The sequence below is a fragment of the Helianthus annuus genome, chromosome 5 (assembly GCF_002127325.2).
Source record: "Helianthus annuus cultivar XRQ/B chromosome 5, HanXRQr2.0-SUNRISE, whole genome shotgun sequence".
Lineage (NCBI taxonomy): Eukaryota > Viridiplantae > Streptophyta > Magnoliopsida > Asterales > Asteraceae > Helianthus > Helianthus annuus.
The window spans coordinates 176,314,319-176,452,841 of NC_035437.2; the positions used below are offsets into that span (position 1 = coordinate 176,314,319).

The 138,523-nt window shown below is 36.0% G+C and overlaps 6 protein-coding genes across 8 annotated transcripts; 4 read left to right on the plus strand and 2 right to left on the minus strand.

Moving 5' to 3' along the window:
* Positions 1–1,188: 1,188 nt before the first annotated feature.
* On the plus strand, positions 1,189–2,586 carry LOC110942368 (calmodulin-binding protein 25-like). Its single transcript, XM_035990444.1, has 2 exons — positions 1,189–2,152; positions 2,320–2,586. The coding sequence occupies exons 1-2, from the start codon at positions 1,399–1,401 to the stop codon at positions 2,421–2,423; spliced, it is 858 nt and encodes a 285-aa protein (XP_035846337.1). The 5' UTR covers positions 1,189–1,398; the 3' UTR covers positions 2,424–2,586.
* A 27,441-nt stretch (positions 2,587–30,027) lies between these two features.
* LOC110942367 lies at positions 30,028–34,739 on the plus strand. The gene is made up of 5 exons (XM_022184127.2): positions 30,028–30,342; positions 31,053–31,126; positions 32,660–32,795; positions 32,886–33,161; positions 34,381–34,739. Exons 1-5 carry the CDS (start codon positions 30,217–30,219, stop codon positions 34,618–34,620), a joined length of 852 nt encoding a protein of 283 aa, XP_022039819.1. The 5' UTR covers positions 30,028–30,216; the 3' UTR covers positions 34,621–34,739.
* Positions 34,740–36,168: 1,429 nt separating this feature from the next.
* Positions 36,169–53,552, minus strand: LOC110942366 (transcription initiation factor TFIID subunit 1). Of its 2 annotated transcripts, XM_035990445.1 has the most exons (22): positions 53,404–53,552; positions 50,403–50,478; positions 50,214–50,320; positions 49,811–49,873; positions 49,678–49,723; positions 49,249–49,512; positions 49,054–49,154; positions 48,754–48,931; positions 47,167–48,178; positions 46,024–46,464; positions 42,325–42,661; positions 42,018–42,227; positions 41,839–41,916; positions 40,940–41,143; positions 40,629–40,835; positions 39,434–39,923; positions 39,160–39,344; positions 38,526–38,657; positions 38,365–38,418; positions 37,942–38,250; positions 37,279–37,851; positions 36,169–36,730 (listed from the first exon to the last, which is right to left on the minus strand). In XM_035990445.1, the coding sequence occupies exons 2-22, from the start codon at positions 50,461–50,463 to the stop codon at positions 36,380–36,382; spliced, it is 5,403 nt and encodes a 1,800-aa protein (XP_035846338.1). In that variant the 5' UTR covers positions 50,464–50,478; positions 53,404–53,552; the 3' UTR covers positions 36,169–36,379. The 2 variants fall into 2 exon arrangements, with proteins under 2 accessions (XP_035846338.1, XP_022039817.1); XM_022184125.2 differs by having other exon boundaries at positions 37,279–38,250; positions 53,404–53,551.
* A 2,945-nt stretch (positions 53,553–56,497) lies between these two features.
* On the minus strand, positions 56,498–58,422 carry LOC110942365 (signal peptidase complex-like protein DTM1). The gene is made up of 2 exons (XM_022184123.2): positions 58,065–58,422; positions 56,498–56,783 (listed from the first exon to the last, which is right to left on the minus strand). The coding sequence occupies exons 1-2, from the start codon at positions 58,406–58,408 to the stop codon at positions 56,693–56,695; spliced, it is 435 nt and encodes a 144-aa protein (XP_022039815.1). The 5' UTR covers positions 58,409–58,422; the 3' UTR covers positions 56,498–56,692.
* A 3,913-nt stretch (positions 58,423–62,335) lies between these two features.
* LOC110942364 (probable protein phosphatase 2C 9) lies at positions 62,336–65,833 on the plus strand. 2 transcript variants are annotated; one of them, XM_035990446.1, is made up of 5 exons: positions 62,336–62,698; positions 63,853–64,092; positions 64,673–64,949; positions 65,126–65,280; positions 65,365–65,833. In XM_035990446.1, exons 1-5 carry the CDS (start codon positions 62,675–62,677, stop codon positions 65,500–65,502), a joined length of 834 nt encoding a protein of 277 aa, XP_035846339.1. In that variant the 5' UTR covers positions 62,336–62,674; the 3' UTR covers positions 65,503–65,833. The 2 variants fall into 2 exon arrangements, with proteins under 2 accessions (XP_035846339.1, XP_022039814.1); XM_022184122.2 differs by having other exon boundaries at positions 62,427–62,698; positions 63,858–64,092.
* A 19,019-nt stretch (positions 65,834–84,852) lies between these two features.
* On the plus strand, positions 84,853–86,936 carry LOC110939503. Its single transcript, XM_022181074.1, has 2 exons — positions 84,853–85,274; positions 86,636–86,936. Exons 1-2 carry the CDS (start codon positions 84,939–84,941, stop codon positions 86,690–86,692), a joined length of 393 nt encoding a protein of 130 aa, XP_022036766.1. The 5' UTR covers positions 84,853–84,938; the 3' UTR covers positions 86,693–86,936.
* The last annotated feature ends 51,587 nt before the right edge of the window (positions 86,937–138,523 follow it).

The following is a 138,523-nucleotide window of genomic DNA, read 5'->3' on the forward strand; positions in this document are numbered from 1 at the left end:
ATTTATTCAACTCGTATAAAACGCGGGGTTTAAATATATAACTTTTTTTATTATTTACTATACAAAGTTACATTTATATAACACGTATACACGAAGTTTTTAAAGATATAATTTTTTATCATTTGTTATGTAAAATTAGATTTATTCAACACGTGTAATACACGAGGTTTTTAAGGATACAATTTTTTATTATTTGGTAGATTTTTCAACCCGACTATACACGGATTTTTTTAAAGATACGACGCTTTTAGTATTTAATATACAAAATTACATTTATTTAGTATGTGTAATACACATGGTTTTTAAAGATATAACTCTTTTTAGATCTATTAAACACGTGTAACATACGGGGTTTTTAAGGTTGTAATATTTTTATTATTTGGTAGATTTATTCAACCCGATTATACACGGGTTTTCTTAAAGATACGACGTTTTTAGTATTTAGTATACACAATTACATTTATTTAATCTGTGTAATACATATGGTTTTTAAAGATATAACTATTTTTTTACTATTTGATATATAAAATTACATTTATTTAACCCGTACAATATACGAGGTTCATAAAGATATAACTTTTTATTATTTAATATATAAAATTAAATTTATTCAACCCGTATAATACACGTGGTTCTAGCCTAGTGTTGTATATGTTTTATATTTATCCACCACTTGTGGACTAGTAGATGAGATCTTTACCTAAACTTGACTGGTTGTCTAGAACTGATGCTACACCTTGTCCCTCTTCTTAGCCAAACTAAGCAACGCTCCATAAATAGGTAGAAGAAGACCCCGCACTTGCAATAAGGAGATTTTCTTCTGATTGCGTTATCCAATGAAGACCCAAGTTCAATCTCCATATGTGTCACTTTGGTGGATTAGAGAATGATGAATAGAGCCTAACATCTTTGCAGAGGCGTCAGATTATCTCCCCGTGTATTACGTTACAGAGTGTTCAACTTTTGTGGTAGCACAACGTCTGTCAAGTAGCAGTTAGCAGAATGGTTTCCAAGAGGAACGTTCAAGGCAAACTCTAAAATCAGCGTAGGCTCAGTTAAAACAACAAGACTCTGTAATTTAAGAAGTGCGATAACTTAAATTGCCGTTAAAAGAAATTTCTTTTTACACCTTTTCAATTTAGTTTCCTCTAGACCCCATAAACCGACCAAACATCACAAAACCACACCAAATCCTCCCAAACTCACAACCCTCTTCTCTTCAACAACCTATACAACACGCATCAAAACATGTACCTTAATCTAGTTCAACCAAATTCACACCTGGCAAAACCACCATCTTTTTATTATATTATTCCCATATAGAGACACAATATTGACTCTCACTTTCTTTCCTAATCTCTTTCCATTTTCATCTCACCACTTTTCAGTTTTCCCCCCATGGATTCCGGCAACAGCGGCAGTTTACAGTCCTCTAGCGGCGGCGGCGGAGATATAAACCACTACCCCATACCGATTCTCCAATCCCCCTCTAATTTCTTCAATCCGTCGTCGTTTTCACACCCACTTAACCCTAACCCGTACGATCTGGATTCGGATTCTGTCTGGTCCAGAAACCCGACTCCGAATCCGATTCACAACTCTTATTATCCGATAGATGATAATAATAACAGTAACGCTGAAAAGTTAGGTGTAATTACGAAAAACCCCAAAAAACGTACGCGTGCTTCTCGGCGTGCACCAACAACCGTTTTAACCACCGACACAACTAACTTCCGACAAATGGTTCAGGAATTTACGGGTATCCCAGCCGCGCCGTTTTCTACGTCAGCATCGTCGTCATCGGCTAGTTTTTCACGCCGGCTTGATCTTTATGGCTCGGGAATGGCGCCGATGTTGAAGCCGTCGGCGCAGAAGGGTCATGTACAAGTACAGACAGCGTATTCGAATAATATAAGTGCACCGACGAGTATTTTACAGTTACCCCCTTCGGAAACTTTTGGGGTTACGAAACAGCCCCTGAATTTGTCTAATTTGCAAAATCAGACGTTTCCGTTTCAGTCTTTTTCAGAAACGACTCAAGTTAATGTAAGGGAAGTTACGGAACATTCGGATGCGTTTGTTGGTTCGTCTTCGATGTTGTTGAAAAGATGGAGGGGTGAAAGTGAAAATTTGGTGAATTTTGAGGGGAGGAATGGAAATGGAAATGGAAGCAAAACGTGAAGACCGGTCACGTTAGCCGGCCCGCCACTGTCCCGGTGATGTGGGGGGCGTCCCCCTCGGCTGTTTTTGCAGCGACCTCCCGCGTCAGAGACTAACGTTTAGAGGCGAGAGGGCAAGGGCTAGGTAACGAGAATGGAAATGGAAATGGAAATGGGAATTCTCAGAACGTCGTCGTTCCGATGAGAAATGACGGCGGTCAGTTACCAGGTAACGAGGATTCCTGGATTTGTCCTTCGGATTGATTAAGGTTAATTTTAATATGTTTTTGTTTTGTGTAACAATTTTAGGTAATAATTTTGTTATACCAAATTACAATGTGGGATATAGGGTGATTTTTGTTGATTATTTTATATCAAAATCACCGGTTTATTATTAATAAACGTATATTATTAACATAATACTAATAGTATTTTAGATTTGTATAATTTTTGTGTACTGTAGTCTGTAGGCAGAAATACGGTTGTACATATTTGGTAATTTGTTAAAAAAAATTTGGTAATTTGTTAAATAAGTTTCAAGTGTTATTAATATTAAACATTTGAATTGTGCATGAAAATATGAAATCCATGCACGCTCATCAATTCATCATATGTTTGATTCGTTCCAGAAAATTAAAATATTTTCTCTTTGTATTAAAGTAACTTGACTTTTGAGTATTTTAATTTGTAAGAAAATTATATAACTTTTGAGTTTTATAACGAAAAGGCTGTTTTTGTAAATATTAATGATCTGTACGAGTCTGTTTGTGTATGTGTAAATATTGATGCTCTATAATCTATACGTATTTTAGTATTTGTGTAGCTGCGTGTGTATGTGTAACGAGAGTGTGTAGAATGTGTGTTTTATGTGTGTATTGGATCTAAAAACACTTGTGTTTTTATTAGTTAAAAGCCAACTGAAACTCAATATACAATTTAGAAACCCTAATTATAATTCATATTTATTAACTTTAAGTGGTAAATTAAAAACCGGTAAATGTCAACGTGTGTAGCAATTACTTGGTGATATATGGTCTAACATGATAGTTAGAAAAAATAAAAAAGTATTTTGTTAGCAACTTAATCATAATTACATCACTAGTGATCTTAAGAAAACATAATATAAAGATCAATGCATGATAAGAAAAACTATAATTACGAAAACAAATAAATAATACTAACTAAATATGAATTTTCTTATAGTAAAGTTAACCTTCATTTCATCCAAGTGATAAAGAACTCTTCTGACTTGCGTATTTTTAAATATATGACTATATGAGTAGATTTATACGCATTTGAATGGAAATTAGACCCATTCAATCACTTGTTACATATAAAGTATAAGATTATGATCAATTCTTACTGTTTATATTTATGATTATATTTAGAGTAAAATGCGTTGTTATACTCTTTGATATGATATGTAGCCAAGATCAGAATCAAACATAAGTTGGGTCGGATAAGGGCAAAAACTAAACTAACTTATAATCGATGTTTAAGTTTTTAGATCTTCAACACTCATTGTTTCACTTGTATAAAAATCGGTTATCAAACCAATCATGTATATAAATCGCTTTCTTGCAAAAATGTTTTAGTTATTCGGATTTTCTATCACACGCCTAGACAAATTGTTTTTCATCTTTTTAGAAGAAAGTCTTTGTAACCGTATCTTAGTATAAAGTACGTAGTTTTAGATTACCTTAGTTATATATTAGAGGCAAACGCGATAGAATCTTATTTGTAAATTGTAAAAATATGTTAATTTTATATGTGTTATTGTTATATTTATTGGCTTTTAAACTTAATTTTAAAGATAACCAACTTTTTTTATACATAAGGTTTATTTAAGTTGATTAGAACATAACGCATGTTTTGGAACTTAGTAAAGTTATAACAATAGTTGTAAAATTAGAGGTGATTTGCAGTTTGCCTTAATTATATCAAAATTTTATTCGAGCTTGTACTGAAAACTGGTTCTTAAATCAAGTGTTTTTTACTTTAATTGTTAGGAATTTTTTTATAACTAGTTGCTTTCGATTTGAGAATGTTGTAACAAAACGTGTGTTTATCGATTGTTTGAAAGAATTTTGGGGTTGTCAGCATAACTTTGTGAAATATATGAAGGCCTTAATTGAGATTAAAACAAAAATCAAAGGGGTATTAGTGTAAATAATATTCCTTCTTTACAATATAAAAAATTAGTTTGCATTAAGTTTCTTATGCAATGGCAAAACCATAATGTTAACTGAAATAATAATAAAAAAACAGTTTATATCAACATAAAAACGTAGTTTATTTACATTAGAACTAATGTTATTTTAGGTCACACAAATACACAATCCATACTGATATTGTAAATATGAGTGATGATTAAATAGAAAGTTTATTTTGACTAGGAACTATAGGAATTAATAGTATTATGACATATGGCAAAATTTAAAATAAAAAAGAAGGGTATTTTAGTTAAATTTACTCAATCTTCTCCCTTCTTCTTCTCTCTGTAACTTCAAACCCACCATCTTCAACCTTTTATTCACTTTCTATCTCAATAATCGCTACATTATAGTGTGATTTTCATCACCAATCAATAATTCAAACACCCAATCAACATGTTCTTCAACTTTTTTGAAAAACCCAATTTAATTTCATACAATATCTCATTTTTTCCTTGTGATTTTGAAGCGAATCACTCGATTCATTCGACTCGATCGCTGATAAGTGTTTCTAACATTCAGATTTCGTCAATCGGTGAATAAATCTAAAGAAATCGGCTTCGATCTATGTAAGAAATTTTTGAATTGCATTTTTACGATCTGGGTTTTTGAATTGAGTAATTGCGTTTTACGATCTTGGCGGGGGTTCGGGGGCAGCGCCCCTTGGAGCAGGGTCCAAGGGGCGGCAGCCCCTGACGGGATACAAGTAGAGGTGTACAAAAAAACTGATTACGCAATCGAAACCGGTAAAAAAACCGGAACCGGTTTTTTTTCAAAACCGGTTTTTTTTTATAACCGGTTCGGTTACAACCGGTTTGACCGGTTATGGATCGGTTACAATTTTTCATGACCGGTTCGGGGGTATAACCGGTTTTTAAAAAAACCGGTTTATTAATCGATTAATCAAAAAAACCGGTTAATAACCGGTTAACCGCTAACAGCTAGAAAAAAACCGGTTAAAAAAACCGGTTTTAACCGGTTAAAAATGCCCAGCTTTACTAACGGTCATATGACCGTTTTGGACTAATTCTAGCCGTTTTTTTGGCTTTTTTTGGCCTAAAACTCATCTCCAACTTGTATAAAAGGGTTGTGGGTGTTTAGATTTCATTCACAACACTTGAGAATCTTCAAAAACTCTAAAAAAGTCCCTCATTCTTGTTCGATAACTCTCAAAACGCTATGGCAACGTCTAGTGCCCATGATTCGGTCAATGTTGGCGAGTCTACAAACGAAACGGTGATTCGTGTTGTTCCAACGAAACGCAACCCCGAGGTTTGGTCACATTTTGATTTGTGCGAGATGGCAAACGGTAAAAGAAAAGCGCGTTGTCATCATTGTCAAGGTTTTTACGCCGAAACCGCAAACTCCACGTTGAAGCAACACATCGAAAAACCGTTTTGCAAGGCGTTGAAACAACAACACGTTAGTGGTCAAGCTTCCATGGCAAGTGATGCCGCTAATATTTTCAACTACAATTTCAATATGGTTAGGGATGAAATGGCGAAGTTTGTAATCCAAGAAAGTTTTCCATTCAACCACTTCGACAACCAACGCTATACAAAGATGGTTCAACGAACTCTCCAACCACGATACACCCATGTAAGTCGTGCTACTCTTAGGAGGGATTGTTTAAAATTGTGGAAAAAAGCTAAACTAGAATTAATTTCTTATTTTGAAAAATTAGAAACCGGTGTTAACTTGACTAGCGACGTTTGGTCCGCACCGCACGGTTCACCCGATTCGTATATTTGTGTCACCGCCCATTGGATTGAACCGGCGACGTGGCAAATGATGAAACGCACGATTTTGTTTAAATTATTCGATTACCCTCACACCGGTGAAGCTATATATAAAGTAATCGATAAATATATTACAACATACAAATTGGAAAATAAAGTTTTTTCAATATCTTTTGATAACGCCTCAAACAACACGAGCGCGGTTATGCGTTTAAAATTAAAATACAATCCGATTTGTGAGGGTACTTTTTTCCATAGCCGATGCGTTGCACACATCATAAATTTGGCCGTTCAAGACGGTTTAAAGGTTATTGAAACACAAAAAGAAGCTTTCAAAAGAATGTTACGAAGTATATTTAGTAACACTCAAAGACATGCAAAATATATTAAAACTTGTAAGGAAGCGGGTCGAATATGCTTAGGACCCAATTGGGACGTTGCTCATAGGTGGAACTCGACTTGCATTATGTTTGAAAAAGCTATTTTGCAAAAAGAAAGTTTAATAGAATTTCATAACCTTTTGGCTAGTCGTGGAAAGTGTTCGGCTTACCACCCGTCGGGTTGGGAAACTATTGAAAATGTTACACAAGTGCTTCAAGTTTTCAAAACATCAACAAAGACTTTATCGGGGGTTTATTATCCAACAAGTTCATTGGTTCTTCACAATTTGTTTAAAATGTGTTTGAAAGTAAACGAGTTGTCGGTTAGAGGTAGACCATATTGTGACATGGCGGATACAATGAAGGAAAAATTAAGAAAATATTTTAAAGAACTACCGGCGGTTTTCACTTGTGCCGCCGCTCTAAACCCTTGTTTTAATATTTTTGGAGCCGGGTCTTTGATTGAAAAAATTGCACACCAATTGAATTTAAACACCACTCAAGAACCAAACTTTGGTGAAGTCGCAAAAGCTCGTTTCAACGATCAACTTACAAAATTGTTTGATGTTTATGTAACAAAATATGGTTCAACCGCGTCACACATTCACGCGGCAATGAGAAACGCCGCTTTCGGTGAAGGTTCAAGTCAAATGGAAGATCTAGATTTGTATGCTTATAACCAATTGTATGATGAGTCGAGTCAAATGCATCGTGGTAACACTAGTAGTAGTGAACTCGGTCGGTATGGTGGGTCGAACTTTCTACAAATGATGAGTTCACAAGAGTTCAAAAATTTTGATTTGTTGGCTTGGTGGAAAAGTAACGAAAATCAATTTCCGATCTTAGCCACAATGGCCCGAGATTTACTAACGGTCCAAGCTTCCACGGTAGCTTCGGAAAGTGCTTTTTCTATTAGTGGTAGGGTGATTTCGATAAGGAGGACTCGACTAACACCTAAGGCGGTTGAGATGTCGATTTGCTTAAAAGACTACTTGGATGCGGCGGAGAGAGTTCAAGACAAACGTTCACTCGAGGAAGAATTAGATTACGAAGGAGAAGTTTACGAGGACGAGGTCGAAGCCGAATTGACAACCCCAATGACCGACGAAGAAGCCGAATTAGATGAATTCCTACGCAATAGTTCGAGTTCGGGTTCGGCCGAAGAAGATTAAACGACGCTTCTCAAGATATATTTTAGTATTGTAGTTCCACTAAAAAAATATATATATATATTAGTGGACGTTCTTGCGGATTAATAGTTTAAGTTTACGCATTTCGTTTGTTATGTTTATCGTTCGTATTTCATTGTTATGTAACCGTTTGTTCCAAGACTAATGATATTATTATGTGTTTAACTTTTTATGAGTTTATTGTTAATTTTTTTATAAAAAAAACTGCATTTAGCTGAAAAAAACAGCCCAAATAGCTGAAAAAATGAAAAAAAAACATGCTGTGAACTTACTGCAGCTTTCTGCACAACCGGTTTTTTTTCCGGTTTTTTTATTCGGTTACTGTTAACCGGTTTTTTTAACCGGTTTCACACTCACCGGTTAATAATCGAATCAAAAACCGGTTTTTTTAAAAACCGGTTAGGACCGGTTACAGTTTTTCCCCCTAAAAACCGGTTATTAACCGTAACCGGTTAATAAAAAACCGGTTTTTTTTTTTTGCTGAAAATAACCGGACCGGTTATTAACCGTAACCGGTTTTCCAAAATAACCGATTTGTACACCTCTAGATACAAGGGGCAGAGCCCCTGGCTGGGGTCGAGCCATTGCGTCAGAAAATTTAATTTTCTGGAAATCGCCTCATTTTCGTAGATAGTTTTTGTTCTCCTACTTCCTGGCCATTGCGTTTTAGAAAAACACATTTTTGAAGTGTTTTTAGTCATTGCGTTTTAGGTAAAAACACATTTTTATGTGTTTTCAGTCCATTGCGTTTTAGAGAGAACATTTTATTTTGTGTTTTTAGGCCATTGCGTTTTAGAAAAAAAGACATCTTTAAGTGTTTTCTGGTCACCGCGTTTTAGAAATAAGACATTTCTTTGTGTTTTTTGTGCATTGCATTTTAGGTAAAACACATTTTTATGTGTTTTCAGTCCATTGCGTTTTAGAAAGTACATTTTCTTTTGTGTTTTTAGGCTATTGCGTTTTAGAAAAAAAAAAGACATTTTTAAGTGTTTTCTGGCCATTGCGTTTTAGAAATAAGACATTTCTTTGTGTTTTTTGTGCATTGCTTTTTAGGTAAAACACATTTTTATGTGTTTTCAGTCCATTGCGTTTTAGAAAATACACTTTCTTTTGTGTTTTTTGCCTATTGCGTTTTAGAAATAAGACATTTCTTTGTATTTTCTGACTATTGCGTTTTAGAAATAAGACATTTCTTTGTGTATTTGGTGCGTTGCGTTTTAGGTAAAGCACATTTTTATGTGTTTTCAGTCCATTGCGTTTTAGAAAGTACACTTTCTTTTGTGTTTTTAGGCTATTGCGTTTTAGAAATAAGACATTTCTTTGTGTTTTCTGGCCATTGCGTTTTAGAAATAAGACATTTCTTTATGTTTTTTGTGCATTGCTTTTTAAAAAAAGTCATTTTTTAACGTTTTTTTTTTCATTGTGTTTTACGCAACTGGGTTTTTTTCCATTGCGTTTTACGCAACTGGGTTTTCGAAAAAAAATTCGAAAATATAGCAATAGTATATTCGTTTTAAAGATAAAAAACGCTTGTTTTTTGGTGCAATTTTTATAAAAAAATAATATCGTATGAAAAAGTTATTAACGTTTAAAAAATGTGGGGGGGGGGGAATTAGATGAGAGAGAAACTATTGTCCTGGATTGACTAGAATGCCCTTACACAAACTCACATGCCTCTTTTTTTCTCTTCAATTTCACTCATTTAATCTTAGCCTTTGATTAAATCTATTGATGGTCAAGATTACTTCGTAGGCTTCTTAACTAAAAAAACTTCCTATTATATCATAACCCTTATAAATATATCCATAATGATTATAATTAAATATTTTTTTAATAGCTAACATTTCCCTTGAAATTTATCTAAGAAACCTACTTTCAAAATCAAGTTTTATGTTATGTGACTTAAATTTTTTTCATTAAAATACCAATGTAATTTAGTTGAAGGCATTAAAACAATAGAACATGCACCCTCTAACCACAAGATACTGATTTTGAATGTATGTATATCAAAAGGCATATAATTTAATGTTATTTAAAGTGTTATTAAGATGTATCTTGTTCATATACGGTAGTCAAGGGCGTAGCTTTGCTGGGGCGGGAGGGGGCGGCCGACCCCCAAACTTTTCGTTTAGTAGTGGAGAGTATGCAGTTTTCGTATAAATTTTTTTGGGTATATACGTTTTTGACCCCTTGGTTTTATAGAAATTTTTGGGTATACACGTTTTCGACCCCCGATCGGAAATCTCAAGTTTCGCCACTAACGGTAGTGATTCAAATAAAGACGTTGAACAAAATTGCGAGTATCGTATAAAATTTACTTAAGTAACTAGATAATTATTGAGACAAGGGACACTAATGACATAGTGATAGGTTGTTAGATCCACCTAATCCCCCATAATTACCATCAATAATTTTAAAAGGAGTTGTCTTAAAGAGATATGACACGACTAAAGATTTTATTTCCATTTTAGTGATTAAAGTATCTTTTTTTCGTTTTCATAATTAACTACCAAAATTTGTCCGTGCTATGTAGCGGGATTAGGTCGGTCTCTGTTCTTTTCGTTACGATGTTGGTACGGTAATATAAATGACTCTACCAATAATATAAATATTTCAAAATTAAAGCAAAGAAAAAAAATAATTCAACTGTTTATTTAGTCTTTATAAAAAAACAAATGAACGGAAGTTTTAAGAAAAAAAAACAAAACTACAGGGTTAAAAACATATATTATTTATAGTATAAGGTGTGTAATAGAATCTTATGAAAAAAGTTAAAGTTACCGTTCACGCAAGTTGGTAAGTGTTATAAACTATAGGGTTAAAAACGGATGTTATAAATTGTATAAGGTGTGTAATTGAAAATAATAATTAAAAAAAGTCAATGTTACTATTCACAAAAGGTGATAATTGTTATATATAATATATAATATAATGTTTTTTAACAGAAAGAAGAGAATCAATATACTAAGAAAGACAACATCACTAGTACTACACCTGCCAATGATCCCCAGCCCAAGTGGTTGGGAGGAGGTCAGGAGTTTTCCCCTTTGGGGGTTTCTTCTGGAGGGGTGCAGGTTCGAGTCCACTCTGGTACTAATATTGGGTAATTCCAGTGCGGCTGGACCTTAGGGGGGGCCTGGGATTCGAACCCGCAGTGCGGGCGAATATCTTAAAAGGAGTGAACCGTTAACCGTTCAAAAAAAAAAACTAGTACTACACCTACGAGCGTTTGCCATTCGGAAAAAAAAAACTTACGAGCATTTAAGTCTCCCGCTCCTCTTCTTAAAATCTTGCCACCAACAGACCATCAATGTGCCAAATTTAAGATAATATTTATCTCTTGTTGTTCTAGTATAACTGATAGTAGATGATGGAAAGGTTTGGTTAACGAATAAGGTTACTTTATCTTATCAGCTTAGCTTATACGATCAACTAATCAATATCTGATACAAGTAAACATTAAGCATTGAGTTCCTACATGCGGTGTTCATCATATTAATTTGTCCATGATTAACGCACAAATATAGGTATAATAATCTTTGTTACACTTGTAAACGTTAGAAAAAAGTTGACTTAGCTTCTTAGTTTTTAGCATAGTTGGAAAAATCGTTAGGCGCTCACTAGTCGGATTTGAGAGTACTCAGGAAGTACTCGGCCTAGGCGGAGATTACTCGGAGAGTAATTGGCCTAGGCGAACAATACTCGGGCCTCGACAGCCTGCCTTGTAGCAAGTACTTTGATTTTTAGTGTATTATTTTGTGAACATTTTCATAGTCTCCTCTTTAAATTGTATTAGTATAGTTCTATTCATATGGTGAGAATTAAACTAAACGTAATGTTAAAGTCATGTTAAAAGTGTAACTACAGAGTTTTGGTGTCAATTGAACAACTTATCAACACTTGAGGGACTTAAGTTGCCAAGTAGGCAAACTTACGAATTGTAGTAGTCTCTTTGGCTCAGGATTGCAAGAGGGATGTATACATAAGAAAAATGTGAGTGTGTGTAACTTTGTTACATTAATGAGCTATTTTGAGTTTTAATAAGTTTCTGAATTGTGAGCACGCAATATATTTTCGAAATACAAGTTGTTTAAGGTGTCCAATACCTAAAAACATCACAACTTCTTTGTTAAATTTAAGGGCTGTTTGTTTACCTCTTAATGAGGCTCTTAATGGTTCAGACCTCTTACTGGTTCAGCACTTAATGGTTCAGACTGTTTGTTTCACGAGTAGATGTCTGAATGGTTCAGACATTTGCCTCTGAATCATTACGTTAAGATTTATACAGAGTCTGAATGGTTAAGACCTCTAATCTGAATTGGTCAGACATTTGCCTCTGAATGGTTAAGCATTATACATGCTCTTAATGATTCAGACCTCTTACTGGTTCAGCGCTTAATGGTTCATACATCTTACTGGTTCAGCACTTAACCATTCATATGTGCCAAACAACCCCTTAGTTTTCATAATGCAACATATCCAAGAATTGTGAGTTCTTAATAGATTTTGACATAATATAATTTATAACTGGACTTTGTTTTAAGTTATGCTATGATCACTACTAATTGATGAAAAGTAATTATAATCACCATGGAAATTGTTATAGATGATAAGTGAAAGTTCAATCATAAAAATGATGATTTATGGTAAATGACTCAAGATAATGATTTTCGGTAAATAACTCAATATGTTAATTTTATAAATATTATTTTAATTGATAAAAGAAAGATTCAAATGATCAATTATACTTTTTTAAGTGTGTCTGAAATTTAAGATATGTGAATTTTTCAACAAACCTGTCGATTAAGGTTGAAATTGATAATGGATTGTCAAATCCACTCTTAAAATTTGACACGACCAAACGCATTTTTTAGCTGAGCCTTAACAGCAGGTGCTTGAGAGGTAAGAACAGTCATCCCATACACATAGTTTGACTTTGGTGCAACAATGGGACTGAAAACAATGTTTGGGTTAAGATTCATAAACAGGACTGAAGACCAGATTTGGATGAGCTTGAGACATCAGTGCAGAATAGTTGGGGTTAGTTACTCCGTCAGCCATCAGTGAGGTCTTGTGATTAATTTCCCTTTGCTGATTGTCGATTTCACAAGACTTGATAGTAGCAATCAGTTCCGTCGGTGTCATTTCATTTAGATCCTTGGTACGTTTGATCATAGAAACCTCGGCGTCCCATCCCTTAGGTAGAGAGTTGAGAAGCTGACAATTCATTCCACTGTTTGATATGCTGATTCCTGCACTCACCATTTGTGACACGAGTTTAACAAATCTCCTAATCTGATTTTCTTAAAACATTTAAAGTTAAATTAATCACGAAATTGGTCAAATGGTTAATAGGTGTGGTTTTTTTTTTCATTTTAGGTAACTTAACTTTATTTGGGTAAGGACTTGCATTTTAGAGTTTAAAGGCCTACTTAATGCTTTCTAAATCAAAGTATACATAAAGTTGTTCACTTAAATAATAAGCATGACTAAACTTACCTAAGTGTATATTTATTATGTAATTAATCAATTTGGTATTTTAACTTGTGTATCTAGATATGAGTAACATGCTCATTTTCATTTTCATAGTCTAAGCATCATGTGTCGAAGTTATAAGTTACTTGGAAGTAACTATGCATCCATGAATGCTTGTTAATGAACCTCAATTATGTATGCAAGAAAAAAATAGCTTCACACATGAGATTAACAAACCTCAAACATATCTTTGAAGGTTCTGACCTTTACACTTGTCACTTGATGTCGATGAACCTCACAAGCGTGATTGAAGGCCCTAACCTTCACATACGAGGTCTATGTACCATGCATGCATTGTTGGAGGCTTGTATTTCACAAGTTTAATTAAGGGTTATGAATATTATAAGTTTCTTAACTGAATCATAAGTTTGAATCGCGTATAAATATGAGGAACCTTATACAAAATTATGAAGATAAAATCTTGTGGAAATCATAAGTGTGTCTTAAATGTAAAATTTTGATTTTCACAACTAATTAAGTATGTTAAACTAACAAATTAGCTAAATGAGCCAAAGTGTGTACTTAAAAAGGATGTGCAAGTATTAACAATGAATCTTCCATGCTTATTATATGCATAAATTTCATGTTCCGGAGTTTTAAATTGTATTAGGAGTAAACTTCCGTTTTACTCCCTGTGATTTGGTCACTTTAACGGTTTTGCCCCAAACCTTTCAAAATAGCCATTTTACTCCCTGATCTTTGGAAGCCTTTGTGATTTTGCTCCCCGCCTCTTAACGTCATCCATTTAAACAGTTAAAGCATGTCACATGCAAAACACCTGAGGGGCAATTATGTCTTTTCCCAACCCTATTTAATGAGTAACATTTAAAACCCACCCATTATGTGCTTCCCCGTTTCATCTTATTTCTCATCACATTCAAAACCCTAACTTTCAAAACTAACTAATTAAACTTTAAACATTATTTCATCATACAAACCATCATTATTCATTGTTTTGTCTTCTAGTCCAAAAACTAATAATCCAAAACAATCACATAAACTAATAATCTCACGGCAGTGGCACAGAATCAATTCTTTAATGTCTTCCTTAAAATCTTAAGAATCAAAAGAACAATTTGATGGATTCAGACACGGACCAGAAATTCAGGTTCGATCTACATTCATCATCTTCACATTTGTTTTTTCTTTGTCAGACACACAGGTATGTATGAGAGAGTAGAGTGAGAAACACGGGTTGAATTCCAGATCTGAAACTTAAATCTGTGTTAGATGTCTGAATTTGATGAGGAATGTCTAATATTGTCGATGATGAGATATATCGGAATCGTTGTTGGATCTGTTGGTTGTTGGTGGATTTCAGCAACCGGATGAAGGTGGTGGTGAATTTGGGTCTGTGATTTCAGATCTGAGAGAGAGAAAGAGATCAAGAGATAGGACCTGATGACGTGGTAGAGAGATAAAGTGTGTGAAAATAAATAGGGAAATAAGTTTGAGTGGGAAAAGACTAAAATGCCCCTTATGTGAGGGGCATGTTACTAGGATTTAACAGTTGAATTGGATGACGTTAGGGGCAGGGAGTGAAATAGAGATAAACTTTATAGTTCAGGGAGTAAAATGGCTATTTTTAAACGTTTGGAGCAAAACCGTTAAAGTGACCAAACCACAGGAAGCAAAACGGAAGTTTACTCTTGTATTAGAGTTAGCTAAAGGCATACATATATAAACCCTTTGGTTTTCTCTTTCCTCTTAGCTCAAGAAGATGATAACATCTTAAATCTTGTTCAACCCTTTTTAGTTCTCTTTCATTTGAAGAACTCTAATGTAATAAATTAATAAATTTTAGTTTATGTTCACTCTCTTTTCTTTCCTAATTCTTCCGCATTTTCCCTCTTATTTAAAACTTGAAATTGTAACGTTGATTGTTAAGTATGTAAAAGGTCTACAATCTAAGTGTATAATATATGACCGACTCGTGAATGTATCAAGCAATCATTTTATCAATGATAAATTCAACCAAAATACATGCAAAGAAATAGTTGTGTGAATCTCCCCGCCTTTGGAACCTCAAACTAAGGGAAACTTTGTTTGTCGACTTAGAGTGCACGAGTACCTTTATTTTAAGTCATGCACTCAAGTGAACAATACATATATTCTGTGACTTAATGATCCATTGTAGCTCATCTTAGCCACGAAAGTTTGAGCATGGGTGCAGTGAAAATTACAAGTTGAAATGTATTAAACCTTATTAGTTTTAATCATAATTTAAAAAAAGTTAATAAATTAAAAACATATTAGTCAAAGACTTTAAAGAGTAAAGTAATTATAAATTTACTTGTTCAATGCATAAATAATTTATACTTTCCAAATTAAAAATTAAAAATTTAAAAATAAATAACCTACACTAAATACTAATGGCGGAAAAACCATCATTAGTGCTCTACTAGTGACCACGGGTATTTAAGTTCCACCTATGGTGGGCCTAGTTGAGTTTTCTCCTCCAGGTCTCAAGTTTGAGTCTGGGTGATAGAGGTTTCTCAAGGAGTTTAAATTGGGGATCTATTGTGTGAGGGGGCTCTCAAACGCAGACCCGATTAAGACAACATATCCTAGATCTCTCGACATTCGCAAACAATTCACACCTTTAAAAAAATACTAATGGCGGAGAAGTTAAGGCATGTGAGATTCTCATTGGAAATGAATGGTCTTGAGTGGGCCTTTCTTTTAAACATGGTGAATAATCGTGTTTTTCTCAATCATGATAGTGAAATGATTATGCATTCATTGTTGCTTTTCATTGTCCATTACCATTGCTTCAAAAGGTAGCATCAATTCACGGAATCATATAAGCATTTGATATTATTGTCATTTGATTTGTCAATTATTTCTTGGGTTATTGGTATAAATTTGTTTTGACGTAGCTTGTTTGCAGCCACTTCGGTTTGAGGTTTGGCGTTGTTTAATGAAGTTCTCTTTTAAAAAAAAAAAAAACACAATATGTTTGGTTTTGATTTTTTTTTTCGGAAGTAATGTCTCACATGTTTTTTTGGGGCATATCGTGGAGCGCAAAATATGGATTTGATAGAAGTTATGCATATATGAGTGACGTACGAAGGCTAGCGCATGACGTATGAGTTACGATTAAAGATGTATGGGATGTTAAATAGCAAAGCACACTATATGCAAATACATTGATTCTTGAGTTTATAATTTGTGGTTGCACATGCACTATCATGAGGTAAAGGGAGTTATGTTAAGAATCTATAGATATGTTCTATAAATTATTGCTACATTAAATGCGTTTGTTTTTTGTTTTGCTTTGTTTCTTGGTATTACACAATTCTGCCATCGTGTTGAGACAATTATAGATCTCTAAACCTTGTCAAATGGTATCAAAGCTCTACTAATTAGTATGTGATTTTGTAAGTTTCAATTATTTTGATTCATGTAGATGACATATCACTAATCTACTAATTATTATGTGATTTTGTAGGTTTCAATTATTTTGATTCATGTAGATGACATCTCACTAAGTTTGGATTTGAGAACATTGGTGGAACAAGTAATTTTACATTGTGAGATGTGGTTATGTATGCAAACCTAACCATTTTTTCATTTTTTTTTTTACTTTTACTGATTATTCCAAAATAAAAAAAAAAGGAGAAATATTTGTCTACCTTAAAAGCACCAACATGATCTCAAAGACCCCACTTGTGCCCCGTTATCCCCTCAATCTTTACCCTCTTTTATCACTTTATATTTGATGGGAAAATGAAAATAAAAGAGGATCAAAGTGCAAGAAAATATCACCTCTATCTTGTTTGTTGTTTCCCATTAATGGTAAAGATGGTAAATTACATGAAATTCACTATGATGTTCGGTCAAATCAATATTATTTAGACCATGTGTAAGTGGGGCATTACAGGGCATTATATGGCAAAAAAAACGCCCCCTTCCCTATTACATAGGGTATTATAGGGTATTATTTTTGAAAAAAAAAATTGGTGGGGCATTATATATAAAACGCCTAACATGGTTTGTGAAATGGTTGACTGGGTTGACCCACCAATGAGAAAATAGTTAGCTTTTTTTTTTATTTAATGATTGGAAGGGGCATTATCAAGCATTATTCCCACTATGCCACTTTTGCAATAACGCCCCATGCTAACTGGACTGCCACGTGTCGAATAATGCCACATGGTGGGGGCATTTTGTTTAACCACTACACATAATGGTCAAATCAATATTATTTAGAATGGTGAAAGTTAAGAATAGTTTAAAAGAAAGTTCTTTTTTATATTTTTGCAAATGGGTTTTTATGTAATTACTACATTTTTAATTATCTCCCAAAAATGAGGAAAAGTCTACACATTATTTTAAACGAGTCCTTTTTGTAACCTATGCGTTTGATAGTTATGTTATTATGTTAAACTTTTGATAATCTAACTACCTGCCAAAGATTTCAATAGTCATCAAAATGTATACACCTATGCGTTTGGTTTATTTGTGCCCTTGTTGATTTTGTAGATGTGAACATGTGTGGAGTTATGTAGTTTAAAAAAATGGTTTGCTGTTCGAGAGAAAAAAAAAACCAATAACAGTCATTTATTACTAGTATTACTTTTTTTATAACGGCAAATTAATCTCACATGTAAACTCATCCTGTTTCGTATTATGTCCATTTTTTCTCAAACTTTCTCTTTAACAACAAATCATGTGTAAACCCACCCTGCTGGGGGTTATGTCCAAGGGTCGACTCCTCGAATGTCATGAGACTGTGCCCCCTTGATGCCCAGGAACCGGATAGAATCAGTAAACCCTCGCCCGCATCAGGTTCGAACCGGAATTAAAGTCCCGATTCGTCCTTTCATGCAGATATCTCTTGAAAATGATCTAAACAGTAATCAAACCCACGTCTCCGCTAAAGAAACAAACCTTTTAACCACTGAACAAGCATGTTAAGGGGCTGTTTGGTAGCCTCTGAATGGTCATTAAGAAGCTACCTCTTAATGGAACCATTAAGACTTTTACCAATGAGAAGGTAGAAGAATGTGATATGTCATAATTTATCATTCAGAGGTTACCTCTTAACCATTCAGACTTGAGGTTACCTCTTATTTATTCAGAGGTTTTAAACAATTAAAAGGTAGAATCTGAATGGTTATTAAGAGGCTACCAAACAGCCCTAAATCTCAATTTTTCGCAACTTAGAATTTTGTTTGCTGTTCGAGAGAAAAAAAAAATTCTAACAGTATGACGTAGTAAATGATGTCATCAGAAGATTTGATAGTGAATCCAATAGAAAAGGGACCACACAACAACATCCGTCAGTTAAGGAGGAATTGCCACGTGTAACGTTAGGTGGACCCACCCCACTTGTAAACTTGCCTCCCACCCGTTTAGACGTTAGCATAATGAGGCAGTTTGCAATTTATCATAGGCAGACCCTAAGCTTCTAAACATGTTACAACTAGACCCCTCATCTATCAAAATCTCTATTTTAATCTCAAAATTTTCATAACAAGGATATGTGATCATGATACACATGTGACATAGGACATAGGACTTTACCATGTCCTTTTGTATTAATAAATACAAAAAGATCATAAGATATATAAAGGGATGACACTATTTGTAGATTTATTTAGAAAAGACTTGTACGTGTGTAGGCCCAAGGGTCGTGCAATCTCAAGGTATGTTGAAAAGGCGTTTCTTCTCGAGTGGTTGAGGGATGTAGAATTAGAAGTAAAATTAGAATGATGTGTGTGTTAGTCGTTAAATTAAAAAACATATTTTAAAGAGTAAACTTCCGTTTTGCTCCCTGTGGTTTGGTCATTTTAACTGTTTTGCTCCAATAGTTTAAAAATATTCATTTTCCTCCATGATTTTTCTAACTTATCTTCATTTTGCTCCGAGCCTCTAACTCCATCAGGGAGGAAACTGGCGACAAACTCGAAAGATTAGGGAGCAAACTGACGACAAACTCGAAAGATCAGGGAGGAAAATGGCTATTTTAAACTATTGGAGCAAAATCGTTAACATGACCAAACCACAAGGAGCAAAAAGGAAGTTTACTCTATTATGTTAGACTTTAGTAAATGCGATCTTTAAGTTATGTTGATTATAAATGAAATCTGTAATTTTGAACAATAAATATGACGATTTGTGTAATTTATGCTTAAAATAGTTATTGTCATTTAATATTATTTCTTTAAAAGTTAAAGTCTTGGTCTTGATAATAAAATGTAATACAAATAAAATAGAAAAGGACTTAGAAAAAAGAGAAAAAGAATTTTGGTCTTTGTCTTGTTTATAAAATGTCTTACAAAAAATGGAAAAAGACTTCGAAAAGAAAAAAAAAATTCAAGTCTACTGAGTTAGGCATGGTGAGAGTATCATGTATAGGTTTCTTAACCAGCAAGCCAAGCCGGTTGAGTTTTTTCGTTAAGGCTAAATGAGTTGGCTCAACTTAAATACTCTTTATCAAGATTAAAATTTTACCTTGAACTCGGTTGAGCCAGCGGCTTGACAAGCCAACTCATAAGCAAAAAAAATGTGCGAAGTAAATGCGTGTGTATAGACTATAGAGACATGTTTGTGGACGAAGAAGAACGAAAGGTGGTCGATCAACATAAACACAAAGATCGAAAAAGAAAATCGTCTAGTGGTTGATCTTTTGTAAAGAATCCAAGGGTCAATATCCCATGAAGAAGAATAACAAACGGAGATTTGTAACCAACATCCGTAATTTACTCGCGTACGCTTCGCACGTTAAGGGACTATTATACGTTAACCTTCCCCTATTTTATAATCCCTAATGTTATTTTACAATTAATTTGACATATTTTTTAGTCCTGACCCATAATCCCTAATGTTATTTTACAATTAATTTGACATATTTTTTACTCCTGACCCAAGTTGTTAAAGAACCAGGCCCACCAACCGCCACTTGACCCACCTATTACCGTTCCCAGTATTGATTCGGGCCGGTATTTGTGGGTTTATGTGACCTGACATATAATTATTTTCATCTTGAAAGATCATTTTTCACTAAAAAGTTTAAATTATGACAACATTTTATCATCAGATTTTTAATCTATAGACTATAGACACTTTGAGTGTGACTCAATATTAAGTCATATATCAGTTTTAATACAAATGATATATAAACGGTATATAACATACCACATATATCAGTTTTAATACAAAAATGATATATAAATGGTATACAACATACCTTGTAACGATCTTTTAAAATCTTACTATTAAACAACTTTTTTATTTTACGTTTTTATGAAAAACACACTAAAAGAATTGGCGCATACGCTGCTTTTCCTTAATTATTATTTGATAAATTTCATAAAACAATATAACCTTTTGCATCGTACGAAATAGTCTTTGAACTTAAGATTAAAAAAATTAATTTTAATGAATACATTACATATAAAGTCATATGTGAAAACAATGTACATAGAAATATACCGATGACTTATTATGTAGACTAATGAACGTGAATACTGTGCTTGTTCGTATAACCTTAGATGATAGAAAAATGTGTCTGCATCAACGTTTTTTGCATACTTATAAGTTATAACGTCACTTTATTAAGTTTTAACTTGTTTTAAGGGATGGTTGGTAAGATTTTTCAAATTTCTCACATATATTTTAATTTTGAGTAAATTGCCAAAATCGTCCCTGAGGTTTGGATATGTTTGTCATTTTCATTCAAAACAACTTTTTTGTACTATATAGTTCTTCACTTTTGGGATTTTTTGCAATTTTCATCTAAACGTCCGATTTTTTTTTGCCAAAATCGTCCCTGAGATTTGGGAGTTTTTTTTTTTTTCATTTTCATCCAAATGTTTGATAGAAAAATAAAGCAAATTAGAAGTCTGGATGAAAATGACGAAAGTGAAGGACTCTGTTGTACAAAAAAGTTGTTTTTGATGAAAATGGCAAACATGTCCAAATCTCATGGACGATTTTGGCAATTTACTCTTTAATTTTTTCTAAAGATTTTGACAAACAAAAATTGGAGGGTTTTATTATTTTATGATATTACTCCTTTTATATTATTGAACAGAAATATATATATATATTTTTTAATATTGTGAAAGGAAAGTAAAACCCTTATGTTATAAAGCAGCCCAAATGAGCCCATTGCTATTTGCTAGATTTCTTTATTTTGTACAATCAGCCCATTTTGTTAATACTAGATTTCTTTAATTGGTGCAATCAGCCCATTTTGTTAATACCAATTTATTTGATACGCCTGATCCAGATTTATTATAACTTAAATGGGCCTCAAGAAGTTCTGATCGACTCATAGACCATAGCCTTGTTTATGCTTTTAACATTTTTTTCGCTATTTTATACTTGTGGGTTACCGGATTTTCCATAACATGTTTAAGGGGAGTACGAGCCACCAACAAAGATGTGACTAGTGATGGATAAACCAATTGGTGAGAGTTTTAAGCTCGAAACCATTGAATCTTATAAAAAAAATAATTATGATGCATAACGTAAATATATAAAAGGCGGCTAAAACAATATGAAAACGCAAAATATAGTGTTGAATGTGACAAAACAACGTCACCTATAAAAAAACACTTACATGTAGTGTTTAGCACTACTTTCAAATAATTCAAAATACACATCCTATTAGGGTTTTATCATGCTTGATGTAATTTATCTTAAAGAAAACAACTTGCAAGAAGCTAAACGAACAAAACAAGTAAAATTACATGAATAATAGAGGGTTTGTAGCCACTCTATCCATGAAATCTTACATTTCCTATTCCTAGTTGAATACCAAAGAAAATAAAAGTGCACAATGTCATCAAATAACGTAGCTCTTCCTATTCGAATGTTTGAGAAGACCGCATCATTCTTAACCTTCCAAACGATCCACCATATAACCACGATTATCGCCCCCAGAGCTTCTCTCTTCGTTGCGGAAGTATTCATCTAATTTATCACTTCTATTTTGAGTTTCTATCTTATGTGTAATACCGTCGTTCATCATATTGTTAAATAATTAAGAGGTCCATGATTTTCTTATAACTAGAAAACAATAAATTACAACATTCTCAGGGGCGGACCACGAAGTGTATTTTTATTTTTATTTTTTACGGGTTTTTTTTTTTTTGTATTTCATTACCCCTTAGAATGAATTACATTACCTCTGAACTTGTCGGATCCATGGGCGGAACCAAAGTGTGAAAAAGTTGCTCACCGGAAGTTGTTTTCGATCTTGTCGATGGTTACCTGCAAAAAACGTATATTTTTTTGCTTTAAAATTTATATTAGTAATGTTCTCAAGCAATTGGCTTTAAAATTTATACTAGTAATGTTCTCAAGCAATGTGTATAATAATAATGAATACTTATAGACGTACGTACATACATACACACAAGATTCATAGGCAAACATGTGGCATAAGGGTTTCCACTTCATTCATTCATTTGTATACAATTGTACCCAACTTATCCAAATTGACAATTGTACGAAAAGTAATTGACAATCGTGTCGTTCACACTCTTTTTTTGGCAAGACAACAAGGATTCCATTGTATCTTTTAACCGAATCATTTGTCATAACGCATGTGGGCGGGGGATGTAAAGGGACCAAGACTATGTGAACGACACTCAACTAGGGATAATAACGAGTTGGGTTTTGATAATTTCAATCTCATATTCGATTATAAAACAATGTCTTATAATCATCGGGTACCCATTACTCAATAACCATCGGGTGTATGTGTATACAAATAGGTAACGGGTGGGTATCCGTGTGTATGCTCGCGTCTATCACGTATACCCAAACCCCAATCTAACACTTGTCTAAAAAGCTGACCTCAAATATTATATGATTAATTATACTTATGATAACTCTATACTTTAATTAAATTCAAGTTTCTAACTTCAAACACTAATTATTATATATTTCTATGATTATATAATATATTAATAAATTTAATATGGGTAAATGGTCCTTACAATCAAACGGGTATCACATAATACTATACCGTTCAAAACCTATATAAAAGTTTATGAGTAATCTCATACCCGAATATTTCTCTCAAATGTTATAGGTATGGGCAATGTAATCTTACTTAATGTTGTCTTAACTTAATATGGATTTAATCATGAATGGTGTTTTTCTTATTGGTGTGACAAATAGTAATGCTCCATATTTATAAATTTGCAAAGGAGAATATATATTGTTCACTATAATATTTTTATGAAGAACACAACTCTAAATAAATTTATGATTATATCAACTTATTATATATAAAGCCTTAATAATTATAACTTGATAAATTTGTTCAGTAAAATATTATTGAAAGTCACAACTCACAAGAACATATGAGAACAAAAAGATTAGGTAATTACATTAAAATGAAAAATATAATTGTTTAAGTCATCTCTTGGTTTTATATATCATTTATGATGATATGATGTTTTAAATAAAATTTAAAAGCTATAATATCAAATATATCCGTTATATTTGGGCAAGCGTAACGGCAGGGGATAATACAAACCTTTATCCCTACGTTAGGTACCTTATACGTTAACATTACAAACATGAAGTTACATAATTACCCTCTTCCTCCTTTTCTTGACTTTAAGTTGCCGTCCAAACTTTCCTATTCTATTACTTTGGCACAAAACTTTCTCAAAATAACAATTAAAACAAAAAATATCTTTAAATAATGACACTTCTGCCTTATTTATGTAAAAAAACCATTACGAACTAATTAAACTTGTTTACCCTTTTAAATTCGAGTTTAAGAGGGTCTTTAGGATTACGTTTTGAATTGATTATTTGATTATTGCGTTTGTAAAACATAAATAATCTAAAAAAGGATTTGGATGAAAAAGTGATTATTTGCCTCCAAAACGTAGTTTTGGAGAAGCATGTACCTACATGCTTTTTCAAAACGCAGTTTTGGAAAAGCAAAATCTATTTTGAAAACAAAACACCAAACACCCCCTAAGTAGTACTTGAGTTACATACCGAAATTCTTTATTTATAGGGATGAGCTATCTGTTAGAGGATTGGAGAAGAGGAATGAAGATGTTGAGCCTTGTCTGCACGAGGAAGTGGTGGGGAAGAGGTTTTTTAATGAAACCTCTTTCAAAAAACAAACAGGCTGCAGACCTCTACGTCTGCGCGTGGTCTGCGTGGAGAAGACAAAAGAGGTTGTGAAGTACTTTTTCAAAAAAACAAACACCACCTTAGTTTGTTGGTTAGGTTTATAGAGATGAGTTATCTCTTAGTTTGTTGGTTAGGAAATGTGGGGTTCATGAATCAGACTAGAAGGTATGGGGGTCGGCTCCGGTCCATCCCTCCACAGCCGCCCCGGCTCCCCCACCCCATGCTCCGTCGCCGCCCTAGGGGCGTCTTCTTCGTCCGCCAGTGGCCCCCCAAGCCGGTCCTCACTCCCTCTCACACCTATACATACATACATATATATAAAGGGGCTCATCCCCCACCCCTTAGGTCCATCCCCTTTAGACCCATCCTCACACCCGCTTACGTGGCGGTCCATCCCCTTGGGGATGATCTAAACCATACCTTCCAGCCTCACAAATAGAATGAAGTAGAGGAGCAATGAGCGAAAAATAAAGTGGAACAGCCAAATCTCGAATCCCGGACCTCGCATGTGGCATGGAGAGAATCTTATCAACTCTTACATCCAATGTTTTAAAATCTGGTTTTTAAATCAAACCGGATTAGGCTAAAAATGGTTCAATCGGTTGAACCCGGTAGTACCGAGCAGTTTAACCGGGTTGACTAGCTAACTCTATAATTTCATAAATTACAACATCAACTCAAAAGTTAATCCCAAAATGCATGATTACATATTAAAAAATTATCCAAAAGTAATCCATAATAAAAAATAATCCAACAGATAATCGAAAATCATTCAATTTTCCAACAAGCTCTTTTAATGAAAGTTGTACGATATGTTTAAGCCATTTGATTGTTGAATACATCAAGTTCACGATCGCATAAAAGATGAAATTCAATATTATCGTCATCCTCATCAACTAGAGGATAACTATTTTCGTTTCATACAATATTAAATAAGAACTTTTAGTTACGAATAATCATAATATATAAAAAATACGTAACATAAGTAACATATATAATAAAAATAAGTAGCAACCCAAACTAAAATAACCCTGGGCCAATACGTTTCAAACCGGTATACCGGATTTTACCGTTGGTACAAACCTTACGCCGTTTCATTTATTTACCGGGGTGTTTCATACCAGATTTACATCTGGAAACGGTAATACCGGTATAACTTGCCGGTATTTACCGGTTTTTAAAACATTTCTTGCATCATTAGTTTTGTGTTTAATTCCTAAAAATAACAATTAGATTCAATATATATCTAACACAAGGAAGCAAATTTGGGACTTGTTTGGTCGCTCACCTGGAACTCCTTTAGGGCCGACCATGACTATTTTTTTTTTTTTTTTTTGAACTGTGATTTATAGAGTAAAACCAAACCCCTAAAGATTTAGAAACCTCGATCTTAGATATGTATCAAAGAATCACCTATTTTATATTTCGACTTAAAGGGTTATAGATCAGGTTGGTTAACGTAGATCCTAATTCCTCTTGAAAGAGTCAAACTCCTCATAATAAGTGGGTTAAATCGCCATTATGCATTTGTTTACGAAGCTTAGGTTGGTCCCAACTATTTATGGTATATTAAATAACTAAAACAAATTTCTCATAACACATCCATATTACGAATCTATACCTATATAATAAAGGAAACCAATTTTAGGACACATGTCACTCATTGGAGCCATCTAAATATAAAATTATAGATAATTAATATTAACTAATAGATAATTATAAAATTAAATTTAAACAATTCGTATAGGAGATAATATTATCTTGACATTAACAAAAGACGTACACTAAATATAAATTAATATAATGTAAAGAGTTAAATGTCATTTTAGTCCCTGTGGTTTGGGTCATGTTGCCAGTTTAGTCCAAAGGTTTTATAATACACAGGGTTTATAAAGATATAATAAGATATAACTTTTTATTGATTGGTATATAAATCACATGTGCACAACCCGTACAATACATGAGATTCTTAAAAATGTAACTTTTTCATTATTTAATATATAAAATTAAATTTACTTAACCCGTACAATACACAAGTTTCTTAAAGATATAACATTTTATTAGTTAATATATAAAATTATTTTTATAGATATATTTTTTATTATTTGGTATATAAAATTACATTTATTCAACCTGTGTAATAAACGAGGTTTTAAAAATATATTTTTTATTATTTAATATATAAAATTACATTTATTTAACACGTGTATTGCACGGAGTTATAACCTAGTAACAACTATAATAAACCTTATATTCAAGTTTAATTACATTGAAGGAGAAAAAGGACCAACCAATTTGTAAGAATGTAAATAGAACAAGGGCAGTTTAGGAAAAGAAAAAAGTATGGGGACACAAATCTGGCAGTGGGCACGTGCCATTCCATCAAGATGCACATGCTCCCCAAAAAGCCCCAAAGAGGCGGAACAAATTTTCAAAATTTAGCACTCCACTGCCAACTGTACATTTAGTGATCGAGAATACTTATTTTTTTCTAAATTACATTTTGCCCTCAAACAATACACTTTTATCAAGTGCGGCTACAAGAATTTTCAATCGTACACATTTTATCCAAGTTTTTTAAAAAACAATACGGTCATTAATGTTAAAAGTTTCACCTAAATTACACCAAATAAATCTTAACCTACACTTTATTTAGGAAACGGTGGCAAAAGTGGCTAGACGCTCCCTAATCGATTAATCGGTGAGTTGAGAATACTCGGCCTAGGCATAGAGTACTCGGACGTGTTAAATTATAAAAAAATTAGTTCTCGGAAATTAAATTTAGGTCAAAGAACATTTATTTACTAATATTTATAACAAAATACGTTAAAATGATAGGCGTAGAAATTATGTTTTGTTTCCTTTTAGTCAAACTCGACCTGAGTTGACCTACTAGATCTGATTCTGGCCAAGATTGACCGCGTTTGATCGATTCAGAGTAATTAAGCGGAGTTGAAGAAAGTCGCATCGATAACATACCTTGTAGCGATTACTTGAAAGTACTCGGCCCTAAAAACCTTGTTTTACAACCATGTTTGAGACTAAACCAATAAATATCTTTCACTAAGAGACAAGAGCCTATACCAAATAAGCGATAACCTCACATTGGCCTTAATACAATACAGTTAGCTCGATGAATTGGTTTTTACACCCCCACTATCTTATTATTTCGAGTTAGTAACTAGTAATATGATTATATAATTACAAAAATAAATAATAATGAATATATAAAAAACTTATATCACTTGTTCAAAAAAAAAAAACATTACGTATTTAAAAATATTATTTATTAACTAGTATATAATCATAACATGTTTGATACTATAATAATTGATTATCATGTTAGTATAAATTGAAGCTAACAGTAAACATATATTGCATTTGATTTTGTATTGTTACATTCAAAATTAAACCATTTAACTTCAAAAATAGTTATATACTAAACATAAATAAAAATATACTTAATTAAAGCAACATCAATGATCAACTTATACCACTTATATAGTTTAAACAGGAGAGAGATAGAGTGAAAAAAAAAAGTGTGAACATAAGATGTAAGGATGGAAGAACAGAAACTCTAGATTTGATCATTTTTTTTAACGACCAATTTTTTTAATCCCCTGTCATCTGTGGTACTTGAACCCAAAACTTTCCCTTCCCAACCTAGGTATTTTAAAGGATTTGTCTTTTCCAATAGATCACTACCCATTACTTCTAGATTTGATCATCTATCATATAGATTTAATCCAACAAGAATAAGCCCACTTCATTTAATAAAAAAGCAAACTTATTTATATTTATACACAAGTTTAAGATACATTTATAGGATGCTAAGGAAAATTTGGGTTTAATCCTTGAGTCAAACGAGTTTTACCGGTAATTTCACTGTCAAGTCTACGAGTAGGTGGGTTATCGGGTTTTCCCTGGAATTGGTGGTGAACTCGGATTACCGTCCTAGTACTCCGTTTGGTCAAATGAGTGTCCCAAGAGTGCTTGGGATTAGTTCTATTGATTGTTAAAAAAATATACATTTCTTTCCATTGTAATTTCTGTCTTAAAATTATTCCATATATAAATAAGCAAACTTTTTGTGTATAACCACTTGTAACATGTGCTTTAAGAGTTTTTCAAAAAAAAATTGATTTTTTAATTTTAATCCAAAGGTTTTTACCTTTTACAATTTTAACCCTACATAATTTGTTTTTTTAACTTTAAACCAAACTTTTCATTACTTTTAACCCAAAGGTTTTTACCTTTTACAATTTCAACCCTACATAATTTGTTTTTTTTAACTTTAACCCAAAACTTTTCATTATTTGCAATTTGACTTCACAACTTTTGTCACTTTTACTTTTTCATCTTTGGCAAATTTTCATTTATGTATAGTTCTTAATTTTTCGAGTTAATACGACGCAACGTACAAGTGTGGTTCAACTTTTTTATGTTTTGTTTCAAATTTTGCAAGTTAATACGACGCAACGTACATGTGTGGTTCAACGTTTTTACCTCTATTTTTTCATGTTTGACAGGTTCGTCGCAACACGCAGACCCTAAGTCGAGTCAGTGTTGGTGGTCGATAACCGTTGTGTGACATTAGTACTATTTGACACCGTTTTACGCCCCGCCGCAACGCGGCGTGTGCTTTGGGGGTTTTCCAAAGAAAAAACCGTTATGCATATGGTTGTCGTAACCTTGGCTTTGGGGGTTTCCAAAAAAAAATTGATTTTTTTTTTACTTTTCAACCAAAAGTATTTCATAAATTACTTTTAACCGAAAACTATTTGTTTTTTTACTTTTAACCAATTTTTTTTTATCTTTTGCAATCTATACTCACATCTTTTTTTACTTTCAACTTTGTTCCTTTACAGTTTTCATTTTCCGCAAATTTTTCGCTTTATGCTTGGTTCTAAATTTTGTGACTTAATGCATCGCAGCATGCGTCTTTGATTTAACTTTTTTCTGTTTCATTCTAAATTTTGCGAGTTAACATGACGCAACGTGCGGGTGTGGGTGAACGTTTTTACATCGTCTATTTTTCCCCGTTTGACAGGTTTAACATAACTTGCGGGTCCTAAATCGACTTAGTCATAACTAGAGAATCCCCGCCGCATTGCAGCGGGTCTCAATTCTAGTTATCGTTAAAACCCACATAAATCATCAAAAAGTATGCTAACCTCATTCAAGCAAGATTGCTACAATAAAAGTATAAAACCCCCGATTGCTAACTTCATTCAACAAGATTGCTACAATAAAGGCATAAAACCCCCTTATGTCATAGTTAACTACAAGCAAGTTGCCTTGATCGTTAATTAGAGGTGCTAAACGGGTCGAGTTCGACGTAAACCCAAAATTTATACGAACCCAAACCTGAAAATCATGTTATACATATGAACCCGAACACGACCCGAATATTAGCGGTTTGACCTGAACATGACCTGTTTAACCCAAATTTTCAAAATTTTATTTTTTTCGCAAATTAAGATATTAAAATTAAAATTTTACTGTAAAAACACAATCGTATATAATACAATTGCATTTTAATTATAAAAATTTATGTCAGACTCTCTTTTTTAGTTATAATTATGCATAAAATACACACCCAAATCAATTTATGACATAAAACATATTGTACAAAAATAAAATACAATACAAATGGAACTTAGAAACCAATACTGAAAGCTTACGTATAGTAGAAGGACCAAAAACATAACTATTAGACAATATAAATAACAAGAGAGGTGGAGTTTAGATGGTTTGATTCTACTGTAACGATATTTGAAAAAACTAGCCACTTGAAACAGTAGCACCACAGCAGAAGATAACTAAACAAAACGCCGTCGTTTTAGATCTCCGTTAGAACGAACATTCTGGAAACCGGAAAAATGGAGAAGAAGACGCCGGTGAGAAAACCTCACACTTCCACCGCAGATCTGTTGACCTGGTCGGAAAATCCTCCCGCCGATTCACTTTCCGGCTCTGCTCCTCGATCATCCGCCCGTTCTCACATGGTATCATTTCACTTTTTCATGTTTTTCTTCATCATTTTCTCTTAATCTGCGTTTAAATTTCACTTATCGATGTTTTCGTTCTTCATATTGAGTGAATCTGCGTTTAAGTTTCGCATATAGATGTTTTTCTTCATCATTTTGAGTTAATCTGCGTTTAAGTGTCACTAACCGACGTTTTTTCCATTACTTTTTGTTAATCTGCGTTTAAATTTTACTTATCGATGTTTTTCTTCGTCATTACGAGTTAATTCCTCGTTAATTTTTGTTAATCTGCGTTTTCGTTAATTCTTCATTATTTTTTTCTTAATCTACGTTTAAACTTCACTTATAGATGTTTTTCTACATCATTATTCGTTAATTATTTATCATTTTGAGCTAATATACGTTTAAATTTCACTTATCGATGTTTTTTGTTATCATTTTGCGTTAATCTGTGTTTAAATTTTCACTCATCGATGTTTTTCTTCATGATTTATTTTTAAATTTTCACTTATCGATTTTTTTTCTTCATCATTTTGAGTTGATCTGCCTTTAAGCTTCACTTATCGAAATAATTTCGATCTAACATGTGTTTAAATTTCACTTATCAATGCTTTGCTGCATTATGTTTTTGTTAATCTGCGTTTTAGTTTCACTTATCGATATTTTTCGTCATCATTATTCGTTAACTTGCGATTAATGTTTAGTTTGTTTGATGAATTGATCTGCAGCCGTCGGATGGAATCAGTAAGGTCGTGTTTGGAGGTCAGGTTACTGATGAAGAAGTTGAGAGTTTGAACAAAAGGTCTGAGATCTATCTATCTACTGATTATTATATTTATTTCAAAGATAATGTTCAATTTACGTTTTGTTTATTGATTGTGAGTCAGAATTTAGTGACAGAATTTGAAATTAGACATTAGAGTCAAACCTGTAAACAAATAATCTCGGATCTAAAAGTCAAATTGATGATGTGTGTTACCTAAAAAACAGGGGAAAGCCGTTTATATATATTTTCAAAATGATAAAGGAGGTCATATTCAATGTTTTAAATACCGGTATGAACCGGCTGGTTATACCGGTTAAACCAGATACCGGATATGGATTCGGTACGATAAAGGCCGGTAAAACCCAAGTACGGTACATCTTATGTACCGGCGGTAAATGCGGTTCTGCCGGTTCAAACTGTTGAACCGGTTTGCATTATCTTAAAATTTTGATTTTTTTAATTATAATAAAATACGATATTAAGGTAATACTGACCTTCCATATTTCCGGTAATCGACCTGGTGTCTACCATTCTAATAGTCCATCGTTGTTGAAACTGTTACCCACCTCGTCCAATGTAATATTGTTTGTAAGTAATAAAAATGCTATTAAAATGCATAATATTTACAAGAAAATAGTTGTTTTTAGATAAAACCATGACCAGTTATATAAATCTTAATTGAGACTGGATTATTTTTCTAGATGACTTTGTATTTTATGGAGTTACAGGGTTAATTAGTATGTCCAAAGTTTAGTTTAGTTTAATTTGAGTTTTGAAATTGTTTAAGTTCTAGGGTTGAGTTTGAAAATAGTATAGTTTCTTGTGTAACTGTTGTTATGGTTTAAGCACAAAAATGGATAACTTGATGAACTATTAGAAGCCTAATGAAGAAAAGCGAACCTTGGAACTATAATACTAAAAATGGTTGTACCTGTTATTGTTTTCTATAAGTTCTATGTTGAACTTTCAAAATCAGAACATAAACTACTAACCTGGGATCAGGGGTGGACCTACCTTAGGGGCAGGGGCGGATTTAGAGCCTTTTTACGGGTTCCCAGGAACCCAGTCGATTTGGAAAAAAACGTTTTTTTTAGTGTAAACCTTGTATGATTTGAGAAAAAACGTTTTTTTGTAGTGTAAACCTTGTATGATTTGGAAAAAGGAACCCAGTGAAAAAACTGACTGAATCCGCCACTGCTTAGGGGAAGGGGTAGCCTTCGCTACCGCTTGGCCCTCCGGCTGTAATGTAAATTTTGGGAAAATTTCGACATTTCTTTGACCTTTTTTCAATTTCGTTACCGCTTTTTTTATAAAACGTTACCGCTACCGCTACGAAGATTTTCTAGATCTGCCACTGCCTGGGATGACGTGACGGTTCTGTTTGTCACATCATTTTCTTATTTATGTTGCTTTATGAAAGGATTTTCATTTTTCAATACTTTAAAGGCCAACCTGATGAAATTACTTCTTTATGGTTTTTATGTTGGTAAAACTTCATCGTCATAAGGTATCATGTGCACGTTTGTTATTATATTTATTTTTAATCAAACTTTTTGCGTTTCGTTTCAGGAAACCTGTTTCAGGATACAAGTTAAAGGAGATCACCGGAAGCGGTATATTTGCAGCCGGTGGAGAGAATGGTGAAGAAGACACTGATGCTGCAAACGGCACCCCGTCAAACCCAACAGGCGTTCGGATGTATCAGGTGGAATGTTAATACTATTGCAAATGGAGATGTTTTTACTTTTTCGGTCTATTTTTTTTTTTCTTCTAATTCTAATGATATGTTCATCAGCAAGCGGTTGCGGGGATTAGTCACATATCATTTGGCGAAGAGGAAACCGTCTCTCCTAAAAAGTCAATCTCTGAAGCTAAGCAACGTGAGCTAAGTGGAACGCTGGATAGTGAATCCGAAGCGAGGTTGAAAAAGCAGATTTCCGATGCGAAGAACAAGGAACTTAGTGGACATAATATATTTGCACCACCACCCGAAATTCAACCCCGCCCATTGGCTGCTCGTGCATTGGCTCTGAGGGAATCTATAACCATTGGTGAAACCGCTCCAGATACCGTACGTATTTACATCTTAGTTTTTGTTATATCACTTATATGCATGGTTGTAAAAATCCCGACTAGCCTCTGGTTAGTTGCCGATTAATCGCTAGTCGGAGGTTCACCGATTAATTTTTATCTAATTGGCCAATGAGTAAATTACGTTTTTGGCCCCTGTGGTTATATCACTTTTACTATATTAGCCCAAAATAAGAATTTTTAACATATCTGCCCCCATGGTCTCTATAACTAACCATTTTGCCCCCCACGGTCTTTATAACTAACTATTTTGGCCCCCATGATCTCTAGATTTAGGGGCTAAAATGGTTAGTTATAGAGACCATGGGGGCAGATATGTTAAAATTTTTTATTTTGGGCTAATATAGTAAAAGTGATATAACCACAGGGGCCAAAAACGTAATTTACTCTTGGCCAATTAATCAGTAGATGATCAACAGTTGTCAAATCCAGACTATCCAGTCCTAATTGGCCAAAAATCGGTGGCCAAAATTGACCAAAACCTGTAAATTCTGATGATTAATGCTATCTACTTGAAAATATGAGTCGTATGTGTTAAAATATGTCTACTTAAAAAAATATATATAAAAATGTGTGTATATACATATTCGTAGGTGTTAAAAATATGTCTACTTAAAAAAATACATATAAAAATGTGTGTATATACATATAAAACTGAAAATTACATATAAAATCCCAATCCGATTAATCACTGTTAATCCTGATTAATAGTTAGGGGCTGTTTGTTTACCTCTTAACGAGGCTCTTAATGGTTCAGACCTCTTATTGATTCAGCACTGTTTGTTTTACGAGCAGATGTCTGAATGGTTCAAACATTTGCCTCTGAATGGTTAAGATTTATACAGAGTCTGAATGGTTAAGACCACCAATCTGAATTGGTCAGACATTTGCCTCTGAACGGTTGAACATTATATAGGCACTTAATGGTTCAGATTTCTTACTGGTTGAGCACTTAATGGTTCAGACCTCTTACTGGTTCAGCACTTAACCATTCAGATGTTGCCAAACAGCCCCTTAGTCGGTACCGTACTGTTCGACTAGCGCATAACGATTCTTACAACACTGCTTATATGTATGTATATGTGTGTTTTCCATCTTGAAATTCACTCAAGCCTTTAAAATAGGATTACCTGAGCTTCATACGACATCCAAACACTATCGTCTACGTCTTATATTACAATTGATTTGTGTTTGATCAGGAAGAATCCGTGATCAAGACCGCAAAAAAGATCCCAAACCAAAAACTAACGGAGCTGTCAGGGAATAACATTTTCAAAGGAGACGAGGCGGTGCCATGTGCGGAGAAACCATTGAGTTCCGCCAAGCTTCGGGAAATGAGCGGCAGCAATATTTTTGCTGATGGGAAGGCGGAGTCCCGAGACTACTTAGGCGGCGTTCGCAAGCCCCCGGGTGGTGAGAGCAGTATCGCATTGGTGTAATTGGTTTTTACTTTTTTTTCCCTTCTAATATTTAATTGTGGGATGTTGATGTTTGGAGTTGGTTTTGTTTATAATCAAGTGTTTTGTTCTCTGATTGAATTTGACTTTTTTTTTTTTTTTTTGTTGTTGATTCTGTCATGACAATCTTTTACCTAGAATGAAATAATAGGTTTGATAACGTGTTTTAAAAGAAAATGTGCATCCAAAAGATTATAACATATCACGTTCGAACCAAAATTATGCATCACATTTAGGTTGACGCCCGCACGTTGGTTGTCAAAGTATTTGAATGTATACACGATAGGAATCATGTTCTAGTTTCTAGTCTAATTGTCAATTGTCTATTTTAGGAGGGGGTAAGTGCAAATAATATAGTATAAGTATGAGTCAGTAATTACTTGGGAGAGGGGGATAGGAAAATACGTAAGTTTGTTAGGCTCTGGTTATAGAGAAAGGGCGTAGCCCTGGGAACACTTCGGTGTTAGTTATCGAGTCTGTATCATCTTCTTCGTATCAATTTCAATTCCAGTTTATAGTGCTTCTCTAAATTTCAATTGAGTTGTTAGTAATCAAAATCAGATCATGTCAATATATAATGTGATCGTCAACGTAGCTCAAGTGCCCATGGTCTTGCAGTCTAATGAAAATGAATAGTTTGTTGGTATTTAGGAGTAAAAATTGTTGTTAAAAACATTAGATTTTAAGCTCTTGAATTTGATTTGGTTGTGAACTTGTGGGTCAATTTTTGATTTTATAAATGGTTTTGAATGTTTTATAATAGCCTAATATAATCTGGCTAAGACTTCTAAGCAAGAGCAATCACAATCGATTTTTTTCGTCACTTTAATTACACTAAAAAACACAACCGTATCTGTTTTTTTTTAATTAAGGGCATGTTTGGCTTAGCTTTTGAAAGAGGCTTATGACTTTTTGGAAAAGTCAGGATTCTGTGACTTTTTGGAAAAGTCACTTTTCCCCTCACATACACCTCATTGCCAAACAGACTTTTTAGAGCTTATAACTTTTCAAAAAACCAATAAGTCAATAAATTGTTTCAAAAAGCTTAGTCAAACATGCCCTAAATAGTATTGTTTTATACTTTTGGCATTAACTTTTTCTTTCCTTTATTCACAACCGCTTTTAGAGCATCCCAATAAGGTGTATTTGAGTGTTTTTAAGGAGAGAGAAATGTGAGGTGGATGAGAGAGAGTGTGAGGTGGAGGAGAGAAGGTGTGGTGATATATTTAGTGAAAAACATGTATTTAAGAAAAGAGAAAGGTGTTGTTAGAGAGGAGAAAGTGTTGTTTTTAGGTGATGGAAATAGGGCAAAAGAGAGAATGTTTGTCATAAAAACATCAAAAAAGACCTCTATTGGGGATGCTCATAAAAATTTAGAAAATTATAGAGAATAAATTCCTTTATTCACAATCACTTTTAAAAATTTAGAAAATTATGGAGAATGAACAATGTTTTTTTCAATTTAATGATAAATAATAAAATTCTCTCCTCCACTCACAAACACCCTAAATAATATAGAGAACACACTCATTTTTCAAGACTTTAAACTCTTCCCTCATTTTCCATCATTTAAAAAGTAGAAAAGCAAATGGTTTACAAAACCTGCAACTTATATTCCTACATATGTACACAGTCACTAAATAAAACCATGACCACCATCCCATAATAAAGGGGCTGAAATTACTCTTTTACCCTTCAACTAAACTACACAGTAGAATTTACAATTCCACAAAACATATTCTCATTCCTCTATATCTGCTTCAGCTTCATCAAGGATTTCATCATATTGGTCCAACAAGTTATCACAAATCTCCAAAAGCTGGTCCGCTAGCGGCGGGATTCCCGGATTTCTTCCATTGTTGTATTTATGAGCATTATACGTAATTTGCCACATATCATGTCTAAAAGCGTCTCGGCTTTTATATTCCAACTTTCGAACTTTCTCCCTCATTGTTGACAGGTCCATCGGCCGGTCAATGATTTTCAGGTAATCCGGAGCTTCTTTTCTAGTCACCGGTTTCAAGAAAAGAAACGACACATGGTGCGCCTTTAGAGTATCAATAATTTTCTCCAAGATATTAGCTAAACCAACCTGTATAAAAAAAAATTCTATAACAATCAATTTTTCTTCTTCACTATTTAATTTTATTAATGGGTAAATTGCATTTTACGTCCGAGCAAAATTGCGGGCGCTGTCCTTTAACTAATGATATTACACTGGATGTCCTTTGTGTTACGATCTCTCATCATGTTGTGTCCTTTTGCCTAACCCAGTTAACTTTTTATGTTAACTTTTTAATATGTGCCACTCAACATGAGGGTATAATGGTCATTTTCACTTGAAATATATCTTCCTCTTGAAGTTTCACAGGTAATTCTTTTTTGTTTTTGTTTTAGTTATCAAGTGAAAGTGACCATTATGCCCTCATGTGAGTGGCACGTGTTAAAGAGTTGACAGAAATAAGTAACTGGGCTAAGGGCAAAAGGACTCCGCATGATGAGAAATTGTAACATAAAGAACATCCGGTGTAACTTCGTTAGTTAAAAGACAACGCCTGCAATTTTGCTCAAACTTAAAGGACGTAAAATACAATTTACCCTTTATTCGAAAAACAGAGGTGAAGGTGTTGGATTAATTACCTCACCCCCTCGGCGGCGTTTTACAGTTGAGGTGTAATCAGCACCGAACCTGCCGCCCAACTCCATAACAGGCTTTCTCTTTGCAGCGCGGTCGCGTTCCCGTCTCTCGTCTCTTCTCAAATGGGGCTCATCATAATAGTCGTTTCGAGTCTCGAAAACAAAACTTTTATTTTTCTTCTTTTTTTCGCGCAGGCGCCTTTCTTCTTCCCGTTCCCGTTTTATATTCTCTTCATACAGTCTTATCTCATTCGCCCGTTTTCTTGCTTGTTCTTCTTCATACAATCTCCGGGCCCGCTGCTCCTGCTCCTGCTCCCGCTCTCTCTCGTAACTCATTGTTGGTTGTTCTTCTTCTTCCCAATACTGATGATTGTCTATAGGTCTACTGGACTTCTGAAAACCCGATAATTCGGTAATTCGTTTCGTCTTTCTTGGCTCGATTCCTGGGCTGACTTCTTGACTAACTTGGTCAAGGTCAATGACTTCCTTGGGTCGTCTGATTACTAATCGAGACGGGTTTCGGGGAGTCTCGACAGGCGGCCGGATAACAAGAGATGACGGTTTGCGTGATTCAACCTGGACATCTTCAGTCTTTAACTTGTTGGAGAATATAATTTTGTTAACTTTAAACGAAGATTTATTAACCGTTTCGGTATCCGATGTTACCGGTCGATCAGAAACTTGCGAGGTGCTTGGAGTAGCCTTCTCGGGAACCTTGTCGTTGGCGGGCCCACATTTGACCTTTAGAACCTTGGCTTTTAACGTTCTTTCCTCCTCAGGGGGTGCTTCTATAACAGCGAGTTTCGTGCCACCTTTTTGTATAAGCTTTTTTACGGTATTTTTTTGTTGCGGTTTTACAACGGGATCCAAATTGATCAATTTGTTGGACCCTTTTTCGAAATCTTTACTTTCGATTTGGATGCTGGCGTTTTCTCTATATCTGGGACAGTGCTTATTCGTCTTCATATGACCATACTGAATGCCAAACGAGTAAAAACATTACAAAAAATATTTTTCAAGAAATAAAATGCAATAACTTGTAAAACTTGTATAAAAAAAAAAAAAAAAAAAACCTTGTATGAAACATACCTGACCACAAGCTCCACATGTAAAACTCTCTCTTGCATTTTTCTTTGTATTTACCTGAAATCACGCAGAAAACCAAAAAGAAAAGAAAAATATAATAAAAAAATTGCAGCTTTGTTTTTTTTTCCTGTAAAAATAGAGAGAACAAATTACTATTTACTAACCTTCATAAGATTCATTCCATCATTCAAAATTCGAAGTTTTTTATTCAATAAACCAACTTGTTCAAGATCATCTTTCTTTTTCGGTTTCATCTTTCCAGAAGAAACGCTTTTCTTGTAAGGAAACAAGTCATCCTGCCACCACGAAAAAAAAAAAAAAAAAAAAAAATCATTATATACAAACTTAGAGTAAAATGCCATTTTCGTCTATGAGGTTTGGCCAGTTTTGCGACTTTCGTCCAAAGGTTTGTCATTCCGCATCTGAATCCAAAAGGTTTGAAGTCTTGCCATTTCCATCCAGCCCGTTAACTCCATTAAGTCGGGGGTATTTCCGTCATTTTTTAACTTAAAGAGCAATTCGGTCTTTTTCAGGGGTATTCGATCTTTTAACATAAAGTGAAAAAGACCGAATTGCCCTTTAAGTTAGCAAAAAAAGGAAATACCCCTAACTTAAAGGAGAAAACGGATGAGGTTAACGAGCCGGATGAAAATGGCAAGATTTCAAACCTTCTGGATTCAGATGCGGAAAAACAAACCTTTCGATGAAAGTCGCAAAACTGACCAAACGTTAGGGACGAAAATGGCATTTTACTCTACAAACTTATATGGATAAATGTAAACTATATAAGATACGTACGTCTTTTAATGATCTAGTAGCATTCTCATTTATAGAAAATGATCCCGACATTGACGACTTCACAGGTGTGTTCATTGCTTTCGATTTATCCTTGTTTTTAGAATTATTATTTAACTGCTGCATAGGAACTAATCCCATATCGCCTGATTTGATCTTTTTCTTCTTCCGTTCAGCCTCATCATCTCCTGAATAATCCAATACCAACCACTTTGTCAACAATTGACTTTTAAGGTCAAAGTAAAACCTAAGAGAATAAAATGATTAAAATCCATACCATCCATGAGCATTCTGCACAACTCTGCAGCTTCAGCAGCTTCATCTTCGTTTTCGACTTCCGCCTGACTTTGCGAAGGCAACCGTCTCATTTTAAGTCCTTTAACTCCAGCTAAATTATTTTCATGATTCGACTCGTAATTTCCGTCTTCACCGTCATCGCATTCTTCTGCATCCAAAAGGTTTTCAAGATCCCCTGCGAATGAATCCAGATCGCTATTCGCTTCGTTGTCGCTTTCGATTTCTTCACCATCAATGGCGGAAAGATTTTGAACTTGTCGGTCCCAGATATCTTGACATTTTTCTCGTGCTTGTTGTTGAAGTTGTAAAAACGACATCCGTTGACCGCGTGCGTATTTGCTGATGGTTGTTGGATCAACTTTGACTCCGGAGGCTGCTTGTTCACTAGAAAGCTTCCGGATCATTGCGATCCGATGCCATCTTGTAAGTTTCTCAATTTGTTGCTCGGAAACGTTGAATTTAATGAGAACCTGTAGAATGGATTAGTTGTAACAACGGTTGCAAACGAACCGAACGAACACGAACAAGACCTTGTTCATGTTCATTTGTTAAGAAAATATATGCGTCATGAACTGTACATGAACACTTACAGAACAGGATTCTTTGTTCGTGTTCGTTCGTTAGGGAAATGAGCGTGTTCGTTCGTTAAGGAAATGAACGTGTTCGTGTTCGGTTGTTAATTTTCGGCAACGGACGCAAACGTATGTTCATGAACACAAATTGAAACAAATGAACACAAACAAGCGTTCATGAACAGAATATAAAATACATTAATAGGTATTAAATATTTCATTTAATGGAATTTTGAAGTATCTGAATAAAATATAACTAAAAACACTAATGAACTATCGAACACAAACAAACATAAACGAACACATTACCGAACGTTCACAAACATAAATGAACGAACGCGGCCTCCGTTCATGTTCGTTCATTTAATTAAGCGAACAAAATTTACTATTCGTGTACGTTCATTTATTAAACGAACGAACACAAACAAACTTCCAGCTAAACAGTTCACGAACTGTTCATTGAATGTTCGGTTCGTTTGCAACCCTAACAAGACAAGTTGTCACAACTTCAAACGACAAAAGCAGATCAAAAAATAACAAATACTAAAACTTATTATTCCATATCACATGATGACTAAAAGAAATGAGTAATAAGTGGCTTACCTCGCATGCGGCTTTCATGCTTAATCTCCTAAGATCCGCATCTGTTCCTGTTACGGTTATACCACCTCGATTTATCGGTGCTTTTTTCTTCGTTACTGCATTGGAAACCGGTGCCTTGGGAGCCGTGCGAACATAACTAAATCCCAAACCTCTGCCAGATGGATCACCAACACCGGTAATTTCCAACCGCTCAATATTTCCTTTGTCCTGAAAAAAATTAATACAAATCAAGATTCAGCCAAATAGATATTCATGAATATTCCGATTTGAGTTCACTTACACAAGATTTAAACAGAGAGAGTGAAATTTACCTGATTTGTACACGCGACAAAGTTGCTGCTTAAATTCCAGGGGGTTATTTGTAATTCTCGCTCGATGTGGGATGCAGCAGCTAAAGCGATTGCCTCATCGGGCAGCTGATTCATTGCGGAAGAAAGACCGGCTGGATGAGTCATGCTGATGCCCAAACGTTTGAGCCTGTACATGCCAGCTAGCATGCTTTCATACGCACACACCTAACAAAACAAAAACAACAGATAAAAAAATATAATTTTGAAATTAAAGGCATCTTCAAGAAGCCATGGGACAAAATCAAAGAGAACCATAGGCATATTAACATAAATATTAAATACAGTGAGAAATAACCGAACTGTTAACCGAAACCAATGAAACCGAACCGAAACTAACCGAAAACCGAAGATCGGTTATCGGTTTTTTTAACCCTCTGTTAACCGAAATTAACCGAACCGAACCAAACCATTCGTATTTTCACATCTATACCTTCAATTCATGTATTTTATGTTTTATACCTCCATTTCATATATTTATACATCCAATTAATGTATTTATACCTCAATTTTTATGTATTTATACTATCATATCATAAGTGTATACCTCCATTCTATGTATTTCTAAGTAAAAAACTAGCCCAAGTTTGGTTTGGTTATTAACCGAACCGAAAACCAACTAACTAACTGAATAAACCAAACGAATTAACCGAAAACCGAACGGTTAATAAAATAGATCAACCAATGACTTCAGTTTCGGTTAAGGCTACTAACCGATCCGAACCAAAGCATGCACACCCATACTTTATACTTCGTATCCAGTTTCATTTATAACAAATGAAGCTAAAAACATGCCCAAATAGCATACAATGACAACAAAAGTTAAACAAATAAAAGAAGTGTATCAAAAGATCAAAACATACGTTTTCAGGTGTAACCAGCCTTCTAAGCTCCTCTTCCAATGGAATACGGAAATTTCGCTTCATAACCCATTGACCCCTCTGGTGGTGGTTTAACATAAACATTGAACATATTAGTGGTTGCAAAAACCATAAACCTAGATTAGTCAAATAGATTATTAATTATTATGTATCCAACTCACCTGAAAATCACAAAACAACTTCAACCTTTTTCTTAAAGAAACCTCAGCCACATTTGCAAACTGTGCTGACAGCTCATTAGCACGAATGGCAGGCACCGAGCCACGTTTTTGACAAGCGCGAAACTCACGATACATATACACCAAAAGCCTATTCATATTATACGTCTGCACCCCTTTCGATACAGGAGACATTACCTCCATGTGAGGTTCCTACATCAAGTTTGACCAAACAGATTAAAAAATCATCACAAGTGGTTAAGTATGCAGATACATGAATTAGAAAGGGTTTGATATGAACTATAAAGACCTGTTGACCAACGACATAAATGCGGTCCATGCGTCTTAACGAGAGCTTTCCCTTTGCAGATCGAATTAGTAAGTAGTCAGTTGACGAGACTTTATGTTGATATATTGGAGCTCGATACATATTAGTTTCGAGACAGGATTGGGTCGAACCGGCTTTTATATCTCCTAAAAATGGTGATTTATCGGCTGGATCAAGGGTGAGAATGTTCCCCAAATTGTTGGGCCCACTGCGCAATTGAGTGGCGGTTTGATCACCGGGGCTTGATTTTTGGTAGTACGTGCACAAACGAGCACCCATTCCGGCATTTCCAAGCAGTAAAGGCCTTTCCTCACAATACCTGATATATATATTTGTTAGAAATAAACTTGCAAAATATCATATATACCCATGCAAAAGTATAAATATCGTACAAAGTAGTTGAAATATCATATAAACCCAATTCATTAAAAACAATTTAATAAATGACAATTTTACCCTTATTTTTCTACAACTTTGAATCTCACGTATGAGTTATTATGACCTTTAACTTCAAATATTATATTTACTAATAGAGTAAATTACAAGTTTTGTCCTTTGTCTATATACCAAATTGCAGGCGGTGTCCTTTGGCGCAAAACTTGACGAGTTCTGTACTTAACGTTTCAAAATCATGCACGTTATGTCCTTTGGCCCTAACTCAGTTAATGTTTTTGGTTAAATCTGATCATGTGCAAGGCACATGATAGTATAATCGTCTTTTTACTCCTATTATTTTAAAAAATATCTTAAAATAAAAAATATATATATTCACCTTCTTCCACCACCACCACAACCTCCTTCCACCACCACCACAACCTCCTTCCACCACCATCACCAAATCTGGCCCAAAAAAACCACTACTATAAACTTCTAATTTACACTAAAACTCCATCTCTATAAAAGAACACAGATCATCATCAGCAGCAAAAGACAAAGAATACGATAAATCTGTGCAAATTATTAGGAATCAATTGTTCATCTTATTTTGGTGAGGAAGATAAAACAATTGATGATACCACCACCAAATCCCATTTGCCTCTCATTAGAATAGAACCAGATCGACAAGTTCAAGTAATCTTGAAGATCGAAGAACAGGAATAGAACCAGTCGGTGAATTCGAACCAACGTCAAGCACCATCCACACCCGTGCAACCACCACTCTCTCTACCACCATCAACACCACCATAGACCACCGCCTCAACCACCCACCCTGGTCAGATCCACGCCCGTCGCAGTTCACCACAGGTTTAATGTTGTAGATGTCGCCGGATAACGAAGGAGATGAAAAGGATTTGGCCACCGTGAAGCCATTGTTGTTGATGTTGTAGAAGAAGGGTGAGGTGGGGATGGGATTTGGTCAAACAAGATGAAGATGAAATTAGGGGAATCAGATGCTTGTAGGGTTTAAATTTTTTGTTTTATTTTTTTTAAATAATATTAAATAAATATGTAAAAAGACTAAAATATCCTTGGGTGACTAGATCTAACCAAAAAATTAACTGGGTTAGGGCCAAAGAACATAACGTGTAGGATTTTAAAACATTAAGTACTGAACTAGTCAAGTTTTGCGCCAAAGGACACCACCTGCAATTTGGTACATAGATAAAGGACAAAACTTGTAATTAATTTACTCTTACTCATATCTAGCATAATTTATTTAAGAATATAAAAACCAGACTCCTAAACTAAACACAAAGACACACATTTAAACGTAAACGAAACAGCAGTTACTTCCTATTTTTCAGCCCCACTCACCCACTATTCCTTTCCTAATTTCCCTCCTGAATAGAGTCTGGATTCGTATCAATACATCCCCGCCGGTGAAGCGACTTGTCCTCAAGTCGCCAATCTGATAATTGTTGACTGTTATACCAAGCGATGAACCATTCCATTATAGCTTGAGCGGTTTCCTGGACCCCATTATTGTTTAGAACTTTAGTAGTAGGCTGGGAAGTATCCAATGAAGCAGGGAGTTGTCTACGAGCCGCCTTGAACGCTGTAATATGAATGATAGGGTGGATGCAAGAGCCCTGTGGAAGCGCACACTCTTAGACTACTGGGTCCACCTTACCAAAGACTCTATATGGCCCAAAGAATATGGGTGATAACCTCACAACTCACATCCCTATGTTTGGTCAAATCTTCCCTTGAGAGCATAGTTATCGATAGCGAATAGCGAAAAATAGCGACAAGGTACCTATATGCTACGTAGCGATAGCGATGAAATAGCGCTCGCTATTTCATGTATAGCGATAAGGTAGTAGAAAATTTTAAAAATAAAAAATATAGATATTTATAATTTATATATGTATATAATGTTAATTTTATACTTTTTATGCATAAATTCAGAAGTTTAAGGACCAAATGTAAACTAGTGAAGATAGAGGGGGTTAAATGTTTAAATACACAAACTAATTTTACACTTTTTTATGTAAAAGTTATAAGTTTTAGGGGCTAAATAAATATAAACTGGTGAAAGATAGAGGGGTTAAATGTTAAAATACCTAAAGTTATTTAACTCTAGGAGTGTTAAACACGCCGCTACTCTGCATCTTCTTCCTGGTCGCATCTTCTTCTCACATGTTTCCGGCCAAAAAGCAGCGCCGGCGCCGGAATTCAACGCCGGAGGTTGCTATTTTCACGCTTTTCAGCCACGAGATCCAAATAGCACAGGTCCATCGATTCGCAACGCTATTCGCGATAGCGGATTAGCGGTCGCTATGGCCGCTATCGATAACTATGCTTGAGAGGTTTAGTGGATCTGAATCTTCGATCTCCGGATCTGTTTTCAATTGAGAATGTGGCTGCGTTAAAACAACATGCTCATTCTCATGACAAATCGATTTTTGGGGGAAGTCCTTTTGAAGTTGGCCATAGTTCTGGGAAGTACAATCAGGGACATCGATCCTACCAGCATTATACACGGTTCTAGATTTCTGTACAAGCACTTCAGCCTTCGGTTCTTCTTTAAGATCATTCAATTCTTCATCAGTTGGCGTCCCTTTTATGCTCATCTCCACCGTCTTCTTCAAATCACTGCCTGATTCTTCAATGTTACAGCCATCTTCGATCATCTGGGCTTTGATTTCGTCAACATCGTCCCTCAAAGGTGCCAGAATGGCATCCAATTGTGCTGCAATGGTTGCTAGTTGATCCACCAAATTCCGGGTTGTAAATACCATTCGATTTCCCGGCAATGGAACCAAATGATAAAACCCAAAAAACTAAACTAATCAGCTACAGATTTTAATCCATTTCGAGAAGGATTAAGTCTCCACAGCAGTTACTTCCTATTTTCAGCCCTACTCCTAAACTAAACACAAAGAAACACATTTAAACGTAAACTACACAGCAGTTACTTCCTATTTTCAGCCCTACTCATCCACTATTCCTCTCCTAATTTCCCTCCTGAATTGAGTCTGGATTCATATCAAAGAGCATATATGAAAAATCGAAGTTAAAAAAACAAGGGTAAAATGATCATTTATTAGATTGTTTTTAATAAATTGGGTATATCTGATATTTTAATTACTCTGTAAGGGCATATATGATATTTCAAGTTTTGGTAGGGTATGTATGAAATTTTTAAAGTTTGTAAGGGTATGTATGAAATTAATCCAGATATATCAATGTAAATATAGCGAGGACAATCAAAACAATTAAATAAATGAAGGCACTTACTCCATTAGAAATACATGGCCATCTCTTGCAGAAAGATCTGATTTCTTCTTAAAAGCGCCAGGTGGACGCAAAGATTTGTTCTCGCCAGGAAGCTTTTGGGCACGTGGTAACAAATGTATTCTCGTACGTACAAGATGCAGTAAAGAATTCGGTCTAACGTCTTGCTCAGCGAGAGATTTTTCGTCTTCAAGCTCTTTTCCCGAGTATATTATTTTTACTGGCTCTGATGGTTTAAAATCAAGCTTCTTAGTAGCTTTTCCTTTGACGGATAAAATCGTCTCCTCAGCATCTACATGAAGCTTGCTGCCTTTTCCACCTAAGCTTTTCAATAATATTTTCATCGATCCTTTTGTAAGCGGCTTTCCTTGTTCTTTAAGTGCCACTACATTGTCATGTGGATACCATACCGCTTTCGGTCTATGAAAATATGCAATATCTTTACTGCAAATACAATAAAGATATCGTCAGTAGACAATAATTAATAGACCGATTCCAGTTATGTTTATCTTTAACGGATCAGACATCTAAATTCAAAAAAAAATCTTTAAAGAAGAAGTAAATCACATTGAACGAGACAAAAGTTGTCCAAAGTGCATTTATAATGCATAAATGATAAAACCTCCTAATTTACTTAATTCAAATATTTAAGTTGCTGATGTTAATAAAATGTTGCAATCATATTTGACACCATAATAATTTTTAAAATGAAAAAATTTTGTTCAAAATGTTTTTACGAGAACCTGGCCCATTTCGGTCCAAACTAAAATTACCAGTTTTGACCCCTAGCTTTCCAAAATTACATGGATGGTCCCTATGGTTTGCACTTGGTAACGTATTTAGTCCCCAACTTTTTCCATAAGTATATGGATGGTCCCTGTGGTTTGCAATTTGTAACGCATTTAGTCCATAACTTGGACCTGCTAAAACCTTCAGATTTGTTGGTTGGAGACTAAATGTGTTACAAGTGCAAACCATAGGGACCATCCTTGTACTTTTGGAAAAATAGTGCCCAAATCCAAAATTTTGGTAAACCACAGGGACCATCTGTGTACTTTACTCCAATAAGAGTTTGATTTCTACCGACTCCTTTAGCTTAAGAACACAAGTTAGTTCATGAAAAAAAAATCAAGATTTCACTCTTACTTGCTAAGTTTGGCTTTCATTATCTGTAGCTTCAGTGCAGGTATCGAATGCAAGACTTTAACACCATGCGCTGCACGTTTCTTCGAATGCGATTTCAGCTGCTGCTGAGACGACTTCCTGCTGGAATAGAATTTATCGTTAGCGATATTGAATTTCCCACCAGATTGACCGCCATAACCACCGTGTAGCTCGAACGAATCACCGGCAGCGGCTGAGTCAGCAGACCGAGTTGTAATCATGGCTCCAGCGTGAAGCTGAAGATGCTCGCCATCCTTGTTATCCAAAATTTCAAACAGCATCTGTTCATCTTGTAGATCGAGAAGTATTTTCGGTTTCGAAACTGATTGTTGTGGGTCCCACACTATTCTTTCCATCCATGACCCGTCTAGTAAATCTTTGTTTCGTAAAGTAAGCTTGTCAAACCGTTTAATCGTATCGCTTTCAGCCGTTGGGTTTCTTTCATCGGTTTCCAAACGGGACTCTAACCTCAAAAGTTGCGGATGGTAAACCGTTTCTTCTGATGAACTGTATGACTTTGGAGATTTTCTTGAGCTCAACGGTTCTACCGAAACATGACTAAAAAGACCACCATCTTTATCATCCATTTTTGACACCGTCTGTGTCCTCGTGCGCCCGTTTAACGAGTCGGACTCGGGTCCAGATACCTCACCTCCACTAAACGTTTCAGTGGCATCTGGAGAATTATCAAAAATAATTCGGTTTTCCCAGTCTTGTTGGTCAAGAGGTAAATCTAACATTGAGTTTCCATTAAAAGGTATGACATCATCACAAACGTCTTCCTTCTGATCATCATCATCTTCTGAAATTACCATTCTATCCTCGTTAACAACCCCAGATTTTGGGAGCTCGATTTTATCCTGATTTAACGTCAATAAATCATCTTCAAACACATGCTTATGTTTCATATGAGGAAAACCGTCTAACGATCCTTTCAAAAACGCTTCTTCATCTTCCTCCACGATTTCAGAGACGTCCATTGACTTATATTTTTCTGAAATTTAAAAAGAAACGTTAACAGGAAAACAACGTATAGTTGCATTCTAGGTAGGACTGCAAACGAACTGAACGTTCAGCGAACAGTTTGTGAACTGTTCGGCGGGAAGTTCGTTTGTTTAATAAATGAACTAACATGAACAAAGGCCGCATTCGTTCATTTATGTTCGGTAATGTGTTCGTTTGTGTTCGATAGTTCATTAGTGTTTTTAGTTTATATATTGTACATAAATACTTTAAAATTCCAACATATAAAATATTTAATAAGTATCAATGTATTATATATTTTGTTCCTGAATGTGTTCGTTTGTTTCCATTTGTTTTCATTTGTGTTCACGAACGTTTGTTTGCGTTTGTTGCCTAAAATTAGCAAAGGAACACGAACACATTCATTTCCTTAACGAACGAACACGAACACAAAATCCCGTTCGATAACTGTTCATGAACAGTTCGTGAACACATATATTTCCTTAACAAACGAACACGAACAAGGTCTTGTTCGTGTTCGTTCGGTTCATTTGCAGTTGCAGCCCTAATTCTAGGAATATGATAGTTGACATATGAAACTAATACCTTTTGGAACAGAAAACCATTGATCCCTTTTTACTGCTTTCTTTAAAGGAACATGAATAGCAAAAATCTCCGAAAACCGTAAAATCACATTTCCATCTTCTACACAGAGAACAGGCAACGGTGTTGAATTTTTTGCTTCAAATGGTTCTTCTTCTTCTTCTGACAGAGTCGTGTCGTCCTGATAACAGAAATTAAATTAGCACCATATAAACCTATGAAACCAAAACAGAAATGAAGTCAAGAGTATAAAATACTTCCATTATAGGAAATACGCGTACACACAATAAACGTATCATTAACCTTATCAAGTTCCACAACATCAGGATCCAAGTTTTCTATTTCAACTGCACCGGTGCCATCCTCTGGAGAGCGTTTTTCTTGTGCGTCGTGTTCAACCTCACCTGTGGGACCCACAACTAATTTAGAAAAAACCTAGAGAATTCCTGTTTAATAAATCAAGGTAAAGATAAGATACGGTTCTGCAAAACATTAAACCTGAGACAGAAGTGTTTTGAACTTGATCATTGTTATCCACATGATCAAGTTCTTTCGGTAATTCTTCTTCTTCTTCTTCTTCATCGTAATTTTCATCATCAAACAGTGAAGATGATGTAGTTAATGGTGCAGTTATGGTTGTTGAAACATAATCAGATTTTGGTAAGAGATAGTCTTCCTCAGTCAACGCTTGGACTTCCGGTCCCTCGTATTGTTCATCGATATCTTCGTAATCTACTGCGTCTTCAGCTTTTTGGTCATAATCTGCTAAAATTTTACATAATCAAATCGTTATTATCTTATAAGTTCGAAGTCATGAATTCAATAAACAAGAAAACGGTCATAATCTGCTAAAATTTTACATAATCAAATCATTATCTTATAAGTTCAAAGTCATGAATTTAATAAAAATGAAAACAAAAGTATCACCTTGTTCAGCAGCATCACCAGATGTCTGTGATTTTCTTACCGACAGCTGAACGTTTAAAAAATAAAAAAGGAGTTAAAAGCAAGATGTTGAAATGGTATTTAAGAATATCGCAAGCAGATGGTAGCTGTGTACATCAATATCCGTTAAAGATGAGCCAAGTTTATCAGCTAGTGCAGCAAGATGTTCCTTTGCATCCTGAGAAACAAAACCATGGTTAATGCATGATTCATCAATATATATATATAGAGAGAGAGAGAAAGTATATTGTACATTACAGCTTAACGTACTTCACGTACGACAACGTGCGTGATTTGTTTTATAACATGCGTGATTAATGTTTTCAACATGCATGATTATTGTGTTTCAACATGCGTGATTTTGGATTTTTGAGTTATAACGTGCGTGATTTTAAAATGAACTTGCGTAATTACTTGTCGTACGTGATGTACGTTAAGCCATAATGTACGTTAACCTTCCTCTATATATATATGTGGTGTGTGTGTGTAAGAAACTAAACATCAAGAAAAACAAATACCTCATCAAGGTAATCAATGTCAAGATCACCGGAACCATCAATATTACCAAACATGAACTCTAAAAGACGACTTCCGTCACGACCCTCTTCATATTCGTCGTCATCATCTGCCAATTAAAATTTGTTTAGAAATCACTGTGTTTGTCACTGAAGCTAAAGAGTTAAGTCTCAATTTTTAATTTTATATACCTTCATCACGGTCATCAGTGCCCCTACCATCTTCAGAAGTATTATCAGCATTAGAATCCATTCTTTAAGATGAAATCTGTAAAATCAAAAGTATCTATTTAGCATCAATAACAAACATTTAAAAATATATTCTTTCCTTCAAAGAAAAAGGTCGAAAAAATATACAAGACGTCTAAACTCCCAAAAACACTGGAAAAGACCAATCTTTAGAAAATTCAGCAAGCTCAATAATCTTCTAAAATATATAAATTAGAAATCCGACATCTCTTACTAAGCGTATTTTTGGTTATATATGTATCACAATAAGGGTCTGTTTGGTATGGGGTAATGGAATGGACGAAGGAATGGAATGGACGAGGTAATGGAATGGACGAGGGAATGCAATGGATCATTACCATTTCATGTTTTGTTTGGTTACCATGTGTGAATGGAATAAGTTATTATTGTGTATTGTTCGGTAGGCAAGAAAAACGGAGTAATAAAATCAGCGGTGAGTGGTGGTGGTGGTGGTCGGTGGTAATGATTGTGGGTGGTTATAGGTGGCGGTGGTGAGTGTCGGCGATGGCGATGGGTGGTGGTGTTGGCGGCGAGTGGCGGTGCGGCGGCGACGACGAGTGGTGGTGGTGGCAAGGTGGTCGTTGGTGGTGGGTGGAAGCAGAGGTGGCGGTTGGTGGTGGCGGCGGTTGGTGGTGGCGGTGGTGGCGGCGTTGACGATGGTGGTGGGCGGCGGCAGCGGCGAGTGACGTTAGCGGTTGGTCGCAGCTGTGGGTGATAACGGTGGCGAGTGGGTGGCGGCAGCGGCGGTGGCTATCGGGGTGAGGTGGTGGCGGGTGGCGGCGATGGCGTCGATGGTGGGTGGTGGTGGTGGTGGGTTGTGGCAAAGGTGGTGGGTGGGTTGTGGTGTTGTTGATGAATGGTGCAAGAGGGGATGGAATGGAAAAAAAACATGGGGAGTGGAAGGAATGATTTTGAGGGAATGGAATGCATTTTTGAATGGGTGATTCCATTCTATTGACCAACCAAACACCATTTTCTTCATTCCCTCGTAATCATTCATTCCATTCCACCTCTCATTCCTGCATACCAAACACTACCTAAATTCTATGAATATAGCTGATTAAATTGAGTACGCATGGCAAAACGGGTGTGACAATTTAAACATGGTAACGGGTCAGGGCGGGCTGCTTAAATAAATGACCATTTTTCTTCGAGTTGGAAAGGTTTTGACAAAAAGGAGTACGCGTCAAAACGGAGCGTTGTAAAACTTAAAAGCACTTATACAGAAATCGTCTCATATTGATCTGATCTATAGTTATTAATACAGGTAGGTAGAAACGCATAGATTGCTCCCTTAATCCTTTTGTACCAAAAAAGGAGCTACAGTTCGATTTTATGGTGTCACACTATGCAATCCCTAAATGATAAAAGAATTTATACTTAAGTTTGTTAATATGGATCACTGAATCAGGATAAAATCTAAGCAATAAGAATCAATTGATTGAAGATGCAAAAACAGAAAGCCGAAACCTAACAAAACACAAAACGGAGAGCTATAGAAGCTTATTGATTCATATCTAAGCAACTGCAGACGACTTCTTCAGAAATTGCAAAACTTGATCACGCCTACAGCTTGTCAAACCATATCTTCGACCCTCCTATCAAAATTCTATCCTCTTCCTTCCTAGATTTCGCGAGGGCATAGTTGTCAATAGCGAATAGCGGTCCATAGTGACAAACTACCTATATGCTGCATAGCGATAGCGACGAAATAGTGCCCGCTATTTCATGTTTAGCGATTAAGTAGAAAAACAGAAAAATACATGTTATCAAGTAGTGGAGATGAGAAATATACAGAAAAATACATGTTATAAGCCCAAACCTGAGGCATCGAGCAGTGAAGATGAGACAAAAACAAAAAAAGGTAAAAATGTCACTATTTATCGATATATTATCGATATCTATGTAGTTAATATCCCGATATATCAACCGATATATCAGTGATATATCGGTTATCGGTCCCCTGCCGAGATAGCGGTACAGAATATCGGTACCGATAATATCAGCAATATTCTCCGATATTTGACCGATATTTGATCGATGAATCACCGATTTTCCCGATATCAGTACCATTCTTCTTATTTCTATCGTTCATTTTTCTTCTTATTGCTGCTATTAGTGTTTTAAGTCTTAATTGTTAGTTGTTAATGTTAAATGTTAGTGTTTTAAGTCTTAGTCAGTTCTTACTTGTTACAATTGTTAGTGTTAAATTGCTATATATATGAATTTAGCATGATATTAAAATTACCGATATTCCACCGATATCCCACCGCGATAACCGATATCTCAAATATCGGTCCTTGACCAATATCCGATATTTTATCGCATTAACTAATTAGATCGATATATACTATATAGTAACATGTGACCTATATGCTACGTAGCACGCTATAGTATTGACAACTATGCGCAAGGGACAAACGTTGAAGACAACAACAGAACATACAACCGCTGGCTTCCCTTCCCGAATCCAGTAGTCCAGATAAAAACCGAAGAACAAGCCATAATCTTCTTATTGCAGAAAAAGAGCGTCCAGTAAGCCAAACACGCGACGGAACGGGCACCGTAATAAAATGTTGATTTAGGAAGAGCTGGAAACCTAGGGTTTGGGGGAAATTAGATGAACTAATTCCAACGATCAAAAAAATAGATGCATGAAATTGACTACAGAAAACAATGCGAATTGAATTCAAAGATCAACGTGATCTCTCATTCTTATACGTACAATACTTGATAACAAATTACACTAAAACCCTAACTTAACCAAAAAATGCGAAAAATCAAAGAACGAAGCAAACCAAAACCCTAATTGGCTGATAATCCAACAAACTGTCGAACAGCAATCATAAAAATTGGGCAAAAGGCACACCAACAACAAAATTAACTAATCATATCATGAATCAATACACGATTAACAAACAGTAGTGAATTGAGAATTACAGACCTGATTGTGCGTTGAATAGACGTTCAATAGATCGATAAAGGTGTGCAGATCGATCAGTGATTGTGCGAAATTGAAGATGAATTCAGAACCCTAGTAATCTTTAATATGTAATTCAAAGTTCGCCAGTAGGATGATAATCGAAAACAAGAACATTAAGCAGGGGATATTTATATTGTTGATACGCTGGTGGTAAAAGCGTAATTATTATATTCTGTAAGGGTAGTTTTGTCCAAACAATTGAACACTACCGACTTAAATGCCACGGACGAATTATGAAATGGGTGGGTTATGGGTTCACAAATCTTGATTATTCGGGTAACCGAACCAAATTCAAACGAATACATTGGATATTGAATTCGGTTTAGATAGGCACGTTTCTAATTTTGATTGGTTTTGTATTCAGTTAGGGCAAAGAAAAAAAATGGGGATCGAATAAATTGATATACGAAATGATAAACACTGCATTTCATCCTCTACGTTTACCGGTAGTTTTACTATGAGTGGTATGTTAGTTGGTATGTTGTCGTTTTTATATAAAATTAGTTTAAGAAAGAGCAATGCAATGTGTTAAATTACAATCTTTTAATGTATGTATTTAAAATTGAAGACCGAAAACAGAGGCTTTATTTTGTTAATTAGAAAAGATGAAATACCTAAACTTCATGATTTTTAATGTTAAATTTAAAATAAAATAAAACTAAGCAATGAGTTATAGGTTAATGTAATTTTAACTAGAATTGATATGAGAATTATTATACCTAGTAATTAAACTTGCACGTGGCGCATTTACATTTTAAACATTGAATTGATTAGTTCAAGTGTTACGTGATGCGTTAATCATATGAAAGCGCGCTTTTGACATATCCGGTTTAACTCAGTAGCATTGCAATTGGATCAGAACTAGAATTTTGACTCGTCGCACGTTGCGGCGGCGGCGAAACTTAAAGTGACTCAACTTTGTACCGTCAAATCCCGACTCGTTTCCTAACAAAACTTACGCCAAAACGTAGACAAAATGTTAAGCTTTACAAATGTTATAGATTTAGGATAATCAGTTAACCACTCATAAGCAACTTCCAAACAACTTATTGTTGTATTAAAACATGTTAAGCAGATAAATAGTTCTAATAGGTGATCCCAAACACCCTTGAAGTTAACATAAGAGGAAAAGAAACCCTATCAGCAGCTACTTGTAAAATGACATAATCTCCCCACTTACATGTTCTGTAAAACCCTATCACTCACATGTTCTGTTATACGGTATGGTATTCATTTTTAGTTTTAACTATTGGTATTATACAATACGGTACCGCTTCGATACATATAATTCATTCGATCGCTTCTAATGTGTTAGTAATGGCTACTTGGGCTGTGTCGTCTTACGCTAGTTTGTATCACACATATACATTTTACATTAATAACATCACATTAAATATTTAATTAAGTTGTCGGTTCGACTATGCCTATCCGTTTACCATGCTTAACCTACTGTTGTCTGACTTTGACTTGGTTGAGTATGTTTGACCATGGTTAATCCTGACCCGAACACTATCACGAACCACCACTGGTCACAACCACTAATGTCGGATATGTCACCTTCTTCTGATATTCGTCCCCACCTGATCATCGTCAGAGAAGATCACATCAAACACCGCCATACATCAAATCGACCCAATAAGCTACATTCAACAAAAGAAACAGAGCAATGGATGTCAAGTTTAACCTCATTCGTAAGAATAGGTACCTAGTTTTGATTATTTATATGTAGCATTTTAATTTTAATTACCTAAAGCAATCAAATTTTTTACTACAGAATCATAACGTATCCATAAATGACCCGACTCGTACACATGAAACATACAAAAAAAAACATAAAACATGTTAAAGGGAAACTCACATATGTAATCAAAAGACACAGTTACATCAAGGATTGAAATTTTACTTGTAGCACGTTGCGGCGTGGTTCAAACGTAAAATAACTCTAATTTATATCGTCAAATAACTACGTATTATATTTGACCCCGCTCGATTTGGAACTAAATTTAGGGCGAAACGTATAAACTGGAAAAGTATATAAAATAAACACGAAAACACGTTATATTTTACCCAACTTATTTCCAAAAAAAAATTATTTTAAAACGTATATCAACTCGAATTTATATTTACACTATTTCGGCCCAAATAAAGTGGCTCCAAAAATTAATTCATCACTTTAATTTGCACCTTTTTGTTGCGTCCAAACAAGGCCCACCACATATAATATTTTTGGTTGATTACTTGTGACATCAGATTGCAATCACCAACAAAACAAATATATTCTTTGTATTCCATTTTATTACTATAAACCCATGTAATTTAAAGACGGGTTGAGCTTTCTCATGGAAAAAAAAACCCAACAAGTATAAATTAAAATTCGATTTTGTGAGGAATTGGTGTTTGATATACCCGAATAGTCGCCTAGAGCTCATATACAAAATATAATGGTGAGATTGATGATATTGTAGCACGCCTTATTGTTAACAAAACAAAGGTTTAAAGGGTGAGTTTCATGAAATTTTTCAAATTAGGATATATAAATGAATGTCTTATAAAGTTTTAATTATAATATCATGTGTTTTGAAGTTATTCTCTATCCATTCTTAAGGGGCTGTTTGGCAACATCTGAATGGTTAAGTGCTGAACCAGTAAGAGATCTGAACCATAAGTGCTGAACCTAGTAAGAGGTCTGAACCATTAAGAGCCTATATAATGCTTAACCGTTCAGAGGCAAATGTCTGACCAATTCAGATTAGAGGTATTAACCATTCAGACTCTGTATAATGCTTAACCATTCAGAGGCAAATGTCTGAACCATTCAGACATCTGCTCGTGAAACAAACAGTCTGAACCATTAAGTGCTGAATTAGTAAGAGGTCTGAACCATTAAGAGCCTCATTAAGAGGTAAACAAATAGCCCCTTAGTTCATATCAATAAATTATACTGTATTTAAAACATTTACCATTGTTAGTAATCTTAATCCTTAGTAATCTTAATCTAAAACATTTACCATTGTTAGTAATCTTAATCCTTAGTAATCTTAATCGGTATAGCGCATTATGACTACAAAGTAAGTTGGCAGGTCATGAAGCAACTGTATTTACATACAAAAATGCAAAATAAAATAAAATAAAATAACGGGTTCACTTAAACACATATATTCAATAATTGTTGTCTATATGGTGTAAACAAAATAGGATTAAGATTTCGATCCTTTTGAAGTGTTGTAAATCCAATCCAAATGTAGCTTAATTAGCTTGATGATATGTACGCCCACCATTTATAAAAAGCATACCCGTAAATAATCGTGTAAATTGTTGTTCTGATTGGGTAGAACCTAAACCTGCAAATAGAACACAATAAATTAGTTCAAATATAAGAGTATATGGTCCTAGGTTCAAACATGGGCAAGAGAGATAATTTAAAATAATGGATGTAATAAAGTATGAGTAATATTTGTCGTTAAAAAAAAGACTATTTGATCACATTCTTAAGAATGATTGTATAGTTGTATTAACTTGTTCATCTAAATTCATTTTTGATACGGTTTGATTTTGAAACAAGATATAACGAACCATATATTTTGGTTTTCAAAAAAATAAAAATAAAAAGAACCCGAACCGTCGCTCATTAGTTTGTGTAAGTTATTTCAGTTCGGTTTCAATTAATTAGTTTTTCGTTCACCCGGAGTATTTTCTTAATTAAGTCATAACATAATCACTAGACACAATAAACGTACTCTAGCACCCCAGATGCGATGGAGTTTTCAGACATAAAAGATGCGTGCCCGTAAGTCCGTACACTTGATCCATCGAACCATGGAGTTTTCAGACATAATGTGCTGAATAAAATTGCAATTAACACTTAATTGCCATCAGTTGAACTAGCCGAGATGGTAGAGGTGGACGCCTCTTAGGTGGGGAGTCTTTGGTTTAATCCCAAACAAAGAGTAAATTATGATTAATTTGATACAATTTAGAAGCAAGTAGGGGCAGAGTAACATTTGTGGTTAAAAAAAACTCTTAATTAGAGAGTGTGTCAGTTGCAGCTCTAAATAAAAACCGATAACTCTAATTCAACATACTAGATGACAACTGACAACAAATTAACTCTTAACTCTAATCAAACAAATTACATTACAACCAAAAATTGATTAATGATAGAAAAACTACATAAGGATGACATGTAAACGGATAACAATCGATGGAAGATCTTTAGTTTAATCCCAGACAAAGAGTAGATTATGATTAATTTGATACAACTTAGAAGCAAGTAAGAGCAGAGTAACATTTGGGGTTAAAAAAAACAAACTCTTAATTATTATTACCAAAGGACATTTGACCTAGCGGTAACAATATGTTGGATAAGACTTTGCATTTTTCAAGTGGTGAGGGATCAATCTCCATGATGGACAAATATGTGTAATTTTCTTCTAGTAGAATTAGAGAGTATGTCAGTTGCAGTTGCAGCTCTAAATAAAAACCGATAACTCTAATTCAACATACTAGATGACAATTGACGACAAATTAACTTAACTCTAATCAAACAAATTATATTATAACCAAAAATTTATTAAGGATAACAGATAAATGGGCAACAAGTTGCGTCGCAATAGAAAAATGACCTGGACGGAGAAGGAGGCGAGTGAGGAAGCATATGAGGAACAGATAAGGGAGAGGTCCATTGAGAAACCGGACGATCAAAGAATTCCCAATCGGGAAGAAGGATTCCAGCGACCGCAAACATCCCGAACAGGTACGTAGCCATCATCTTCTTGAATGAGTATGTGTACAATCCAACAATTAGCATAATTGCAGCTAAGCATACTAGTGATGTTCTCAGAGCTGCATCATCCGCCATTAATATTAATGGATGATTAATTATTATTCTTGTTTTGTGTTTATATTTTATAAAACTGATGAAGTGATCAAAGAGGTGGGAGTGAAAGAGGTGGTTGGAAGGTGCCATAAATGCATTCTTGCATATTCATTCATTTAATGGTGGTGACAGCTTCTTTTTTTTATTTAAATAGAGTTTAACACGGAAGTTATGTACGTTTTTTTAGAGATATGTACGTTTTTTTTTTTTTAAATTTATATGGATGCATATGTACGTTTTTTTTTTGAGACAGATGTTATGAATTTGTGTCTGATGTGTTTGTTTATGCTAGTGTATTAACTTTCAAACTTTCTTTTTATAGTAAATCGTTATATGTATGGTAGGGTGTGTATTAGTCGGCTTTGAATTTAAACTAAACTAGTAATAAGACCCGTGCGTGTTGCGGCGCAGGTACTTCGCAAATATCGAACAGATTAGTCCAAACGTTATGTGATGTGTTAATCATATGAAAACGCACGTTTTGACGTATCCGATAGAACTCAATGTATCCTATAGTTGCATTGCGATTGGATCAAAACGTGATGTAAATCAAATTTATATCGTACAATCATAACGTATTATGTGGGACCCGACTAACTCGAATTTATATCGTCAAGCCAAAAACTCTCGAGGGGGTCAAAGTGGCATTTACAAAGTTCATAAAAACTTAAGTGGTTAAAAATTGCATTTCGTAAACTTAAGGGCTAAGAAAGGATAAAGATAAGATTTGATAAAGTTTTGAGGTAAGAAGAAAACTATAAGAAAGTTAGGGCTAAAAAGGAAACTACGACAAAGTTGGGGTGTCAAAGCAAACTATTTGTAAAATGGAGTAGTAGTTTAGGGACTAAATTTGTCACTTTATGAAACTTTGAATGTACCAAATTAAAGGGCTAAAATTGCAAAATTGTAAAAGTATAGAGAAGGGGGAGGCAAAGCCGGTGGGGTTTCCACCCGCTTTGTCTTTTAAGTTATAGTGTAATATTATAGTTTATATTATTATTACAGAACTAAATAAATCCTAATATTTTATGCCTACTTCTATTTAAGAATAAAATATGTGAAGTTCAAAGGGCAATTCTCTTGATAATTAAGCTACAAAATTCTCAAATAATCTGCCATGTAGCAGCTTCACTGTTCATTCCCGTCCCTTATTAATATATAGGGTAAAGGGTATTTAGGGTAATGTTTAATTTTGGTCTTCAAAGGCTATTTGTTTTTCGGTATTTACAATAGCTTTCGTTCAGTTTCAGTTTTTCTGGTTTTGCCACTTAAAATTTTAGATTGAATAAAGAAAAGTAAAAAAATAATGAATTTGGGATTTAAATTTTAGTAAATTGGTCTGTAATAATCCTAACTAGAGGTTATTGTCAATTGACAGTCTCACATTTAAATATTTCCCCCACCAGTCTTACCTTTCACCTATTTTTCCTACACCGGTCCTCCGTTAAAAAAATTAATGGAGTTATGTTTCTTTTCCAAATTACAAACAATTTTTTTTATGATTTTTTATCAGAACGACGATACGAGTCCGTTGATGTAAAACTTACCTCGAAACAGTGGTCCAAACGATGAAAACGACGCTTCAATTCGGGTGTTTAAATTTCCAGTTAACAAAAATCAAGTCATTTGAAGCACTATTTCGAGGTAAGTTTTACATTAATGGACTTGTATCTTCGTTCTGATCAAAAGTCCTAAAAAGTCTGTATGTAATTTGGAAAAAAATTAACTCTGTTAAGTTTTTTTAACAAGGGACCGGTGTAGGAAAAATAGGTGAAAGGTGGACTGGTGAGGAGAATATTCAAAGGTGTGACTGTCAATGACCAATTACCTCTAGTTGAGATTATTAGAGGCCAATTCCCCCTTTTTTTTAATTAATGATCAATTGATTCTTATACATTAGGGCCTAAAATTTTGGTATAAACCATTTATAATATTTTTTATAAGTTATTTTGAAAACTTTTGGTTCTAGGGCGAGTAAAAAAAAGAGCCCTTATTGAGCAATTTTAAATGAGTTTAAACTTTGATTGGTTTAATTTTAAACTATGTGACCAATTTTGTTAAATGAGTTTAAACTTTGATTGGTTTAATTATAAACTATTTGACCAATTTTGAATGAGTTTAAGCTCACTAATGTGTATTGATGAGTAAAAGAGTAATATGCTTGATTTAAATTGGGTTTTAGTGTTCAATGACTTTAAAATAAATAAAATGTTAATGAGTTTAAATGTTTAAAAAAGTATATAGATTTTTCCTTTTTAAAAAAATTATATATAACATAATATAACATAACCTTTTTAAAATTCCAGGCTCCCAAATAATCGGGCCTTGCACCGTCGCCCCCCTCACCTCCCTCCTAGCTGGCCTTGAGTTACTTAACAATGAAAAATAAATCATAATCCCTACACCCAATAACAAAAGTCGGTTTTTATATTTAAAACATACATGTGGGCTGTGGGAAATGAGGTTCTCCGTTACAAATTAACACATGAAGTTATAAATTAAAGTTTTAAAGCTTTAATTAAAACTTAAAGTCGAGAAAGGTTAACAAAGTAACAAAAAAAAAAAAAAAAAAAAAAAAAAAAAAAAAAAAAAAGGAAGAAGAAGAAGAAGCTAATTCAAACACCCTGATATTTGAGAAGGAAGATATGGACATAATATGAGTTTCCTGTATATGTTAAAAGTTTTGGATTCAGTGGAATAAAAAGAAATGTTTTTACAACACTTGGTCATGGAATCATACCACTAAAGTAGTAAAGTCGTACTTTTTGATATAAGTGATTACTTTGATGTATTTATACCAAAATTGTGACTTTATTACAAGTTGTCAACCTCACCAATAACATACCACTAAATAAATCATGAGTTGTCTTTTGCCAAAGTGTTAACTAACGTTGCCAATTACGTCATTTTAGAGTGTATGAGACTATCCAAGTTGCTTGTCTAGTTTAATGCGAGATGATGTTATTATAATTGTTTGTGGGCGGAACTAGAGGGCCCGGAGAGAACCACTAATCGTCCTATTGATTACAATTCTTTCATAAGTAGTGGTAGCAAACTAAGTGATTGAGGATTTAAATCTCGTAAAAAACAGAAGTAATAATTTTTGTTGTTAATAAAAAGTAGCGGTAGCAAACATTTTTATTTCCTAGCATGTTGATCATCAAAAGTATTGTGACATTTTCTCCATCATGTATGTTTACGACTACTTCAAACTATTGTTTATATGTAAATCATTTATTTTAAAGAACTTTAATATGTATATAAGTTATTTTAAAGAACTTTCATATTACTTTAAACTAGTTTTTTTTTTTTTTTTATTTATCCCATTAACTAACTATTTTAGTATATAAAATTTATTGTGCAGTAATATGAGTGGATGATGAATAGTAACTTTAATAATTATTTTTATTATTTTGTTATGATAATTAATTTTGAGCATATATACAATGATTTATATTTTTTAACGTATTTTGTTGCAACGTGCCTAGTTTTATACACGTCTAGATATAAAAATGAAACCAAATTTGAGGAGTAACGTACAAGTAATCAAAACACAAAACCATATGTTATCAAAACACCTCACTTTTTTTTATTTTTTTTTTATATAAAATGGCATCTTCACCCTTTTCATTATTTTAATAACATAATGTATTACTTTACAAAATTCCAAATAATTTTTTGCAATATGCTTACTTTTATTTACGTTTAGACAATTACTTTTTATAAATCGAACGGGCCCAATATAACTGATTTTTTTTGTTACCGTGACGAATCAAATCAATATCGTTTAAACAACTTCGATACTAGGACCGGTATTTATTTTTATGGTTTCTGATAATTTCATTAAAAACGAAGTTATATTCACAATAAAACATTTTTTTGTATCGTAAACTCATAAGTACCGTGATAACCCCAACAGATATCGTCCGAATACAATACGCATCCATACCAATATTCGTTTTTATAAAGAAGAAAAATGGAAATAAATTAATTATAGAAATCATTCTACGCGGCATTGGTCAACAAGCATCAGAAGTCAATGCTTGAATCGGTCTTTTCTCCCTTTCCTTTTCTTCTTATAATGCATATAGAAAATCTGTAACGCAGTTTCATTTATATACCCAAATTAAACCTCAATTACCATGAATTTTGACTACAAAATTGACACTATCATTTCTTTATCATAATTATTTCGTGTAAGCAAACAATTTGTTCAATTCCTTCTATTACTTCAAACCCCCCCTGTTTTTTTCTTACTTTCTTGTTTAGGGTTCTATAAAGATCGATAAAGTTCACTGCTTTTTATCTGGGTTCTGCTTCAAAGTGTTGGATGTTCAAGATTCTGCTGATTATTTGATGGATAACTTATGCTGTTTGCCGGTAATTCTTCTTACGGTTTTTTTTTTTTTTTTTTTTTTTTTAATAATCTTTCAATTTTGCCGTTGATTGATCTTATTGCATAGTTTAGTTGATCAATTGTTGGAAATTTTGTATTTTGTATCCTTTTTTTTTTTTTTTTTTTTTTTTAATTTTGCATTTTTTTTGTTGTGTGTATTCACTATGATTTTAAGATGGGTTTGCTTGATTAATCTGTATATGCCTGTTTAGATTAATAAATAAATAATTTGATAATCAAAACTAGTTGTAATTTTGAAAAAGAATAAAGCAAACTAAAGACAGTAGGGCTGTCCAAAAAGCTCGTAGCTCGGAGCTCGCTCGAAGCTCGCTCAAATTTAGCTCGGAAAAAGCTCGCTCGATATGGCTCGGTTTAAAAGTGAGCCGAGCCAGCTCGGCTCCGTTAGAAAGTGAGCCAGCTCGGCTCGGCTCGTAACGAGCCGAACTGGCTTGGTTTGGCTCGCTTGGTGGCTTATTTCGGATTATTTTCTTTATAATATATTTATTTTTATATACATTATAATATATTACAAAAAACTTGTTATTATTTCTATGTATTTAGGCTTGTAATTTGATATCCATGACATATTTGAATCTTAATTACCTTGTTAATGGATTGATATTGTATTTCATTGAAATTTAAAACTTATTTTTCATTGTTGAACATGATTTTGTCTTTTAACGTATTAGGATAAACTTATTTTGAATATGTTTTTTTTGAAGTATTGAATAATATTTTAGGCTACTGAATTTTGAGAGCTATATATTATATTTTCTTTTTAAAATCGAGCTAAACCAAGCCAAGCCGAGCCAGCTCGGTTTAAAACCAAGCCGAGCCTGAGCTTAGATTTTCAGCTCGGTTTCAAATCCAAGCCGAGCCGAGCCCGAGCTTACCCTGGCTCGGCTCAGCTCGGCTCATGAACAGCCCTAAAAGACAGTAGAACTTTAAAAGCTTATCTTGACTTTTAGGGTGACTTTTGTTGACTTTTTAAATTTTGGTGGCTGCTAGTTAGAACACTGAAACTGATCATCTTCTTGTAAAAAAATGTTAAAAAAAAATTTATATTTTGTACCAAAAATTTATATTTTGCCAAACACTGTCTGATTTTCGCCTTTTCGGTTTGTGTATATGCACATAGTTCAGAGGAGGCCCGTCGTCTTATAGTTCCGGTAAGGGAAAAAACCATGAAGGTGATATCAAGTATGGGTTTGACTTGGTCAAAGGAAAAGCTAATCATCCAATGGAGGATTATCATGTTGCTAGGTTTGTGGAAATAGATGACCATGAACTCGGGCTTTTCGCCATTTACGATGGCCATTCCGGAGATCGTGTGCCTTCTTATCTTCAAAAGCATTTGTTTGATAACATCTTGAATGAGGTATGCAATTGTTTCTAAAGTGGAGTAAAATGCCATTTTCGTCCCTGAGGTTTGGCCAGTTTCGCGACTTTTGTCCAGAGGTTTGTTTTTTCGCATCTGGATCCAAAAGGTTTGAAACCTTGCCATTTTCATCCGACTCGTTACCTCCATCATTTTTCTCCGTTAAGTTAGGGGTATTACCGTCTTTTCAGACATTATTATATTAAACTAAAAACGTTATTAAGAAATAAAGTCAACAGAGGTTTGTTTTTAGTTTAATAAAAAAATGTCTTAAAAGACGATTATACCCCTGACTTAATGGAGAAAAATGGACGGAGTTAACAAGTTACATGAAAATGGCAAGATTTCAAACTTTTTGGATCAAAATGCGGAAAAACAAACCTTTGGATGAAAGTCATAAAAGCGACCAAACCTTAGGGACGAAAAATGACATTCTACTCTTCCAAAGTGTGATATTATAGCATGAGGTGGCTAAGTGGTCGGGTCAAAATGCTTTCGGGTCAAATGCATTGGTTCAAAAGGTCAACCACTCATTCTTTTACCGTTTCATATGTTTGATTTTTTTGACATAATGTTACAGAGTGAGTTTTGGGTCGACCCAAAGCGATCGATAGCGAAAGCATACGAGAAAACCGATGCCGCAATTCTTTCAGACGATTCTGATTTGGGACGAGGCGGGTCAACCTCAGTGACAGCTATTCTTATGAATGGTCAAAGATTATGGGTTGCAAATTTGGGTGATTCTAGAGCGGTTATTTCGCAAGGTGGTGAAGCTATACAATTGAGTACTGATCATGAACCAAGTACGGAAAGAAGCAGTATTGAGCATAAAGGAGGGTTCGTCTCGAATATGCCAGGTTTGACTTCGGTTTATCAATTGGGTTGACTTTTTGTTGTTTGTCTTCGATTTCAGGACATGAAACTCTCGCATCGTTCTTCTGATTTCGGGACCTAAACGCCTTATTTTCGAAAATAAAGTTTCTTGCTTTTATTTTTTGTATTCTTTATTCCTATCGTTTTCTTTCGTTTTCAGGGGATGTTCCTCGAGTGAACGGACAACTGGCAGTATCTCGTGCATTTGGAGACAAAAGCCTGAAATCCCATTTGAGATCCGACCCTGCCATTCAAGATACACTTGTAGATAACAAAACCGATCTTCTTGTATTGGCAAGTGATGGTCTTTGGAAGGTAACAATTTTATTATTAATGCAAACTTTAACGTATCATAGCCGCCATAGGGTTGTTAATTATCGTTTTTATTGATTAATCAAGGTTGTGGATAATCAAGAAGCGGTTGATATCGCAAGAAAAATCAAGGACCCACAGAAGGCTGCTAAGCGATTAGTAGCCGAAGCTTTGAAAAGAGACAGTAAAGATGACATATCTTGTGTGGTGGTTAGATTTAGGTGAGATTTTTTTTTTGTACCTTTTAATCATTTTCTGTCTTTTTTTCGTTTTCATTTTGTGGGTCCGTTTGATCATCGCAAACGTACCGTAAAATGAAAATGAGAAAAGATTTATGTAAAGAAAAACTTAAATAATAACGAGAAAATAAACCCTTTTGGGGAGCTGTGAGTATGCTAGATTGGTGAAGAACATATTATTGAGTAGTTGAGATTATTGTGTTATGTAAATTTGACCCTCGTTGGTGTTTTGTTGACTTGATTATTGTAAGATTATGAAGACTTGGTGAGCTTGTTTGGATCTTGGAATGAAATATTACATTTGTTGGTGGTGTTCAGTGTTCATGATCAAGTTCAAGTTCGGATGAATTTTATGAAATTTCGGTTACAGTTTTGAAAAACGACAGAAGGCGCTGGTTGGGTCGACCAGACTGGCTAAACCGGTCAATACAATTCGGTTTTAGTTGTTTATACCCGTTTTTGTTTTCTTTTTCAAAATCATTAATGAGAATAACATCAGCAACGGAAATAATAATAATAATAATAATAACAACAACAACAACAACAACAAAAATTGTATATCGAATGGTTGATTTGATTTACGTATCAGATTATAGATTATTGATCGATTATAGAGAAGAAAGAAACACAAGAAAAGAAGAAGTTTATCTCAAATCATCGATACCATTTCACATTCTTCAGCTCCTATCAGTACAAGGTCGACAACTCGACATACCAAACTAACTAACCTGTGTTTACAATTGACCCCTACATTATTACAATATTACAACCTTGGTCCTACTATTTGTACCATAACAACATGGTATTAAGAAATGGTAGAACCAGCAATCAACTTTAAAACTATACTGTTGTTGAGATAGATAACTCCTATTGTATGAGTCAATCTCTCAAGATTATTTTGCACAATTCACATGGTTTTAAACCGGGGTATATATTTTTGGTTGAATTGTTTAACTCGAACACGAACTTTGTATTAACTTTTGTCGTGTTAATCTAACAAGTGGACGTGATTGATTCAAAAAATAAAAAGAACCAAAACTATTCTATTAAACATGTTAGATAACACTATCATGTATATAAATCAACTTATATGATGTGTGAAAATACATTTCAACATTTATATATACGCCTATACTTGTTATACGTTTGGCATATTATAGGGCTACTATTGTACGTTTGACATATTACAAAGGTACTATCAATATCATATCGCCGACTTATGACTTCCTACTATACCTTATTGTTAAAGTCGCTAAAGTTTTATTTTAACCTTTTCGGTTTTTATGTTAAGCAGACCATAATATAAACTACCTCAAGCATCTTATACACTTGCTACTTTCTCGTTATTGGTAACAAGTTAATATCCTTTTTGTTGGACTTCTTTTACCGATAGTAAGGTGTACAAAAATGTGTCCCTTCACGTAAGATCGAGAGTTCATGTCCCCTAGTGTACAAATGTATAGATCTAAGAGTATGTATAAAAGGTGATTAAGTAAGCTTGTTAGAAAGCTTCATACATTTCTCTTTCCTCTTTCTTTTAAAACAACCAATGCATTTTTCTAACATGATGACATTGCCCACAATCTTGACCAATTCAACTTGATAATGTTGCATTATTGACTCTTACAATTGACATTTTAAAGGAATAGAAGTAGCTTTAATCTTTAATATTGGGTCTAGACTCAATAGCTCACAGGGGAGCTAGAGATGATTAATTAATAAACTAGTTTAGATAGAGATGATTCATTTAGTTACTAGTTAGTAGTATTTGTAACAAAATTTGCAAATATAAGGTATGATTAAAGTTGTGTCTAAATAAGTTCAACATGCTTAACCCATTTGTAACACGTTTAACTTATCATTTTAAAGAGGTTGGTAGGTTGACATGGTGTATTTGACCAAAATAACATATTATATAGTTTTGTAAGTAATTAAATTTATATAGTAACTAAATATGGACTTTCATTTTTCGCATACTTTTTTTCAATTATGTTAATTGTCTTTATTAGTTTATAAGTGTGTTAATAGTTTTATGTCATTTGGGTGATACTCATGTTATTAAATCGATTATAATCGTGTTAACATGTCGTGTCTTGTGACTCACTTATTAAACATATCCATGTTAGTTTCCACGTTTACTAATCGTTCTAAACATATCATGTCATGCTCGAATTGTTTAGCATAACATGACACATTTTGAGCCAAATAATAAAGAAAACCCAAAAATTTCGGTTTGAGCCAATTGATTATCTGGTTCGGCCACACGCTCGCTGCAAACTGACCATTATTTCAAGCCAACACGAATCGTACACAACCGGATCATTCACCTTGCCAAACCCGGAACCTACCTTGCCAAACCTCGTTGCTTTTCTTGAAACAATGTAAAAGTTGTCATAAACTATATCCTTAAGTAACCGTTGTGTGATTAATTTGGAATAGGGAAATAATAAAGTCGTGTAAATACTTACTGAAGTGTTTAATACTTAGATATTGCATTGATGAGGGACAAACAACAATGGTGGGGACAAAATCTAGGTTCATACATGGACTTATTAACATGACACGAACTAAAAAGTTCTTAACAGGTTTTGTCATCATCATACACAGTAAATCTCACCAATAGCAAAGTTAAGGTAGGATCTAAGGAGGGCAAGATGTAGACAGTCTATCCTTTACCCCGTAGGAATAGAGAGGCTGCTTTCGGTGAGACCCCCGGTTTCATAATAGTTTTGCATCAAGCCTTGGACATAAGATACATAACACTCAGCAATTAAGACAGATGCTGATTAGTGCATGTACTCCCTTGTCTTTCGGCTATCAACGCCACCACATGATGGATAATTAACCATCCCCCTCTTTTAACGTTATTTTCACGAAATTAGTAAAATAACGTTAAAATTGGTGCACTATCACTTTTTCCCCCGATCGTCTAATGTATATATGTGTGGACGCTCGGGGGCAAAAGTGATAGTGCACCAATTTTAACGTTATTTTACTAATTTCATGAAAATAACGTTAAAAGAGGGGGATGGTTAATTATGCATCATGTGGTGGCGTTGATAGCCGAAAGACAAAAGGGTACATGCACTAATCGGCCTTTGTCCCGATTGTTGAGTGTTATGTGCCTTATGTCTAAGGCTTGATGCAAAACTACTCGAGCCGGGGATCTCACTGGAAGCAGCCTCTATTCCTACGGGGTAGAGGTAAGGCTGTCAGCTGTCTACATCTTACGCTCCTCAGACCCTACTTTAGCTTTGCTATGGATGATATTTACTTAGTATGATGATGATGATGATGATGGTAATGTGCTGATATGATTATTGATTTGATAATCAGTTAATCACATATGTGTTTTTAGATATAAGCATGTAGTATGTATTGTGTTGATATGATTATTGTTGTGATTTGTTGGGTCATTAGAGACACACTCCAGGTGTTCGATGAAATGTTGGAATTTGTTAATTGTTGTTATTTTCAATCATCTGAACTCTAGGAAACAAATACTAAAACAGGACTGGGGAGTGAGTTCATTGTAGTTTAACTTGACAATTGAGAATTGAAGATGGAAAAACATAATATAAATGCACCAAGCTTTGGTAAATACATATAGATTGCTTCTTGGTAGGGCTGGCATATCGTGTATACCAGTATACGATCATACACGAACACGATAATACATGATACACGAAATCCCATACACGAACACGATATGATACGAAGAGGTTTCATGTCCAGTTTTCCATACACGAACACGAAATATTTTTTAACAGGTATACACGATAAGTACCTGTTAATAAGATCAGGTTTTCAAATCACCTGGTCCCACTAAATTATATTTTTTATTATACTAAAATTGGTAACATGTATTAACAGGTACTAAACAGGTATTTTACCTGTTTAGACACGAAAATTAACAGGTATTTTCGTGTCTACCTGTTTATTAGCTGTTACCTGTTAAGGCCATACACGATACGTGTTAACTTTGTGTAGATTCGTGTACGTGTCTAAAATTGCTAATTCTAGGGCCCTACATTCATTATATAGAAAAACACCAAACTTGAAAAAATTTAAAACACAATGCAATGTATTATAGGCATGAAATTTGACACATAACTAAAACACACTTCTTAACGCTTAAATCACACTCCTTAATTTTCTTGGGATGGTGTTTTAAGTTTTAAGCCAAGAATACATTGCATTGTATTTTTTTTTGTTGTTACGTTTGGTGTTTTTATATAATACCATGCTATAACAATAAAAAACATGATGCCTAAGTCTAAAACATAATACCTACATGTCAATTCCTATACATATAAATATAGAGCAATTATAATAAGAAGTCCTTGGTGAGTTAAGAAAACCATTGAAACTCAATTTGTGGTCAAGAATCATGCCACATAGTAATTGTTACATAATATCACAAGGGTAGTTTCGTAACTTAATAATGTGCAACCCCTTTGACTGACTTTTAGTAAGTGGAGAGAGAAAATGTTTCAATTTTCCCCGTTACATTTTTTAAGTTCACTTGTTACACTTTTGTGGTCTTTTATTCTAGTTGTTTAAAATTTATGAAGTTTTTAATTGCAGTGCACGTAAAATATATGTTACATTGTTAGTAGGAATATGAATTTTGTAATGATTACAGAATCTGTTACATTCAGATGTGTTACAGTTTCTGAAAATACCATTTTTGTACCTTGTAACTGTTTTTATTCAAAAAGCAAAAGTAGGTTAATCTCCTCCATAGATCATAACTAATCAATGGCTCCTATTTAGTTTTCTAGGTGTTTTGAACTCAATTAGGTTTTCTTATTATCCTTCCCACACATATATACACACACCCCTACCTCTTAGGTCCATCCCTGACCCCTAGAGTAAATCACAATATGTCACACCCCTTTCTGCGGCGGAAGCACGAGGTGTGATCATGAAAGGTTCTCATTGCATACGAAAGGTAAACATACTATATGCTCGAAAATAACTTCAAACATTACATTGCCAAAAACATAAGTCAAGTGTTTACAACACAAGATAGCATATTGTCTTAAAGGTTACAACTTTATTTAACAGTAAACAAAGCGACATCCACGAGCATAAGTAAGACCACGCGCACATCCATCCTAGTTACCTGAAATACATGTGAGTTTTGGAAAAACGTCAACATAATGTTGGTGTGAATTCATGCAGTTTTTGTATTTCACGTTTGTATACTTTATATGAAAACGTAGTTTGTGTCATGTATAAATCAAGTTTTCATAAATAGATCAAGTATTCATGTGTACACAACGTACTCATTTATAATTCACGTTTCTCTTGAGTACCCCACGTACTCAAGTATAATTTCCCATTCTCTTGAGTACCCCACGTACTCAAGTATAAATCAAGTTTTAGTATGGTATGAGTCTTTATGTATACAAAGTATTCTTGTAAGTTATCAGGATTGTTAATGGGTTGCAAGGCCATTAACATGTGACACGACATAGGAAGTCACCAAACCTTAGGCATTTAATTGGTATATTCTGAGACACAAAAGCACTACTCGATTCTCGCCCTCACCGAGAGTGTGGCTGCCCGGCACCCGTTAGATCTAACCTTTTGTTCTGCGGTCTAGGTATATTGTTGATTAATGGTGCTTATATACCCTATTCGTGACACGATTTCTCGTATCAACTCTCATAACGCATCATACTTGGTTCTCGTTCTCACCAAGTGCGCTTCTTGTATTATTATATCACATCACGCTTGGTACTCGTTTCTCACCAAGTGCGTTTCTTGTATTCTTATATCACAACACACTTGGTACTCGTTCTCACCAAGTGTGCTTTCTATTATCATACCATTTGTTAAACATAAAAATATTTGTAACATGTATTTCACCCCCGAAGTTATAAAACTGAAAACAGTTAAGAGAAAAGGGGGAGCATGAACTCACAACTTTGCGTTCCTTGCGTCGTAAACTTCACCGGGTTTGCTTTACCTAGCGTCGTGACCTAAATGTGTTTTCTTAACGTTAGTCACTAGACTTGTATCGCACAAGTACAGTCACTCTCTTTGGTGTATATATTCTTGTGTTAAAAATATTTTATATTTTTAACTAAGTATCTTACTTATATTATTTTCTCTAAAATTAATATAAGTATCTCGTGTTTTGCACTTTGCACCCGAATTATGTATCTTGTATGTTGTATGTGTATTTTTATGTTTATACTCCTCATGAGTACTTGGTGTATTTTTAAGTTTTAATACACTAGCACGTATAACACATACTATATACACCTAGCACAAAAGTTGGTGATAAAATAATATATATTTTGCTCTCAAAAATATACATACTTATATCTATTTTTATTCTTGAAGAAATCCTCATTTCTTATCACCAAAAATTAGGGAAACCTTGGCAATACCCTTAAATACATTTTTAGGGAATAAGTTTCTCAAAAACTTATATTTTTCTAAGTGTCAATATTTATAAAATTTTTGACAGAGTTTCCCCTAAAAATGGAGGTTTCCCATGTTTTCAAAACATGTGTTTATTTTCTTTTAAATTGTCAACAATCATCAACAACAATTATCAACAATATCATCAACAATAATCACTAATTTCTCCATTTCATGAACTTGAATATTTACAAAAATGTGTAGTAACTTACTAGCACATTTTGTAAGTCTTTCCATTTCTAAAAATAAAATCATTATCTCGAAAACTTTATTTTTAAAGAATATGAAGTTTTACAACTTCTAGTCGGTATTTACGAAAATTATTTCTTTGTTAAAACTTTTGTTACACAAGTGTCCACGCACTTGTTTGTTCACAAAAACACCTCTAGTTCATGAAAGATCCGGTTTCAAAACATGGTTTTGTCTTACAGTTGGTTTTTGGAAAATACCACTTGTAGATCTTTAGATCTACTAGTTTAGAACTCCATTTCATAAGAAAAATTGTTTTTACACAAGTTCATGTTTAATAGTAGTAAAGTTCATCATCTAGTCCTTTTCATACTTTAACATACTCTAGCTCATGTTCTATGAACATAACCTAGCCGGGTTAGATGACGATCCGAACTACTACTAGCTTTAAACAACACAAAATAATCATCACAAAACAAGTTTAACAAGTTTTATACCATTACTTTCCTTTTATCCATCAAGTTCATCATTTTACAAGACTTTTAGCTGGTGATCTTTAGTGTTTATGATTTTTAGCCATTAAATCATCTATTAACCATCATAAACAAGAACAAGAAGATGTTTAGAAGCACTTACTACTAGCACAAGGCTAGGGGAGTTCAAGAGGACAAAAGAGGTGGATAAAAGCAAATGAAGAAGGTCCTTCAAGATCCGCTTGCACCGAGCTTCGTTATTGACCTTCTTACACCTCCAAGACACCTTGGATTGTTAAGAAGTGAAGTGAAAATGGTGAGGTGATTGTGGGTGTGGTGAGCCGTGAGGTAGGGGGGAAAGGAAGAGGGTGTTTGTTGAATGTTGAAGGTGATGGTTATGGTGTGAGTGTCTAATGGTTTATATAGAAATTTTCCAACATTCCATTAACCTTTGGTTCCTATGTCTCAATTGTACAAAGCATATCTAATAAATAAATGAAAGAAATCATGGGGTGTCCCCCCATTCTCACACAACCGGTTATGGGGGGGGGGGTCCTAGTTCCATCACAACTACAAGTTACAAGTTTAGTTGAAAAATAATGGTGCTTAGTTAGGTAGCTTATGCATTTGATGTTTATTAGATGTAACATGATGCTCGGTGGCCATAACTGGCCTTGTAACACTAAAACAATGATTCCAACATTATTCTGGTGTTTCGGGTAATGTCCGGTTGTTCGGTTAGATACCGGTTCGTTAAAGTGCTAAATTGCACCTTTTAATGTCTTTTAAGTACCTTTCTTGTACCCTATCAATTCCCAACACCTAGGGAAGTATTCTGGATAATTAAACGACATTTTTGCATAATATTTCAATGCCAAAATGCTGATTATAGCTGAATTATGTAAATTTCTGCACTTAAAGTGCGTTTCGGGTGCTTTTTAGTGCTTATTTTTGCTTTCGTAATGTATATATATTAACCCTTGTATGTACTCTTGGGTTTTAATGTATTTTTGTTATTGGACCTACACCTAGGCTCCAATTTTATTGTCTGACTGCTTTCTGCAGTTCCGTTGACACAATGTGTCTTACCGGTGAGTTTACTAATATTTCTGACGCAACGCTCTCGTTTTTGCATAAAGCAATATTTTGTAGTATACGACGTGCATGAATTCACTTGTTTAGCATCTAATCAGTCAATGTTGACATTTAAGCACATAATAGCAGTCATTAAATAATAATTAAAGTGTATGGAAGTTGTGCTAGTTGTCATACAATACAATATGGGTAATTCGGCTTTAATGAATCGAATATACTAAACCGAAAAACTGAATATTATTCGGTTTGGTTTTTTGTTGCAATCTTGGTTTGGTTACTTTGGCAGATCTAATGTTTAAAAGTTTGGAATTCATAAATTTTCAAATATATAAAAAAAAACTACAAGATACTTGCAAATGGTCTCTGACTCAGCAGACCACACAATGGGTTCCAAGTGGATGAGCTGTAGATGTGGATGTGTAACCACCCAAAAATTTCTCATGGTACATAGTTGGTATGAATTTGGGTTTGAATTAAGAGTAAATTACAAGTTTTGTCCTTTATGTATGTACCAAATTGCAGGCAGTGTCCTTTAACTTCAGAATTGACTGGTTTTGTCCTTAACGTTTCAAAATCCTATACGTTATATCCTTTAGCCCTAACACAGTTAGATTTTTTGGTTAAATCTGGTCATGTGACTTGCATGTGAGGGCACTTTTGTCATTTGACATTTTCAGGGACTAAATATGTAAATAACTTCAATACCAAACCATTTAAAAAAAGATTTAAATAAATAAAATGCCATTTGGTTAAATCTGGTCTCTGCACCACCCACCACCATCACCCCATCGCCACCGCTTGCCACAACCTGCTGCCACCACCTCCAACCTAACCCACCCATCTCTGCCATCTCTCTCCATCCATAACCCACCAACCATCACACTCCTTTTGTGTCTCTCAACAAACACACATAAAATCAAAACCTACAACTCTTATCCTTCTCAAATCTAGTTATGGTTGTGGCTGAGAGACAAACCTGCAACACAAGATCAAAACCTGCAACATTGAATTGTTACAGGCGGGGGTTGAGAGATGAAATCAAAACCTGCAATAGCCACTTACAAGCCTGGAAATCACAGATCTCTCCCCCCCCCTCTCTCTTTCGGAATGACCGGAATGATCGGAAATCACAAAAAAAATCAACAGGCACTTACAAGCCCTGATAGAGGTGACTGCGGCTCCGATTGGTACCGATAAAGCTATCAGTAACAATCTCCCAAGCCTCAGTCACAATATCTTCCATAGTCATTAGTTCAGGAGCGATTCAGAGCCTCTGCTCGTTTCTAACCATTGATCTTCTTCACGACACTCCGATTAAGCTATCAGTAACAATCTCCCAAGTGGAGTCAGAGGCGATTAAGGGGTAGGGGAGGAGATCAGCGAGAAGAAGATGAGGTTGAGTTGATTTGGGGATTTTGGCAGATCAGAGAGAGAGAAAGAGAAGCGATATTATATAGATCCTTTTATTTTTTTTGTTTTGTACAAAAACATTCCCTTATTAAGAGTTCTTTACACAATACCCTTTAGAAGGTAAAATGACAAGAATACCCTCATGTGTAAGGTACATGACCATATTTAACAAAAAAATCTGACGGAGGTAGGGCTAAAGGACATAACTTGCAGGATTTTGAAACGTTAAGGACAAAACTCGTCAATTTTAAAGGCAAAGGACACCGCCTGTAATTTAGTGCAAACATAAAGGACAAAACTTGTAATTTACTCTTGAATTAATAAAGTGAGGTTTTATTTAAATAAATGGATTTGGGCCCAAGATAGAGTTAGTGGTGGAAGGCCCATGGATTATGGAGTATAAAAAGAAAGAGATGAAACCCTTGCCTCCATAATTGACATCTTCACTAATTCTAGAGAGAGAAAGCAAGAGAGATAATGTGGAATTTTAGAGAGAGAAAGTTAAAGAAAAGGGTTTCAAGATCAGGTAATCATGATTTGAACTTAGAATTGTTTAGAAAACGATTAAGAATCATCCCAACAATGTTTTAGTTGAAATTTGGGTAAGAATAGACATCTAAATCAATGTTTTTATGAAAAAAATGTTTTTTTTTTTTTTTTTTTTTTTTTTTTTTTGTGTGTGTGTGTAAAACTTGAGTTTTCATCATAAAGATAAAAAAATTTCGTGTTACCGAAGCTAAAAAGATTAGATCTTGTTTCATGGAAGTTAAACAGATGAATTGGATGTAAGAGGTATGCTTAGTCTTAAAGTACAATCATCTTATACACAAATATACATTACTTGAAATAATACAAGTTATGTCAAAGGCGTTAACATATAAAATGTTGTTACGGTATGTAATTATAATGACTTTCCAAATATAAAATGTTGTTACTATATGCATTAACATACGCATGGTTGTAAAACAAGGTTTCCAAGGCCGAGTACTCCCCGAGTACTTGTAGGCTGCCGAGGCGACTTTCTCCGACTCCGCCTAATTACTCGGAGTCGGTCAAACGCGGTCAACGTTGGCCAGAATTGGATCTAGTAGGTCAAAACGGGCCTAGTTTGACTTAAATAATAATAAAACATAATTTCTATGCCTATCATATTAAGGAATGAATATTATTTTCACATATTTTGTTATAAACATTAGTAAATTTACGTTATTTGACATATATTTAATCTCCAAAAAGTAATTTCTTTATAATTTAACATGTCCAAGTACTCCCCGAGTACTCTCCGCCTAGATCGAGTACTCTCAACTCCCCGGTCGACCGACTAGGAAGCGCCTAGCGACTTTTGCAACCATGAACATACGAGGGTTGTTATTATTCCGACGGATGTGCTGCATGTCACTTTGGCATTGTTGGCCATTGTACTCCTCATTGGTGTATATATGATCTGGGTTTACATCCATGCATCGGAGGATCCGTGGGATTATTTCGTTTTCCGTTTGATGACGATCATCTGGTATGATGTGGGCGTTGTTGTTATGTTGGTGCTGATTATTGCGGCTTATTCCCGCCACCTTTCTACCATTGAGGCGTGGGCACACAATATATACGGCATCGGGGTTGTCGTGTTGGTGATGTACCTGATTGTTAGTGCCGTCACATCCACTTCCACATCCACATCCACTTCCACTTCCACATCCACATCTACCGTAGCATCTCATCCCGCTGATACCGTCTCCACAACAGTGCCTGTTTGCGAGTATTTGGTAAGTTTTTGTTATTTGCAAATTTATGAATTCCGAACTGTAAACATTCAATGTGATGAAGAAACTGAAACGACACCATAACCAAAAAAAATTGAACCGGATAACAAATTGTATTTTCAGTTTCGTTTTTAGTTTTCGTATTTTCGATTCTGTTCAAACTGAATTACCCGTATTTAGGGGTGTGAATTTCTGACACGACCCGAAAAATTCGCTGGTTTAGGCTTGTCTAAACGGGTTCGGGTCAGTTTCATCCTGCGAACCCGTTTAGCTAAACGGGTCGGGTTTGTGTCAACCAAATTGGGTTGGCGGATTGACCCGTGTAACACATTTATTTATATTATAGTTTTCTACAATATGTTTAATGTTATAAATTAAATTCAGTATGTATTTTATGTTATAATTATAACATTAAAAAGAGAAAATGATTTATGAAAATGTAATTGTATTATATACATTTTGTGTTTTTTAGTAAATTTTAATATAATAATTTATGACAAAAAAAATCGGGTTGAACGGGTCGTGTTCGAGTTCATATGTAATGATTTTCGGATCGGGTTCGTCTAACATTTTCAGGTTCGGGTTCGTCTAAAAAAACCGTACCGAATAACAAGTTCTATTTTTAGTTTTAAGATTTTCGGTTCTCGGTTAAAACTGAATTGCCCGTATTGTGATTTACTATAGGGGTGTGCACATAGGCTTGTTTACAAACCGACCTAACACGGCCAAACTTTGTTAGTGTTTGTGCGTTTAACTAACTGCACAAATGAACGGAAGCAAACACTTAACTAGTAATTTAATCAATGGATGATATTTGATTACACATCTACGCTTAGAATTAGTTTTGTCAACTAGTAGTTTTAAGGGTATTTTAGTAATTGGCTAATTCTACTATTTTGTCAACATCAACCAACTTTGGCCCCTCAACTTTGGTAATGATATATTTAAGCCCTCAACTTTAATAATGATTTGTTTAGCCCCTCAACTTTTGTAATGATTAATCCCTCAACTTTAATAATTAATAATGATATGTTTAGCCCCTCAACTTTTGTAAAGACATACTTGGTCCTTCAACTTTGATACTTACATATTTAGCCCTTAAACTTTTTTTGTGGGAGAACATTAATATTTTGCCACTAGCTATTATAAATAAAGGATTATAATTAAAATGTTCATTCATATGTTGGACTTTTTTCAAGCTATTTGCACCAAATATATTTAAAATAAAATAACTTTTATACACTGTGGTATAGAATTTTAAATATTATATTTTATATGAACTGCTTGGGCCTGAGCTTTCTCAAATTTAAACAAAATGATCGAATTTAACGCACTCATTCATGTTTCAGGAAGGGACACAACCTTCGGAGGAATTTGATGCAATAACAGGGTGTTTAGGGGTATAACAGCTTTCTGAAATATTATCATAGATACTTTTATATAGTAAAAGTCTTGAGGTGTATAAAAAGTGAAGTCTGACTAATTGCTTGAGGTGAAGTTTGACCAATTGCTTGTGAAGCTGTATTGAGTTTTGTTGATGAAAGTTGAAACTTAGAAAAAGCTTAATTCTGGATTTGAGATGAACAAGATTTTTGTCTTTATCCACCAACATCCATTTTGTAATAGTATATAGAATAAATTGTAGAAATCAACCTTTATGTTATACATAAACTACACTTTGTACCTTTCACTATGAAATTGGTAAGAACCTACCTTTATGTTTATGTTTTGCTACAAGGTATAACCTTGAACACAAACGGTGTTAGTTTTCTTGTTTAATTGCCCTCACATGCATTACATGTGAGGGTATTATTGTTATTTCAGTTAATCTTTTAATATATATTAAAAGAAAAAAATATATATTATCACCTACCCCCCTCTCTCTCATCTCTTTCTCTCCCACTCTCTAAAATCCAATTCAAACCCACATTTTCATTTTGTGGGTCCGTTTGATCATCACAAACAGACCTTAAAAATAAAAATGAGAAAAGAATTGCATGTATTTTATGTAAAGAAAAACTTAAATAATAACGAGAACATAAACCCTCTTGGGGAGCTGTGAGTATGCTAGATTGGTGAAGAACTTATTATTGAGTAGTTGAGATTATTGTGTTATGTAAATTTGACCCTCATTGGTGTTTTGTTGACTTGATTATTGTAAGATTATGAAGACTTGGTGACCTTGTTTGGATCTTGGAATGAAATATTACATTTGTTGGTGGTGTTCAGTGTTCATGATCAAGTTCAAGTTCGGATGAATTTTATGAAATTTCGGTTACAGTTTTGAAAAACGACATAAGGCACTGGTTGGGTCGACATACCAAACAAACTAACATGTGTTTACGATTGACCCCTACATTATTACAATATTACAACCCTGGTCCTTCTACTATTTGTACCATAACAACATGGTATTAAGAAATAGTAGAACCAGCAATCAACTTTAAAACTATACTGTAGTTGAGATTGATAACTCCTATTGTATGAGCCAATCTCTCAAGATTATTTTGCACAATTCAGATGGTTTTAAACCGGGGTATATATTTTTGGTTGAATTGTTTAACTCGAACAAGTGGACGTGATTGATTCAAAAAATAAAAAGAACCAAAACTATTCTATTAAACATGTTAGATAACACTATCATGTATATAAATCAACTTATATGATGTGTGAAAATACATTTCAACATTTAGATCTACACCTATACTTGTTATATGTTTGGCATATTATAGGGCTACTATTATATTATAGGGCTACTATTATACGTTTGGCATATTACAAGTACTATATCAATATCTTATCGCCGACTTTTGACTTCCTACAATACCTTATTGTTAAAGTCGCTAAAGTTTTATTTTAACCTTTTCGGTTTTTATGTTAAGCAGACCATAATATAAACTACCTCAAGCGTCTTATACACTTGCTATTTTCTCGTTATTGGTAACAAGTTAATATCCTTTTTATTGGACTTCTTTTACTTGTAGTAAGATGTACAAAAATGTGTCCCTTCACGTAAGATCGAGGGTTTATGTCCCCTAGTGTACAAATGTATAGATCTAAGAGTATGTATAAAAGGTGATTAATTAAGCCTGTTAGAAAGCTTCATACATTTCTCTTTCCTCTTTCTTTTAAAACAACCAATCCATTTTTCTAACATGATGATATTGCCCACAATCTTGACCAATTCAACTTGACAATGTTGCATTCTTGACTCTTATAATTGACATTTTAAAAGGAATAGAAGTAGCTTTAATCTTTAATATTGGGTCTAGACTCAATAGCTCACAGGGGAGCTAGAGATGATTAATTAATAAACTAGTTTAGATAGAGATGATTCATTTAGTAACTAGTTAGTAGTATTTGTAACAAAATTTGCAAATATAAGTTATGATTAAAGTTGTGTCTAAAGAAGTTCAACATGATTAACCCATTTGTAACACGTTTAACTTATCATGTTAAAGAGGTTGGTAGGTTGACATGGTGTATTTGACCAAAATAACATATTATATAGTTTTGTAAGTAATTAAATTTATATAGTAACTAAATATGGACTTTCATTTTTGGCATACTTTTTTTCAATTATGATAATTGTCTTTATTAGTTTATAAGTGTGTTAATAGTTTTATGTCATTTGGGTGATACTCATGTTATTCAACTAATTATAATCGTGTTAATATGTCATGTCTTGTGACTCACTTATTAAACATATCCATGTTAGTTTCCACGTTTACTCGTTCTAAGCATATCATGTCATGCTCGAATTGTTTAGCATAACATGACACATTTTGAGCCAAATAATAAAGAAAACCCAAAAATTTCGGTTTGAGCCAATTGATTATCTGGTTCGGCCACACGCTCGCTGCAAACTAACCATTATTTCAAGCTAACACGAATCGTACACAACCGGATCGTTCACCTTGCCAAACCCCGAACCTACCTTGCCAAACCTCGTTGCTTCTCTTGAAACAATGTAAAAGTTGTCATAAACTATATCCTTAAGTAACCGTTGTGTGATTAATTTGGAATAGGGAAATAATAAAGTCGTGTAAATACTTACCGAAGTGTTTAATACTTAGATATTGCATTGATGAGGGACAAACGACAATGGTGGGGACAAAATCTAGGTTCATACATGGACTTATTAACATGACACGAACTAAAAAGTTCTTAACAGGTTTTGTCATCATCACAGTAAATCTCACCAATAGCAAAGTTAAGGTAGGATCTAAGGAGGGCAAGATGTAGACAGTCTCTCCTTTACCCCGTAGGAATAGAGAGGCTGCTTTCGGTGAGACCCCCGATTTCATAATAGTTTTGCATCAAGCCTTGGACATAAGATACATAACACTCAGCAATTAAGACAAATGCTGATTAGTGCATGTACTCCCTTGTCTTTCGGCTATCAACGCCACCACATGATGCTTGATTAACCATCCCCCTCTTTTAATGTTATTTTCACGAAATTAGTAAAATATCGCTAAAATTAGTGCACTTTCACTTTTGATGTATATATGTGTGGACGCTCGAGGGGCAAAAGTGATAGCGCACTAATTTTAACGTTATTTTACTAATTTCGTGAAAATAATGTTAAAAGAGGGGGATGGTTAATTATGCATCATGTGGTGGCGTTGATAGCCGAAAGACAAAAGGGTACATCCACTAATCGGCCTTTGTCCCGATTGTTGAGTGTTATGTGCCTTATGTCTAAGGCTTGATGCAAAACTACTCGAGCCGGGGGTCTCACTAGAAGCAGCCTCTATTCCTACGGGGTAGAGGTAAGGCTGTCAGCTGTCTACATCTTACTCTCCTCAGACCCTGCCTGAGCTTTGCTATGGATGATATTTACTGAGTATGATGATGATGATGATGATGGTAATGTGCTGATATGATTATTGATTTGATAATCAGTTAATCACATATGTGTTTTTAGATATAAGCATGTAGTATGTATTGTGTTGATATGATTAATGTTGTGATTTGTTGGGTCATTAGAGACACACTCTAGGTGTTCGATGAAATGATGAAATGTTGGAATTTGTTAATTGTTATTATTTTCAATCATCTGAACTCTAGGAAACAAATACTAAAACAGGACTGGGGAGTGAGTTCATTGTAGTTTAACTTGACAATCGAGAGAACTGAAGATGGAAAAACATAATATAAATGCACCAAGCTTTGGTAAATAAATATAGATTGCTTCTTGGTAGGGCTGGCATATCGTGTATACCCGTACACGATCATACACGAACACGATAATACATGATACACGAAATCCCATACACGAACATGATACGATATGATACGAACAGGTTTCGTGTCCAGTTTTCCATACACGAACACGAAATATTTTTTAACAGGTATACACGATAATTACCTGTTAATACCTGTTTACGAATGTTTCAATAATTACATATCTAGGAACCTGTTTAGTGAATCAAAAGTTACCAAAAGTTCACAATAGGCTTAAATAATGCATAAACGTAAGTTCACATGGGACTTTCTTCTCAAATCTTCAATTAAAAGTTCACATGGGTCTTTCTTCTTGACGACCGGTGGTTTGACTGGTGTCGCTAGGAGTGGGGCTGGAGAAGGGAAGAATTAGGGTTTTTTTAATATGTCCATTGGAATGGGAACGGGCCGGAAGGGTTAGGGAAACTAGAGAGATAAGTAATAAGATCAGGTTTTCAAATGACCTGGTCCCACGAAATTATATTTTTTATTATACTAAAATTGATAACATGTATTAACAGGTACTAAACAGGTATTTTACCTGTTTAGACACGAAAATTAACAGGTATTTTCGTGTCTACCTGTTTAGTACCTGTTACCTGTTAAGGCCATACACGATATGTGTTAACTTTGTGTAGATTCGTGTACGTGCCTAAAATTGCTAATTCTAGGGCCCTACATTCATTATATAGAAAAACACCAAACTTGAAAAATGTTAAAACACAATGCAATGTATTATAGGCATGAAATTTGACACATAACTAAAACACACTTCTTAACACTTAAATCACACTGCTTAATTTTTCTTGGCATGGTGTTTTAGGTTTTAAGCCAAGAATACATTGCATTGTATTTTTTTGTTGTTACGTTTGGTGTTTTATATAATACCATGCTATAACAATAAAAAACATGATGCCTAAGTCTAAAACATAATACCTACATGTCAATTCCTATACATATAAATATAGAGCAATTATAATAAGAAGTCCTTGGTGAGTTAAGAAAACCATTGAAACTCAATTTGTGGTCAAGAATCATGCCACATAGTAATTGTTACATAATATCACAAGGGTAGTTTCGTAACTTAATAATGTGCAACCCCTTTGACTGACTTTTAGTCACTGGAGAGAGAAAATGTTTCAATTTTCCCCGTTACATTTTTAAGTTCACTTGTTACACTTTCGTGGTCTTTTATTCTAGTTGTTTAAAATTTATGAAGTTTTTAATTGCAGTGCATGTAAAATATATGTTACATTGTTAGTAGGAAGATGAATTTTGTAATGATTACAGAATCCGTTACATTCATATGTGTTACAGTTTCTGAAAATACCATTTTTGTACCTTGTAACTGTTTTTATTCAAAAAGCAAAAGTAAGTTAATCTCCACCATAGATCATAACTAATCAATGGCTCCTATTTAGTTTTCTAGGTGTTTTGAACTCAATTGGGTTTTCTTATTAATGAATCGAATATACTAAACCAAAAAACCGAATATTATTCAGTTTGGTTTTGTTGCAATCTTGGTTTGGTTTCTTTGGCAGATCTAATGTTTAAAAGTTTGGAATTCATAAATTTGCAAATATAAAAAAAAACTACAAGATACTTGCAAATGGTCTCTGACTCAGCAGACCACACACAATGGGTTCCAAGTGGATGAGCTGTAGATGTGGATGTGTAACCACCCAAAAATTTCTCATGGTACATAGTTGGTATGAATTTGGCTTTGAATTAATAAAGTGAGGTTTTATTTAAATAAATGGATTTGGGCCCAAGATAGAGTTAGCGGTGGAAGGCCCATGGATTATGGAGTATAAAAAGAAAGAGATGAAACCCTTGCCTCCATAATTGACATCTTCACTAATTCTAGAGAGAGAAAGCAAGAGAGATAATGTGGAATTTTAGAGAGAGAAAGTTAAAGAAAAGGGATTCAAGATCAGGTAATCATGATTTGAACTTAAAATTGTTTAGAAAACGATTAAGAATCATCCCAACAATGTTTTAGTTGAAATTTGGGTAAGAATAGCCATCTAAATCTATGTTTTTATGAAAAAAGGTTTTTTTTTTTTTTTTGTGTAAAACTTGGGTTTTCATCATAAAGATAAAAAAATTTCGTGTGTTACCGAAGCTAAAAAGATTAGATCTTGTTTCATGGAAGTTAAACAAATGAATTGGATGTAAGAGGTATGCTTAGTCTTAAAGTACAATCATCTGATACACAAATATACATTACTTGAAATAATACAAGTTATGTCAAAGGCGTTAACATATAAAATGTTGTTACGGTATGCAATTATAATGACTTTCCAAATATAAAATGTTGTTACGGTATGCATTAACATACGCATGGTTGTAAAACAAGGTTTCCAAGGCCGAGTACTCCCCGAGTACTTGTAGGCTGCCGAGGCGACTTTCTTCGACTCCGCCTAATTACTCAGAGTCGGTCAAACGCGGTCAACGTTGGCCAGAATTGGATCTAGTAGGTCAACTCGGGCCTAGTTTGACTTAAATAATAATAAAACATAATTTCTATGCCTATCATATTAAGGAATGAATATTATTTTCACATATTTGGTTATAAACATTAGTAAATTTATATTACTTGACATATATTTAATCTCCAAAAAGTAATTTCTTTATAATTTAACATGTCCGAGTACTCCCCGAGTACTCTCCGCCTAGATCGAGTACTCTCAACTACCCGGTCGACCGACTAGGGAGCGCCTAGCGACTTTTGCAACCATGAACATACGAGGGTTGCTATTATTCCGACGGACGTGCTGCATGTCACTTTGGCATTGTTGGCCATTGTACTCCTCATTGGTGTATATATGATCTGGGTTTACATCCATGCATCGGAGGATCCGTGGGATTATTTCGTTTTCCGTTCAATGACGATCATCTGGTATGATGTGGGCGTTGTTGTTATGTTGGTGCTGATTATTGCGTCTTATTCCCGCCACCTTTCTACCATTGAGGCGTGGGCACACAATATATACGGCATCGGGGTTGTCGTGTTGGTGATGTACCTGATTGTTAGTGTCGTCACATCCACTTCCACTTCCACTTCCACTTCCACTTCCACTTCCACTTCCACATCCACATCTACCGTAGCATCTCATCCGGCTGATACCGTCTCCACAACAGTGCCTGTTTGCGAGTATTTGGTAAGTTTTTGTTATTTGCAAATTTATGAATTCCGAACTTTAAACATTCAATGTAATGTGCTGAAGAAACTGAAACGACACCATAACCAAAAAAAATTGAACCGAATAACAAATTGTATTTTCAGTTTCGTTTTTAGTTTTCGTATTTTCGGTTCGGTTAAAACTGAATTACCCGTATTTAGGGGCGTGAATTTCACACGACCCGAAAAATTCGCAGGTTTAGGCTTGTCTAAATGGGTTCGGGTCAGTTTCATCCTGCAAACCCGTTTAGCTAAATGGGTCGGGTTTGTGTCAACCAAATTGGGTTGGCGGGTTGACCCGTGTAACACATTTATTTATATTATAGTTTTCTACAATATGTTTAATGTTATAAATTAAATTCAGTATGTATTTTATGTTATAATTATAACATTAAAAAGAGAAAATGATTTATGAAAATGTAATTGTATTATATACATTTTGTGTTTTTTTTAGTAAATTTTAATATAATAATTTATGACAAAAATAAAAAATCGGGTTGAACGGGTCGTGTTCGGGTTCATATGTAATGATTTTCGGATCGGGTTCGTCTAACATTTTCAGGTTCGGGTTCGTCTAAAAAAACCGCACCAAATAACAAGTTCTATTTTTAGTTTTAGGATTTTCGGTTCTCGGTTAAAACTGAATTGCCCGTATTGTGATTTACTATAGGGGTGTGCACATAGGCTTGTTTACGAACCGACCTAACACAGCCAAACTTTGTTAGTGTTTGTGCGTTTAACTAACTGCACAAATGAACGGAAGCAAACACTTAACTAGTAGTTTAATCAATGGATGATATTTGATTACACATCTACGCTTAGAATTAGTTATGTCAACTAGTAGTTTTAAGGGTATTTTAGTAATTGGCTAATTCTACTATTTTGTCAACATCAACCAACTTTGGTCCCTCAACTTTGGTAATGATGTATTTAAGCCCTCAACTTTAATAATGATTTGTTTAGCCCCTCAACTTTTGAACTTTTGTAATGATTAATCCCTCAACTTTAATAATTAATAATGATATGTTTAGCCCCTCAACTTTTGTAAAGACATACTTGGTCCTTCAACTTTGATACTTACATATTTAGCCCTTAAACTTTTTTGTGGGTGAACATTAATATTTTGCCACTAGCTATTATAAATAAAGGATTATAATTAAAATGTTCATTCATATGTTGGACTTTTTTCATACTATTTCCACCAAATATTTTTAAAATAAAATAACTTTTATACACTGTGTACAGAATTTTAAAAATTATATTTTATATGAACTGCTTGGGCCTGAGCTTTATCAAATTTAAACAAAATGATCGAATTTAACGCACTCATTCATGTTTCAGGAAGGGACAGAGCCTCCGGAGGAATTTGATGCAATAACAGGATGTTTAGGGGTATGACAGCTTTCTGAAATATTATCATAGATACTTTATATAGTAAAAGTCTTGAGGTGTATAAAAAGTGAAGTCTGACTAATTGCTTGAGGTGAAGTTTGACCGATTGCTTGTGAAGCTGTATTGAGTTTTGTTGATGAAAGTTGAAACTTAGAAAAAGCTTAATTCTGGATTTGAGATGAACAGGATTTTTGTCTTTATCCACCAACATCCTTTTTGTAATAGTATATAGAATAAATTGTAGAAATCAACCTTTATGTTATACATAGACTATACTTTGTACCTTTCACTATGAAATTTGTAAAAACCTATCTTTATGTTTATGTTTTGCTACAAGGTATAACATTGAACACAAACGATGTTAGTTTTCTTGGTTAACTACCCTCACATGCATTGCATGTGAGGGTATTATTGTTATTTCAGTTAATCTTTTAATATATATTAAAAGAAAAAACATATATTATCACCTACCCCCCCTCCCCCTCTCATCTCTTTCTCTCTCACTCTCTAAAATCGAATTCAAACCCACATTTTCATTTTGTGGGTCCGTTTGATCATCACAAACAGACCTTAAAAATGAAAATGAGAAAAGAATTGCACGTATTTTATGTAAAGAAAAACTTAAATAATAACCAGAACATAAACCCTCTTGGGGAGTTGTGAGTATGCTAGATTGGTGAAGAACATATTATTGAGTAGTTGAGATTATTGTGTTATGTAAATTTGATCCTCGTTAGTGTTTTGTTGACTTGATTATTGTAAGATTATGAAGACTCGGTGAGCTTGTTTGGATCTTGGAATGAAATATTACATTTGTTGGTGGTGTTCAGTGTTCATGATCAAGTTCAAGTTCGGATGAATTTTATGAAATTTCGGTTACAGTTTTGAAAAACGACAGAAGGCACTGGTTGGGTCGACCAGATTGGCTAAACCGGTCAATACAATTCGGTTTTAGTTGTTTATACCCGTTTTTCTTTTCTTTTTCAAAATCATTAATGAGAATAACATCAGCAACGGAAATAATAATAACAAAAAAAATTGTATATCGAATGGTTGATTTGATTTACGTATCAGATTATTGATCGATTGTAGAGAAGAAAGAAACACAAGAAAAGAAGAAGTTTATCTCAAATCATCGATACCATTTCACATTGTTCAGCTCCTATCAGTACAAGGTCGACATACCAAACTAACTAACCTGTGTTTACAATTGACCCCTACATTATTACAATATTACAACCTTGGTCCTTCTACTATTTGTACCATAACAACATGGTATTAAGAAATAGTAGAACCAACAATCAACTTTAAAACTATACTGTTGTTGAGATTGATAACTCCTATTGTATGAGTCAATCTCTCAAGATTATTTTGCATAATTCAAATGGTTTTAAACCAGATATTTTTGGTTGAATTGTTTAACTCGAACACAAACTTTGTATTAACTTTTGCCGTGTTTATCTAAGATGAGTTAAACAAGTTGACGTGATTGATTTAAAAAATAAAAAGAACCAAAACTAATCTATTAAACATGTTAAATAACACTATCATGTATATAAATCAAGTTATATGATGTGTGAAAATGCATTTCAACATTTAGATATACGCCTATACTTGTTATACGTTTGGCATATTATAGGGCTACTATTATACGTTTGGCATATTACAAAGGTACTATATCAATATCATATCGCCGACTTATGACTTCCTACAATACCTTATTGTTAAAGTCGCTAAAGTTTTATTTTAACCTTTTCGGTTTTTATGTTAAGCAGACCATAATATAAACTACCTCAAGCGTCTTATACACTTGCTATTTTCTCGTTATTGGTAACAAGTTAATATCCTTTTTATTGGACTTCTTTTACCGGTAGTAAGGTGTACAAAAATGTGTCCCTTCACGTAAGATCGAGGGTTCATGTCCCCTAGTGTACAAATGTATAGATCTAAGAGTATGTATAAAAGGTGATTAAGTAAGCCTATTAGAAAGCTTCATACATTTCTCTTTCCTCTTTCTTTTAAAATAACCAATGCATTTTTCTAACATGATGATATTGCCCACAATCTTGACCAATTCAACTTGATAATGTTGCATTCTTGACTCTTACAATTGACATTTTAAAAGGAATAGAAGTAGGTTTAATCTTTAATATTGGGCCTAGACTCAATAGCTCATAGGGAGCCGGAGATGATTAACTAATAAACTAGTTTAGATAGAGATGATTCATTTAGTTACTAGTTAGTATTATTTTTAACAAAATTTGCAAATATAAGGTATGATTAAAGTTGTGTCTAAATAATTTCAACATGCTTAACCCATTTGTAACATGTTTAACTTATCATGTTAGGTTTGACCAAAATAACATATTAAATAGTTTTGTAAGTAATTAAATTTATTTAGTAACTAAATATGGACTTTCATTTTTGGCATACTTTTTTTTTCAATTATGTTAATTGTCTTTACTAGTTTATAAGTGTGTTAATAGTTTTATGTCATTTGATACTCATGTTATTCAATCGATTATAATCGTGTTAACATGTCGTGTCTTGTGACTCACTTACTAAACATATCCATGTTAGTTTCCACGTTTACTAATCGTTCTAAACATATCATGTCATGCTCCAATTGTTTAGCATAACATGACACATTTTGAGCCAAATAATAAAGAAAACCCAAAAATTTCGGTTTGAGCCAATTGATTATCTGGTTCGGCCACACGCTCGCTGTAAACTGACCATTATTTCAAGCCAACACGAATCGTACAAAACCGGGTCGTTCACCTTGCCAAACCCCGAACCTACCTTGCCAAACCTCGTTGCTTTTCTTGAAACAATGTAAAAGTTGTCATAAACTATATCCTTAAGTAACCGTTGTGTGATTAATTTGGAATAGGGAAATAATAAAGTCGTGTAAATACTTACCGAAGTGTTTAATACTTGGATATTGCATTGATGAGGGACAAACAACAATGGTGGGGACAAAATCTAGGTTCATACATGGACTTATTAACATGACACGAACTAAAAAGTTCTTAACAGGTTTTGTCATTACCACACACAGTATATCTCACCAATATAGCAAAACTAAGGTAGGGTCTAAGGAGGGCAAGATGTAGACAGCCTATCCTCTACCCCATAGGAATAGAGAGGCTGCTTTCGGTGAGACCCCTGGTTCGATAATAATTTTGCATCAAGCCTTGGACATAAGACACATAACACTCAGCAATTAAGACAAATGCTGATTAGTGCATGTACTCCGTCTTTCGGCTATCAACGTCCCCACATGATGCATGATTAACCATCCCCTTCTTTTAATGTTACTTTCACGAAATTAGTAAAACAACGCTAAAATTAGTGCACTTTCACTTTTTCCCCCCGAGTGCCCACACATATATACATTATATGCGCATACCGCAAACGGTGCGCTTTTAATAGGTTTTGTGTTTGAGCTTAACAGGTTCAGAAGAGTGGTGTTATATTTGTTACACTATAGTTTTAGGTGTTGATTTCGATTTAAACGTACCAGGTATAAAACTAAAAAGAATATAAGTTTGTGTTTTTTTGTTTTGATTAGAGGAAAACCTGTGGATATAAGCACTTGTATGTAATACTTGTTAAGTAATAAATGAGTTCATCTTTTGTAGTTCATCAATACATTCGTCAAGGAGATAAAGGAGTTCATCTTCTACAGTTCATCTGTTAAGTAACTTTTTTTTAATAATCTTTTTGTTCTTCTTGTCGATTAGGTTTCTCAATAATGTGCTGATATAATGTATATATGTGTGGACGCTCGAGGGGCAAAAGTGAAAGTGCACTAATTTTAACGTTATTTTACTAATTTCGTGAAAATAACGTTAAAAGAGGGGGATGGTTAATTATGCATCATGTGGTGGCGTTGATAGCCGAAAGACAAAAGGGTACATGCACTAATCGGCCTTTGTCCCGATTGTTAAGTGTTATGTGCCTTGTGTCCAAGGCTTGATGCAAAACTACTCGAGCCGGGGGTCTCACTGGAAGCAGCCTCTATTCCTGTGGGGTAGAGGTAAGGCTGTCTACATATTACTCTCTTGAGACCCTACTTTAGCTTTGCTATGGATGGGATTTACTGAGTATGATGATGATGATGATGATGATGGTAATGTGCTGATATGATCATTGATTTGATAATCAGTTAATCACATATGTGTTTTTAGATATAAGCATGTAGTATGTATTGTGTTGATATGATTATTGTTGCGATTTGTTGGGTCATTAGAGACACACTCTAGGTGTTCGATGAAATGTTGGAATTTGTTAATTGTTGTTATTTTCAATCATCTGAACTTTAGAAAACAGATACTAAAACAGGACTGGGGAGTGAGTTCATTGTAGTTTAACTTGACAATCGAGAATTGAAGATGGAAAAACATAATATAAATGCACCAAGCTTTGGTAAATAGATATGGATTGCTTCTTGGTAGGGCTGGCATATCGTGTATACCAGTACACGATCATACACAAACACGATAATACACGATACACGAAATCCCATACACGAACACGATACGATACGAACAGGTTTCGTGTCCAGTTTTCCATACGAACACGAAATATTTTTTAACAGGTATACACGATAATTACCTGTTAATACCTGTTTATGAATGTTTCAATAATTACATATCTAGGAACCTATTTAGTGAATCAAAAGTTGCCAAAAATTCACAATAGGCTTAAATAATGCATAAACGCAAGTTCACATGGGTCTTTCTTCTCAAATCTTCAATTAAAAGTTCACATGGGTCTTTCTTCTTGACGACCGATGGTTTGAGTGGTGTCGCTAGCTGTAACACCACGTAAAAACGTGTCCAATTATATAAAGACACGTGTCCTAAACTCTAAATATGTGAAAGTTTGAGTTTTAAGGACTAAAGTTGACAAACGATGAAAATATGTATGCGAAGGGACTAAAAGTGTCAACATGCCAAACTTGTGCCTCTGAATGACCACACACGAAGAATATATTCTTAAACGAGTAATAATTTGGATGTAAGGAGCTGTTTATGAAAATAATCGAAAGATTATAAACTACAGGGGTTAAACGTGTCAACATGTTAATTCTTACCTCTGAGTGACCTTTTAACAAACCCGAGGCTTAGTAATATCCAAATATACTCTCAAGAATAAGTGACATCAGTTTCACATGGTTTCGAGATCGTTATGCAAGTTTTCAAGAACTTGGGTTAAAAGCGTCAATGTATAGAAACTTATGTTTACGGTGATCTTTTAACGAAACCGGGCCTAACGGAGTTTGGTTATACTTCCATGTTCCTCTTTGTAAAAGAGTGAACCCGAGCGGGTCAGTACTTCTACGGTGATGGATACGGATATGGCCATACCTCATCTTCTTCGCCCGAATCCTAGACCTGCAAATAAGAAGAAGAGAGAAAAACAGGGATGTAGAGACGGCCGGCAGAGAAAAAATCCCCTATTTCCAGCTACAAAAGTGTTTGCCCCATATATCATGTCCTAATAAGGAGGTGGAGACCTCCTTATATAGGAGATATGGGAAACCCTAACCTCAATGGGTCAGACCCAGTTAGGGGTTGTCTCTACAAGCCCACAACCTAGTGTAGTTTATAAACTACAACGCACTGGGCTTCGCGGGTTAATACACAATAATAATATATAATTACTATAAAAGTGATAAATAGCAAGAAAGTCCGACAGCTCGGGTCGGGTCCAATACCATACCTCGTCATGTCCCCCAGTCTAGTGTTGCTCTCGCGTGTAAGTGTGGGAGGAGCACTTAGACTTATTAGGAGCTCGGGAGTGAAGATCACTAATTTTAGGCTTACATGTCGTCCTAGTGCGAGAAAGTTGTTGGCCACGTTTGTTGTGGTTGTCGTTAGGTGTGAGTGGAGATAATGGAGCAGTGAATATCACACGATCGTGGAAACTGGTTGGACAAACCTGGCGCAAGTTGATTGATTGCAAGCAGTTGCCATTTGTACTGGCGCATTGCCATGAGCTCGTCAAGGTTGCGCGTATGCGGTTAGGTCCCGTGCATGAGCCTCGGAACAGGCTAAGTTCTGGTAGTTAAGTACCTCGCCTTTGGATGATTTTTTCAGGTGTGGCCCTGCTTTAGCGATGCGCCCATAGTTATGGGGGCCATTGCAAAATATTCACCCTTTGATGTGACTTTTGTCGGTTAGCATATGGTATGCTAACGACGTTCAACCCATTGAAAGAGTCGATGTTGATGTGATGACGATCCCTACCACGCGTCCGTGTCACCGGGATCCCCGTTGTCGTAATGTATGGCCATTGGTGGTCATAGACGCATACGCGGATGTTATGCCACCTTAGGCGAATGTGAAACCGCTGGTGGTTATACCAGTCGTTGTTATTGACGATCCGGTTACAACAATTATCGTTGCAGTTGGAAAGAATGATATACAAGGCACCCCTGTAGAAGTGCTTGTTATGCTCAGTGACCTCGGAAGGGTGCTTAGAGCGTTATTTATGTTCCCCATAATGTTTTTATAATTGTGGGACACGTACTTGGTTTTTCATCAGTGGTTGTGCATCTATTACCAAGATACCCACTGGAGTAGTAGTGGTTGAATACATCTATTACCAAGATACCCACTCTTAGCGCTGTATAATTTGATCATCTGACTTTGTTATTATGAAAAATATTTCGTGTCAGAGTTGTTTTTTACCGTGATATGCAGTTCAAATGCGGTGGTAATATTTTGTACCGTAATATGCAGTTTAAATGCGGTGGTATGTTGTGTTTACAGATGTTTATATGAACACTTGTAGATATCAGAAAGTTTTTTATAACCCACGCGTCGTTAATGAACACTTGAATAGCAAAGTGTTTTCTACGCGCTTGGCGTGAGTGAACACTCATTGAGATAATAAAATGCTTTATACACGTTAGGCTTGAATGAGCACTTTATGTAAGCTACTACGTGCTTTTCCCGGACGCGCATTGGCGTGGGATGCTTATAGTAGGTGGCATGTCTGCTTAAATTACCTCGTCGACTATGGCGTGAGGGTTTTCTGTTATCCATGTCGCGTATTGGCGTGGAGAATACATATTCGAATAAGTATTTTTCTTGTCGCATAGTGTGTGGAATACTTATTCGGAAAATCAAGTATATTGGTTTTGTCGTGCGTTTGTCTTGACTACCAAATTGCATATGTTGTGTCGAGTAGTATAGTTGTAGGCCAAATGATGTGAGAAGTATAAATATCGTCTGGCATATCGAGACACCCACATTATATAAAATCCGAGGCGGGATGATGTACAGTGGGTATAACCTTAATGGGCAGCCTGAGAGAAGATGATCACTTTTAAGGCGTAATGGTGCTATACCCTGCTAGTCCCCCAGTTCAGTGCTGCTAAAGTATGTTAGTAGCTTTGAACTCAATAGGTACTAAAAAGAAATCGGCAAGTAAATATGAAGTATAACATGCTAGGAAAACTCTGACATGCTTATTAATCGATTTGAACGTATTGTAGATAAGTGTGCGTAAAATAGGGGTGAAACCTTTATCGACACTTTTTGTTTAGTGGGCCATTCTAATAGGTACTCTTTTGATGTATGAAAGAATTGTCAAGTCATTTTGAAAAGCCACTATATAACTTATGGCGTATTCCGTCAAGCTATCAAGTTATGTGAGAGCACCATAGTTAAGGACGAGATTACGAACCTGTCACCCGTGAGTCTTGTGCGTATATGTCTAGCAGTGAGAAGGCTTGACAAGAGGTTGTCCAACCGAAATCTCATTGTTGAAGAAGGGTTTTCAGGTGTGCGTGAAGATCATTCATCGCGTTTTGCCAATTGAATGTATCGCAGTTTCCCAGTGGAACATTAAGAATATCTATTTTTGAAATAGATCACTGTTCTATATTGTGGCGAGGGTTGCGCTATGATAGTCCTCAAGTTTATTGCTGCTAAAGTTAGCAACATTGAACTAAAATATTGGGTTGTGAATAAGCAACATATGCATATTAATATACCGTATGTAACGGGTATATCACTGCGATTTCTCAAACAAAACGAACATATATTTGTTTAGTGACAACGATATCTTATGATCATGCTTTTTTTTCTCAACAGTTTTCGTCCATGGGAATGTCAGATAAAGACATCATGAGGGTTGCTGAAGTCCAACCACCACGTATATATTTGTTAGTCACCCATGTCATGTCTTGAGTATCGTGTCAAAATTTGTATGACTTAACATTAGTTGTTGTAATATGTCCAGCAACTAAAGAGGGCCACTGTAAATGCTTACTTCTGCTATTGTGCTCCGCAGAAATAACTTACAACTATATTACTTGTGGGAAACGAACGATAGTCCGCCGAGGCTACATATTGATGATCCGCTTGATGTGGCGGACCTGGACTGTAGTCTGCTAGAGAGAGGGAGGAGCAATATGAAGTAGCAGAGCGAGATTAGCTACAAGTGGTGGTCGGAAACATGACGCGCGGTGACGGAGATGTGTCTGCTAGCACGTCGTATGCGAAGGGTGAAGGAGATCTGGCACGCTGTGCAGATGGCAGAGTCTGTTCCACGTTGTGGGTTTAGGGTGCGGTAATGGCGTGACCAAAACAGTCACCCACCGGAGATAGTCGGAGCCTGAAGGCATCCCGCCGGAGATGGTGGGAGTGAGCGAAAAAATCCGCCGGAGTGGCGGGCAGAATGAAAACTATCCGCTAGAGGTGGCGCAATGAACAAAGGTGTCCGCCAGAGGTGACGCGACCAAGAAAGGTGTATGCCGAAGATGGCGTGACCTAGGAGGTTGTCCGCTCAGGGGTGGCGCGACGAATAAAGTTGTCTGCTAGGGGTGTGGGCGGATGAAAAGCGACCGCCTGAGATGCAGGTGGATAAAAGTTTCAGCCGGTAGAGGCGTGTTGAAGAAAAGCCTGCTGCAGGTGGCGCGATAGGCTATAAGTTTTCGTCCGGGCCCTTGATTCCGATCAGTAGTAAATTTTGTAACAAAGAGCCCCCGTGATGAGACATGTCGAAACCTGCTAGCAGGGTTGTATCGACTATGGAGTATGCTCAATCATGCCGACAAGGGCGATTATACTTCGCTAGGGGTTAATAATATTAAAACATGTAGAGTCATCTTCACCGGGTCATAATGGACGTCATGGAGTCTTAAAAATATTTCGTAAAGGGGAAAACATGCATCGCTGGGTCTTAGAATTCATTTGGAGTTGGATACAACTTTCTTATGGCCCATAAAAGAGACGTACCAATTATTGCAACCAATTAGCAATTATGCAATGTTGCTTTTAAATTGTATAGATAACACGAAACAGTAACGAGGTCGTATGAATCACATTACTGATTTATTGCTAGGTGTGTTAGGAGAAAATGACGATGTACCATTTGCATGTCGTTCGTAGTGAAACTCTAATACCCATATGGATATTTGGAGTAACAAAAAGATCGTCGGACATATGGACCGAATAAAATTCCTTTGCACCTAAATACTGACATTAAGCCTTGCATGAAAAAGGTCGTCTGACTAAGATCATCTAGTTCGCATCACTGCGTAGCGGAGTCTGATTTGCGCAAACCGAGTTTACTCGTGCGCGGAGCTTTTCCGGTGGATACGCGGGTAGAGTTTGCCTCGTGCGCGTAGTAGCAGACTAGTTTGGAGTGAGCGGGTAGTGGAGTGCGTGTCCGACAAGCACGGTGAAGCTATTCCAGCAAATGCATGGTACGCATATGTGCGGCCTAGCTTTCCGATCATGTCTGTAAATGTAAATGTATGGCCATATGTCAGTTAAAATAGTATATGTCCATGCGCCAATTCTTATAATATGCGAGTATGTATTCTGAGCCATAAAGTATGAGCTTACAACATTCTTAGGCGTCATTCACAACTTTTTAAAAGAAGACTTGTGAACTAAAAAAGGAGTTCGAGCTCGTTTCTTTTAGTCCCACAAAAATTTGAGACTAAAGCTTTTATAGCCTCTTTCAAAATCGGCAGTTTTGACGATAAGTAATATACATTGTGGCGGACAAAGAATGCATGGACGGAGCTTGTCCATAGAGGCGGGGTGTAATCGCTCGACGGTGGAGTATGTCCGGTAGGCGGAGTTTACTCGCGCCACGACGGTTTGTGTCCGGCGGGCAAGGTGCACTCGCGTGGCGACGGACGTGTCACACACATGCCGAACTTGCTCGCTCGTGCAACAGCGTGTCCGCGCATGCCGAACTTGCTTGCGCAGCGGGTGCGTGTCTAGCGTATGCGGAACTTGCTTGCACTCGCGCGGTGTAGGTTGTTATATTTAACATTAAGCTATTAGTTTGAATGGGTGTTTGGCATTAATATGAGCCATCGTAGTCTAACAAGACTGTAGTAGGGTGATTGGCATTAAAATTCCCAACCAAATTGTTTCCATCATAATTCGTAGAAGATGGGACCAGAAGGCATCTTCAATAAATGGGGAGATGTAAGACTAATGAAAGTTGCATCGCTAACACTAGGTGAGGTTCCCTTTTAACTTGGTCTGTAAAGGGGTGCATTGTGTGCAAAATTGTAAGTTGTGATGGAAGTTTTGAAAAAAAAGGAATGTGTGCACACAAGAATTAGTCAGGCACGTGCAATTTTGTCTCTCCATAGATATTTATTAAATTAAAGATAATAATAGAAAATCTTTTAGCTTCCTTCTCAAGCTAGATAGACACAGAGGAGAGGACGTTGTCACTTTTACAAGTTTTTTAGCTTCAAGTGAGCATTTATAGGCAAAGGTCTAGGAATTTACAAACATCTCTTATGGCACAGTAACCAGCAGCGGAGGAACCAGTGGCGTGAAGCACGTAGCGCAGACGACGGTTGCGCGATGGCGGTAATGCTCTAATAGTGCTTCATGATGGTTATAAGTTGTAGATGGTGGAAAAAGATAGCGGCGCGCAGTGGCGGGGACTGTTTGACGACGTGTTTTAAAGGTGTAGTAACGGCGTGACTAAAACAGTCACCCGCCGGAGATAGGCGGAGCATGACGGCGTCCCGCCGGAGATGGGCGGATGGTTGACACGCGTGACTACGTGGGAGAGTTGCCCGCCACGCGCGTGTGGCGAAGGCATGTCCCGCCGCACACAGTCGGGGCGAGGTAGCGAAGCTGTGTCCACGCATGATGGTCATCAATAAAGCGCATGAAAAGTGTCCTCCTTCGATACTGGCTCTTTAACAAACAAATATGCATTATATTTCAATCTTCAATAAATATGCATCATATTTCAAAGAATCAAATATCTTTTTAATTCATCAACCATGATTATTTTTATAACCATTGATCAATTGCGCAAATTTCGTATTTTACAGTTTCTGTTTAATTAAGATTGATGGAATCTTCATTAAATATATGTGCTATCATAGTGCCATGGGCAACTCAGATTATGATTGGTACCTCTGGTGCATGGTGTGCGACTTGAAAACTCATGCCTGTATAAGAGAGCACTACGCACGTCCGACGTGCCATGTAGTGACGGAATCGTTTCACAAGGTTTTGTTCAAACCCAGTTTTGCAAAATCTTGCATACAAAGAAGGGGAAATAAAACTTACCTGATTTCCTCTCGTGATTGATGAAAAAACACAGATCTAGGAATTTGGGTAGGAAAGAATAGCGAGATGTGGTTCGTGTGTGTCCCACGGATGGCGCCAATGTAAAAGAGTGAACCTGAGCGGGTCAGTACTTCTACGGTGATGGATATGGATATGGCCACACCTCATCTTCTTCGCCCGAATCCTAGACCTGCAAATAAGAAGAAGAGAAAAAAACGGGGATGTTGAGACGGCCGGTAGAGGAAAAATCCCCTATTTCCAGCTACAAAAGTGTTTGCCCCATATATCTTGCCCTAATAAGGAGGTGGAGACCTCCTTATATAGGAGATATGGGAAACCCTAACCTCAATGGGCCAGGCCAAGTTAGGGGTTGTCTCTACTAGCCCACAGCCTAGTGTAGTATATAAACTACAACGCGCTAGGTTTCGCGGGTTAATACACAATAATAATATATAATTACTATAAAAGTGATAAATAGCAAGAAAGTCCGACAGCTCGGGTCGGGTCCAATACCATACCTCGTCACTCTACAAACTAACTACAAGGGCCTTTTGTAACACCTCGTAAAAATCACGTCCAATGATGTATTGACACATGTAATAAACCCTAATGAAGTCAAACAGTGAAATTGAGGGACTAATTTTTCTAAAAATCGAAAACTTTGATTTTGAAAGGACCGGAAGTGTTAGCATACCTAAAATAAGTTTCTAAATAACCTCTCACGATGATTATGTTCACAATTGTGCCACTTGATGATTAAGTGTAGCCGTTTGCGTAATTAATTGAAAGTTTGCGCGATGAAGGGTTAAAAGCGTCAACATGTTAATTCTTACCTCTGAGTGACCTTTTATCAAACTGGGAGCTTCATGATGTTTAATTATACTCCCGGGAATGCCAAGTAATGGCCATCTAAAGTTTTTATGCCTATAAGTAAAGTTACGCGCAACTTTGCAAATTAGAGGGGCTAAAAGTGTCAATATGTTTAATTATACCTCTGAATGACCTTTTAGCGAACCCGAAGCATCGTGATGTTTAATAGTACTTTCAAGGATGCCTAATATGGATTAGATGAGGCTTCAATGCTAATAAATGATGAGATGCGCAAGTTTGCGCAATAGAGGGGCCTAAAGCGTCAACTTTTGAATCTACGCTATTCGGGGACCATTTAAGCAAATGGGAGCATAGTAATATTTAAGTATACTCTTGGTAATGATTAATATGGGCCATGGAAGGCTTAGATATCATTAAACGGCATTTCGCGCTACTTTGCGCAATTAAGGGACTAATTGCGTCAAACTTCAAAAGGAGGTCGAATCGTATGGTAACGGACCTTCCGGAATTTGTCCATAAGTTAAAAATACCCTATTTATCCTTTATGTAGTTTAGATATAGGCTTAGAGGTGTTTGATGCGCAAAAATAAACTTTTATGTCATGCAGGGACTAAAAGTGTCAAAAAGTGCACAAGTTTGCACTTTTGCGCATATCTCGCATTCTGAATATCCCCGGACACCCAAAAATTTATGTAAGCACTAAAATATTTTATTTTAGTGTGTGGCATGATAAAATTCCTCTCGTCGCGTATTTTGGATCGTTTTTAGCGTCCGTCCGTGTTTCGTCGTAATTCGACGCACAACGTGACCGTACGGCCAAACGAACCGACATCCGACATGTTTTTGAACATGTTTCTGGTTCCCTATGTTTAATCATCCTAGTAGGGCCTTGAAAAGAGGTTAACGGGCCTTAAACATGCCTAAAGTGACCTTAAAGGCTCTTAGGGACCATTTCTGCCATTATTGAAAGTCTGTTTGCAGACCTGGACTGCCAGGCGGGCCGCGTAGACCCTCCTTGGGTTTTACGCGGGGCGTGTGAAGCTGCCAGATATGCAGAAAGTTGTTTACAGCTTGTTCCAGCTGGTTCCAGGGTTTGCAAGTGGTTTTAACAAGTCTATGGGCTTGTTTAAGGGCGCCCATGGTATTCTAAATCAGGGGATGCACTTGGACGGCTCAGATCAAAGCTCGTTTATTGAGGAACGATCTTAACGGTCTTGGAAAAACTATATAAACCCACAAGCTTTCATTCCAATTCACTCATTGATCTGAATTGTTCTAAGTTGAAGCCTTGGTGTTTCATACCTGAACATCCTGGATCAATTCCATCCTTGCTTGGACCCTTTGTAAGTGTCCTTTCGTGCTTAGTTTAATTTTTAGCGGTTATAACCGAAAGTCAAGAGTTTTCGATAAACGCTTTGACTTTTAAACGGTTAAGCCATTGTTCGCAATAAACGTGGCTACTTAACCGTAATTAGGTAGGTGTCAAACCCTCAAAAGGGCACCTCCTAATTACCACGTTTACTTAGTTAAATTGTCGGGTCAAATGAAAGTTAAACGGGTTAGTTTTAAATAAAATGCATAACTATTAAATTAAAAGTCATAAAATCAGTTTTGCCACATTAGTAACTTGGTAAATATTAGTTGAACATGCTTAAGCATGATTCAACCCGACAATTCTAAGTATAGACCTGGTTCGGAACCGAGTCGCAAAAGTTGACTTTTGCTTTGACTTTCAGTTCTGACCCGATTTAGCTTAGTTTGATATGCCTTAGGATTTTATTAGGACCATATTATAAGTTAGTATAACTCTCTAAAGTTATACAACTAGGTTCCATAGAAATCCTAGTTCATGCATGTTTCCGTTAAACGCCTAAATGTTGACCGTTATGCCCTTTTGACCATAAAATGATATTTTTTAAAATGTGAAAGGATAGAACCCTTCACTACTGAATTATAAACTTGTCCCTAAAATTTGACATCAGTTTGAGGTCTAGATTAGGAGTTATGCTCAATAGCGTATTTAGAAAGCCTTTTATTAATAAAACGGCGTAATTAGCATAAATCCTATCTAAACACAATTTTTGATACCAAACTTTTTACCCACTGATATAAAATAATATTTTGGGATTTTTAAATATTTTTATTTATTTTTAGGCTGAGCATAACATAGGGTTATAGGCTTGACTCGGTAATTGCCGGTTTTGCCCTTTTGGGCTATAAAACGAGTTTTACAAATCCTTTTGACCCCAAACCTTTTTCTACTGATCCAATATGTTAAATAAATTATTTTTAGCCTTCTAGAGTATAAAAAATATCAGCTTTTTATACAAAACCCGGAAATGGCTCCAAATCGCCTTTTTAAGCGTTTTTAACGCATAGTAGGTATCAAAACTATTTTAAACATATAAGGGCTGATGCCTACTGATATATTTAGTAAATCCTTATATTTTAACAGTAAGGAAAAGTTTTAAACTCAGGTTTTCAGTTTTGACCTTTTAAGCCTATGTGAAATTACCAAAATGCCCCTGCGGTGCATGGTATGGTTATAATTAATAAATTTCACATATATATGATACCCTACTGTTATAACTTATGAAATCAAGTATATTTACTGATTTAATCAGACCTGTACCTCAGGTTATTATTTAAACTCTTTTATAAACTTTAAAATGACCAAAATGCCCCTATGAGGCATAGTTTGAGTTTAATTTCGTTTTGGGCATAACGGAAGGTATCCTGCTGATATCACAACATATTTAGAGCATACTAACTTAGGAAACCTGTTCATGGTTCATTTGGTTACTCGTCACGCACTTTTCGCGTTCGGATCGGCGTTTGTAACTAGTTTGCATATATTAGCCGAAACGGGTCAAACCATATCGTTTTTTTTATTATTTCAAATTCCAGAATGTGTTTAAGTTACCCATATTAAATAAGCTTGCAAGCTTGTTGGGTCAAAACCACATTCTAAATCGGTCTTCGCTTTGTCATGCGTTTGAACCGTATTCTTCTGTTAAAACTAACCGGTCTGAGCTTAGGCTTAATTAAAGACCCGTTAGAAATCTAATAGGTTATTAAAAACCTTCGTTCCAGATTTAGGAGCCCAGTAAAAGCTATCTGTACTTGCTTGGTGGTATACGGCTGGGATTAAATTTATATTTAGCTCAGGTAAATACGTTTAACTTATTTTCCCTTATACGGGCTTGGGGTATGGTATATAAAATACTGCTTGGTCGGGAAATTGACCTTAACCGGTCGGTGGTTAAGTGTTGTCAAATTAACCCATTTAAAAATGTTGTTTTGTTTGTTTAACGCCTTTGGGGGGTTTAATGACCATGTCCCGGATATCCTTGGCATCATTCAAAGAATGGCCACGACCTTAGCACACGGGTGTAGGCGTACACCCGTTGTGTGTGCAAATCAATAAAGTATAATCGTCGGTCGAGAGAAGTCTCGCGGCGGAATTATATTAAGTGGTGTGTCTATTAATCTTTAACCCGGTACGACCCGAGCAACTGAACGCATAACAAACATGTAATTCTTTTACAAGATTATTAAGCAAATAATTATCCCAAGTTATAAAATGTTTTGTGCCACGGGCATTCAAATCAATTTTTAAACCTTTTCAAAATGAGTCAGTTAAATTGTATTTACCAGTGTAAACTGACGTATTTTCCAAAAAGGCTAAGTGCAGGTACTACGCGTAATAGGCTGGCCACTCCTTAGCATCAGTATAAGTCTCGCAAGCTTAAGATGCCTGAAGTCTGTTGAACAATGTTTTATTTTATTTGCGATCCGCCTGTGGATCTTTTACTTTCCGTTTGTAATACTTGGATATTACTTCACATCGGATTGTAAGATATTTATCTTCTGCTTCCGCTGTGCATTTAAATTGTGTGGTTTGACTATGATGATATCAACTACGTCACGGAACCCCCACCGGGCCCACCGGTGACACGTGGAAAATAGGGGTGTGACAGGTTGGTATCAGAGCCAATGTTGAGTGAATTAAACACTAGCCTTATGTGTTTAATCTCAATGACACAATAGCACATTCCTTGACCTTCTGAGTCTAGACTTAACATAGGAATACCCTCATCTCTATTCGGAGAATTTTTGTTTTCAATTATATATATTCTTGATATGTCGCTAAGCAAAGAAGCCGTAATGGAAATTCTCCCCATTAGAAGCCTAGGGAAGGCTGAGCTTCGTACTGCGACTAGGATTAACGTGCAACCAAGGAGAAGCATTCAGAGATAAAATGAAGAAGAAACTCCTTTTGCTGTAGATCGTTTCCTTAGTAGTCCTTACAAGGACATATTTATCTTTCAGTCCCTTCAAGGACATCATTTGTCACACCCCGATTTCCACGTGTCTCACCGGTGGGCCCGGTGGGGGATTACCGTGATGATGTTGGCAACAATATAGTCAAACCACACAATTATATAATGCACAGCGGAAGCTTAAAGATAAATATATAAACTTCAACCTCTGGTTGTAATATCAAAATGTATTACAGAAGTTGAATATATCCACAGCGGATCGTAAGTAAACATAAAGTATTGTTCCATCAGATACTGCAATCAAGCTTGCGAGATTTATCACGACGCTAGGGAGCTAATACCAGCCAATTTACGTTTAGGTACCTGCACTTAATCTTTTTGGGGAAAATACGTCAGTTTACACTGGTAAATACATTCAACTGACACATTTGAAAATGTTTATTAAAATTGATTTGAATGCACAAGGCACAAACTCTTTTATAACTTGGGAAAATTATAATAAAATCTTGTGAATGTTTTACATATTCTTTTATGCGTTCAGTAGCCCGGGTCGTGCCGGGTTAAAGATTTATAGACACACCACGTTTGCGTAAAACCGTAGTATAAAAACCAACGGCTACGTCTTTTAATTTAATGTCGACACTTTATACCGGGTGTACGCCTACACCGGGATGTCGATGGTCGTGGCCATTTCGTAAAATGATGCCAAGGATATCCGGGACAACGGTCATTAAACCCCCCAAAGGCTTATAAGCAACAAAACTGTTTAAATGAGCCGATCATATTTAATCAATTAACCACCTAAGCGATGGAATTATATAATGCTCAATCAAGCGGTATTAATATACCGTAACCCAAGCCCATATAGGGGAAATAAGTTAAAGTATTTACCTTTGCAAGTATATTTCCTTAATTGGATTAAATCACCGATAGCTTTTACTGGGGCTCCTAATCTGGAACGAAGGTTTTAATTAACCTCTTAGAATCCTAACGAGTCTTTATAATGGTCGTAGCCTAGACCGGTTGGTTCCGATATGTATAGATATGGTTTAATCGCGTGAAAGGCGAAAACCGAGAATGAAGTGCGATTCTGACCCAACAAGTTCATAGACTTGTTTTATATGGGTTAATGGTTCACACTCTGGATTTTGGGGTTCAAATAATATAATTTGACCCGAATCGGCTAATTTATGAAAACTAGTTTCATAAGCCGAACCGTGCGCGCAATAGGCGAAACGATTAACCATGAGAGTCGTACGCTTATTTCCTAAGTCAATATGCCTTAAATGGGTTGTGGTATCAGTAGGATACCTTCCGTGATGCCCGTAACGAGTTTAAGTCAATACTATGCCCCGTAGGGGCTTTTCGGTCATTTTAAAGACTTTAAAAAAGGTTTTTCGAGTTCTACAGGAAATCTGAGTTTCCCGAACAGCTTATAAAGCTTAAAATACTTTATTTATTATTTAAAACTAGTAGCAACCGGAATCGGGTCAAAAGACCTTGTAGAACTCATGTTTTGGCCGAAAAGGGCATATTCGGTATTTACCGAACCGTAGCCATAACCGCAGGTTATGAGCGAGGTAAAATTTATTAAAAATCTTTAAAATTCCCAAAATATTATTTCAATACAGTGGGTAAAAGTTTTGGTGACGAAATCTTGGTTTAGATAGGTGTTATGCTAATTGCGCCGTTAATTACTAAAGTTTACTTTAAGTGCGACATTTAGCATAACTCTCATTCTAGACCTCGGATTGACGTGAAACTTTAAGGACATGCTTATAATTTAATAAGCAAGGTTTTGGTCCGTTCACGTGTCCGAAATACCCGTTTTAATTTTTAAAAGGCCGTTACGGTCAACTTTTAGGCGAATGACGGAATTGCGCAAAAGACTCGGATAACTCATGAACCGATCATAGAGGGTTATACCGACATGTGACCTGGTCCTAAGAGAGTCCTAAGGCATATCTATACCTCACTAAAACGGGTCAGAACTGAAGTCAAAGCAAAAGTCAAACTTTTGCGACATTCGGCTCCGAACCGGTTCAATATAGCAAATGGTCGATTCAAACGAGCGCAAACAAGTTTATATACTTATTATCATGTTTTATGATTGTCAAAACAGGTTCCATAGTATGTACATTACAGATTATGCATAAATCGCTAAAATAGCTTCCTGTTGACTTTTTAACCGCACGTTTGACTCGATATTTGACATAGTTAGAGTGGTGATCAGGGGGAACCCTTTTAGAGGTTTATTACCCACATAAATACCAACTCATAACCACTTTTGATTCGTCATAAGACTGAACCATTTGCAAGTTATTGTAATGACAACCGTTAGTTACGACGGTTGTGTTTTTAGGCTATAACTATGGAAATGTGAAACCACAAAGGGTTAGATCACTTACAGAAGTTTAAGGCAAGACTTAAGAACACAGAGGAACACTTTAGAGCTCTTGGAATGATCAGATGAATGAGTTTTGAGGTGTGTTCTAAGTTGTGAACAAGTATGCCTATTTATAGTGCAAACCAAGCTCCAAGATCATCACACATTGGTCTATAAGTGACCATGGATGATGGGCAGGTGGCCTAGAGTGTTATGGGTCGAGTAGGGGGCACCCATGCCTCATTGATTGATGTTTGGTCGTTCAAAGGGTCCAAAGGTCAAGTAGTTACAATGTTTCTGCATCTGGGCGTCTAATGCGGCCCGCATGGAAGTTCCATGCGTTTATAATGCGGGCCGCCTAAGATTCATATATCAGACGCGTAAAACAGGAGGCTCGCGGCCCGCCTCAACTTAACCAACATGCAATGCGGGTCGCGTGAAGCCTGTTTTTCAGATTTTTAAAATCTTTTGAAATGATTACGAAATCCTGGTAATTAATAACGAAATCTTTCGTAATGATTTACCTGACCTTTCGGGTTTGAAGGGGTAACTTTGCGGTTTGGCCCTCGGTTATTTACCGATAGGGGCCTCGTGTTATTTACCCGCGTTGTTAAGTCCCCGGTTTATTTATTAATTATTCAGAAAGCCTTAACTTCTGTTATTGACGCTTTTAACCCTTCTGATACGAATTCGAGTATAACTCTTTCGTTTTAAAACGGAACTTCGCAGAATTTATACAGTATATTCTAGTGAGCGTACAATACTGTTACGAAGCCTTAGGAACGTTAAAGGGTCACTCAGAGGTATAATTAAACATGTTGACACAGTTAACCCCTGTAGTTCGTAATCTCTCACTTTCTCCCGCGTTTCGCTTCCGTACGATTTATGATTTATTCGTTTGAAGGTACAAGCATTTATTTAGGGTTACTATACAGTATATTTACCCTTGTTGACATTTATAACCCTCGAATTTATATACTTTCAAGGTTTGTCAAAATTAGTCCTTTATTTATTATAGATGCCACGTGTAAACAAATGACACGTGTTAACACATCATTGGACACAAAAATTTGAGGTGTTACATCCTCACCCCCTTAAAATAAATCTCGACCCGAGATTTACTCAAATAAATAGGGGTACTTTTCTTTCATTGTAGCTTCGACTTCCCACGTATATTCAGGACCTCTACGAGCATCCCATTTGACTTTTACAATCGGTACGTGCTTTATGCGAAGCTTCTTCACCTGTCGATCTTCAATCGACAAAGGTTTTTCTATAAATTTTAAGCTCTCATCTATATGCACATCTGTGTGTGGAATCACCAATGATTCATCGGCGAAGCACTTTTTGAGATTGCAGATGTGGAACACGTTGTGAATTCCATTGAGCTCTTCAGGCAAGTTTAACTTATAGGCGACTGATCCGACCCGTTCAATGACCTCAAAAGGTCCTATGTATCTCGGACTTAGTTTGCCTTTCTTGCCGAAACGCATCACCCCCTTCCAGGGTGATACCTTAAGCAACACTTTTTCACCTACTTCGAAGTGAAGATCCTTACGTTTTGGATCAGCGTAGCTTTTCTGCCTATCACGGGCAGCCTTGAGACGTTCCCGGATCTGGACAATCTTGTCCGTTGTCTGGAAAACAATCTCTGGTCCTGATAATTGGACCTCTCCTACTTCCGCCCAACAAACAGGCGATCTACATTTCCTACCGTATAATGCCTCGAAAGGCGCAGCCTTTATGCTGGTGTGGTAGCTATTATTGTAGGAGAATTCGATCAGGGGTAGGTTTTTATCCCAGTTACCACCTAAATCGATCGCACATGCACGAAGCATGTCTTCTAGCGTTTGGATAGTACGCTCACTCTGACCGTCCGTCTGTGGATGGTAAGCCGTACTAAAGTTTAAACGCGTGCCCAAAGATTGCTGGAAACTTTTCCAGAAATGAGATGTGTATCTAGTATCCCTGTCGGAGATAATAGACACAGGTATGCCGTGTAAGGCTACAATCTTATCAACATAAAGTTGGGCTAACATATCGGAGCTATACGTCTCCTTGATGGGTAGAAAATGAGCTGATTTAGTCAGCCTATCGACTATGACCCATATTGTATCGTTTCCTTTTCTGGTTTTGGGTAACTTGGTTATGAAGTCCATAGTTACGCATTCCCACTTCCACTCGGGAAGTTCAGGCTGTTGTAGCAAGCCAGACGGCTTTTGGTGCTCGGCTTTGACTTGAGCACAAGTCAAGCACTTTGCTACATGGGCGGCTACAGACTTTTTCAAGCCTATCCACCAATAATTTGCCTTTAAGTCTTGGTACATTTTGTCTGCACCAGGATGGACCGAGTATTTGGAACTATGGGCTTCCTGGAGGATAACATCTCGTAGTCCTCCATAAATTGGAACCCATATACGTCCGTTCAGCCTCAAGATTCCATCCTTGCTAAGAGTCAACTGCTCCTCAGTTACTCCCAGCTTTTCATTTGGATAGTTAGCTTCCAACACAGCCTCTCGCTGTGCAGCTAATATCTTTTCAATTAGATTGTTCTTGACTTCAATGCTCTTGGCATTGATTCGAATGGGTTTTACCCTTTCTTTTCTGCTCAAGGCATCGGCGACTACATTCGCCTTGCCGGGATGGTACCTGATTTCACAGTCATAATCATTCAGTGTCTCCATCCAACGGCGCTGCCTCATGTTCAACTCCTTCTGGTTGAACAGGTGCTGGAGGCTTTTGTGATCAGAATAAATCACAAATTTAATGCCATAAAGGTAATGCCTCCACAACTTCAGTGCAAATACAACGGCACCCAACTCCAAATCATGGGTGGTGTAATTCTTTTCGTGCACCTTTAATTGTCTTGAAGCATAGGCAATCACCTTGCCCTTCTGCATAAGCACACACCCCATGCCCGTGTGTGATGCATCGCAGTAAACTACGAATTCATCTGTACCTTCCGGTAGTGTCAACACAGGTGCGTTGCTTAGCTTTTGCTTCAGTATTTCGAAGGACTCTTGCTGCTTTGGGCCCCAATTAAACTTTTCTTTCTTCTTGGTTAGGGAAGTCAAGGGCGCAGCAATCCTTGAAAAATTTTCAATAAACCTCCGGTAGTATCCTGCTAACCCCAGGAAACTACGAATTTCGGTAGGCGTCTTTGGCTCTTGCCAGTTCATGACCGCCTCTACCTTAGCGGGATCCACTTGGATACCACGCTCACTTACAACGTGCCCTAAAAACTGAACCTCTCGTAGCCAGAATTCACATTTCGAGAATTTGGCGTAGAGTTTCTCACGCTGTAGTAATTCGAGAATGCAACGGAGGTGCTTCTCGTGGTCAGCTTGATTCTTGGAATAGATAAGGATATCGTCGATGAAGACTATGACGAATTTGTCCAAGTATGGCTTGCAAACGCGATTCATGAGATCCATGAACGCAGCCAGTGCATTTGTGAGCCCAAAAGGCATCACTAGGAACTCGTAATGACCATAGCGAGTTCTAAATGCTGTCTTATGTACATCTTCATCTCTCACCCTTAGCTGATGATAACCCGACCTCAAGTCGATCTTGGAGAAGTAGCTTGCTCCTTGCAGCTGATCGAATAGATCATCGATCCTTGGTAAAGGATATCTATTCTTTATGGTAACTTTATTTAGTTCTCGATAGTCGATGCACAACCGCATCGATCCGTCCTTCTTCTTTACAAATAGGACAGGAGCTCCCCAGGGAGATGAACTAGGTCTGATAAAACCTTTCGCCAGCAGTTCATCCAACTGGGTCCTCAGTTCTTTCATTTCCGTCGGAGCTAATCTGTAAGGTGCTCTTGCTATCGGAGCTGCTCCAGGAATGATGTCTATTCTGAACTCCACTTGTCTATCTGGTGGCAAACCAGGTAGTTCTTCGGGAAAAACCTCGGGATATTCAGAAATGACAGGAAGATCCTCGATCTTCGGCTTTGGTTCTTCTATTATCACCTGAGCCATGTAAATTACACAGCCTCTGTTCAAACACCTTGAAGCTTTCAGCATAGATACGTCTTCGGGCAACCCATACTGCGTATCTCCTCGAATGGTAAGCGATTCACCACTCGGAGTCTTTAAAACTATCTGCCTTTTGCCGCAGATGATTTGGGCCTGATTTCGGGATAACCAGTCCATGCCTAGCACAATGTCAAAACCCGCTAATTTGAAGGGAAGTAGAGATAGAGGAAAAGAATGGTTCCTAATGGACATTTCACATCCTTCTAGAACAGTTGAGACGGTTTCTATCGTGCCGTCTGCTAACTCTACTTCGTATTTCGCATCAAGGGTTTTGATAGGCATATTTAGTAGTTGGCAAAATTTCTGGTCTACAAAGGATTTATCAGCGCCAGAATCGAATAGTACTCTTGCAAATATATTATTTACGAGAAAAGTACCTGTAAGCACATTGTCGTCCTTAACCGCTTCCTTTGCATCCATGCGAAAAACTCTCGCATTTGACTTCTTAGTCTCCTCCGCCTTCTGGGCATACTTAGGGCAATTACTCTTTATGTGCCCCTTTTCGTTACAACCATAGCAGGTTGCATCCTTTATCTTTTTGCACTCCACGGTCTTATGATCCTTGGACTTGCATAGCCCACAGGATGGAGTCTTTTGTTGCGACTGTGAACCAGACGCAAACCTACACTTCCCGGAGTGAGGTTTCTTGCAGACCTTGCAGTGAGGTCTTCCATCAGCTTGCCCCTCCTTCTTTGCCTCCGACCCTCTCTTGCCCTCACCGTTTCCACGGTGCTTTTTCCCAGACTTTCGTGAGGTATCATCCTCACGTTTTCGCTTTTCAGCCTCCTTGCTCCTTTGTGCCCTCAGACGGACAGCATCAAGTGTAAGAGACAAGGAGAGGTCAGTAACTGACCTGAAGGTCGTCGGCCTAGAGGCCTTCACACTGGCCTTGATCGCCGGCTCTAAGCCCCCAATGAAACGGGCAATCCTTCGAGGTTCTGGTGTCACAAGATATGGCACCAGGCGTGACATGGTGTTAAAGCTTGTCAGATATGCTTGACAATCCAGGTTTGTCATCACTAGTGAGACAAAATCCGCCTCAATCTTCTCAACCTCATGTTGAGGGCAGTAGTTTTCTTTAATGAGAGCAATAAATTCCTCCCATGTCATTTTGTACAAAGCAGGCTTACCAGATGCCTGCACCAACGCCCTCCACCATGCCAGGGCCTCGCCCTTGAATGACTGTGACACATACTTCACCACCTCCCTCGCTGCACACCCGCTGATGTCCACAATAGTGTCCATCTCATCTAGCCAGGTAATGCAATCAACAGCACCTTTCTCCCCTGTAAATTCCCGGGGCTTACATGATACAAAGTATTTGTAGGTGCAACCCTTAGCACTGGATGCATCAGTATATTCTCTATCGCGATGAACGCTGTGCTCAGTGGACGAGTGTTTGTCGTCATCTTTCTTGGGTTCAGAGGGTGGTTTGGAGTGTGTCTTTGGTTTAGAGGGTGGTTTTGACACGGTTCTGCCTTGGGACTCAGTATATTGACGATCAATGGCTGCCTGAACAGCATTGTCAATCAGAGCCTTCAGTTGTGCGCCTGTCAAATGCACTGACGCATTGTCGTAGTCATCTTCATTTGTGTGGCTGTTCTCTCCATTGGGATCCGCCATTGTAACTTGAATCTGTTACAGAAGATAACAAAATTTTATTCAGGAGATTATTATATAATTGTCTTTTATGACAATTTGTCAACCATGGTACAGAGACCATATTTGGTTAACTTATTATTTCATTACATATTAGGATTTGAATATATCCTATTTCAGCTATATAAATAGTATTGGCGGCATAAAGCCTAATCACGAGGATGTTTTATAATTTAGCCGAGATTTCAGAGAATCAAAGGCATAGAGATTTGAACCGTAGTTATTTTATCTCTTTCTGGCAGAGAGTCATAGACTACCACTGCCTTTTGTCTTTATAAGACAATTATTTCAGCCCATAGGCACTACACCTCTAATGGATGTTTTTATTATGGTTGACCCGTAGGCACTACATCTCTAATGGATGTCTTAATATGATTGGCCCGTAGGCACTACATCTCTAATGGATGTTTTAATATGGTTGGCCCGTAGGCACTTCATCACTAATGGATGTTTTAATAATATTGGCCCGTAGGCACTACATCACTAATGGATGTTTTAATATGGTTGGCCCGTAGGCACTACATCACTAATGGATGTTTTAATAATATTGGCCCGTAGGCACTACATCACTAATGGATGTTTTATAATACTGGCCCGTAGGCACTACATCACTAATGGATGTTTTAATAATATTGGCCCGTAGGCACTACATCACTAATGGATGTTTTTATAATACTGGCCCGTAGGCACTACATCACTAATGGATGTTTTAATAATACTGGACCGTAGGCACTACATCACTAATGGATGTTTTAATAATATTGGCCCGTAGGCACTACATCACTAATGGATGTTTTTATAATACTGATCACCTTTATTGGTGATTTAACCCACGATTTATAAATCATTTAGTTGGGTTTTGAAATCCTTAAAGGATTATCGTGTAAGAATGACGTGCGTGATTTTAACGAATCACATCTGCCATGATTGTTAACATGCGTACAGAGGTTAACAGGGAATCAGAATCTTTTCAATTTGGTCGTACCATCTTGACTGGATCTTAAAGACACCAAGCTAGGTTTCACCTTTCAAGATTCTTTATTTAGGCAGATCAATATAAAAGGAATGGTTTTGATTTGTTTTATACATATTAAAACCAAACTCATAATATACATTCCAAAAATCTCAAATACAATTACATATTGCCCTAAACGGGTCTTTCAAATAGTACATACCTCCATAGAGGTTTAAAAATAAGTGACAAGTCCACGCAGGGACTAATACAAGATAGATGTCCATGCAAGGACTAAAGATAAGTCCACGTAGGGACTGAAATACGATAAGTTGTCCACGCAGGGACTTATTTCAAAGTAGAAATTACATCGGTACAACTATTAAGAGCTAGTGGTCACGTTTCTTCTTTTTGCCCTTTAGTAGGTTCGCCAAGCCCTTGAGAAATCCTCGGTGGCTTTTCTTCTCTTCCTCGAACTCTCTCTCTCCACACGATCTAGTCGATGGAGTATCTCTTCCTGTTCAGGAGGAGAGAAACGTGGTTGTGGCGCTTGATGTGGAACTGGAGGTCTGGGAGGTATTGGATACCCATGAGCTGAGTAGTCCGGTGGTCCCATGTTTCCATGTGCTCCGTCAGGGTAGCGCGCATTATATCTAGCCGACACCACATATGGGTCGCGCTTATAGCCGTAGTTGTATTGTGCTTGTGATGGTTCGAACGGGTTGTAAGCCGTCGGACCCGTGTAAGCTGGTATGGGTTGGTCATACCCAAATGGTGGCGAATTTTGTGCAGCTGGTGCGGAGTTCGCCTCCTGTATAGGACTTGAAGGTCCTTCTTCTTGTAGTGGCGGATAGTGGCTACTACTAGAATGTCGAGGAGTGCTGAAGTGGATACCCCCTCCTCCTCGTGTAGACATACGAGCATTTGTCCTCCTACGCCTTGGCGGATCAGGTATTACTGGTTGCGCCGGTGGCGGAGGTGGTGGCGTAACTGCCACAAAGCGTGAATCCTCAGAGGGATCCTGTGGATGTCTCGGTTGTTGAGATGTCTGTTGAGGTGGCGTATAGTACCACTCATGTCGGTCAAACAACGCTTGGAAACTGTCTGGTCCCTGATAGGGTGTACCATGGAAGGATGACCCATCAGAGACTTCTATCGGATGCGTGGGCGTACCACGAGCTGGTTCAGTAGGATCCTCATCTTCCTCCATGGGATCTTCAGAAAAGTGGTCTTGTGGCCCTAGTGGAACAAAACCTGATGGTTCCTGTATGTAGTCAGCCGGATTAAACTGACCTATGAAGTATGGAGTAGGGTCGTCATAATTCCGGGTCGATACCGAACGTTTTAGAGGTATGATGGAAGGTTGTGGGTTGTTGGGATCATTTTCTGAGTTTGGTCCAAAGGAGTGCCGGTAGGATGGCGTTGAGCTGTGCGAAGTGGAATGCCTCGCGGGTTCGTAGAGATCTCTTCGTCGTTGTGGTTCTTCGCTCCTTGTCATCGAAGGATGTCTTGTACCAGATGGTCCAGCTTCGTTATCGTGATGTGTCACGATTTCTCCTCGGCCTCTTCTTCCCCTTCCTCTTCCTCGGAATATAACGGGTGGCATTTTCCTGCTCCAAAACTTATTAAAAATCGAAATGAAAGTACAGACAAAAAGGAGTATTAATCCGAACTTGTCCTAAGTTCTTGTCTAGACTCAAGTATGTGCAATTGTGTCATTGAGATTAAACACAATAGGATAGTGTTTAATTCACTCAATGTTGGCTCTGATACCAACCTGTCACACCCCGATTTCCACGTGTCTCACCGGTGGGCCCGGTGGGGGATTACCGTGACGATGTTGGCAACAATATAGTCAAACCACACAATTATATAATGCACAGCGGAAGCTTAAAGATAAATATATAAACTTCAACCTCTGGTTGTAATATCAAAATGTATTACAGAAGTTGAATATATCCACAGCGGATCGTAAGTAAACATAAAGTATTGTTCCATCAGATACTGCAATCAAGCTTGCGAGACTTATCACGACGCTAGGGAGCTAATACCAGCCAATTTACGTTTAGGTACCTGCACTTAATCTTTTTGGGGAAAATACGTCAGTTTACACTGGTAAATACATTCAACTGACACATTTGAAAATGTTTATTAAAATTGATTTGAATGCACAAGGCACAAACTCTTTTATAACTTGGGAAAATTATAATAAAATCTTGTGAACGTTTTACATGTTCTTTTATGCGTTCAGTAGCCCGGGTCGTGCCGGGTTAAAGATTTATAGACACACCACGTTTGCGTAAAACCGTAGTATAAAAACCAACGGCTACGTCTTTTAATTTAATGTCGACACTTTATACCGGGTGTACGCCTACACCGGGATGTCGATGGTCGTGGCCATTTCGTAAAATGATGCCAAGGATATCCGGGACAACGGTCATTAAACCCCCCAAAGGCTTATAAGCAACAAAACTGTTTAAATGAGCCGATCATATTTAATCAATTAACCACCTAAGCGATGGAATTATATAATGCTCAATCAAGCGGTATTAATATACCGTAACCCAAGCCCATATAGGGGAAATAAGTTAAAGTATTTACCTTTGCAAGTATATTTCCTTAATTGGATTAAATCACCGATAGCTTTTACTGGGGCTCCTAATCTGGAACGAAGGTTTTAATTAACCTCTTAGAATCCTAACGAGTCTTTATAATGGCCGTAGCCTAGACCGGTTGGTTCCGATATGTATAGATATGGTTTAATCGCGTGAAAGGCGAAAACCGAGAATGGAGTGCGATTCTGACCCAACAAGTTCAGAGACTTGTTTTATATGGGTTAATGGTTCACACTCTGGATTTTGGGGTTCAAATAATATAATTTGACCCGAATCGGCTAATTTATGAAAACTAGTTTCATAAGCCGAACCGTGCGCGCAATAGGCGAAACGATTAACCATGAGAGTCGTACGCTTATTTCCTAAGTCAATATGCCTTAAATGGGTTGTGGTATCAGTAGGATACCTTCCGTGATGCCCGTAACGAGTTTAAGTCAATACTATGCCCCGTAGGGGCTTTTCGGTCATTTTAAAGACTTTAAAAAAGGTTTTTCGAGTTCTACAGGAAATCTGAGTTTCCCGAACAGCTTATAAAGCTTAAAATACTTTATTTATTATTTAAAACCAGTAGCAACCGGAATCGGGTCAAAAGACCTTGTAGAACTCATGTTTTGGCCGAAAAGGGCATATTCGGTATTTACCGAACCGTAGCCATAACCGCAGGTTATGAGCGAGGTAAAATTTATTAAAAATCTTTAAAATTCCCAAAATATTATTTCAATACAGTGGGTAAAAGTTTTGGTGACGAAATCTTGGTTTAGATAGGTGTTATGCTAATTGCGCCGTTAATTACTAAAGTTTACTTTAAGTGCGACATTTAGCATAACTCTCATTCTAGACCTCGGATTGACGTGAAACTTTAAGGACATGCTTATAATTTAATAAGCAAGGTTTTGGTCCGTTCACGTGTCCGAAATACCCGTTTTAATTTTTAAAAGGCCGTTACGGTCAACTTTTAGGCGAATGACGGAATTGCGCAAAAGACTCGGATAACTCATGAACCGATCACAGAGGGTTATACCGACATGTGACCTGGTCCTAAGAGAGTCCTAAGGCATATCTATACCTCACTAAAACGGGTCAGAACTGAAGTCAAAGCAAAAGTCAAACTTTTGCGACATTCGGCTCCGAACCGGTTCAATATAGCAAATGGTCGATTCAAACGAGCGCAAACAAGTTTATATACTTATTATCATGTTTTATGATTGTCAAAACAGGTTCCATAGTATGTACATTACAGATTATGCATAAATCGCTAAAATAGCTTCCTGTTGACTTTTTAACCGCACGTTTGACTCGATATTTGACATAGTTAGAGTGGTGATCAGGGGGAACCCTTTTAGAGGTTTATTACCCACATAAATACCAACTCATAACCACTTTTGATTCGTCATAAGACTGAACCATTTGCAAGTTATTGTAATGACAACCGTTAGTTACGACGGTTGTGTTTTTAGGCTATAACTATGGAAATGTGAAACCACAAAGGGTTAGATCACTTATAGAAGTTTAAGGCAAGACTTAAGAACACAGAGGAACACTTTAGAGCTCTTGGAATGATCAGATGAATGAGTTTTGAGGTGTGTTCTAAGTTGTGAACAAGTATGCCTATTTATAGTGCAAACCAAGCTCCAAGATCATCACACATTGGTCTATAAGTGACCATGGATGATGGGCAGGTGGCCTAGAGTGTTATGGGTCGAGTAGGGGGCACCCATGCCTCATTGATTGATGTTTGGTCGTTCAAAGGGTCCAAAGGTCAAGTAGTTACAATGTTTCTGCATCTGGGCGTCTAATGCGGCCCGCATGGAAGTTCCATGCGTTTATAATGCGGGCCGCCTAAGATTCATATATCAGACGCGTAAAACAGGAGGCTCGCGGCCCGCCTCAACTTAACCAACATGCAATGCGGGTCGCGTGAAGCCTGTTTTTCAGATTTTTAAAATCTTTTGAAATGATTACGAAATCCTGGTAATTAATAACGAAATCTTTCGTAATGATTTACCTGACCTTTCGGGTTTGAAGGGGTAACTTTGCGGTTTGGCCCTCGGTTATTTACCGATAGGGGCCTCGTGTTATTTACCCGCGTTGTTAAGTCCCCGGTTTATTTATTAATTATTCAGAAAGCCTTAACTTCTGTTATTGACGCTTTTAACCCTTCTGATACGAATTCGAGTATAACTCTTTCGTTTTAAAACGGAACTTCGCAGAATTTATACAGTATATTCTAGTGAGCGTACAATACTGTTACGAAGCCTTAGGAACGTTAAAGGGTCACTCAGAGGTATAATTAAACATGTTGACACAGTTAACCCCTGTAGTTCGTAATCTCTCACTTTCTCCCGCGTTTCGCTTCCGTACGATTTATGATTTATTCGTTTGAAGGTACAAGCATTTATTTAGGGTTACTATACAGTATATTTACCCTTGTTGACATTTATAACCCTTGAATTTATATACTTTCAAGGTTTGTCAAAATTAGTCCTTTATTTATTATAGATGCCACGTGTAAACAAATGACCCCGTGTTAACACATCATTGGACACAAAAATTCGAGGTGTTACATCATTATTCCTTAGAAGTCCCGTTTAGGGCAACCATGTACCTGTTTAAATTTTAATAGGACGGTTAGATTTAAAATAACGTTCCTATTATAAGATCTACCATTATTACAAAATGGCAAAATCTAAAAAGGGACAAGACCTAGCCATGTGTCATTGGAAGACAAGGCCAAGATGGTATCTCTATAATTAGATTCAGATCCATAATTAACATCTCAATTTAGGATTGATCTGCGTTTAATATTAAAAGAGAATCTTAGGGGTAAAACCTAGCCACGTGTCATTGTAGACATGGCCAAGACGGTGGAACCCGTCCAAAGGATTCCAAAACTTTGTTAACATCTGTAAGTATGTTAGCATGTTGGGCAAATTGTGATGCAGTACAAATCACACAGGCCATCTTTAAAATTGGGTTAATTTAAATTCCCTGTAATTATATAGCCATCCTTTGAGGATGAAGTGCCTACGGGTAATAATTAACGTCCTTTGGGACTAAGAGACAGTAGAAGTCTGCAACTCACTGTCTAGAAAAGGTAATGAACTTGGATTCAGACCCAAATACTTCGATTCTGTGAGAATCCTGGTTATAAATTAAACTTGTCCACGTGACTAGGCCTTGTGTGCCATTATTTAGGATTCATGATAAGGATCCTGAACAATTATATATTTATCAAATTAACTGAAATGGTTATTTAAAAACCATAGGTTATAAATTTTAGTAAATTCATATGAGCCTATTCTAAAGGTTCAAAATCTTTGTTTACACCTGTAAACATGATAACATTCCTGGCAGACGTGGTTCGATAAAATCGCATAAATCATCCTCATACTGGATTCTCCCGAAATCCTTTCTTCTTTTATGATTTAAGCATCCATTAGGGATATAACGCTTACGGGCCATATTCATTGTCATAAAAGACAAAAGACAGTAGTAGTCTACAACTTCCTGTCAAGAAAAGGCACTGAACAACGTTCAAGCCTAAATATTTTGATTCTACAAAATCATGGTTTATAGTCGCCCTTGTGACTTGGCCTTTTGTGCCATAGTTATGTTTTTAATTAATCCAGGATAATTATAATAAAAATCCTGAATAAGAATAAATATCATTCCCTTCCTGCCAGTATTATATTAAAAAGAGTCTCAAAGGGTATAACATAGCTTGAATGTCATTAAAGACCTGGCTATGATGGTAAGACCTGTTTAAAGAGATTCAGATCCTTGTTAAACACCTGAAAACGTGTTAACACTCCCGACAACAGTGATGCGATAAAATCTCACTTGTCATCTTTATATTAGGAACTTCCAAACCCCTTATTTAGCCTAAATGATCAATATGAATCATGACTAATAAACGTCGAACATGATGTACACGTCTAAACATCCATCTGGGATGTATACCTACGGGTAAAGATGTATACCTGAAAAAGGTAGTCTTATTTTCATAACTTATTGTCAAACAAAGAATTGTGAATTTTTCCGATCCAAAGGAATCGTTGATTATGTTTTAAAGTTTCCCTAGTGACAAGGCATCAGTGCCATCAAAAAGTCCTTTGGAACAAGCCCTTGTGCTATATAAAATGTCGGTACGACATTGACAGTTGTGACTGATGTTCCCTGTCTAATAAATATGAATGATCATATTCCGTTTAAACACCTAAGATGGTTTATTTAAAAACCTAGGAAAAACATAGTCAAATAAACTTAATACTATCTATCGGCCTATATGGTTTGTTTGCACCATGGCTATTTAATTATCAAGTTCGACAATTCCCTATATAATTAAATAAAATTACTACTACTTGGTTTGTAGCCTTCAAAGCATCATCATGGCCGACCCCTTCGAAGCTCGCAATCATCCAGTTAATCAGAATGATGATGCAAGACTAAATTTAACGGGCACCGAGTTACAGGCTATGATAGATATAGCCGTAAACAACGCTGTGGACTGTGCGTTGAAGGATCATAAGCGAAAGTGCAATGACACCCCAAATAAAGGTTGTAAAAAGGGTAAGACCAGTTCGAGCTATGACCAGTCCAAACCAAAGGAGGCGAAACCCAAATGTAAAACCTGCGGGAAGAAGCACTTCGGAAAATGTTTCTATGAGCAGACCAGGGGATGTGAAATCTGTAAAGTGGTGGATCACGAGACCCATGAATGCAAGGACTCAAAAGACAACCAGTAGTTAGGTGAAAAGACCAGATGCAAAACCTGTAGGAAATACCACCTCGGGAGATGCAGATTTGAATCCCAGCCTTTACATTGTGGAATCTGCAAGTCCAAGGGGCATAAGACCTTGGATTGCAAAAAGTTGGAAGATGCGACCTGCTATGGCTGCAATGAATTAGGGCACATTAAAGCAAATTGCCCAAATAAAACCAAGAAGCCTGGAGAGACTAAGAAAACCAACGCTGGAAGCTCTCAAATGGATGCTCAAGAAGCTATTCAGGATGACAATGTCACAACAGGTACTTTCTTTATCAATAACGCTCATACTAGAGTATTACTTAATTCAGGTTCAGATAAGTCTTTCATAGACAATGGATTTTGTAAATCTTTAAATCTGCCTGTTAAAAACTCTAAGCGTTAAGTATAAAGTAGGATTAGCCAATAGTACCTCAGAGACTGCTTCAGCAATATTAGATGGATGTTATATATCCACTAGGAACCATTCTTTTCCACTGTCCTTGTTTCTGTTAAAATAGAGGGACTCGATATAATAATAAGAATGAATTGGTCGTCCTGTAACCAAGCCCACATGGTGGGTAATAAGAAGCAAGTAGTTACCAAGATTTCTTATGTTAAGCCCTTGGCAATTCAAGGAAGACTCATGGTAAGGATTGCCTGAGCACCTGTTGAATTTGGTAATTAATACCAAAGCTTCGGGTATGGAGAACTCTGAAAAGACAGACAACAGTTGCGATGCTAGAAATGCGACAAATATTAATGGTGCAACAGATGTGAGCCTCAATGTTAATGAAGTTAGTCTCCAAAACTATAATAAACACAGCTGCTAGAAAGGATATAAGAAAAGTCGTGAAAAGTTTTCAAAACCTGCTCATCATAAATCCACTAAGGATCTACCTCAGCTACTAACGTTATATAGATTAAGAAATAACCAGTCAAAGCTGAGATTGCCCTGAAATTGTTAAAGATTCCGCAGCTAAGTTAAAAAGGGATTAAGAATGGAGGCGTTTAACCCTCCTGATGTACGATTAGAGGAAGCTCATCTTAGTAATGACATTAGATAAATCACTTATTGTGATCCTTTTTCTAAGAATTACGTTTGGTTTCAGGTACTGCTACGTCTTTTATAAGACCATAAGCTTAGTAAACTTTTAGAAATTTGCCCATAAGAACCCCAGATACTAAGTGTAACGTAAAACTTACAAGCGAAATTATAAGAACCATTACTTCTGTTCCTGTCAGAAACTTCTAATCATAGAATTTTAGAAGTATCCCCTCTCTAGAGGAAGTGCGTCAGCTGATATAGTTGATATCTCTTTAATCTCTATCGATTAAGAATACCAGATGGTATGACAAAAAGCGCCATATGAGGATCGATGTATCTTAATAAGTTCCATAGATTGCTTCCATGCCTGATCAGTATGGAGGTTTAATGCATGGAACCACAAAGATATCCCGATAGTCATATGGTTGTAAAAGTCAACTAATGGTATTCAAAGAAGATATCCACAATAGGATTGTCCAAGTAAATGTCGTTGATTAAGGGAATCCATAGATTCGTAATGTGAATGTGTCCCTTATCTGACACAAGCAATGATGAATGAAGTGGAGCATGAGATTTGGAAAATCTCTGTAATCTCCGTATGTTTCGATTATCTTCTCCAAAGATTACCCTGTTTACCTCCTTAGAGGCAAGTAGAGTTAAGATTAACATCCCGTTTAGGGCTGCATTATTGTGAAATCTCCATGATAACTAGTACCATCACTGGAGAATAGAAACCCTAATTAAGATGAATTTCAAGATAAAGGTTCTTAAAGACCTAATTCGTGATTCTAAGAATTTCAATTTTATATATTAAGAAAGACGGTTCATTTTGCTTATGCAATGATTACCGCAACCCTATTTAGGCAACGATTAAGAAATGTCATCGACTGCCCAGGATCGTCGACTTGTTCGACTAACTATAAGGATTAGCTATTCCTTAAGATTGGTTAAGCAGTGATTGGGATAACTATTGATAGGTCCGAAACGATCCGGTTTCAGTCTCGGTTCGGTGAAAAATAATGAGACGGGTGATTCGAGCCAAGAACAATTGATAATAAACAAGAAAGACAAAAACTTTAATGATTGGAATATAGAAAGTTTCATTGATTGACTAAGAACAATACAAAGGATAATGATCCACCCCGGGTGAGCTCCCCCGGGGTGGTGGCTCACAAATGCACCCCTAACAAGTGAGGTGTAGTAATCTATTTATAGCCCCTTGAGCCTTGTTTTCCAAGCAAGCCGCATCTTGCTTGGAAAACCTACTAAACTCGCTAAAATGCACAACTATAATGACTATCATCGCTACCTCACGCTACATTATACTAATAATAAAATCGCCAATTAAAGTGCCTTAATTGATAACATCATTTTCTAATTTGACCCAACAATATTCCCCCGAGAATGATGCTATCAATTCTTCAAATGATCTTCCAAAATAAATTTGACATCGTCTTCAAATCTTCACAAATCGGCTAAATACCCAAAATCTTCATTGTCGTTTCCCCGCAAATGTAGACCCTCCTATATCTTGTCGATCAAAGCTCCTTATCTTACTTTTGAAGATATAATTGTAATAGGCATATGATAAGGTTTGAACTTCAATGATAAAAATTAAATAATTAGCTTCATCATGAGGATCTTCAATTCTGTCAGATTGCATTCAACTCCCGATCCACCGCTAAAGTCGCCAAAATTCCTTTTCAACTTTCGTTCCGAAATATAACCAAAATCCCCAAAAAGAGACATAAAATCGTTGGCCCATAAAAATAATCTTGTACTCCCGCCCCAAATACTCTCATCTTTAAACGCAGACCCAATAAACTCCATTAATCATGCAAAATTAAAAGTGCAATGAAATTTCAAAGCCCAACGGGAAAGAGAATTACCGTCAAATTATGTCAGACCCACTTGCTAGACTCAGCACTTGTCTTAATAAACCCAATCACTCACCAAAGCCAGCAGCAAAAACAAATTTTGTGTAGCCGAGTACGAGGCATCAGATATAAAGGCCTTTCAATACTCACATGCACCAATCACACCTAGGCACCTACCATGTTCACCAGCTATCAACTTCATCCAAAACCCTTGTACCTAAAATCAATTTTGTCATGGATTGTGGGCCCCAAGGAATGAATGAAAAACTATTAAATGAAGCCTCAATCGGTGGGAATGATCATAACTGTCTCTCATGGGCCCAAAGAATATTCAAAACATGAACATTATGCAAACAATCATTGGCCCATCAACAACTAGCCCATGTGACAACCAAACCCTAGCCGCAAGCAAACATTCCAGCCGTCATCACCTTCCATTACGTCACCGGAAATTATAACCGGCCGGAATCGACAATCCCCGACCATCACAAAAGAACACCTATCGTTTTCAACCAGTTGACACCCTCTAACTTCCACCGTCTTGCACCTTGTGTCTCTATAATCAGAAAAAAAGGCCTTCAAATTCTCGCATGTTCTTCTCCGTCACAGCCGCAAAAGACAGCTACTAACTTCACATCCTCCACAAAGCATTACAACAGTGGACTCTCATTTCGAACTTCAGAAGAAAGCTTGCGAAATGCTTTCCAGTCTTTTGGCCAGCTTATCGAAGTAAATCTCCTCTCATGAAAACACCATCTTCGACGAGTTTCAACAGTAGCGGCACTCACATCATCTGCTATCTCCGGTGAGAATTGTAAACCACCGTGAACGTCGTAAACTCCGGCCGTCAACCACCATCGTTCAAGCACAACCACCGTGCTTCATCCCAAACCACCAGAAACTACCATGCCACCTCCATGTAGCTGTAAACTTCTCATACAAGTCCTCCTAAGCTCTGAGAGCCGCAAAGAACCGGAAAAAACTTGATGTCTAAACAAAATCTGATTCATCACAGAACTAGACAAACTCCCCGCAATGCTCAACCATCATACTACTGTCATCCACCATGCGCCACCATTCACCATCTCTCTTTCTACTCCATTTCTCTCTCTCTACAACACACAATCTGTTATTGAAAAACTGATAAAAGCAAAATCAGAATGAACAAAGTCGCTTGATTCATCAAAGGTGCTAAAGAACCAAAACGCCAGATCTGAAACAGTGTCAAAACAAACAGATCTTTTCTTGTTTTACGTCTCCGGCGTTTTTCCGATTGAGACCCGAACAAACCGAAACTGAAACGAGCCACCGAGGCTCTGATACCAAATGATAAGTCCGAAACGATCCGGTTTCAGTCTCGGTTCAGTGAAAAATAATGAGACGGGTGATTCGAGCCAAGAACAATTGATAATAAACAAGAAAGATAGAAACTTTAATGATTGGAATATAGAAAGTTTCATTGATTGACTAAGAACAATACAAAGGATAATGATCCACCCCGGGTGAGCTCCCCCGGGGTGGTGGCTCACAAATGCACCCCTAACAAGTGAGGTGTAGTAATCTATTTATAGCCCCTTGAGCCTTGTTTTCCAAACAAGCCGCCTCTTGCTTGGAAAACCTACTAAACTCGCTAAAATGCACAACTATAATGACTATCATCGCTACCTCACGCTACATTATACTAATAATAAAATCGCCAATTAAAGTCGCCTTAATTGATAACATCATTCTCTAATTTGACCCAACAACTATCTCGCCTTAAGATAAGTTTTTTTTTTCCTATAATAGTTGTTATATAAAAATCAAGGCTGCTCTTTTGGAGACCCTGTATAGATGAGATGTTAAACATCTAATGTTAGACAGAAAATTGGTAAGTCCAATTATCAGGATCTGAAAGTTGCCTTGGAAACAATAAATAAGATCGTGCAAATCCATAATCATCTGTAAGTTGCCAGTATTCGGCAGAAAATCAAGGATTATTGAAGGGAGTAACCCTCCTAAGTTTTTGTTAAGGAATAAGGTTCAACAAAGATATTACCCTGGAAGGGTGTACCAATTTATTAATTATCAGACTAGATAGGCTCTGAGTACGTAAAATCATTCGAAGGAATTGAATGTATCAAGATCAAATAGCTTATGAGCTAAAACCCATTTAAGGAGCTTAGTGGAACTCACAATATGACCCACACTAAAGGTTTAAGGATATGATTCCCCAATGAGTCAAGAAGCATTATCACGTAATGATATGCAGATCTATGATATGATGAGAAACCTGTATCGATTAAGGATCAGCAGGTTAAGGAGCCCCAAAAAAAGGGTACACGTACCTATTATAGAGGTCAACTTGGGAGCTTGGAGAGGCTCCAGATATGCTATAGAAATCAAGTCCAGTACGTGACATAAGGTACTTCCAGCATTTTAGCAAATCTCGAGGTCGAGATTTCTTTTAAGGGGGTGAGGATGTAACACCTCGTAAAAATCACGTCCAATGATGTATTGACACGTGTAATAAACCCTGATGAAGTCAAACAGTGAAATTGAGGGACTAATTTTTCGAAAAATCGAAAACTTTGATTTTGAAAGGACTGGAAGTGTTAGCATACCTAAAATAAGTTTCTAAATAATCTCTCACGATGATTATGTTCACAATTGTGCCACTTGATGATTAAGTGTAGCCGTTTGCGTAATTAATTGAAAGTTTGCGCGATGAAGGGTTAAAAGCGTCAACATGTTAATTCTTACCTCTGAGTGACCTTTTATCAAACTGGGAGCTTCATGATGTTTAATTATACTCCCGGGAATGCCAAGTAATGGCCATCTAAAGTTTTTATGCCTACAAGTAAAGTTACGCGCAACTTTGCAAATTAGAGGGGCTAAAAGTGTCAATATGTTTAATTATACCTATGAATGACCTTTTAGCGAACCCGAAGCATCCTGATGTTTAACAGTACTTTCAAGGATGCCTAATATGGATTAGATGAGGCTTCAATGCTAATAAATGATGAGATGCGCAAGTTTGCGCAATAGAGGGGCCTAAAGCGTCAACTTTTGAATCTACGCTATTCGGGGACCATTTAAGCAAACGGGAGCATATTAATATTTAAGTATATGTTTGGGAATGATTAATATGGGCCATGGAAGGCTTAGATATCATTAAACGGCATTTCGCGCTACTTTGCGCAATTAAGGGACTAATTGCGTCAAACTGCAAAAGGAGGTCGAATCGTATGGTAACGGACCTTCCGGAATATGTCCATAAGTTAAACATACCCTATTTATCCTTTATATAGCTTAGATATAGGCTTAGAGGTGTTAGGTGCGCAAAAATAAACTTTTATGTCATGCAGGGACTAAAAGTGTCAAAAAGTGCACAAGTTTGCACTTTTGCGCATATCTCGCATTCTGAATATCCACGGAAACCCAAAAATTTATGTAAGCACTAAAATATTTTATTTTAGTGTGTGGCATGATAAAATTCCTCTCGTCGCGTATTTTGGATCGTTTTTAGCGTCCGTCCGTGTTTCGTCGTAATTCGACGCACAACGTGACCGTACGGCCAAACGAACCGACATCCGACATGTTTTTGAACATGTTTCTGGTCCCCTATGTTTAATCAACCTAGTAGGGCCTTGAAAAGAGGTTAACGGGCCTTAATCATGCCTAAAGTGACCATAAAGGCTCTCAGGGACCATTTCTGCCATTATTGAAAGTTTGTTTGCAGACCTGGACTGCCAGGCGGGCCGCGTCTTACGCGGGGCGTGTGAAGTTGCCAGATATGCAAAAAGTTGTTTACAACTTGTTCCAGCTGGTTCAAGGGTTTGCAAGTGGTTTTAACAAGTCTATGGGCTTGTTTAAGGGCGCCCATGGTATTCTAAATCAGGGGGTGCACTTGGACGGCTCAGATCAAAGCTCGTTTATCGAGGAACGATCTTAACGGTCTTGGAAAAACTATATAAACCCACAAGCTTTCATTCCAATTCACTCATTGATCTGAATTGTTCTAAGTTAAAGCCTTGGTGCTTCATACCTGAACATCCTGGATCAATTCCATCCTTGCTTGGACCCTTTGTAAGTGTCCTTTCGTGCTTAGTTTAATTTTTAGCGGTTATAACCGAAAGTCAAGAGTTTTCGATAAACGCTTTGACTTTTAAACGGTTAAGCCATTGTTTGCAATAAACATGGCTACTTAACCGTAATTAGGTAGGTGTTAAACCCTCAAAAGGGCACCTCCTAATTACCACGTTTACTTAGTTAAATTGTCGGGTCAAATAAAAGTTAAACGGGTTAGTTTTAAATAAAATGCATAACTATTAAATTAAAAGTCATAAAATCAGTTTTGCCACATTAGTAACTTGGTAAATATTAGTTGAACATGCTTAAGCATGATTCAACCCGACAATTCTAAGTATAGACCCGGTTCGGAACCGAAAGTCGCAAAAGTTGACTTTTGCTTTGACTTTCAGTTCTGACCCGATTTAGCTTAGTTTAGATATGCCTTAGGATTCCATTAGGACGATATTATAAGTTAGTATAACTCTCTAAAGTTATACAACTTGGTTCCATAGAAATCCTAGTTCATGCATGTTTCCGTTAAACGCCTAAATGTTGACCGTTATGCCCTTTTGACCTTAAAACGATATTTTTGAAAATGTGAAAGGATAGAACCCTTCACTACTGAATTATAAACTTGTCCCTAAAATTTTACATCAGTTTGAGGTCTAGATTAGGAGTTATGCTCAATAGCGTATTTAGAAAGCCTTTTATTAATAAAACGGCGTAATTAGCATAAATCCTATCTAAACACAATTTTTGATACTAAACTTTTTACCCACTGATATAAAATAATACTTTGGGATTTTAAAGATTTTTATTTATTTTTAGGCTGAGCATAACATAGGGTTATAGGCTTGACTCGGTAATTGCCGGTTTTGCCCTTTTGGGCTATAAAACGAGTTTTACAAATCCTTTTGACCCCAAACCTTTTTCTACTGATCCAATATGTTAAATAAATTATTTTTAGCCTTCTGGAATATTAAAAATATCAGCTTTTTATACAAAACCCGGAAATGGCTCCAAATCGCCTTTTTAAGCGTTTTTAACGCATAGTAGGTATCGAAACTATTTTAGACATATAAGGGCTGATGCCTACTGATATATTTAGTAAATCCTTATATTTTAACAGTAAGGAAAAGTTTTAAACTCAGGTTTTCAGTTTTGACCTTTTAAGCCTATGTGAAATTACGAAAATGCCCCTGCGGTGCATGGTATGGTTATAATTAATAAATTTCACATATATATGATACCCTACTGTTATAACTTATGAAATTAAGTATATTTACTGATTTAATCAGACCTGTACCTCAGGTTATTATTTAAACTCATTTATAAACTTTAAAATGACCAAAATGCCCTTATGAGGCATAGTTTGTGTGACAACCCGAACTTTCAAAGTTAGTGCTGTTTAGTCTCGTGATTCTAACTCCTTTCATTATATCTCTTTACCGTTCCTCACTATCTTAAACTTGTTTAATGAAAATGTAATCGGGTACGAGTGAGTGCGTAATTGAGTAGTTTTGTGTCAAGAAGTTGGTATGGGCCGCACATATCCTTGAACTATCTCGGCTAGGTAGCAAATGTATTGGGCCGCCACCATTACTAAACAATCTCGGCCCACACCCTTAATCTCGGCCCACACATTTATGAAATTTGCATATTTGTAGATTTAGGATTTAGGTTGCGTACACATAATAGAATAGCAAAAACCCTAGTGCAACCACCCTATTCCTTCGACGATCTGCCTCTCCTCTTCCCTTCAAACTTTTTGGTATGTCTAATCTTAAAGGATTTAATCTCTGTTGGCTATAATTGATTTTATGAGAAGTGTTATTGATATGTATGCATGTTTGCAAGGTTTAGTTTATGTTATGAAATAATATAATGTGCTGTTGATAATCGATGGGTTGTATGGATCGGCAATGAATTAGTGGTGGGAGCATATTAGTGGTTAATGTAATCGAATGAGGTATAATTAGTTGAATATGATGAATTTTGAATGAGTTCGATCGGGTTTAGAGTAAAACGGAAACAAAATGGGGCCGGTGGCGGTTGGGCTGCACCGCACCGGTGTCAGGCCTCGTTTAACAACAGGGCCGCAGCCCCTCGGCTGTGGATGAATGATTAATCAGTTTATGTTATTGTTAGTGTGATTGAATGGTGCATGAATCAAAGTGGAATGATTATGTTGCATAATTGTTTAATATTTTAGTAAACTACCCATGAGTGACCGAAATGAATGGAATGCTTGTCCACTAAATTCACAAAAAAAAGGGAAAAGTCAAGCAAACAGATTATGTTATATCAGTAGCCTATTGTTCTATTGTGGTCCAATACATTTAAGGATGAGTGGTCTGACAATTGATATGATAACCCTGAAAAATGGCGGCACATATCTAATCAAACAATATAGATATCTTAATGATGTTGAAACTTGTCAGTAGAAATATTATGTGCATTGAGTAATGAGATGATGGTTAATTTCATTGATGATGGAACCGGTTATTATATGTTGGGGTAGTTAGAGGGTATTTTGCTAATTGTCTGGGATTATTAGTTGCATGATTTTAAGCTACTGTCAATGATAAGGATGAGTTATCACAATTCATTAAGTTCACATAAAAATAAATGGGCCGCACACTTTGGTGAGCACGAGTGAGGCCCAGATACCTGTTAGAAAATGATATAGAGATAATCGGTTAAACTATGATGCATGGTTTGCTTATCACAATTGGCGTGTGTACTTGATGTAAACCGAACCACTTGTGCTGCAGTGTGATATGAATTTGTGTTGTTTATTTAGACCCGACTGCTCGTTATGATCTGCGTGATAACATACGTGTTGTTTATTTGTAATCTGTGTAATAAGTGCAAAGAACACATGTTTTACGTGTACATGAAACTGACTGTTCTTGGTGACCACGGTAGGGTATGGTTGACCAACTTGATACGGGTAATATGAGGTAGTCATACCGAGCAAACCAAGGTGAGTTCACTGCACTTTTCTAAGCATGCGTCTCGGTGGTTTGGGACATCTGGTAAACGTTTCTAAAGGGAATACTGGGTAAACTGTTTATTTAGGATGTTGGTTATTGAACACAGTATAAATCATGTAAGACCCCATACATCTACCGTGTTGCTGAAGAAGCAACGAGGTATTTAGTTGATAGCGCTATTAGGTTTGGCACCCTCACACCGGGCCGAAAGGACGGGCGTGAACTAATTACCTGGACTTCATGACCAATGCCTAGTTAGAGGCATTGGGGTTGGGCATTCTCATCGTGTACATATAAGACCCCTTACATCTATTCAAGGTTGTTTGATACCTTGACCTCATGACCAATGCCTAAATGGAGGCATTGGGGTTGGGCATTCACATCTAGTCGCCACATACGGTAATCGAGTAATAACAACATCAAAACAAAACGTTGAACTGTTGTAAACACACATCTGGTAATTAAACGCGTTAACAAAACTTTGAACTCACCAGCGTCGTCTGACACACTTGTCTGCATGCTTGCAGGTCTATTGAGTTATATCTTGTGGAACTTGCTGTCTGGGAGGCTGGAGTGATCATGGGTCGAGATACATGGAATCTCAATACAAGCTTAATGGTTTATATACACATGTTTTACGGAACACTTAACAAATGAGAAATGCTTCCGCTGTATACAATGAATGTCATGTAATATTTGTAACACTTTATGCTAATGAATGAAAGTTTTATTTAAATACATTTATGAGTTCAATGTGATTGGTGGCTTGGATCCTGGTACGTCACACGCCTCGCGGGGGTTTTCGCATGTGGTATTTTGGGGGTGTGACAGTTTGAGTTTAATTTCGTTTTGGGCATAACGGAAGGTATCCTACTGATATCACAACATATTTAGGTCATACTAACTTAGGAAACCTGTTCATGGTTCATTTGGTTACTCGTTACGCACTTTTCGCGTTCGGATCGGCGTATGTAACTAGTTTGCATATATTAGCCGAAACGGGTCAAACCATATCGTTTTTTTTATTATTTCAAATTCCAGAATGTGTTTAAGTTATCCATATTAAATAAGCATGCAAGCTTGTCGGGTCAAAACCACATTCTAAATCGGTCTTCGCTTTGTCATGCGTTTGAACCGTATTCTTCTGTTAAAACTAACCGGTCTGAGCTTAGGCTTAATTAAAGACCCGTTAGAAATCTAATAGGTTATTAAAAACCTTCGTTCCAGATTTAGGAGCCCAGTAAAAGCTATCTGTACTTGCTTGGTGGTATACGGCTGGGATTAAATATATATTTAGCTCAGGTAAATACGTTTAACTTATTTTCCCTTATACGGGCTTGGGGTACGGTATATAAAATACCGCTTGGTCGGGAAATTGACCTTAACCGGTCGGTGGTTAAGTGTTGTCAAATTAACCCATTTAAAAATGTTGTTTTGTTTGTTTAACGCCTTTGGGGGTTTAATGACCATGTCCCGGATATCCTTGGCATCATTCAAAGAATGGCCACGACCTTAGCACACGGGTGTAGGCGTACACCCGTTGTGTGTGCAAATCAATAAAGTATAACCGTCGGTCGAGAGAAGTCTCGCGGCGGAATTATATTAAGTGGTGTGTCTATTAATCTTTAACCCGGTACGACCCGGGCAACTGAACACATAACAAACATGTAATTCTTTTACAAGATTATTAAGCAAATAATTATCCTAAGTTATAAAATGTTTTGTGCCACGGGCATTCAAATCAATTTTTAAACCTTTTCAAAATGAGTCAGTTAAATTGTATTTACCAGTGTAAACTGACGTATTTTCCAAAAAGGCTAAGTGCAGGTACTACGCGTAATAGGCTGGCCACTCCTTAGCATCAGTATAAGTCTTGCAAGCTTAAGATGCCTGAAGTCTGTTGAACAATGTTTTATTTTATTTGCGATCCGCCTGTGGATCTTTTACTTTCCGTTTGTAATACTTGGATATTACTTCACATCGGATTGTAATATATTTATCTTCTGCTTCCGCTGTGCATTTAAATTGTGTGGTTTGACTATGATGATATCAACTACGTCACGGAACCCCCACCGGGCCCACCGGTGACACGTGGAAAATAGGGGTGTGACAGCTTTTATGCCAAAAATGAATTTAATAAAGTTACCATGGACCAGGGACTGAAACTGCCAAAGCTGAAATAGTTTTCACCTGAACAGAAGGTTGTCGCGGCCCGCGTAGACTCCCTTTGAGTCTTACGCGGCCCGTGTAAAAGTGCCAATTCGTCAAATTTTTGATAGCTGCTGGTTGCAGCATGTTCCACCGCCTTAAACCCTCCAAATTCGATACCAGGAGCTTGTTAATGGTTTTAGAATACTACTAGGACACATGTTATCATCTGGGATCACTCCAAAACACCTGCTGTGATCCGAATGCATGGCATTCACCTATATAAAGGGCCTTCATGTGAACTTGTCATGTGCACATTTCACTCAAACACTCTCTACTCTCTCATCTGGTGATTTCTGGTTAAGAAGGGAGCTCAAGTTTGTAGAAAAGATAGCTAGGACCCTTTAGAAGTGTCTTAGCCCCCTTCCTTAGTTTAGTTTTTAGTTTAAAATCGAAAAGTCAAAGTTATCGTAATCTGACTTTGACTTTCGGTTTAAACTCAAATGGTCCAGCCACTGTCTGAATTCAATGTGGTTATGTGACCATAATTAGGTAGGTGATTAACCCTTAAAAGGGCACCTCCTAATTATTTCATTTGCTTAGTCAATTGTTGGGTCAAACTGTTTAGTTAAAAAGTCAAACTGGACAGAATTGTTAATAATAATTAAAACTAATAAAACAGAGGTTATAAATTATATTTTAACACTCTAATAACTTAGTAATCATTATTAGAACATGTTCAAACAGGTTCAACCCGACAATTCTAAGTCTAAGGTCGGTTCGCAACCGAAAGTCGTAAAAGCTTGACTTTTGCATTGACTTTCAGTTCTGACCTGATTGAGCTTAATTCTTTCATGTTTTAAGCTTCCATTAGGACCACATTATGTTATAGTATAACCCTCTGGAGTTTTACTACCTGGTCATTTATACTTTGAATTATATGCTCATGTTCGTTATTATGCTTATAAATGCCCATTTTGCCCTTTTGAGATATAAATGAGAATTTTGAAAATGTGAGAGGACAAAAACCTTCATTTCTGATATATAAGTATGACCCGAAATTTTGACATCAGATTCTGGTCTCAGACAGAAGTTATGCTCGATATCGTAAATTGAAAGCTTTTATTAATTAAATTACGCTATCTTGCATAAGACATGTTTAAACATGAATTTTGACCCAAACCTCATTACCTACTGATAAGATATTTTTTCTAGGGATTTTTAGTATTTTTGGTCAGATTATAAACTGACCATATCATTGAGTTCTTGTATAATTCGATAAATGACGATAATACCCTTTTCATGCATAAAATGAGATTAACATATGATTTGAATGCCAAACTTTTTCTTACTGATATTATACATTAAATAAAATATTTCGAGCATTTAAAACTGATCAAAATCTCAGATTTCCATAAACATCTTAATTATCGTCAATTAGCGATTTTTATGCTAATTAGGTGCATAGTATGGTTTAAAACCATATTAAACACCTAAGACTTGTTACCTATTGAATTTCTAAATGATTTTTAATATTATTACAGTAGGTATAAGTCATGAACTCAAACTTCCAAAAATGTCCTTAAAATCATATGTGAAATGACCAAAATACCCTTTTGGGGTATAGTTTGGCCATAATTGATAAACCTCAGTTTACTATTAAATCTCTTTTATAATCATTAAAATGACCAAAATGCCCCTACGGGACTTAAATTGGTTTTAAATACTTTTTGGGCATATATGTTAACATCCTACTGATGTATTAACATATTCTAAGCACAATAACATTTGAGACCTATATATAATTCATTTGGTTACCCGTTATGCATTTATGCGTTCGGATCGAGTTATGTAACTAGTTTACATAAAATAGCCGAAACGGGTTTAACCTTATCATTAAATCTTCAAAATCCGGAATGTGTTTAGTTTACCCATATTATACAAGTATCCAAACTTGTCGGGTCTAAACCACATTCTATTCCGGTCTCCGCTTAATCTAGCGTTCAAAACCGTAAAGTATCTTTCAAGCTAACCGGTCTAAGTCTTTGACTTAAATAAAGACCCGTTAGTATCCTAATAGGTTATTAAACCTTCCATACAGATTGAGTAGCTTCAGTAGAAGGTATTTTCATAAGGCTTTAGGAATATACGGCTGAGTTACTCCTTTCACATCTAGCTCAGGTAAATACTTTTAACTTGTTTTCCGTTATACGGGCTTGGGATACGGTATTATAATACTACCGCTTGGTTGGGTATGAAATTATTTAATCGGATTGTAATTAACAAATTTACATAACCTGTTTTAATCTGTCTTGTTTGATAACATAAACATTGGGGGTTAATACGACCGTGTCCTGGATATCCTCGGCTCATTTCATTTGAAAATGGCCATGACCTATGCACGGGGTGTAGGCATACACCTGACAGATGCAAATGCTAAATAACCCACATGTTGGGAATAATTCCTTTGTGGGTTCTATAAGTGGTGAGTCGGTTAATCATGACCGGCTTCCAAACCGGCCCCAATTGTATGACAAACATATAAAATTGTATACAAGATTATCTTAAATAATTTTCCCAAGTTATAAATGGTTTGTGCCTTGTGCACTTAAATCAATTTTATAAATGTTTTTAAATGAGTCAGTTAATTGTATTTACCAATGAAAACTAACGTATTTTTCAATGAAAACTGACGTATTTTCCAAAGACTAAGTGACAGGTACTTCACGGAATTAGGTTGGAGCTACTAGGTGTCAAATAAGAGGATCTTGCAAATCCCTAGATACCTGGAGTCTGTTATTTCAGTTTTCTTGTATTTTATTTTATGATCCGCCTGTGGATCTCTATTACAACCAAGTCTGTATATTCTTTTATTTGAACACTCGGACACTATGGTTTGTAATAGTAATTATTCACCAAGCCTTCCGCTGTGCTATTATATTGTGTGTATTGACTATGATGATATCAACTATGTCACGATACTCCCCGCCGGGTCCACCGGTAATATGTGGAAATATCGGGGTGTGACACTAGGAGTGGGGCTGGAGAAGGGAATAATTAGGGTTATTTTTAATATGTCCATTGGAATGGGAACGGGCCGGAAGGGTTAGGGAAACTAGAGAGATAAGTAATAAGATCAGGTTTTCAAATCACATGGTCCCACTAAATTATATTTTTTATTATACTAAAAATGTTAACATGTATTAACAGGTACTAAACTGGTATTTTACCTGTTTATACACGAAAATTAACAGGTATTTTCGTGTCTATCTGTTTAGTACCTGTTACCTGTTATGGCCAAACACGATACGTGTTAACTTTATGTAGATTCGTGTACGTGTCTAAACTTGCTAATTTTAGGGCCCTACATTCATTATATAGAAAAACACCAAACTTGAAAAAAGTTAAAACACGATGCAGTGTATTATAGGCATGAAATTTAACACATAACTAAAACACATTTCTTAACACTTAAATTACACTGCTTAATTTTCTTGGCATGGTGTTTTAAGTTTTAAGCCAAGAATAGATTGCATTGTATTTTTTTCGTTACGTTTGGTGTTTTTATATAATACCATGCTATAACAATAAAAAAACATGATGCATAAGTCTAAAACATAATACCTACATATCAATTCCTATACATATCAATATAGAGCAATTATAATAAGAAATCCTTGATGAGTTAAGAAAACCATTGAAACTCAATTTGTGGTCAAGAATCATGCAATATAGTAATTGTTACATAATATCACAAGGGTAGTTTCGTAACTTAACAATTTGCAACCCCTTTGACTGACTTTTAGTCAGAGGAGAGAGAAAATGTTACAATTTTCCCTGTTACATTTTTTAAGTTCATTTGTTACAATTTCGTGGTCTTTTATTCTAGTTGTTTAAAATTTATGAACTTTTTAATTGCAGTGCACGTAAAATATATGTTACATTGTTAGTAGGAAGATGAATTTTGTAACGATTACAGAATCCGTTACATTCAGATGTGTTACAGTTTATGAAAATACCCTTTTTGTACCTTGTAACTATTTTTATTCAAAAAGCAAAAGTAGGTTAATCTCCACCATAGATCATAACTAATTAATGGCTCCTATTTAGTTTTCTAGGTGTTTTGAACTTAATTGGGTTTTCTTATTATCCTTCCCACACATATATACACACACCCCTACCTCTTAGGTCCAACCCTGACCCCTAGAGTAAATCACAATATGGGTAATTCGGCTTTAATGGATCGAATATACTAAACCAAAAAACCAAATATTATTCGGTTTGGTTTTTTGTTGCAATCTTGGTTTGGTTTCTTTGGCACATCTAATGTTTAAAAGTTTGGGATCCATAAATTTGCAAATATAAAAAAAAAACTACAAGATACTTGCAAATGGTCTCTGACTCAGAAAACCACACACAATGGGTTCCAGGTGGATGAGCTGTAGATGTGGATGTGTAACCACCCAAAAATTTCTCATGATACATAGTTGGTATGAATTTGGGTTTGAATTAATAAAGTAAGGTTTTATTTAAATAAATGGATTTGGGCCTAAGATAGAGTTAGTGGTGGAAGGCCCATGGATTATGGAGTATAAAAAGAAAGAGATGAAACCCTTGCCTCCATAATTGACATCTTCACTAATTCTAGAGAGAGAAAGCAAGAGAGAGAATGTGGAATTTTAGAGAGAGAGAAAGTTAAAGAAAAGGGATTCAAGATCAGGTAATCATGATTTGAACTTAGAATTGTTTAGAAAGCGATTAAGAATCATCCCAACAATGTTTTAGTTGAAATTTGGGTAAGAATAGACATCTAAATCTATGTTTTTATGAAAAAAAAAATTTTGTGTGTAAAACTTGGGTTTTCATCATAAAGATAAAAAAAATTCGTGTTACCAAAGCTAAAAAGCTTAGATCTTGTTTCATGGAAGTTAAACAAATGAATTGGATGTAAGAGGTATGCTTAGTTTTAAAGTACAATCATCTCATACACAAATATACATTACTTGAAATAAGACAGGTTATGTCAAAGGCGCTAACGTATAAAATGTTGTTACGGTATGCAATTATAATGACTTTCCAAAGTTTTAAGTTGATTTAATATGCACACCCGGTTGAAGATCGGAATAGAGGCTTGTCTATGGCGAAGGCTCCCCGTGGCAACTGGCATCATGTATAACCGTGTTATGTTTAAAGACAATAATTTTGTCACTTGCTAGCTAAAGACTATTATAGAAAGGTAGGAATAAGAAGTAATGACCACTACAAGCATAACAACAATATCCATGTTACAATAAAGGATGGTCATGAGACTGATGAAAAAGTAACCCCACGGGTTCTCTAACATATGTAGGTAAACTCATATCAGATACAAACATATGAGAATTGAAAGGGCCACCAATGCTGAAGTGACATGAACTACCAAATACTCGCAAATAATCTCTGACTTGGCATACCACTCACGATGGGTTCTGAGTGGATGAGTTGTGGATACGGATGCCATATATGCTGCTGTAGAGGCGATATTAATGGGATGAGCCACTGCAGTATATGAGGATGTAGATGTGCATGTGACTGCACTAATAATCAAAAGCGTCACGAACACACCAACCACAACGCCATATATCACATGTGTCCATGTCTCTATGCTAGAAAGGTAGTGGGTATAATAGGCGACAATCACCGCCAACATAGCAACGATCCCCGTGTCATAACAAAGGATTGTCATGAAACGAAAGAAAAAATACTCCCATGGGTCCTCTGACTGTAACGCCCTGCTATTTCGTACTTTCCATAATTAGAAAGTCTTGTTCGTATTTCTATTTTTGGAAGGTCTTGTGATTTGTTATCGTCCATTCATTGTAATCGTTGTAAATCCGAGACTTGAATCATAAATAAAACTCGTATTTCTTTAAATTCGTGTTATACATACTTCATACATGCTCATACGATTAATTTCGTGAAACATTTGTTACATATTCGTAATTCTTGAAAACTATGTGTTAATCTTGCAAATACGTGAAACTTACGATTAATACGCCTTTTGAATGCATACGATACATGATTACGGCATTCATACACCTAATCATACATCATTATGTTTGCTTTATGTTAATTATACTTGATGGACCTTTAAACTATGTTTATATGTCATAAAAGACCCTAAAACTCAACTAAACCTAACTTAGTTAAACATCAAGGGGCTAAATTGGCAAATTTGGAACTTATTTCTAGAATATTTAGCCGTCGCGTCGCGCCACAGGTACCCCTCCCTCGTCATCGCTGCCGGCGACGCCTTCAATCCGTCAGAATGGGTTACCAGCTCTTGGATTGGTCAAGTTTGTGTTTGTTTATTGTGTTTTCTTTATTTATTAGCAACCTAACTAACCCTAATCACCTCCTATAAAACCCAACTCACTTCCACACTTCTCCTACTTTACAAACACTTCATCCTCACTCTCTAAACACCTCAACATAGTTGCAAAACAGTAGCAAAAGTCAGATTCAAGGCAGCATCATTTAAGTGCAAAAGTGAGCATATCTCACTCATTTCTCAATCTTTTTCCTTGATTCTTTTTCCTACTTGCTTGGAACAACCTTAGGTGTGTTTCCAACAGGTTTTCCAT

What these genes read in the sequence shown, in the direction of transcription:
- LOC110942368 (XM_035990444.1), top strand. Translation starts at nt 1,399, where the DNA reads ATGGATTCCGGCAACAGCGGCAGTTTACAGTCCTCTAGCGGCGGCGGC. An exon ending in GGTGAATTTTGAGGGGAGGA is followed by an intron (nt 2,153 to 2,319) that starts ATGGAAATGGAA and finishes ACGAGAATGGAA; the next exon opens with ATGGAAATGGAAATGGGAAT.
- LOC110942367 (XM_022184127.2), top strand. Translation starts at nt 30,217, where the DNA reads ATGGAGAAGAAGACGCCGGTGAGAAAACCTCACACTTCCACCGCAGAT. An exon ending in CAGGCGTTCGGATGTATCAG is followed by an intron (nt 32,796 to 32,885) that starts GTGGAATGTTAA and finishes TATGTTCATCAG; the next exon opens with CAAGCGGTTGCGGGGATTAG. An exon ending in GTGAAACCGCTCCAGATACC is followed by an intron (nt 33,162 to 34,380) that starts GTACGTATTTAC and finishes GTGTTTGATCAG; the next exon opens with GAAGAATCCGTGATCAAGAC.
- LOC110942366 (XM_022184125.2), bottom strand. Translation starts at nt 50,463, where the DNA reads ATGGATTCTAATGCTGATAATACTTCTGAAGATGGTAGGGGCACTGAT. An exon ending in TTTATGTCGTTGGTCAACAG is followed by an intron (nt 42,228 to 42,324) that starts GTCTTTATAGTT and finishes AACTTGATGTAG; the next exon opens with GAACCTCACATGGAGGTAAT. An exon ending in GGCTGGTTACACCTGAAAAC is followed by an intron (nt 41,144 to 41,838) that starts GTATGTTTTGAT and finishes TTGTTTTGTTAG; the next exon opens with GTGTGTGCGTATGAAAGCAT.
- LOC110942364 (XM_035990446.1), top strand. Translation starts at nt 62,675, where the DNA reads ATGGATAACTTATGCTGTTTGCCG. An exon ending in ATAACTTATGCTGTTTGCCG is followed by an intron (nt 62,699 to 63,852) that starts GTAATTCTTCTT and finishes ATATGCACATAG; the next exon opens with TTCAGAGGAGGCCCGTCGTC. An exon ending in GTTCGTCTCGAATATGCCAG is followed by an intron (nt 64,950 to 65,125) that starts GTTTGACTTCGG and finishes TTTCGTTTTCAG; the next exon opens with GGGATGTTCCTCGAGTGAAC.
- LOC110939503 (XM_022181074.1), top strand. Translation starts at nt 84,939, where the DNA reads ATGATCTGGGTTTACATCCATGCATCGGAGGATCCGTGGGATTATTTC. An exon ending in TGCCTGTTTGCGAGTATTTG is followed by an intron (nt 85,275 to 86,635) that starts GTAAGTTTTTGT and finishes TTCATGTTTCAG; the next exon opens with GAAGGGACAGAGCCTCCGGA.
- LOC110942365 (XM_022184123.2), bottom strand. Translation starts at nt 58,408, where the DNA reads ATGGCACCTTCCAACCACCTCTTTCACTCCCACCTCTTTGATCACTTC. An exon ending in TCGCCTCCTTCTCCGTCCAG is followed by an intron (nt 56,784 to 58,064) that starts GTCATTTTTCTA and finishes TTCTATTTGCAG; the next exon opens with GTTTAGGTTCTACCCAATCA.